General features: G+C 46.5%; 3 protein-coding genes, 1 long non-coding RNA gene and 1 pseudogene across 6 annotated transcripts; 2 read left to right on the forward strand and 3 right to left on the reverse strand.

The window, feature by feature from the left end:
* Positions 1-36,329: 36,329 nt before the first annotated feature.
* LOC146176042 (uncharacterized) lies at positions 36,330-41,775 on the forward strand. Its single transcript, XR_014701489.1, has 4 exons — positions 36,330-36,699; positions 37,548-37,632; positions 37,866-37,931; positions 41,676-41,775. It is a non-coding gene; the product is annotated as an uncharacterized LOC146176042 (long non-coding RNA).
* A 187-nt stretch (positions 41,776-41,962) lies between these two features.
* LOC146176043 (uncharacterized) lies at positions 41,963-47,791 on the reverse strand. Its single transcript, XM_084582372.1, has 3 exons — positions 47,333-47,791; positions 44,626-44,827; positions 41,963-44,249 (listed from the first exon to the last, which is right to left on the reverse strand). The coding sequence occupies exons 1-3, from the start codon at positions 47,374-47,376 to the stop codon at positions 44,184-44,186; spliced, it is 312 nt and encodes a 103-aa protein (XP_084438498.1). The 5' UTR covers positions 47,377-47,791; the 3' UTR covers positions 41,963-44,183.
* Positions 47,792-49,079: 1,288 nt separating this feature from the next.
* On the reverse strand, positions 49,080-55,837 carry LOC146176044 (uncharacterized). The gene is made up of 3 exons (XM_084580906.1): positions 55,656-55,837; positions 50,410-50,509; positions 49,080-49,597 (listed from the first exon to the last, which is right to left on the reverse strand). Exons 2-3 carry the CDS (start codon positions 50,459-50,461, stop codon positions 49,284-49,286), a joined length of 366 nt encoding a protein of 121 aa, XP_084437032.1. The 5' UTR covers positions 50,462-50,509; positions 55,656-55,837; the 3' UTR covers positions 49,080-49,283.
* Positions 55,838-56,117: 280 nt separating this feature from the next.
* On the forward strand, positions 56,118-86,877 carry Fntb (Farnesyl transferase beta subunit). Of its 3 annotated transcripts, none has more exons than XM_084582375.1 (12): positions 56,118-56,317; positions 56,559-56,626; positions 57,415-57,490; positions 59,823-59,914; positions 64,379-64,428; positions 67,975-68,071; positions 69,525-69,608; positions 69,838-69,924; positions 71,659-71,788; positions 75,429-75,673; positions 76,333-76,447; positions 83,591-86,877. In XM_084582375.1, the coding sequence occupies exons 1-12, from the start codon at positions 56,207-56,209 to the stop codon at positions 83,693-83,695; spliced, it is 1,260 nt and encodes a 419-aa protein (XP_084438501.1). In that variant the 5' UTR covers positions 56,118-56,206; the 3' UTR covers positions 83,696-86,877. The 3 variants fall into 3 exon arrangements, with proteins under 3 accessions (XP_084438501.1, XP_084438500.1, XP_084438499.1); XM_084582374.1 differs by lacking the exon at positions 83,591-86,877 and adding an exon at positions 81,006-81,179; XM_084582373.1 differs by lacking the exon at positions 83,591-86,877 and adding an exon at positions 76,858-77,217.
* Positions 86,878-117,050: 30,173 nt separating this feature from the next.
* Positions 117,051-117,849, reverse strand: LOC146176046 (serine/threonine-protein kinase NLK pseudogene; annotated as a pseudogene).
* Positions 117,850-144,179: the final 26,330 nt, after the last annotated feature.

A 144,179-nucleotide genomic window follows, 5' to 3' on the forward strand; every position in this document is an offset into this window, starting at 1 on the left:
TACAGTTTCTTTCCGCGCACTCTTGAATAATGGAACATAATCCCTGGAACAATTAGGTCACTGCCATTAAATCATTTCCTGTTGCAAGCTAGTTCCTCCCGATTTTATGTATTTTTGTTGGTGTTACACTGTATTGCTGCTACAATGGTCGGCGTAGGTACGCAGAACATGATGGACATTGTCAATCCTCAGCCCCCTGTAGGAGTGGTTCCTTCTGTCTACATAGTACAAAGACGCCTGTAGAACAGAACAGCGCCGATGAAGGCCGTTGGAATGACAGGTGCACAACCGGCTTGTGGACAGGTGTAACCGGGTACTGCTTCGGGGCTGTACCTGACAGGCCCGTGCGTGACAAAGGAGAATCATGCACCCACTGGGACGGAGTTCATTGCGTGTCGTTTCGATAAGAATAACGCGCTCGCAGTGGCTAAGGTCACCGAGGGGGCAAAGCTCGGGCCACTTATCGCAGTTCGTGGCGCTAAGAAGTACAATAAAGATTCGTCAATCGAAATGACGCCTTCAAGTTGGCATTGGCGAGCGTGGCTTTGAGATGAACAGGTGCGATGTCGACGCGTATAGGTGACACGGGGAGAAAGGAAAAGTTCTTTCTCTTGTTCTTTCTCGGACTCAGTCCGCGTACAAATTAAGGTTGTGGGAAGGGCCCAGAATTCGGTAGGTCAATGGACCTTTTTCCAGTAGTGCACCCCTCTGGCAACCGCCAGGCGAAGTACGATTGACGGGTCGGGTTACCGAGAATTTGGGCAGAAATTGCTTTCCAGACAGGCCTCGCCTAACCTGGTCAGAGACGCGTGAGTCATCTGAACATACCTTGACACACTGACACACTGACACACTACCCCTCCCCCCCCACTTCCATCCCCTGTTGAACCATGACAATGACAGCAGGAAGCTGGCGAACCTGTCCAAAGCATCCTCAAATTTCTAAGTTTTTTTTTTTTTCTAAGTATTTTTTTCTAAGTATTCCAGGAAGCTTAGAAATTGAGGCAAGCTGGGGGAAGTGGCGAAAATATAATGGGTCAAGGCCTATACTTCGTCTCACAAGGTATCTTCAGCACTGTGAAAGGTAGAGGAGCCCTTGCAACTGCGCTCCTAAGTGCCTCTCGCCCCTGCACACTATAATAAAGAATTGGACTCCTGCACGTAGGAGCACAATTGTCCATTGTAGTCCGCGTGATCCTCATTGAACCGAGGTGCATCTGCCTTTCGCAGTTCTGCAAACATCTTGTGAGAAGAAGTATAGAATATGCTATGAAGTGAGGGGCGTCGTTTCCTGTAAAAACACGGGCAGAGAAAACCGGCGGCTGAGGGGACTTCCATTCATGCGCTGTAGTGCTACTTGGAAAAGGTCCATTGTAGTATCTGGGGTCACAGCCATTTGAATGTTTCTACTCTTTTGTCGCTCTTTTTTCTTTTATGTACGCACTGGGTTGAAACGGTGTAGTAGGCAGCAGGCAACCAATCATGCTGATGCTTGCTACAATCGCAGCTACGATTCTAGTGTGGGCTGGGTCCCGAGGTAATAAAACTGAGCCCTAGGGTCCAGTCGAGAGTTCTTAATGCTTCTTCGTCGGCTCAGACGAGGTGTCCAGATCCATGTTTGCCCAACCTTGCTGTAAGTACTGTAAGTATTGTAAAATATTGTGCGAAAAGTTTCGTTAATATCTTAGCTATCTCAAAGTGTTGCTATTGATCGACCATCGTCTCTCTTCATAACCATCCCAGAGAAACGCTACGCATAGAAAATTCGCTGCTGCATTCATTGTTTGGCACTGTATCCTTATGTTGCTGATAGGATATTCTGAGGAAGAACTGCAGATAGGGCTAGTTGGTGTTACTTCATAATGGTGGTTTTACAGTGCAAAACAGGCACAGACCAATAAAGAGTGTCTCCTCTCTTTCTTGGCCTGTGTGTTTTGCGCTGTTAAACCACCATTAGGATACTCTAAGTTACTTTCTTGTTCTCTGCCTTGCTTCATGTCAATTTCGTTTTTATTGTTTATTTGATTTGTATGAAGTTTACTATATGTTTGTTTAACCTATACTGACATAGCCCCATAAAGGGGCTGTAGTACGTCTAAATAAATAAATGAAATCGTCAGTGATGCGCGAAATCGGTGTGCAATATATATTGCGGTGAATTGGGAAGGCAGCCCATCCATAAGTGGAACGAGTTCTCTCTGCGGTTCCGCAGGGGCTTATAAGGCCAAAGGAGGACAGGGTAAACGACAGAGTCCACAATCTGGCAGACATCTTGCTTACAGTACAGTGCAGAGCGCATTCGCCTGCAGCCGGGGGTCGAACAGGTCATCAGAGGTCCAGATTAATGACCGTTGTGCATTAAATATAGATAAAGGCATACACAGAGCGAGCGTTGTTGTTCCAGACGGCGCTTCGGATTACTCCGCTTTGTGGTGGAGTTACGAGTCCCTCCGCGATAAGCTGGTTCAGTACGTGACCGGTCGGACATAAATGTCTAGTGCGTCTACAATTAGTCTACTCAAGAGCGACGAATCGATCTTTCGTTTTTCTTCATGCAGCCATCGTTGAAGTGCGGTTAAAGAAAAAATGTGAGCTATGTCTTTTCGTCGGCCAGGACTATGTTCCGCTCTTTTGGAAAGGACACCACTTATTTATTTATTTGAGTACGTACAAATCGCCTCACTGGGCATTAGAGTACGGGGATACGCAAAGGGAGAGGCAAAAGCACTGGAAATAGATGTACAGTACATTCATTAAAAAAAAAAAAGAAAAGCCTAGCAACAATTTAGCTAAGAATAGAGAATAGAGAAAGTCCTGAACCACAATGATATTGGCAAAGATTTTACATATTTCCGGAGCTGCGTGCATTGGCGAAAAGTGGGAAACCACGATATCAGATAATTCGATAATGTGATGGTCTTTCGACCAATGGAAATGTGTTTTTCTCCAGTGTAACCGTTTGCGCTAGGGGTCTTCTTTTTTTTTTTTTTTTTTTTTTGTCAATAAGAGTTCAAGCTCGGCCCGTCCGCAGCTAATTGCCAATAGGTGTGCCAACTGCGAACTGGGAGAAAAATAATAGAAAATAGTTTTTCCTTTCAATAACCAACGCATATCGTGGATGTATACCGGTGCGGACAAAAGTAAGCGGAGCACGCTTTTTTCTTTTACCATTTTTCACGCGTTGCATAATTGAAACTGGCAGTCTTGGTATGCGCGAACCGGTAGTGGACCCCGGTGCCCTTTCACTGGGACAAGTATTGTTTTCTTATCTCCGGTGCAGAAGGCGTGATTTCAATTTGAGCATAAGAGCTCGCTCCGTTTACTCATGTCCGAACCTGCAGTTTGGCTACACCGTATATGCATTTCTATACGTCAGACGGACGATATATATATAAAGGGTTGGATGACATCATGTTACTAATAAAGTGTGTATACGCACTTAATGTTATTTTCACAAATACGTAGTAGACCAAGAACAGCAGACATGAGCATATCAAACTAGGGTTCGATAGACTTACCTCGTCGCAGGAAGAACCCTCTGACTAACTTGTTAGACCTTCTGGTTATCAGCGGCTTTTCATCACAGGCGGAAAGTCACGTGACAATTCTGAAGCTATACTCTTTGCATGTCTGGGACGTGTCTTGAAAGCACACACGAGCAGATCTTCAAAGCACACAAGCTCGAAAACTCGACTGAAATAGAGCGATCATCGCACGGCTGTTGAGGCAGAATATCATCAACATATAAAAGATAAAAGCCAATTTTAAATACAAATCGCCTTTACATAAAGCGGAATATGGTTGAAGGTTCGTGTGCATAAGCCAGCAAAACGAAGTGCTTGGAACGATCGGTCACTTTTTCGGACGCGCTCGATTTTTGCTAAGAATTTAGAGAACGACTTTCACAGAAGAGAGAGAGAGATGTCGGTGCGCGCGCGTTCCGCACACCGCCGTCACTCCGTCTCAATGGACGCAATTTGCGCAGCCGGCGGTTGTTGCGACGGGACATCGTCGATGTTTGATTGGAGGCTGATGGGATGGCCGAATGACTCTGTTTCTTGCCAGCCCGCGCCGGTGCCCCTGTAAGCTCCTGCTCGGCACGCGTTCTACTCTTCCGTCGTCCTCGCCTGTGCAGTTTAATCACTCTTGGAGTGTTGTAGAGAGAGAAAGAAAGATATATAGAGAGAAGTAGCAAAGAAAGGAAGACGGACTTAAAAAGTAGCAGAAGGAAGTAAAGAAAAAGGCATTGGAATGATGAAAGCAAGATGGAAGGAAACAATAGAGTACAAAGAAAGAAAGGCAAATGAGGTGGGAAAAAATTGAAATGAAGGGGAGGAAAAGCAGGAAAGAGAGAAAAGGAAAAGAAAGACGGAAACACAGCATGAAGGAATAGCGATAGCTAGAAAATCAGCACCTATTGTCTTGTGTGTGTGTGTGTGTGTGTGTGTGTGTGTGTGTGTGTGTGTGTGTGTGTGTGTGTGTGTGTGTGTGTGTGTGTGTGTGTGTGTGTGTGTGTGTGTGTGTGTGTGTGTGTGTGTGTGTGTGTGTGTGTGTGTGTGTGTGTGTGTGTGTGTGTGTGTGTGTGTGTGTGTGTGTGTGTGCGTGTGTGTGTGTGTGTGTGTGTGTGTGTGTGTGTGTGTGTGTGTGTGTGATAGAGAGGGAGAGAGAGAGCGGGGGAGAGGGGGGAGCGAATCGGAGCGAACTCGGAGCTCGGACCGAACTCGGGTTTTACATTGCATTCTCAATCAAATTAGCATTATATCTAATAATTCGAAATATCTGGGTTCGATATATTCCGGCTCGACAATACATCGTTCTTGCTACGGAAAGGAGTGCTCGAAAAAAGAAAATTAATGTGGCGCAAACTAATCCTTAGTCCTTCACTACGATATGCATCGTGTAATAAGGCGCACCGCTTTACCACGTCAGATTAAATAAATCATTCGATCAACCAAGTAATCGGCCAATTAATCAGTCAATCAAAGTACAAGTTTTCAGTGAAGAACAACATGGTTTGCTTCACTGCAGCATGTGACGTCGTGCGATTGGACAGAATGTAGGCGTGAGAATGGGACTGCAGCATAGCACCGCTTATAGTGTTTGATGTCTTATATATTCCTACGATATCCTACTGGCGAGCACAGCATACGAAGTCTGCTATTGCAGTAAATAAGAAATAAATCATGGAAGGCAAATCAAGAATCCAGGTCGCCATCAGTCAGGTGTGTTTGATCAGAAGCGGCTCGCGTCCAATCTGGCGCCATCGTTTCATCACCCTGTGGCACACACACATGCTCTGGCGGACGAGGCGATCCAGATTGAGCTCTAAGAGAGGGTTGGTGAGGAATAGATTATCTAGAGTTCTTTTTTTTTTTTTTTTTTTTTTTCACGATGCCTGCTTGCATCACGGGAGGACACACGTACGCTAGCGCACGCGACGTCTTTATAGCGAGGGCGATTATAGCTCTTCCTCTCCGTAATACCAGGTTACAAGATTCTTTTCGGGGTGGAGAGCAGGAATGACGCACGAAATAAGGCCACAGTAACAGATTTAATGGGGAGTTGGACGCCTCCGCTCACCCGACAGTCTTGTGGCGACATTTGGAGGCCACTGCGATGATCCGGTACTTGAAGTGGAAGATGATGGCCATAGCTGCAGGTAGCCCAGACGACGGTTTACTGGATGTCATTGCGGTGGTCCGGTGCTTGAGGTGGGAGATGATGGCCATAGCTGCAAGATGGCGGGCAGGCGAACCAACTTGCCGTTCCAGATAGGAAGGGAACTTGGCACCCGAAAGTGTCGCGCGTTTGCGGGCAGCCGTCCCTCGGGATGCGAGACGAGGTCGACCTTCTCTTGCGTGTCGCTTGTTCATCTATGACCCACGGTCCTTCCGCAACCTCCCTTCTCACCTCGGCTCCTTTCTTCTTGTTCTCCAAACTCCGCCCATCCCCGCAACATGTCGGTGTAGCTATTGCTTCCTCGTCGTTCGTCTACCATTCTTCCCTTCCGGTTTCCGGAAGAAAGGCGGGGGAGGTGGCAGAATTTTGGAAAAGTCGGGGTCTCCCGACTTGTCGCTAAACCAGGACCTGTCATTACATACACAGGCTTTGTAGTTGACAGCCTTCAAGATTCTCAAATGCCCTCCAAGGAGAGAGAGCGAAAGGTGCCATAGTGCCACGTAAACCAGGGCCTATCCTTTAAGATTCTCAAATGCCCTCCAAGGAGAGAGAGCGAGTGGTATCATAGTGCCATGTAAATGTGGCTTTGAACCCGGATACACCTGTTGACTAGCCAAGCCTTTTAACCACTGCGCCCTTCGGTGGTGGAAATCAGAAATTATTGTATTACTTGCATGCTCTTGCTGCTGCGTTTCTAAACCCCGCCTGTCCTTTTTTTTTTTTCTTCTTCTTTTGAAAATCGAGTTGCATATTCTGAGTTTGCTGAAGTTGTTCATTGATCATACATGTGGCCCTTTGCAAAACTCTGGAAGTCACCTTCACTCTACAGCAAAAACCCTTTCACCATGGCAGCCGAGCCTGTTTTGGGGGCAGAAGTTGGGTGCAGCGCAGAATACTTATATGTCAAGCCTGATGCCGTGGACAAACCTGGCGAGCAGATTTCCTTCGCTATTGAAAACCAGGAGAAGGTAAGGGAAGGGGAGGCAACATGAATAACTCTCGCGAGGCACTGGCTTCGGAGAGACACAGCACAACGCAGAGGGTTGCAGGAAATGGACATGGCCATTATAGTCACAATAGACGTTTCCTGCACTGCACGCAATCTCTGCCCCACAAACAAGTTTTACTGCCATGGTGAAGAGGGTTTTGCTGTGCAGGGAAGCTGACTTTCGGACTTCGGTGGCCAATGAAACTGCCAGTGCAGCAGCGCTCAGTTGCCTTTGAGTGAATGGAATACTGGTTCGGGAGCCTTTGCAGTGCCTGTGTATAAATATTGGCATGAAACAGCGGTGTAAATATCGGTTCTTCATATGTTTGGAGTGGTGGTACTCAGGCGTGCCCGTTGAACACCTCTTCCGTTTACCTTACCTGGAACGAGTAGACCCATCCGCAAGTCGGCCGAGCTATTCTATATAATGGTCAACTTCAGCAGATACCATCTCATTCTGTTTTCTTGAAATGCTTTTAGAATATAACGTTGTTTCAGATGTTTATTTTTTTTTTATTTTCCAGTTTTGCTGGAAGGTTTCCTGGATAAAAGCTGCTAGAGCAGCTTGAATAAGTCCAGGAAAGCGTTGGAAGGCATGGCGTACACAGCAAGCGTGTCAACAAAAATGTAACAATGTAATAATCAAACATAATGAAAACTCGCAATATACAACAGAAGAGAAACATCAGAGAGACTCACGTATAAAATAAAAAGTTTCATGCAAAAACAATCTTCTTTAGCAATCCTCTATTTTCTCTCATTTACCCTACAGCTCTGTAAAAACAGAGCTGCAAGGTAAGTAAGAGAAAATAGAAGATTGCTATATTAATGCAAATCAAGTGAATAGGAGAACCGTACAGCCATCTGCACAAAGATAACACAATACATACGGAAATAATGCATAGATAAACAAATCAAAGCAACATATACTCATATCATAATTTAACAAAATAGCTCAGTAGATCTTTTTTGGTAAAGCCAGCAGTGTTTTTAGAAATATTCAAAACGCACCACACGATATTCATTTTTCAAAACATATCAGTTATATTTAAGAGATGGGTCCGTAAGTAAGCAACGTGCTTCCGATGGAAACGAAAAGGCGTCAAGAATCGTGACACCACATCCTTCAATTTTCTCCCCCTCTTTTTCCTTTCTCCTTGCTTGCATTTTTCGCCGCTGCGGTGGCGCAGGGAAGGGGGGAGGGGGGGGGGGGGGTCAGGGCACTCGGCTGGTGTACCCAAGGATGCGGGGTCGAATACCGGCGGCGGCGGCCGCTCTTCGATGGAGGCGAACAGAAAGACGCCCGTGTGCTGTGCGATGTCAGTGCACGTGAAAGAACCCCAGGTGGTCGAAGTTCTTGGAGCCTGAGTCGCTTTGGGACGTTAAAATCATTAAACTAAACCGAAACATCCTTGTATTTTTTTTTTTCTTTATTCTCTTCACTTGTCTCTTTCTTGACTGAAATTGATCCTCGGACTGGCCTTCCTTAAATTGCCAGTTTCTATGGCAACTATAGTACAACGGACTACAGTTACATAACCACTCGGCGTGCAGTCCCAGCAATACACATTGTCGCCTCAAATAACGAAAGTGCAGAGCTCCTCGGCAAGGCTATTTGCGAAACCTTCATACAGTTCATGTATTAAAACGTGACACTGACTGGTTGACAACACGGACGTGGTTCATCGCGCCACCTTCAGCAGTCAAGCGAACTGCTTATCAGCTGTTAAAGACACGAAATAATAATCAATATAGCAGCTTCTTGCATGATAATATCGAAGAACTGGCCCCGAAACATGCCTGAGTTCCCTTTCGGAGCTTTGATACCGATAAATCGAAGCACAACCGAACAAATTCGAAAGTAAGCTGAATACAGCGAATTTCGAAGGACCGCAAAATAGCTGAATGAAATTTTAAAGTACGTAGTAGCCTAGTAGGTCAATAAAAGTGCACGGAATCAATATAAATCCCGCAATTTTTTGCATCCAGCCATATTGGGCCGACAGTACACGCCCACAAGAACGCGTGCGAGTACACTGTTGGGAAAAATGCTTAACTTTGCCATTAAGTTAAGCACATTGATTAATGCTGTCAAAGTTCGAGATATATATCCGCGTCAATGAACACGGGAGTGGCATTCATATAATTCCTACAGTAAAATGTCATTATATCGTTTACACAACGCATATAAAGCAAAGTTTCCAGAAGCGCTTATTACAGGTGCATAATATATAAATGGTTACACTATAGGATCCCTAAATGGATGATCGAAAGCGCCATTCAGTGTACAAACTAGTTAAAATACATGACTGTCCAACTTGTAAACAGCTTTAAGGGCATGAACAGCATCGCTTCTTCAGCAGCCATAAAGTGCATAGAAAAGCAATTAGGTAAAAATCAAACAAGTTACCTTCTCCTCACAGGAACGTCATCGTCGGTCACTCGTGCAGACACGTAGCAAGATGCCGCAAGAGCAGAGCAGCGACAACGTTATTTTCAGTACATACCACTTCTATATTCTCCACTGTGTCCTTATGCAGTCAGCATACACCTCACTCGTATTTCGCGCAGGTATACCCTTCAAGCTGCGCATGCGCGTAGCGCCGAGAGGGCCCCAGTGCCATCGAGTGGAGCGCAGTCGGTTTGAGCCCCGTGTATGTGTCAAAAAGTTTGGCGGCTTTTCCTTTCTCACCGGGACTTCGGTTCATATACGCCACCCACACGCGCGTGCACAAACTGTAGGCAAGCGCGAACTATTGACCGGTCTATACGCTGTTGTTACCTTCGCCAGGCTCACGCCACAGGCCCCGTTTCCCACGCTCCAGTCATGTTGCCTCTGTGTCTTTAATGCGAGGGGCAAAGTAAAATCAAAGTTCAAGCTCTCGCTGTTGCTGTCAAACGATCGGCATCACATTATAGAGGCAGAGAGAGAGAGAGAAAAGGCAGAAAAGAAAGAATGGAACAGGAGTATAGAGAAAAGGACACAATCACGCATTTCGGGAACCAGTAAATGGATGCAACGTGTTTGCAGAAACAATTGAACACACGAAAAAGAAAAAAAAAATGTTGCGCGACTTTTCAGTTTGCGAGCTTTTAGGTGTGCGGTCCTTTGACACGCTATATACGCACCTTTTTCGTGGCTCAAAAGTTCTCGATCTGGGGTTTAATATGCATCACACCCTCCGCACTTTTCTAGGCTGTTTCTGTTGTTGTTGTTGCTGTTGGAAGCAGAAACTGATCTATATGCTGTCCGATTGGTTGATTTCCGCTCGATCAAGCTGAAGCGAGCTCATATTGGAGCCAAAACTATTGTTCTTATGTGTTGATTCTCAAAAGTCTGCCCCTATAGGCTCAGGCATATGCAGGGAACACGAACATACGGTGCAATTTGTGACATGATGAAAAAACAGCGCTACAGACGTGGACGGAGGTCAAGAACAAACAGGATGGGCGCTGTCCACGTCTGTAGCGCTGTTTTTTCATCATATGTCACCGTATCAACTCGCCCAGATATCTCTTCTATTGCAATTTGTGAGCAAGAAAAGTGACAGAAAGCAGGAAACTGGAAAAATCAGAAAACAAACGCTAAGCATAAGTCAGAAAGGCGAAGCAAAGCCGAATTTCGAAAAGTAACCCCCCCCCCCCCCTCTCATAAGACGGCCAGCAATCTGTAAATTAGGTTTTTTGAGTACAGATGCCTTTGTTTCGATATAGCGTTGTCAGTGGTGCGGAGCATCGTAATACAGCTCTGTCAAGTTGGTTATGACCAGCAGGTATCCGAGTGGCGTCATGGACGCCATTTTGCGGTGCGTATCACACGTTAATCAGTGCAAGCCGGAGCAGATGACGATAAGACTTATTAGACATGCCTATCTGCCTTTCGCTCTGCTATGCACCACAAAATGGCGGCCACTGTGACGTAGGTGCATGCTCCCTGTACTCAGGTGGTGATGACGTTGTGACAGTGCCGTTGGCAGCAAATAACACACTGGTGTGGCGCTGAAATATACCCTTTATTCGGCTCACTTGCACCCGCAAAGGTCTAGGCAACTCGGCGGCGGTGATAACAGCGAAATTTCCGGCAAGAAAACATGGAGATAAAGCAGATGAAAGTGATGCATGGCTTCAATCACTCAAGATAGATCTCGGTTTTGGTTTGGTAAAACTTTATTTCCCACAGTAGGGGTCCTGGAGGACACTCGACTAGGCGCCAGGTGTAAAGGGCAGTTCCCACGTCGTCACAGAGAGCCCTAAGCTCTCCGCTGCCGCGCGGGCCTCCTGGACAGCCCGAAGCTGATCATGTAGTGAAGCACTTTTTAACACTTTGTCCCAACGTTCCTTGTTCTTGGCGTAGGCGTCGCTCGATGCACAACCACACAGCATATGGTTTAAGTCTACACGGTCACTGCACCGTTCCCCCACATGTTGTCCGTCGTAGTCTGGGTCGATGTGCTTCATGCGCCAGGGGTCGGGGTATGAGTTCGTTTGGAGCAAGCGTAACGCGACTGATTGGCTGCGGGTTAATTTCTTATCCAGGAGGGGAAATGCTCGTCTGCCTAGATAAAAGTGCTTAGTGAGCTCGTTGTACGTGAATAATTGATCTCTGTACTCGGTGCATCTTGAGCTATAAAGAAAGTGATTGGGTTACGGCCGGTAGCAATATCCATGTAATCTTTTAGGGTTCCGGAAAGCCGCGCGGCCGGAAGCTGAGATAGCCACGCCTACGAGCACGCATTACACCGTGGAGCGCCTGTCACGTTGCTCCTTACGCGCCGCACGACTGGGATGGTTGGTTGGTTTGTAGGGTTTAACGTCCCAAAGCGACTCAGGCTATGTTAAAGAACGACTGGGATGAATAATCGTTTCACATGTTCTCTTTATTTGCAAAGCAACGGTGCTTGCTGTACATGGGTGAAAAGCTGCCGGTCTGGTGGTGGTGGTCTGTGCCGCCGTGCTCCGCTAACAATTAAGACTTCGTCATCGTGCGCTACGGCACTGGTAGCAGTTCGTTGAATGCACAGATCTGAACAGCTAATAAAGTAATGTTTACACGGGGCAGAAGAAATATGTGCGAACTTGCATCAATTCAGTATATATATATATATATATATATATATATATATATATATATATATATATATATATATATATATATATATATATATATACTGAAGAGGGGTTTGTTTGGGGTTATCCGGAAGACTGGAGACGGTGACACACGACGATCGTAGAGTAAGGCACAATCTCGTCCGAACAAGACAGTCCGAGCTTCGAGTGCGTGCGCCAGCTGATCGGCCAGGAACTCGTCGTCGTTTGCGCGGGCGCTGAATCATCTTCTTCCTTACAATGTATATATATATACGAAAAAATAGAACGATCCACAAAAGTCCGAAAGGAGAGGAAACGTGATCAAGTTGATGAGGTAGAAGTCAAAATTGTCATTAAAATCGCCATATAACTAACATAAATTGAACCTATACTGCAGGGCATTCTCAGACCTTTCATGATGGCGGTCAACGTTTCCTACCACTTCTTGCATGCCTTGCAAGAAATATTGTCCTGCTCAAACCGAATTCATCGCCTTAATGTAATGTAGAATGTTTTCGACTCTTACTCTGCCCCTTAATCTTAGATTCCGCTCTCTCTCTCTCTCTCTTTGTAGACAAGAGCTCGGGAACACTGAACATACCTAAAAAATTATACCCGTGCCCAAACCAGTCAACAATAGCACGGCAAAGAAGGCACCTTCTCGAGTCCAGTAACGTCGCAGCCTGTGCTAATTATTTGCAATGTTCTGGCGGGTTTTCGTTTGAAATTTCCGCAACCCATTATACCAATCACATCGCTTTCCACTGCTTGCATCATCGTCTCCTTTGCCATTTCTCTCTTCGCTCGTTTTCAAGTACTACACGTATTCATCCATGAAACTCAGCGGCGCCAGTGTTTCGTCCCGCCCTCAATGGCGCCACCGCTTCTGGCGTGCAAGGCCTGCGCAGATGGCGGCGGCTCTGGTCCACCGCGCGTACCATAACACGCAGCACAGCTAACACTCGCGCGTTCTTCCGCAGGCGCGCGGTTGTTTTTCTCGAAGTAAGACGATTCGTCCGAGAAAGCGGGGTCCTGCTGGAGTGTTTTTCCAAACGCCCCTCCAGAAAACGCGGGCACCAGCGTAGGCGTGTCCAGAAATGCCGAACTCCCCGCTGTGAAGGGCTCGCGCGTGGTCCGCGGCGGACAGTGTTCCTCAAAAGAGCGGACTGGCTTCGTAGAAGGCATTCTCCGTTTGCGAAGACGCGAAACACATGTGGCTAACGGGGTGAGAAATGCTCTTTCTCTTATTGCTTTAAGCTTGGCATAGGAGTGCCAAAACGGAGAGAGCGGAAGACAAAGTGAACGGATGCGGAAAAGGACTCAGCAGGAATGCGGTGGACAGGGAAAGAATTTCGCCCTCTCCATTAGTGTAGGGCAGAGGCTTAGCAGAACGTTATCGACGTCCGGCAACCTAAACCAAACCATGTGTTTACTGAACAAGCTGTTTCGGGGGTTCGACCTAAATGGCCAACTTTAAAATGGTGAACAATATATGCCGCGTTGCCTTCAAGCTCGGGTTTTACAGCGAGCATGTCATGGAAACACTCATACGAACAACGTTCTTCCTGGTTCTAACAGGAGGAAAGTAACTTAATTCGGGAAGAGGTTATAAGAGCTAAGACACTGCGGTTTCTACCCGCAGGCGCTTTGATGTGCGGACGGCCTTTGGATTATTAAAACGAAATATATGTAGCAAGTTTTATGGTTGTCCCTGAAGATTCGGATATCTCTCCATTGAACAGTCCGACTTGACATGTTTCCTCACTTTCTTTTGCGAATTAAAAACTACGCCGCGGCAAGATTCGGAAAGCATATCCCTGATTCCGAAGCGTGGCTCTTCCTGCAGTATGCACCCGCTTTGATAAAAGATAGTAAAATAGTTCTTATAACGGCTGCTTACAAATATGTGCCGCTCTGTTGCCATGCTGTTTCTTTTTTTTTTTTCTTCTTTTTTAGCTTTGCTGATATTTGTGCGCTGTTCTGGAGCGCGGTGTTTTCCCAATTACTGTTTTATCGCGGCTGCTGAAACAATTAACACCCTGCACCAACTTTCTAGTCTTTTTTTTTTTTCTTCTTTTTTTTCCCTGACATTTTTCCAAGCAGGAAAAAAACATTATTTGATATGCACTTAACCCGGAGCCCAATGGTTGCTTTGAAGAAATCGGAGGGCGTTCATTGATGATTTTTGACGTAAAACTTAAGTGCTCTTCCACCCGATGAGAGTTGCATCAGTTCATTCGGTTGTTCACAGAATCAATCTTTTTTCGCATGTGGAATAATCGTGGAGCTCTCGTAGTAATCAAACTTTGGGATGCCTTGGATCACTTAACAAAGCGCATTTAAGGGTCGAGGGGAGAGAGGGAAGTAAACGCGCATTTTCTTAATCAGAAATTACCAATGAGATTAGCATGTGAAACCCCATTTGCTGACCATGTTCTAGCAATATTTTCGGATAATGCACGGCCATCCACTCCACTCAACTGCACCCTCCATGAGTCACCCATTAATAAGCCCCCAGCAAGTTTAATGCTCTAGAACGAAAGCAAATGAATGGAGAAACTGATTATTAATAGGGGTAAATAATATCGCATGTCACTCTGCAATGATTTGTAATGGCTAACACAACGACTTGCGCCTTCTTCGACAAAACCGCTCTCAATACGTAGAAAAGGGCTAAATTTCGTCAAATGTGAAGTTTTCTGTACAGAGAACGCTGCAAGGAACTGAAGTACTCACGACACCTTCTATTGTGTTCATTGCGACCATTTCCACGTCTTAACCCGGATCTCTCGAGTTGCGGTTAGGGGACATTTGAATTACGGCACGTAGATTTTTCGTTTCGAATTTGAACTCTGTGGGAGCTGCGTGAACCGAGAATGAAATAATCGATGACGTTCCCCGTTTCAACACCATTATCGAGCGTGAAAGGAAAAAAAAAAATAATCACCCCGCATTTCTTTTCAGCATACCATTTTCTCGTGCACTTAATCTGAAAATGCGGCGTGCGTTTAGGTCGCACGTAGGCACGTGCACGCGACACTGGACCGACGCTACCAGTGCCAACAGCATGCCCAGAGCAGCGTTCAGAGGTTCTGCTCGCAGAGGCTCGTGCAACCATCGGTCACGCTTAGCAAATGGACCTTTGACGCGGTCAGTGCTAAAAGCCGACGCGGCGCAATAAAGCGTGCAGCCCTCGGGTTCACACGCGAGGGAAGCCGAACATTTCGAGGTAGCGAGGAGAGGGAAGGGGCACGAGGAAACCGGAAGCTGCCACCGGGACTTCCGGTCACCATCCTCCTCCTCGTGAGCTCTGCTCCGTAGGAGGTGCGCGTTCGTTTTCCGACTCTCGTTTTCGAGCCTGGCTTACGTTAACTTTCACTGCCTCGATTTTTTTTTCTTCCTTTATACTTTTTCTTCGATTGTTCCACTTCACGCATGATTTTTCAATATACTAACGGCGGTGTAAGCACCGTGTGCGCGATGTCCATGCGTGCGCGCTCAGCCGTTGAACTGAATGAGTACCGTAAATACCCGGCCATACCTCGCAAACCAAGAAAATCGTGGACCTGAAAACTGAAAAAAAAAAAAAAAATCACAAAATAAAGAAGCCGTGATAAGGAAACCTCGGCTGATGGAAGATACTGGCAAAGGATTGATTGATTGATTGATTGATTGATTAAGAAGTCATGATAAGGAAACCTCTGCTGGTGGAGGATACTGGCAAATGATTGATTGATTGATTGATTGATTGATTGATTGATTGATTGATTGATTGATTGATTGATTGATTGATTGATTGATTGATTGATTGATTAAGAAGCCATGATAAGGAAACCTCAGCTGGTGGAGGTTACTGGCAGAGGATAAGGCTGCTCGTAAGTCGATGAACCTCGAGCGAGAATTAGCCAGATAATTACCATGATGAGCCCCGCTACAGTGCTTCAATTTTTAGTAACCGGTTTGGCCCAGGTGGTGGTGGTGAAAACTTTTATTGTCCGGAAGAGATGACACCGGAGTTCCGGTACCGCTCGCAGGCGTCCAGGGAGCCCAATGTTACCCTAAGGGGCAGGGGTTAGAAGCTACGACGGGCGCTTTTGATGCAGGCGAAAAGCAAGGCACCCGTATGCTATATGATATTTCGAACACCAGGTGACTGAATTTTATCTATACGACGATCGCCTAAGTGTCTGTGGGATGTTCAACTTTGTAAACAAAGCTAATTCGAGCCCGCTGCGATGATGGCACTTGATGACACGTGGAAGGTATACCGCAGTGCACACTCTGTAGCTGACTGCAGGAATTGTGCTGCAGAGCCAGCAGCGATATTCACCGGTGCGGCAAGAGACAGTAATTAACCCCTCGCCCCTGCCAGCATTGTCGCGTCCATGCAAGCAGATACATAGTCATGCGTTCCACTTCACATGTATACCTACATTAAGACCCACGACATCTAAGCCTATTCCACTAAGACCGTGGTCCAACTATGCAGGCACGGTGCCTGCCCTATTTCTGAAAATGAAAATTGATATTTTAATATATCGCAGCGCATTTAGTTTGCAAGTTGCAGTTTATGTTCATAGCCCCAGCACGACCATTTCGAGTGGGGGCAGCGCACAACGAAAGCCCTTCCGCGTGCAGGAACGTGGGAGCACGTGAAAGCCGAGGGCTCTGGATCAGTTGCGACAATCTGGAATCGTACGTCGAAATCTCAGTACAAGGTGGATGCTCTGGCACATCGTTCTCGTTGAAACGCGGTCGAAACGGTTGGTGTCGAACCCATCACCTTTGGGTCAGCATCCAAATGCTGCAGTTATAGTCAGCCACGACAGCAGTTGAACGTCCAGTACTAACCACACCATGGCAATGACCGCGTACATAAGGTTCTATACCCTTCCCCAAGGGGACTGATATTCGTCACCGCTTGTCTTTTCTCAGCCTGCATTAGCTTCGGCAAAGTGATAAGAATAACTAAGCTCAAAATGATTATGAATATAAAAATGATAAAGAAACAAAGTTGGGAAAACGTACGGGCAATAATAATACCATCACGTAAAAGATTCGAAACGAATGAAATTCCGATCTGCGCACGTTTTATTTTCCTTTTTTTTTTTTTCATTTATAGAAGTCAAAATATCCACCGCATGTAGATTGAGTACCTTATGTCCCTAAGAAGTGTTTCTTTTAGGACGTATATAAGAGCAGCGAACCACAGCTATGAGATGATTATGCAACTGCTACCTCTCATACTCTTGTACTATTATTGAACTAAAATATTGACGTTAATTATATTGTTCCTTCCAAAAGGCTGTAAGCCAGCTATATCAAGCATGTTTAAAACCTAAACGCCACAGAGGAATAAGAAAAATTACACAGTAAGTAATAAACACAGCAAATACAGTCAAGAAAATGCGTCTATTATCGCGAAAATGCGGCATTCGACCGTGTTACTGGCTTCAACTCTGCGCCAGCACTTATCGGAAAAGCAATCAGCGCGCGGACGGAGACGCACTTTATCGCCTTCTGCGGCGACCCACACGGGAAACGCTTAGCGCGAACGGCACCGCAAAATGCATAATGATAGGTTTCTTGATGGCGTTATATGCGAAATACAACAGGAAGTAGGGTGAAAAAAACTCCCAGAATTTCCCTGCAACACGGCGAATGGATACCGACAGTTGGACTGCAAAACCTTCCCAGGACAACTATGCTTGCTGTTGGTCATCATCATCATCATCGTCACTATACCCATATACTGACAAATTCATCTATTTTAACTGCGAGACAGATGTACGGACGCATGGTTCCCAGCTTGGTTCACGATGAAGTGGCCTTTCGCCTAGTCTTCTTCGCGTTCGTTGTGTTCTTTGCGCCTCTTAATACTCAAGAATGCACCGTAGCCAACTAGCCCAAGAGCAAGTTTTCTCGAACAACTCCATGATATTAATAAGGAATTCGAGGAGAGCAGAAAGACGAAGGTAGCCTATCGATAGCGCTAGTTGGCAAAAGCGCTAACAGAATAAAATAGAGAGGCCAACAAGATTGTGACCATGTTAGATGAGCAGAACAATCAAAGCCGGCCTTGCGATGATGACTGCCTTCAGTTAGAATCTAGTCCATTACCCTTAACGACCCCTGGTTATTTTGCCTTCGCATTACATGTCCTGCTCATGCCGATTCTTTCTTCTTTATGTCTATTAGAATGTCATTGCATGGAATTTGTTTCTTCAACAATCTCTATGCTCTCTTCAGGTCTGCTACGAAAAAACTTCTAAGGACGATTACAAGTCTTTTTAATACTACATTTGAACGCAGCTATTTAAGCGTGTTTGCGATATACTGAAACAACATAAACAAGAGGGGCTTAAATATATGTATGTATGTATGTATGTATGTATGTATGTATGTATGTATGTATGTATGTATGTATGTATGTATGTATGTATGTATGTATGTATGTATGTATGTATGTATGTATGTATGTATGTATGTATGTATGTATGTATGTATGTATGTATGTATGTATGTATGTATGTATGTATGTATGTATGTATGTATGTATGTATGTATGTGTGTGTGTGTGTATGTATGTATGTATGTATGTATGTATGTATGTATGTATGTATGTATGTATGTATGTATGTGTGTATGTGTGTATGTATGTATGTATGTATGTATGTATGTATGTATGTATGTATGTATGTATGTATGTATGTATGTATGTATGTATGTATGTATGTATGTATGTATGTATGTATGTATGTATGTATGTATGTATGTATGTATGTGAAGTTACAGGGCACTATTGTTCTCACAAGCCAGATAAAATTTTTTATAAGAATAGAAAGAAGTGTCGCGAGCTACCAATGCAGAGCTCGCGCTCTCCTTTCTATTCTGACAAATTTTGATTAACTGGTAACTATCGCGTGGCTGGTGACTCGTGATTATCGCTCGGTTACACCGGCAACAATGGCGATACAACTTAATCGCCGAGTGCGCTCTAAAGAAAGTCGTGGGGTCATATCTTAAAGTTAGCTCAATTCTTAATCAATGGACAGTGCATGGTCATTTACATTAACTATTAACGAAAACCTGCGAACTATAGAGTCGCGACACTGTTCGTGTAGCACCAATCAGGTTACACAGTACCACACACATGCGAGTTTAAATATTTTATACCGTATTAGGTTTATAGTCATAATAACACTGCCGATGGTAAAGTAATAGTTTCACAACGTAAGCAGCGCAGCAGCTTTGATGGAAATATTTTAAGGGTAGATTGATCTGAGCATGTTTCATCCACGTAGATACTATCCGCGACTTATTAATGCCTCGACCCAATCTCCTTTCTTTGAAAAGAGAGATAACACAGTACTCTAATAACGAGCAAAAGTGTCTGAGAGGCAACGCGGGCGTAAACCGAACGCAAATCTTATCTTCGCAGTACGAACATTAAACTTTCTACTCTCAGTTTCTCGGGAAAAGGACCCGTTTCCGTTGCTTCTAACCCTTCGACTCCGCCTTCGCAATCAGCTCGGGGAGAGAGAGAAGGCTTCGTCCTTGAACTGTTTTTCGAGAAATTGGCCCGAACTCTTGCTCCATAAGGGCACCAGGCCTTTGGCACAAACCTCTGCACACGCAAAAACACTTTCCTCCCTCCGTCCGACACTGCCTCACCCCGCGTAAGACTTTCGCTTTTCGAGACCAGAAAAGCCGCTGCCTGGTTCGCTATCAACCCTATCACCTTGTCAACATGACTACGCTCTTGTACAGAGCACGTATGTGCGCCCCAGCCGCGTGCCGCAGACCGGTTAGAGGCGGTCACTGTTTGACGAGTCCCGAATCTCATCGCGCCTTGCAGAGGCGAGTGAAGTGCCACGCTTGCCGCTATCGACTCTCCAGACCTGATTGGGGCAGCAGCAACGTGGGTTGTAGTGATGGTGGTGCCACGACGCTTCGACGACGCGGGCGCATGCACATGTTGCCGCAATAACAGCCGCGTTCTTATCGAGAAAACTTGCCTTTTTATCGGAGACGGCGCACCAGTGTGCACGTGGCAGCAATGCAGTTGTAAACGCAGTCCGCACAAGTACTTTTATCGGCAGGGCAAAGAGGGATGCCATCCGTGCTGGCTGTTCGAGGGGTCAGTGTGCCGATATTGCAGGGGTGCGAAGAGTTTGGCGAAGCGGAGATAACTGGGACGGGAAGTTGTCCTGCCTGTGCGACCAGCTTGGACTAACTAGCGTGCTGCAAAATGGTTTTGCACACATGACGTTGTTGTAAGCAATGATTCCCGGTGCTCTGGAAAAGAAGAAAGAACTCCGAGGCATATGTAACAGCATCACACGTATAACGTAATATTTAGCAACTATCATCGATTTTGTAATCACTTAATTATTTCGATGTGTGAACAACAACAGTGTTTTAATCGTGACCTGACTGCTGCGTCTGTTGACTGATGTATTTGCCGTTATGTCGGGAAATCAAGCAGGTACCACACACTATAGGAATTTACTTTCACAAGGTTCGTGAAAGTTAATTTCCTTTGTAACGGCTGTCGCGCTGTATATGCATATAAAGTATACGAACTATTGTCACGTGGCACGAGGCAGGCCTAGCTAGATCCATGAAACTACGTTTAATCTCTCTCAAAGTGGAAATACGACTGTGCCAGTAAGCTCGCGCATGCAAGAATGGCCAAATATGGTCGCTACACCTGAAGGTGCTCAATCGTGATCAGTGCGTGTAACTCTCGACACGCCCATGATCAACGCACAGCGGTGTCACACTATCAGGTAAACGCCCAGTGACATAGAGAAAGGTTAAACAGTTGGGGGTGGTCTGCACAATGAGTTTTCATTTTCGTACCTACTGTGAGTCGTAAGCTACGTATTTTCTTTCTTTCTTTTCATTTTGAAGCCATCCAAGGAACACGACAGCTGCCAAGAACAGACAGTGCAGCAATGAGCGTATATATCATTCCCAGTGTATCCGCAACCAATGTCCTTGACCAAAGAAGCATACTGCGGAGAGTACCCTCGCAGCCTTTTAGTTGCGTAACTGCCTTCAAGGACGCGATAGTGTTATCTAAACGTATGTGGATGCAGTGCTGGCACGGCCATTTCCACAGAGCTCGGTCATACTCCTCAGAAAAGAATCACATAACTGAGTGCACAAATATAACACCCGGGCCGTTCTTTGAATGCTGCGTTCACATTTCCTATCTTCCCATTTTAACCCCTTCCATCATCATACTGGGAGGCTGCACGACGGACAGCAAAGAGCGGCTGGGCACTCACCCACTCTGGCCATTCCAATGGAGCTGCGCTAACATACACCCTCCTTCTTTTAGCTCTTCCCAAAAGTACTCCCCCCATAGACCCAGGAGCCATCCCTTTTTATTTATTTCGTGCCTCCGACCCGATATTCCGCCTTCCCCTCGCCACTCACTCGGACGCTGGTTTATTCCCTTCCCATTGCCCTCCGACCTCTCCATCCAGAGTGATATCCTGAGTGACGCACTGTCTGTCGTCCACTACTACCCGCCGGGGCACGGTCAATCCCCTCCCTTCCCCAACCTCCCCGACAAGACGACCCAGGGACGAGCCTTTTGCGGAACCCTTTGGGCCCCAAAAACAGACTCCGCATCTGAGGCAAAGGGGGAGGGGTGAAGAGTAGAAAAGACCTCTTGCGCCGGCTTGGCTCAGCTAGATGCAAGCCCTCTGCAAGCACACACTAACTCCGGCCGCCCTTTTTGCGGGCGCGGACACTCGCGCACTACCTCCCCGCTTCCCCTCACCTTTTGCGAACCGGTGTCTCCCGCTTCTCCTTTTGGGGCCGCCCCATCGCTCCATCAATGCACTTATAACCGGACAGGAGTTCAGTTGTAATCTCAGCAAGCGGAGCGGGCGTCGCGTGTGATTTTGTGAAAGTTCTCCTCGCGTGTGTTCAGCAGTACGCAGTGGTCCTGATTGAACACTAGCCTGCGCCTTCTGTTTTTTCTTGTTACTTACAGCGAAAGGTGGACGAATGATTCGCCTTGGTGTCTTTACAGAAAACTGCACGTTTCATCCGCTTAAAAAAAAAAAAAAGACATTTTTCGGGCAGACGCCAGCCATAAAGGACTGACGGGCCTGTTGTTGGTTCCCTACACCATAACGTGATCTAGATCGATCTTGAGGATGACGCGCTTACTTGGTTGAGTAGAACGAATTACCGTTGACGTTGAGTATCGCCTCATTTAACGCGGTATCGTTAAAGGCCTCGTTGTACAAAAACAAAATCTGGCGTTTTTAGCGTTGGGAGCGAAAAAAAAAAATTGTTGATGGTTTAGCTCGAGTAAACCTATAGCGTGTAAGCAAAAGCTTCATTGCAATGGTTACACGTCAAGTTCTTTACTTACAGAAGAAGCCGGTCAAATGGAGCAATATTCGGAAGACGACAAGAAGACAGAAAAAAGGAAAGAAGACGGGAATATTCGGAAAATGCCAAGAAGAAGGGAAGAAGCAGACAGGGTGCATGCGCACTCGTGGTCTACGCCCGGCACGGTGGCCTTGGCTTTACATGGCGTAGTGAAGCTTTCGCTTCAAAATCACGAACAATGAAAGCTCTTGGCAGGTGGCAGTTGCAAGTAACTCGGTCGACCACTGACTGGTCCGCGGGGTTTGTGACGTCACGAGGTCGCATAACATGGCAAGAGCATCCATGTTTTGTTACTCCTTTGATATATGAATTAAACGTGTCTTGGGAGCCTTGCATCCCTATTCAGACACTCTACCCCTATGGCCACGCAGGCACATTTGTGTTGCTAGGGAGGGGGGGGGGGGGGGGGTTATCTGTGCCGCAGACGAAAGACGGGGGTCTTTGCTCAATTTATGACGCACACCTGAAAAGAAAAAACATTTCCACGTTGTGCCGGTGTCTGTCCCTGGCGGTATTTGACACAAAATGGCTCACATTTAAACTGAGTGTCCGCCCTTGTAATGTATGTAATATTTCTTGCAAAATCGCTATTTTATAGTAATCTTGCCACCGAGCTAGGGCAAAGGTAGCGTTTCTGAGCAGTCCCGATGGGCTGGTGCATTGTAGGTTTTGTAAAAATAATTAGATATAAATATTTTTTTGCTAATAAAAGTCATTTAAATACAGTTTATAGAAGCAGCGCGAGTTTTATATACTCTTTAAACATAGGTGAACCAAGCGAGGATATATAAACAATAATTTTTGGTCCAGAAGGGAACGAAACGGAAAAAATGCTATGAGAACAACAAGCCGTTCCTCGGGAAGATGCACAAATTTTACATTCACGCTTTCTGTTACGCTAGGGATCTTGGGACTTCAGTCATTCGTCGTACGCGATGCACATCGAAATATCAGCACTTCCGCTCCGCAGCGCGCGAGCCGATGTACGTCCTCAACTGTGCCACACAAAAGACCCCCTAAACCAGCCGCAACCCTTTGCGCCCGAAAGCTAAAGCAGCGGCAGCAGCTTACCGCATAACGCACGTGTGCCAGTGTGCGTGCGTGCGTGCGGGTCTTGTGTGCGCGTGCGCGCTTCGAGACAGAAATGCGCTCTCTGTTGTTGTCACTAGCCGAGCGCGCAAAGCGGGATGAAGGGGGCGGGTGGAGAAGGTGAATAAGGAGGAGGACAGCCGTTGATTGCGAAGTACGCGGGCGAGTGGAGTGGTGCTCCCGTAACAACGCCAGGCTAGCTGCGCCGGCTGTTTTGCCGGCCACTGTCCAGCCCAGCGGTCTAGGCCGACGCGCTCGGACTACACGGAGGCCGTGGAGCGGCTGGGTTCAAAGGGTTCGGGTTCCCTTCCTCCTGTCTCAAGCCTAGAGGCCGCAGAGAGAGAGAGAGCGCACGCATAATTGAAACTGGCCCGCAGCCGACGGTGCGGTGAGGTTTCGGAGAAGCACTCGAAACGACAGACGGAGGAGCGCTACCCTTGTATGTCCTCGGGATTTGGCGCGTGAACAGAAAGAGCTGTATGGGAAATAATGGAAAAGGGGGTTGGAATCGAACCTCTGACCACCACCACACGCGTGCGCTGGGGAAGAAATAGTCTCGTTCACTCCCTCATTCCACTTCCCTTTCATTTGATTGCTGCGAACTATAGTTCGTTTATGTTTGTTTCATTTTCTCATTTCACGGTCCAAGAAATGCTGTTTCCCACTCGTGTGTGAGCGCAGGGTTCTGACATTGGTTTACGCGATATCCACCTCTATAGGTAGAAGGGCTAAGCCACAAGCTTTTGTTTGATTTACATCCTATTTCCGGACCCGATCTGGTTCGACCATCGCGCTGAGGGTGAGTTCTAACCTGGTGCGCAGTCATTCCTCCGGGGTCGAATATTCTTGTAAGGGTGGTTTGTGAACAACACTCGTCTATCCACCCGGCATTCGTCACTGACACTATAGGCTTTAATTTTCAGCGAGAAATATTCTTCGTGATTCTTGTCTCCCTTTCTAAATAGATAGCTGACTTCACATCGTGACTCAATCTAAATTGAGTCTTTGTGTGCCATGCTTGCCAAAATAACCAAAAAAGCAGGGGTGTGTTTTAATGCGGAAGGCACTGACAACCATTGCGCCAGTTTTCTTCAAGACCATTTTGTCTTGAGGGGCACCGTAATTACTCTTACACGGCTGCGAAGCGAACCTTGCGGCCTAGCTACTTTTGGTAGAAAGGGTATACGTTGCATATGCGGCCATATTAATTTCTTTCTTTGTGCCTGTCTGTATTGGAAACAGCCCAAATCACCTTTGGTACCGCAAGCGACGTCTTTCTTTGTCTCCCATTTGCTGCATTTAGGAGTTCGTCATCATGGCTTGGAGTTTCAATACGCGCGCTTTCTCAGTGACATTGAACAACGCACGCACTTGCGGCGCACTGTCATTCAACGGTATGAACATTATCGTCATCAAGTGGTTTTTATTGAAAATAGTTCAAATAATGAAGGGCAATATTTGTGCGAGCCGTAATATCTGTCATTGCGCTCGGAGCCACTTGAGCTGCGGTGATGGAAACAATTACAGAAAATGGGCAAACCGTAAGAGGCAATAAAAGAAGGGAATGATGGGGAGAAGGAAAGGGTAGGGGTACGGTTAAAATAATAATAATAATAATAATAATAATAATAATAATAATAATAATAATAATAATAATAATAATAATAATAATAATAATAATAATAATAATAAAAAGTCAGTATATGAGCAGGACGCCCGCCCGCGATTGTCTTAGCACTACACATCGTGTCTCCATGGGCGGGCGTCTACTGGACGCATAGCACACACAACTTCGGGTGTGTGCGCAGAAGCACCCCCCCCCCCCACCCCCTTCTTTTGGCTGCGCTGGCGAGGCGAGCGGAGGGTGAGGTCGCAGGGCGACCGAAAATATTATCCAGAAGCTGTTTGCTTTAATACATATATCAATGCATAAATCCGAATCAAGGGCCAGCATTGCGTACTTGTTTGCTCTTTAATTGCTTCACAATTATATCGGCGGTCGCCGCGCAACGAATGAGGCTGAAATGAGCGCTGCCTGGATGCGTGCGGGTTTAACGGGTTGCGTGTAGAGATTGGACGTGCAGATCTAACTTTGGAGACGTGGGGTGAGAAAGGGCACGTCATCTGCGTTCATCCAGCAGTCGATCCATAACTCTTCTGGCAGCACCTCCTAACACCTTCCTCCTCCCGCTCAGTCCACTCCTCTCCACAGTGTTGTCGGTCGTCATAAAGCAGGTGATTCGGGTTCATTGGTTTTCTAGCTAGCTTTTTAACTATTCCAGTTTTGCGCCGGGTAGCGATTAAAAATTTTTCACTGCGCAGCTTTCTAATTACTTGCAAGATAACCATAATGCTTGGAACCACAGAGCCGGGGATAATTGTTTATTTCCAAATTCAAAAATTTTAACGTGCCATTTAATAAGTACTAGCTACAAATCTTGTAACCATGCGGGTAAGTATAATATTTAAAAGTTCGCTATTCAAAATTCAGTTGTTAAGCTTATTGTTTCACATGACTCCCCTTTCTTCGGAGGATATCCGTCTTCATATTTATGCCTCCAAATGCCGATTACTGGTAGACCTTGCTAAAACACGGTCCACCCAAGGGGTGTCAATAGCTTTAACCTCCAGCCTGGTACGTTTTGTAACAAATGGTACGAAACAAGTGGTACTTTCGCTTGGCCCTTTTAGAAAGCAGTTCGATTAAAAACTTTATACGGCCCAGTTACGATTAATATATAGTCTAAAGAGCCAGGTGCCCCTTTTTAATATCAGCAAAATCGCGGCGAGGTCGCCATTATCAGCGTATGGTGCTTTTCATCAGGTCACGACGAACTTTCGCGACGAGTAAAGATGTACTAAAGCCATCCGTGGTAGTTGTATAGTTACTACAGAAGCCTTCAACTATGAATACTACCACTTCCAGTACCTACTGCTTGCCCGTTAGCGAAATATCTCAGCGACGATCGTTCTCAACGACCGTTTCCACAAATCAGTTCAGCTCCACCAATGAACTGCAGTGCCGATGTAACTTGTGTGCCCGGAGTTCCCCTGAATGTGAAGTAAAAAGATGACAGCACGGCTCTCCTTTTTACGCACGAATTGTCAAAAAGCCCGACCGCAGGATTGTATCCGGCCCTCCGTCAAAAGAAGGACCTTTCTTCTTTCACCGCTATCTTGAACCCATCCGGTCAAGCGATCACCAGCCTTGCAAGGAAGTGACAAGAAGCCACGCCAGCTAGCATGCAGCGGCTTCAAAAAAGAAGCAGCATCGGAGAGCTCACATTGCACGCGCCACTGCGTCGCCTTCGAATCTCAGCAGCATCTGTTCCGCTGCGAGCAAGAAGGGGAGCGCAAACCCTTTTCTCCCCAAACATTCGCAAGGACTTCTTAAGCCTCGCCGCACAGCGGACGCATCCTGCCGGCCAGCCAGCCGGCCCCTCAAGCGCTGACCGAAACGCCGCTCGTTCAAGGTCACGTAAGAGGGAGAGAGAGAAGAAAAAGGGTTATGACGGCTCATTTTTGACGAGCCATGCCCACGAGGGGCGGCGCAGCACATGCGCTGGACAAACAAGCATAAAAATGGAAAACGCAAACCGCTCTCCTAAAGTGGGGATGCCGCTAGAAAGAGATAAAGGGGAGTGGGGAGGGGGTCGTATTACGCAGCAAACTTTAACTGCGTTGCGCTCGCCTCTGCTCTATATCGCTCTCTCCCCCTTTTCCTTTCTCTCCCTCTTTCTCACGCATACCGGATGTAAGCCGCTGCGCTGCGCCAAGAGGTGCAGTGTGTACGTCCACTCTCGGACTGTACACCGAATGGAAGACCCGTATGCCCTCCTTCGTTTCCTCTTTCCCTTCCACCACCATGATCTCCTTAACTCCCTCTCTACCCTGGAAGCTCTCTCGTACAACCCTTTCGCTGCTGGAGAGAAAAAGCCACGGAAAAGCGTCGCACATATAAACACAACTTGCCCCCCCCCCCCCCCCCCCCCCCCCAAGCTTGCACACATGCACATACACACACGCTCGCATGACGAAAACAGGACCGGACGGAGGAAGGAAAAGCCATGGGAATCGGAAAAGATGACGGATTCGGGGCGGAGGGCATATGCACGCGTTGTGTACGGTCCTGTTGCTTCCCTCTCCACCCGGCTCGGTCGACCCCAGGGGTGTGTGTCCCTTCGAAGCTGCTGCTTTCCTTGCCACGGAAAGCATCACTCGCGTGTGCAAGACGCTCAGTCTACCCACGCTATTTATGAAAGACCGGCGTCCTGTTTACGAACGGGCATGGCTTCTTATTCTCACCTCGCATCTGACTATTTTCGTTTGCCAATGGGAAGGGCAGATAAGAGAGGAGATGGCACCGCTATCGATCATTTCCTGTCGAATAGATATCGCCGCCACGCAATAGAGTTTCGATAATTCGAACTCCAAGAAGACGGAACATTTGTTCATTAAGGAGCCACTTGATGTACGAAAGCTCGAATAGACGCCAGTAGCGCGCAATTGCGAATAAAAATCTTATTCTGTTCCTCATCCAAGTACAGGGGCATTTGCATGACGATTTCTGCTCGGCCGACAACACGAAAAATCGCCGGGTTGAAATTCTCGAGCACTCATTCGCCGCTGATTGACTACAGAAATTTACGCGGCAATTTGCCGCTAGATAGAACCGTGCGAACTGAGATTCAAGGAATTCCGTTGCACAACACCGCCGACAAATTTTTGTGAAGAAATATTTTGTTTTTCTCCTGTGTTTTAGGTGACTCCAAGTGTAGGCGATATTTTCGTCATAGTCTGTGGGAGAGGCAGCATTATATCATGCAGCCTTGCAACTATCATTTGTAATGTGCATGTGCAAAGCTGTAAATAACTTAGGTATAGCACTGGATCACAGCCCCCTGACGAAAGGACGTAGAAAGAGCGCTTAAGAATACGAAGTGCGGAGACTTCCTCATACTGCACACCAGACTATGTGCACGCCACTTGAAGCCAGTTAAAGGCGAGGCAAAAAGCTCCAAAATATAAAAAACGAACTGACGCACACATTGGGCGAAGAGTTCGATCAGCAAATTTTGAGCACTCGTACACGGGTTGCGGAACACACTCTTTTGCATATTAGCGCTAGCTACAGTAAACACTCTGTATTTATACTTTTAAGGGACAAGAAGAAATGTTGGAGTTAACTGAAAGTTCAAATTATTGAGTCGTCATGAAAAAAAAAAAATCCCAAATCAATGGCATCACAATAATTTTATGTATAGTGAACATCTGATTGATGGTTATCTGGATTTCAGATAAAACCGGAGTGAAAACGACGCTTTTTTTTTTTTTTTTTTTGCTGGTTCCGTCATGTTTTCTGCTTTGCGCACGCTGTCAGGAGCGTTGAAGGGCTCCAAAATTGTAAAGGCGTCCGATACCCTTTCGCGGTGCGGCACAGTAGCAGTGGGACCTGTTCACAAAACAGCCCCGTCGCATTTTGAGGATGCTTCACTGCATTATCTTCGCGATGAAGCATTGCGGTGAAGCACGCCGTGAGGTGGATTGCGCGTGGCCAGCGATCAGTTTCATAGCGAAAAATGCACGTGGATGCACGCCAGGGATGTATACGTAGGCTTTAAGAAAAGCGTGACGCCCTTCCAAAACAAAAATGAAAGAGCATTGACGCCCCAAGCAGCGTTTGACACAGCGAGACTGGCCGATTGCGCGCCCGATTACAGCTGCTGGAGGCCATAACTTCAAAGAAAGCGAAATCGAAACTATGCGACTAAGACATATATTTCGGAAATTGGGAACTTCCGATCGTCATCGTGCCTGCCATAGAATGTACGAAGTGCGTGGGGGCCGCTGTTGTATGAAAATGACGTTCGGGGACGTCGGTTTTCGTGATTGTTAGCAGCGTGGGTCACGCGATCGCCCTGTCCTAATTAACCGGGGCAAGCCCGCCTGCGTCCAAATTAACGTCCGACGCCGTAGACTTACACGTGCGTCGTCCGGGACACCGTTCCTAGTTCGAATTATCCGAATCGGCGAAGGCCAAATTAACGAGATTTTACTGTATATCAGTCATGGCTTGCGCTTTAGGTTGGGCCGAGCATCGCGGATGATTTAAACGTTTGACTGTGAAGTTATCGTTTCTATAAAATGCACAAAAACGAACAAATTATTTCCACACCATGCTGTACAACCAATCATTATTTGATAAAGCACAAAGTATTTGGTTGATTGGTCTTAATCTTGAGACTTGTAACGCACACGGGCAAAGGAACAGCCACCGAATATATTTAAAGCCTCGGATAAAGGTGCGTTATTGTGCCTCAAAAGTTTGCAATTACTCTGCGTGTTCTCGAAAGAGAAAAAATATATATACTTGCGCTACTTTCGCGCCCGCTTGGTATACCAAGTCAAGGAACACATACTCGTTTTCCCAAATACCTTCAGACATTTCAAGCAATTGTCTTGTGTGACGACTTGAAAATTTCCTTTTGTCTCACATTCCCATTCCGTAAATATCTATAGCTCATATTACGTAGGTATAACTGTATAGTCACCATATATTTTTCTTTTTTTTCTTTTACAGGGTGCGTCGGGCCGATTCTATCAGGTGCACATGGGATTCAGATGACCCCATATCCGCAAGCTGGTGGACGGGGCCAGGAGAATAGCCACGGCAGGAGCACAGTGACCGATCCCTGCCGGCATCACAAGTTCCTTCGATTATACCCCAAAATCTGTACCGCAAGCACTCATTTGGTGCAGCAATTTAAAATATCCGCAAATTTGCAAAACAAAAGTGAGGCCACAATTCTTAGAATCAGCTGACAGTCAATGAAAGCTTTTCATTTCACCTAGAATTTACTCCTCAAATTCATTTTAAAAAGGGGGAAATTCTCTAACTTTACACGTTACTACTGTGACCTGGGACTGAGGAATCCAGGACAGAAGATTTTTTAACTCAAACTAATGAACGTTTCCCGCCACTATAATGAAAATCAGATACAGTGACGGAAAAAAGTTTGCGTGCTGATATGACTTGCGGAAAAGGTTTACTTCTGTGTTCTTGCTCGTTCAAAATGGGGCGAACACATGAAAATCAGATACAGTGACGGAAAAAAGTTTGCGTGCTGATATGACTTGCGGAAAAGGTTTACTTCTGTGTTCTTGCTCGTTCAAAATGGGGCGAACACATCTTGCCTCAGTTTAATTGTACAGACTTTATTTAACCTGTTTTTCATGATAGCGCAGAAATAATCTTTTCCTGCAAACCCGACCCAATAATTTTCTACTGCGATAAAATCGTTTAGTACGCGTTTTTTTTTTATTTAACCTCTGCCTAACTCGCAAAATATTTTTCGGTTGCGTGCGGTACCAGGAGTACATCGCTCTCAAATTTACACGATCGTGTCTCGGGTTCTTTTTTTAATACTGTTTACAAGTTTATATCTTGAAAACCATGCGAGATAACTTGGTGCCGTCTGTAAAGGTTGGCTACCGCAAGAAGGACATTGTTACATCATAAACCTGGATAATTTGCTGGTAAATTAGTTAAAATAGTTAATATACTTATTTATATTTAAATGAGGAATATTTTGTTGCGTAATTGAAGGTCGTCAAGATAAAAGATGAGTCTTTTTTTTTTCGTCGCTGGCATGGAGTGCCCTCATAGACGGTGCGGGGAACTGAAGAACGCCAATTCACGATCACGGATGTTGCGCGCAACTCAGTGCTTTTTCCATCACACTGAGTAAAAGTTACTGATGTAGAGCAGTGTGATGTAAAAATGGATGAACGAAGCTCTTGTTCTTAATGCTGCGTACAAACTTGCAGCTCCATGATCTGACGTCTAATTTGCATGCATGCTTCATGCCGTACCTTAGGTCAGCATAAAATTGGTACACCTCGTAAGCACGAAGCAAACTGCGCGTTTAGCACTGTGCGATCATCACACAGGGAGCGCCTGCAGTTTCTCTGCCGTATGCACATACAGTGTATGTGCATACGGCAGAGAAACGGCAGGCGCTCCCTGCACGGACCGATCCGCGCATTTTAAGGTGCACTCGGCGGCAGCAGCTGGGGCGCGGTACGCGCAGCTTCCACAACTGCCATTGAGACATCTCTGTCCTGCTCAGCCTAGACGCTCATATTAGAGAGCTTTAGCGCACCTTTACCATATGCCGGTACTGTTACTCTTACCGTTGGGTTACGCGCATGTTAGGCTACGCACAAAATTCACATTCGTGGTTTCTTGCAGTCTTCTTGCTAGCGGTAGAGGTGGGCTCAAACGTTAGCAGTATACGGTGACAGTTTGCTAAAACTCTCCAAATTATCCCTTTTTAATCCTACTGTAATGATTTATATCAAGATTAGTCTATGTGCTCAACTTAAAACTGTTACCGTTTTACGACTACACTTACGGGGGGATACCAGTAAACGTTAAAGTCGATAAAAGCACGATCGATAGACCGCTACCAGTTAGCATCAGCATTTAATGCACATACCAAACATGCACTTGAAACAAAACATGACTCACATTCACTTTTTAGAAGAAGCTCTGCCTCGCAAATGACCAATCTGCCGCTCCAAACATGACAGCACGCTGTCTCCGGAGACCAGAACACGGTAACGCTGTCGGTTCGCCGGCAAAAAGTTCGCAGCACTTCTAGGTCCCTCGATCGGGCACCTGCCGCTTCTGAACGCACCCTCGACGAACGTCCTCAACTGGCCGCACCTCCGAATCCGATGAACGTGGGTGTCGCTCTTCAAACAGCACCGAAGTCATGACGCGGGATCTCGCTCCCACTGCCACGCTGCTTGAAAGTCGGCGCGTCCCACTTTCTCGGAAGCCGAGCCATTAAACGAAAAGAGACCTATCGTTCTATAGAGGAAACTTAGAAAGCAATGCCGCCCTCGCGTTTCTCTTTTTAATACTTTTTGTATACATAACCCATAGCGTCCGCATTCGTCTTTCAATCGTCTCCGTAACAAGCGTCTACTAAAATGTGTGAGAAAAAAACGATCGAGTGAGATTGGACTTTCCTTTTTCCTGCCCCCGCGACGAGGACGATCCCGGTCTCCCCTCCTTCTTGCCGCTTGAGGAAGAGGGGCTTTTTCCTCTGGCGCCGCTTGTCCCAAAAGCGAGGGCACCCATAACAAGTGACGCCGCCAAGCAAAGAGCTACTTGTTGGATTCGCTCCCTCAACAGTCGAACAAAGGGCGGGCATCTTCGGCAATTACTCGGGCGCGCGGCTGTGCGACCATAAAACCATAAAGCCGACTGGACGGAAGCAACAACTGAACAGGAGTAGACGTAACGAAGGCAACCAGCAGAGTGGCGGTACGCGGTAGAAACATTGTACAGGAGTTCGAAAGACGGGGGTCGAAAAGGCGGTTAGTGGGGTACGGAGGAAGAAGGGCATCGGAACGCCCTGAGGCAAAGGGTCTTTTCTTTTTGCGCCCCGCCGAAAAGGAAGTTCTCTTTTTTATCTTTTTATTTTCTCATTTTCGCCCCGCTTTTCTTGCGTCCCATCACTGAAGTTATCCGCAGAGAGGGTAAGAGAGCGAGAGAGAGAGAAAGAAGTGTGAGGCCATGCGTTTATGTCACCGTTGGTTCTTTCCATTCTTTCGGTGCACTGTCAGTGGTCCGACGTCATGATGGACACCTCATTCGTTTTCCTTTAGATGTTCCCCGCTTCTTTTTCAGAGCGTAAATCCTTACTTGCTCTGCTCCCTCGCCTAAAGGAAGGAGCGATACGAGATATATGTACAGAAAGAGAGGAAGAGGCGACCACGCTTGCTCCCAAAAACCCCCTCCAACCTTCCCTCACCGTCCCCCTTATCTTCGCCTCCGGATTCACACAAGCCGTGTGGATCGTTTGTTGCTAGTTTTCAAAGGCGCACCGCTCCGCTGCCTCTCGGATGGTTGTCCCTACCGGAGCAGCCAATTTGACAAAAGCTTTCGATGTTTCCTCGCGGACACTTGACCCACAAATTCGCGACGATTTTAAACAGCAGAAACCAATCGTTGGTCGGGCCGCAGTTATGCCTTCTTCAGAACCAGCAGCGAGGAAGACAAACCGAAAACAAAGAAGGACAAGCAATACACGAGCTACTGCACAAATAAATAAATTTATCACAAAACGCAGTCAACTCGCCTCGAAAAAAAAGTGGTAGAAAAAAAAGCTCGCAATATTACATGGAGGGAAGAAATGCGGTAATATTTTGCTTCACCCGCCAATCCACTCCTATTCTAGTTGATTTTGTTTTCATTGATCCCGCTTACCAATTTATTCTAATTTTAATCACACTCCAGTTTTGTTCCCCCTATAGGCTTGACACAGACGCCGATGACGACACCGGACACTTTTTACCTTCGAATCATTTTCAATGCTAAATTCTATTTCAATTCATTTCAAATTCAATGTTATTTCAATTCAAACGAAAAACAAAATTGCGGTGGCTAATGACACGTCAATGTGCGGACTCTGTTTTCTCTCCCTTCTTGTTTTTGCGTTCCTTTATCCTTTTATCGTTTCTCGTTTCTTGCGTTATGCTTCTCCTTCTCAATAGAATTCTTGGTTGCCTGGAGCGGGCAGTTTGCGTTTACACGTTTCGTGTCTGGTTTTCTCTTTTTGTTCCACTTGGAGGCGTAGGGAGTACATTTAGAAAAATCGTAAAAAGGTATACGTACTTGGACTTGTTGTTGGCCCACGATAAAAGGGAATAAGTAGAGCGACAGAGACGAAGACACGCGCACACGCACGCACGCGCACAGGGCTAAATTTCAGCATTCATTTTTCATCCGAAAGGTGATTTTCTTTTGAAATAGAGTGAAAATCTGTTCTGATAAGAAGTTCTACGTGTCATCCGCATAGACGAGGTCGTAGAGAATTTTGCACAACATCCTTGGGACTCCGAACTCACTTTTGCGCAGAGAGGAGATGGATGGTGCGAATACACATCTACACATAGATGCCAAGCACGAACGATATGATTAACTTGCGTTATAAGTACCCTGTCATGGGGAATTGCGTATGCCTCTGTGAATATATATGCGCAACGCTGGTTTAAAGCTGCCCACTCATTACTACCATTCTATTCGACTTATTACTTCCCTTATTCTTTTCTCTTTCTCTTTGCTCTCCTCCTGAGCTGTTTCTTTAACCGACTTTCACCGACCCTCATTCAGAACGCCAGTCAACGGCTGCTCTAAAAGGAACCCACTTTTGAAGAAACGCAGACCTGACAATGTACCTCATGTTCCCCAGCGGGAATGTTTTATCACTATTGCATAAACGTACGCGATTTAACCACCAGATATTTCTTTTTTTTTTTTTTTTTGCAGTCAAGCTAAGCTGTGAACTCTTTGCGCCCTTTATGGTTGTTTACTGCGTCGGGAACTAATGCCCTCACACCCTAAAAAAAAAAAAAAAAAAAAAAAAAAAAAAAAAAAAAAAAAAAAAAAATCTTCATCGGCTTCAAACGTGCATTTTTAAGCGCTTTATGCTGTAAAATACTTTGACAGCTCAAAAAATCTGCAGGGGCATATACAGGCGGCAGATACACCAATTTATTGCCCCAAAAATGAACTTTGGTGTAGAATATCTATTAAATTGCTGATGATATCCTTTTCACTACAATAACGACAATGCAAATGTAAGGGGAGCGTATACCCTTGAGGTTAAAAAGACCGAGAGCAGCGTTCTGTCCTGCCGTCTTTTTGGTCACTCAGAATATGTTTATCGACCGATTATTGTTGATTGATTGATTGATTGATTGATTGATTGATTGATTGATTGATTGATTGATTGATTGATTTAGCCTGTGAATTTTTGTAACCGGCTGAACAAAGACGATATATATATTATAAATAAATAAATAAATAATAAAAAGCTGTCGAAGAACTTTTTATTTAATTTTTGTAATTAATTTTTGATTTTCTGTGTTGCCATGTATTCCCTTCATGTAATACCCCGTACTGGGGCATTTGAGGTGTACAATATATAAAATAATAAAAAAAATATGGGTACCTAACAGTCGAAATGGTACGAAAGGCACCCGACTGTGTTTTTCTGTGCTGAGAGCGCGTCGGTGGCATGACGGGGAGGAGTCATATAGACAAGCCTATCATCCCCACACGTGGACATGAAAAAAGAAACGAGAAAAATGGGTAAAACTTGTAACCTTCTTGCGTGTGCGAAATCACCGAAAGCCGGTCACACGTGCGTAATTTATGGCCTCTTCATACCAAAAGAACCGTGGCCCCGGCTGTCATCGTTGAAGCGGCTGTTTCAACGAGCGCGCGCTTCAACTCCATCTCGAGACTAATGGCTGGGAGCAAGTATTGAGTGCGTATGATGCGCTGTGCGCGCACCGGTACAGCGAGTGGGGCAAGGTCCTCGCCAACATTTGCACAGGGGTCCATGTAAGCGTCAGCAGCGCCTTTTCTTTTTCATATATTGCCTATCAGCAAAGCTTAAAAAATTTTCCCATGCAATCATTACAGACCTGCTAGCGTCACAGATTGAGCTAACCGAACTCTGAAAACTCGTAGACGTCTAACCAATCTTTTGGACGAAATGATAGCCCTAGACGTATCACTGACTCAGCGAGCAATTTTTTGTTAAAAATAAATATAAACAATGCGTTCACTTTGTACTCTACCGTCTCTTTTTTTAGCTAATAGATTTCAAAAATGCGTAACAAATGCACAAAATCATAACGAGCTTTCTCGAGACATTCGAGACAGTAAAAGAGTATAACTCCGGTAACGTTGTCTTCCATGAGCGGGCCCATTGCAACAAGCCGACCGATAGTCGATCTATACTGGGACGATTAAACACGCATTATAATCGCTGCAAAAGTCTGCGACGTGTTAAAAGCGTGTTTTTCAACGGCATTATTAAAAAGCTTTAAAAAGCAGCCCTGTAATATTTATCCAAAAGTTTTAGTTCAATTTTTCTATGCCGCGAGGTGGCGTAAGGCGTCTGCAAGTAGACGCGCGTTTATATACGCTAACATGTAGGCGTCCACTACGTCGTCTACGAAGCAGCCTTGCTAGTCGTCTAGACGCGTCCCATCCCAAGCGTCGATGGGATGGTGCTACGAGTGCTTGTAGAGTGCTGCTGTGCGCAACGGGCCACATAGTTCTTCCGTTTTCACATTAGCGTCATCAAATGCTGTAATACCCTTGCCCCGGCCGTGCCAAGAAAACATCATGCGCAAGCGTTTCAGTGCGGCGGACGACCAGCAAGTAGCTCGAGATCGCCACCATCCTGTACATACACTGTACAGCGCAGGGAGAAGGCGCCGTCGAAAGAAGTTGCAACGATTTCTAGGGATCCGCCGACGGCGAACGAGCGCTCGCTCCGCTGCGCAATGAAGGCGTTCGCAAAGGCCTTTGCAAGCCATCCAGCGTCAGAAAAAAAAAAATGATTCTGGTAAGTCACTACCCACTACCTTCTCTGTTCAGACGATCGGACTGGACAGCGGACTGTCCGAGCGGAACAATTAGTTATATGTGACGAAAACGGCACTTTCGAGTAGCTCGGAATGGCAGTGACTCGGCGCCTGCCGATCGCGTGCGCTCCGAGTAGGAGTGGTGGTGGATGATGCTTTCCCACGATACATACGGCCCGCCCGTCAGAACACCGCCTAGTCGATTGCTGGGGAATAGCAGCGCAAAGTCAAAAGCCACTTATGTTGTGCGAATTAGATACATGATATTTCAGCATTTTTGCTAAGCATGGCTCGAGTTGCATAATATAATACACGTCGTGTAGCTGCTTTTGTTTACATGTGCATGTAAATGTGCACAGCCACCAGGAGCCACAATAAATGAAAATTGTTTGCAAGATGATTTACTTTATCTTCTGGCACCATTAGCTAATAGCACATGCTGAATGCAGTGCCAAAGCCAAATATTGCAAGAGGTCATTTATTATTTTTTTTTTGCTCCAAGCTTATGAACTTGTGTCCCTGTGTCAGCACGTGAAATGAAGTGCGCCAATATTTTATGCTGTTGGACAAAACATTCAGGCACTGGAAGTCCTATTAGCATTTACAAGTCGCAGAGGCTGAACTGGTTTGCTCATTGTGTTATAAAAACACCTGAAAATTAAAAAAGGATCCTTGTTAAGGACCATTGCATTGAATGAAGGCAACAGTGTCTGCGTCGTGGCACTGTTCTAGTGTCCTGGCACAACTTTCAGCTGCACAATTAGATCCTGTATTATGTTGGCAAGTTAATTACCATTCATCTGTGTCTCATATGGTTATTCCCTTTCAGATGAAATGAGCCTGCAAGTGCCTGAATGACATGGTGGCCAGAGAGACTCATGATGATGAAAGCAATCATGACAACTCCCGGAATAGTAAGCGACAAGACTTCTTATATTACTTTCTTCAATGTTCTTGTTGAACATGTTACAGCTATTTACAAAGCACTGCAATGTTCAGTCTTGATTCTCTTACTGCAGTGTACAAGGTGTAGCCAGAGTGCTAAAGTAAGCTCGTGCATGTTGTTATGCACCGGAAAACAGCCCAAGATCTCATGGCTGCAGAAATAATTATTTCTTTCATTTGTTTGCTTGCTTCCATGGCACAGCCACAAGTCTGCACAGTGTGGAGCCGCTGCCGTCAACACCAAGCCTACAGTCAGTGCCCCTGAGGGGTGAGGACATATTTACGTTATTTTGAGCAGCACCAATTTGTAAAAAGTTTTATTTATCTCAATGCCTTAACAACTTACTATAGTTTAAAACTCAAGACTGCTTAGTACAACTGCACTAGAACCTAGTTGTTAGCTTTTGCATTCATGCCAAAACTATGCACGGACCAGCAGCAGCAACAGTGCATTATACAAAATGCAATGGTCTATGAAAGCAGCGATAAATTAAATGAGTAGGAGAACAAACTATTCACAAATTTTCATGTTCATGGTGCACACTCACGAGACCATCGCAATGCTTTGTGTATTGTTATGCTTGTCTCACTGTTTTGAACCTACACTCCATTTGGTGGCATGACTGAGTCTTTGGTTTGAGAGAAGAATGACGTTTCGAAGATGAGAGAACAAAAGCAATGAAATTTGATTGCACTTCTGCAGACTTATGTACATACTTCAAAGGTCTTAACAGCAAAAGGTCAAAAGCAAGTTCATAGCAGTGATAGACTATTGAGCCTCTTGCCCAGGGCTATTGTTTTTTTTTACTCCACAAGAAACCTTTAAACAATCAATCCAGCCCTCTTACAGAACTTTGGCCAATAAAACACGGCACATCTCTCCGGGTCAATCAGCCAGTCAATCAAAAGGTATTGGTAAGCAATGTTCCTGCAGTCATACCTTGGGAACAGGCGAGGAGACATAGAAACTTCCCTTTTCACTTCGATAGCGTTGCAATAGTCGAACAAGGAGTCTGTCTGCCAGAAAAACACAGGGCATGTCTGATGCCACATACAGCGGATCAAAACAGCATCTGTAGAACTCAACTCCTAATGGATCAGTGTAATGGTTTTATGGCCATGTCCGTTCTCCCAAACAGCCACCATATCTTCCTGTGTGGTGTGCCATCAGGCACCCCTCTCCAGAATGTATTCATCATCGGGCAAAGCGTGGGAAGTTACCACATGCGTTTTCTTTTTGCGGCTTCACACTTTTGTGTGATGTTTGCCTGGACACGTGATGCATTTCCAGCTCTTAGGTCATTGCAGCATGCTGCTGTGCATGTACATAATCAACGCAAAAGCTCAGAAGTAATATTTTATAGAGACATTTCTACCGCAATTACCCATTTGGTGAATTTTATTTATCCTCAAGAAAAGGATGGCAAAATTATATTATTGTTTACTCCACCCGCCACTGTGGTCTTAATGCATTGGTTGATGTGAAAAAAAATGATTCAATTTGTTTTCAATGTGCATCAGAAGGAGCGTTCACTGACATAAAATAACATCAAATACCATGGAAAATATTTTGCATATGCCAGCAACAGGCAAGTCCCAGTGTAGATTGCTGTTGAACGTGACACTTAGTATTCTCTGCGAGCCTACAATTGTAATGTTCCGGCTGTCATTGCTGACAGTACGATTTAAAAAAATTTTTTTTTCTGGGAAAATAATTAGCGTTGTCTTTGAACAATTTATATTAAGTTTGTTTGATTGAAACCACAACAATAATGTTAACAGGAAGGCTTTGCTTTGCTTTGTCAACGTGTCTGCATCTGTGCTCGTCATAATAGAACAGTCATCTGCATGTGGTGGTGGCAAAACTAATAAATATCCAACAGGTGCAAGATAGTTGTCAACTTATCCGCAAAGATGACGGCCTGGAGTCCTTGGACATGGGCGACGTCAGCTAGTCGGATTAGACCTAGCAGAGTTTCAAGGCGTGAGCTCGACAGTAGTTTCCCAAAATTATTTTTTGTCTCTCGATTTATATTTTAGATTTCTGGACATGCCCATATCATATGTACCAGATCCACCCTATATATGTACGACAAATTTAATGGATATGTCGATGTGGGCAATGTCTTTGATGAACACTTTCAACAACAGTGGCCAAAGCAGGCTTCCTTGTGAAACACTGTTAGTGACTGTTAGATCGTTCAAATGGTGATTAGTCAGGCATGCTATTTGTGTTTATTCTCCTCTCCTTCGGGGCAAGTGCCAAGGGATATACCCTACAACCCGTGTGCAATTCTGTTCACAACTATATAATCACACCAGGTAGATTGCTACAATGAGAATTCACTGCCTTTTCTTTTCCTTTATTTTTTTTTCATGAAATTCTAGTTTAAGATTTGTAATTATCAAAATACCCAATTGCTTGTCCATGAACCTTTTGTACTTGCTATATACCATGGCCTATTCCCCGCCGTGGGTATGTGCCATTACCACTAAAGACAGTCATCCATGGGTCTGATACATAGGTCAGGGGTGGAAGCAGGCTCAAACATTTTGGAGCAGCTTTGGGAGCAGCGAGACAAGAGTTTTGGAGCAGCTTTGGAGCAATGAGACAAGAGTTTTGGAGCATTTGAATTATGTTTTGGAGCAGGTTCCTAAGGTCAAATGCCTCTGATAATTGTAGCAATTGTTTTTCTCTTTCTGACAGAAAAAGATGAGCTCTTCCTTTTTATGCAAGTTCAATGCCTCTCCAACTTCGCACTCATTTCTGACAAGACAACGGCCAACAACTTGGAGCAGACTAGCAGCAAACAAAATGCTTGCTGGTGTGCTTTATAACTGAACACCTAGTGTGACCTTGTGACCTAACGCATTTGCCTATTCTGACTTGACAGATTCAAATGTCACATTTACCACTTCAATGCACTCAAGCAATGCCACTAATTTGGAGCTCAGATTAATGGCCATGACATTTCTGCTATCTTGTGCATATCCCTTTTTGATCCTATGCCTGTGCTGATAAATTCCTGAGCAGTGGTCAGTAGTGCCTTCAGGAAACGTAGATGGCACTGAAGGGTAGCCTTTTCATCCTTCAGCATTTTTACTTCACTACCTCCTTCCAATAGTTCTATCATTCTTTGCTTGAGCAATGCTGGGGCTCATTTTTTAAATCTTGGCAATAGGCCCTGTATGGCTTTCCAACACTCTTGAGACGCTTCCTAGTGAGTGACATCTTTGGAGTACCAACCCATAATGATTCAAGTATGATTTTGTCTGCTGTAGGCCCGGCAAGCTTGTTACTGAAAAAGAGGCTCGATAAGTGCCTGCTTGTTCTTAGACCACAACCATTAGAATAACTCATGTGGTTTTTCCAGTCTGACAAGCTTCCTTCCGAACGACTCACGGTAGTTTGCGCCTATCTGCTTCGCTTGCTGCTCTTGCTTCTCTCTCCACCGGCGATTCAAAAGGCTGAGAGGAGGTGCTACGTCACATGCACAGTGCATTTGTTTTGCAATTATCTCCAATCGCCAGTGACTCATATTAAATTTACTTGCAAACAAATATTTATTATGCCACATGCTTCCTTCCCTTACAAAAATTTCGTTTGTATTAAGCCCCGTGCTAGATGCGTTATATCTTTGCTACTGGTGCAAAGACATTGTTTGCGTGTTGCACTAAATATGATGGTAGAACATTAAAACAGCCAGTTTGGAGCAGTTTTGAAGCAATATTGCATTTTGGAGCAGGATAGAGCAGGAAAAGCAGTTTGGAGTAGAATGGAGCAAATGGAGCGGCAATCCCACCCCCGATAGGTGCATTCACAAGAGGAGACTGCTGCACTTCTGTGCCATGATATAGGGGTATGCCATATGCCCAGAATTTCATGAATAATCATGTGCATAGTTATTCACTGCAATGCCAGCTGGAGAGCAATATTAAACAACCTCCAGCTTTCTCATAACAGCTTTAATTTTACAGTAATTTCTGTGAACACTGCACCTTTTCATTCCAGGAAGGTAGAAGAATACAACACGGATGTTTTATGCAGCACATGGCGACGAGCACTGCCCCGTGTGAAGATGGACATGTGAAGATCAGCTGGTGAAATCTTGGCAATCAGTTGACAAGATGCTGATTGCACTGATGAAAGAATGAAAGTTATTTATGCTGGCACTATATCACATTGCAGATAGCACCAGTTTATTTTCTCCAAAACTCTCTCGACCATGTTCACTTTGCCAAATAAATCCCAAATACATTTTTGCAACACAAATGCTGTCGGTGTGTTTCTGTTCTAGCATTTTATGGTGCATAAGTAGCTAAGGCTACAGTTTTGCAAATACAGGTCCAAAATTATCTGCAAAAGGCATTACACTAATTTTAAATTGCATATTTTAAGAAATATTTGCATTGTTAGAATTGTAAACATATGCAATGACTCGAAAAAAAAAATATGTGCACAACCTCTCTCAAGTGAGCCTCAGCTACAACGTTGAAAACACTGTTAGTGTGGTCACCACTTCACCAAAAGGAATTCAAAATGTCCCGTTACATAGTGGTAATTGCTAAAAGCATATCATAGATTAGTGTTTCTCAAATAAGGGCTCACGAAGTGATTTTCAGGATCCATGAAACCCACAGCTGCAAAAAAAAACAAAAGAAAGATATGCGTGATAGCTTCGGCCTGACTAGACACAGTTTTGCAGGGTTAAAATCCAGCAGATTCAAAGGAGACTTCAGTTTATGAAAAAAAAAAAGAGTGCGGAAACAGAGGGAGAGGGCATCTGCGGCATTCGTTGATGCCAACGTTGGTAAAACTCGAGCTCTGGCTGCACTACTGGGTGGGGCTACAATGCAAAGCGTCTCGGGCATGATGACAACATGACAGCTCAATGAGAGTACAATTAATTCAGTAGTGTACAGAAAACTCTGAATAATGACTCAAGCAGTACATGCGATCAATGAATATATGAGCTGTGAATTAGCGGCATGAAGTGAAAAGCCATAAAATGGCATCATCACTTTTTGCATCTGGTAGCACAGGTTCTCACTGAAGCCGTCAGACGGCCTGACGAAGACAAGCTGTGGTGGTTCGCCGCCTCGTTCGCCAAAGCAGATGGCACTTCACACATATAGACACTTTTATAACTCAGATGCCACCTTTCCTTAATCTAGACAATACACAAACGCACACACAGCCGTTCGGGTGAAACACTAGAGACGGCCCACGCGGCACAACTCAAGTACAGCGTTCAGACTTGTGGTCTAGTGCATATTTGCGGTCACAAGCATCTCGTGCCACTAACAGTTCGAAGACAGCGTTGGGAACAAGTGAAGCCGTTGGTCCGGAGCACAGCTGTCAGGTGTCTACCGGTAGACGGTCACGCAGTCAAAGGAGCATGGGAGACAACGCCGAACCAAAGTCATCGCGTCCTTTCAGTTCGCCAAGTAGCGAGATGGCGAACTGAAGCTGTCATATCGCTGCACACAACACTCAGGCAAAAACCCCTGCATTTGAACACGAACACTATCACACGCCACCCTAAACGCCACCACGCACACACCATGTCATGCTGAACACTGTGAGACGAGAACAACGAGAAAGTAGTCATGCACTGCTGCAATCAATCGAGATAAATATTGCTGCATCTCACATAAAAAAAAAATTCATAAAGCTGCATCTCGGCATAACAGCGTCAACAAATGAACAGCATAAATCTTTGGGTAGCATTGTTGCATGCAGTGATGCTCATCTTGGAAATGGAGTAACTGTTCTAGAAAACACGGACAACAGAAATAGAAAGGGACATGGACGTACACAGGCTCACAACTGTATTTTACTAACCGAAAGAGGACATATATACAGCAAGCAAAAGTATAGCATTGAGCATGCGGTTTTGTGCACTTTATATGTGTCATCTTTACTTAGTAAAATCCAGTTGTGAGTCTGCAAGCCTCCTGTCCACTTGTTTCTGGTGTCCAAGTTTCCTAGTGCACTTACCCTATTTACAAGATATGCACCACTGCATGCTGCAATTATTGCTGTAAGGAATACAGAGATGAATTCTGCGACTGTTGACAAATGCCTCAACTATGAAGGTCACTGCTTGTCATGCTTGTCCATATTTTACTGAGAAAGGCAGCCTAAAAAAAAAAAAAAATGTTCCAAACTTTTTGACTGCAGGACGTAGGCCGACACTTATGTCTGAAAAGGCACCAGGTACTGACCAACTGAGGCAGACACAAGACAAAGTAGATAGACACATGACAGCTGTACAAAGATGTTCGGCAGTTCATTGCGCAACTTTATACATGCCCCCTACCTGTTACCATCTCAAAGTTTGGTTCTTGAAATAGTCAATAAAAGAAAAATCCCGTGCTACGCTGCCAAACCTCCCCTCTACAGCTTTCCTAACACTGCTCATTGCCTTGTTGAAGGCAACATGATGAGGCTGCAGTACGGCACCTCCAAACAGCTTGTAGAGTAGAGGCCATCGGGGGTAGGCTGCATCACTATAGATCACATATTTATGACCCATGGTGATCTTCTGCAGGTTCTCAAAGTGCACCGTCTCCTTGAGGATCCCTAAACGATAGCAAGAATTAAAAATATAACCAATGCGGGTCTACACAGGTGCCTCTGTTCTTTTTGTATAATGAGATGTAATTACAGTTGCAAGTTTTTAGATACAATTTTTTCCTACAAATTTATAAAATGCCACATGCTAACACAATCTTGCATCACATACTTAAGTGCCACGTTTCTTTACAGATGAAATGCTGTTTTTCATGAGGTGGGTCATTGAGTACCCTTTCCCAAAAACCAACTCAAAAAATATAAAAGTACTTGTGGAATTTTCGCAGCAGAGATGTTAGGCTTTAATTTGGAAATGCACTTCCCTGAATATGAAAAACATATTACAGCTAGTTACTGCAATAAAGACATGACTGAACAGGCTTACCTGCATCGTGACGCCTGCCTTTAAATTGCCCACTGGCAGACTATGGCATTGGTACACATTAGTGCCTGATATTTCTGCACAGGCTCCACTTGTGCCCAAAGAAGTCCTCCTTCTGAGCCACAGACGGTCGACAAATTTGCCTTGCTGTGCCATGATGAAGCCCCAGCAGTTGAGCACGGGGCCCTTCCTTTGCATGCGCCGCCTGAGGAGGAAAAATTGAAGAGGCTGCAAGCAACGATCGCTTATAGAGTCCCTATAAAGTGGTCATGAGAAAATAATCTTTCAGTGTGCACCTTCTTTACTGTGCCGTAGCATAATACTTATTGCATTGGTTTTGGAAGAGTTCACTAGCGTTACCTTGTACAGGCCCATCAATTTTAAGGTGAAAATCTTTAATGGCTCATACTGTCGGCATTCGTTTGTTTGTTCACACTATAGCTGTCAATCAAATGACGTCATGATGATGCCATCAGAAAAAATTAAAATCCTGTTTCCGCTGGGAGCCGAACCTCTATCCCTCGCATCCCCATCCGAGCGCTTTAGCCAACTGTGCAACGCTCGGGATCGTGAAACACACATCAAAATTCTCCTTGTCTACTGTAAGGATGATAGTAGCGATGACAATGAAGTTGGAATTAGCAGTGATGACATTAGCAATGATAATGACGGTGCATTTAATTCATAGTGATGAGAGCAAACGTGATGCACCGTGTGCACCAGCAACGCTTAGATTTTCACATTTCTGCAGTGTAGATTCCGCAGTGCTCCCTGATTTTTTCAACACTATCATCGACACTTGATTTTTTTTTTTTTTTTTCAAAGCAAGCGAAATTCAGAACCTACGCTAGGTTATTTTCTTTCTTTTTTTTTTTTTTTTTTTTTTTTTTTGTAATTGAGAGATCATATATACATCTCACTTTTGCAAACGGTTTGAGACAGTAAGGATGTAAATAAAGACCAGGAATTGCGCAGAAATCATGTGCCAAATCAAAAATGAGCCAGATTCTGCTGATGTGCAGATGGAAATGAGCCAAATCTATTTTATTCTTGACAGCTTTCTTTCTCAGCTTTAGCATGATAGGGTGGACTACTGCGAGTGTAAATTCAATTATTGCTTCTCCATAGCTACTTCCTTATCACTGCCTAGGATACGAAGAGATCACAGGAAAATCTGAAGCCAGAAGATAAAAACACTGGGAACATAGGCCTGCAGCAGACGAAGCAGTTTGTGCATAAAGCTAGCAAAATAACTTATAAAAGACTACATTCAGTTTAGCCTGTTGGCAGCGGCTTTCTGCATTTAGCAACATAAGCAAATAGCCGAAACTGGCAAGAAATGACAATATTTGCTGCTGTCTTGTCACTTTGCATCCTATGTGCATCTACCATTCCCCGGCAATACAATGGTGCACTGAATTAAAATAGCTCTTCATTAAACACATTCCAACTAATTTCTACCAATAGAAAATAGCCTCACATCTTTGCTTGAAGCAGAAGCCCACTAAGCACTTATTTGCTCACTTTAGAGCAAATCAGTGCTGCTGATTGTGTGACAATGAATATTACAACTCTTCATCAGCTGTATTCACAGTATGATCATTTACAGGAGACTAGAAACGACTCTGAAAAAAATTTCATTCAGTCAAAGTAGGGTCAAATATAGATTTTCATATCGATAAGGGCCAAATCCAAAATTGCTTACATTGTTTAAATTATTGCATAAAATTTTGTGAAATTTCTGTGTTGAGTATTTCTAATACATGAAGCAAATTAAAAAATAACTTGTGCTGATAACAACCTTTTGCGTATTTCTCAGTTTGTGTTTCCGTGGACTTCCCTAATTTAATAAAAAAAATATTGACTGGCAAGTGTGCTAGTGTTTATGTTGATGACCTTATGCTGTGCTAGTAGGCAAGATCGAAAAGCAGCATAGCACTGGTTGCATTAGAGACGTTAAACAGTTTCACTAAATTCGATGTCGACAAGAGAGCACCTTCCCAAAGCTCTACAACCGAGTTGGAGAGCAGGGGTATATATATATGCCTTTGCACAAGTGTGCCTAAGTTAATTGACGTAAAAAAAAAAAAAAAAAAAAAGTGATTACAGCAGACGTTCGGTGACTGGGCACGAGTCAACTGCAATCGTTAATGTTTTACAGTATCCAAAACTGCTCGCTGCTCGCCTGCTAGAAACGACACAACGCCGTTACGCGCCAGAGAGCATTGGTCCCATGCCATCATCCCTAGGAGCATGAGCACTGGTGCCTTTCGACTACAAAATGGTAGGGTTTTGACGTAGTTATATCGAGTAGAAGGCTCGGTAGCGTTTATGCACACATGGAAGCTGATGGGGATGATGTGCAATGAGTAGCGCGAGAGTGCGTAGCAGTGTGCACGCGGGATGATACGACATCCCGCCCGCTTCTCACAAGGAATTTATCGCTTTAAATCCGCTCCGGCTTTTTTTTTTTTTTTTTAATTTGAAAGCGCTATAAGCGGTCGCACAAGTGTTAGACTGTTTTGATAAGCTCTGAACCTCAGGATTAGCGCTAATTCGCATTCAAAGATGACTACTGAAACGCCACAGCCAGTCAGCTTTGCTTTACATGTTTCGGCGGGCATATTTATTTGACACAGAAAGCACTGTTATCAATAATTTGGCTTGTAACCGTTAAGCCACCACAGCCACCACACCATGCGCTACTTACCTCGGAGAATCGCTGAAGAGCTTGCATATCAAGCCACTTGTCATATCGTAGAGTAGATGACCGAAGTAAAAATCGAGCTGTGCCAAGGTGCCTCGGAGCCGGAGACCCTGACACGCTGCGCACTGATGACCTCATTTGGAATTAGGAGGGCTAACTGCAGCTCTCTGAAATCCTCTTTCTAGAATCTAAAAATCCTGTTGGACACTATGTTGTTGTTGGCGCCGATGTTGAAGGGTACCACGCTCACGTAAGTTCCTTCGAGGCTTTGGAATATCGCGCTCCCGTTGAAATCAATGCATGTCTTCAAATTCATCCCATGATACGGTGCTCAAAAAAGCTGCCTGTCGTGAAGGGTGAAGGATGCTGTCGGCATGATGTAACTTAACGTGGGCAGGTTGCACCGATAGCACGAGCAAATTCTAGCACACGACCGAACAGCAGCAAACACGAGCAGTTGTTTCCTCCCTCCATGCGAGCACCAAAACAAACGGATTTAATGCAACTAGGCTTGGATTGTTCGGGCTTGCTGCAGGTGGCAAAGTGGTTAAAAGTGAGCTCAAATTAATAATTATTCGAAACACAGTTAACACGTCAACATGATGACTTCGGGGGATCTGCATGTGACATTTTTGTGACATTATTTGAAGCATTTATTACAAATAGCTTCTATCATTTTTTATTGGATAGCCATCATCATCATCTGCATGTACGTCTAGCGATACGTCTTACGTATGGGCGATACGTACAGCTAAAACGTGTTTTGCCCGGTGTCAGCCGAATACGTCTACATCAATTTTCACGCATGCGCAGTAGGCGTCCGATACGTCTACGTCTGTACGTCTCCGGGAGACGTAATACGTCTCCGGTAAGCTAAATCTCTCTAATGTGTAGACCCGGTCGCCCGCTGCGCACGCGCTGAGGCAGGAAGGCGTCCGGTAAACCGGCATGCGTGCCTTTTTAATGGCTCCTGCTGTCGTGGACAAAATGTGTCCCGCTTTTGCGGCGGCTTTGATTGGTCGAGGCGGGATGACGTCATATAGGTCTCGACCAATCACAGAGCACCGCCACAGTATGCGCGAATGCGTGCCTTATATGGCCATATGTCCGTCAAATATCCATTACTAATTAATGACTAAATAATCAATTATTTAATTACTAATTGATGATATTAAGTAATTCGTCAAATAACTAATCAGTGATCAATAATTAAATGAATATGTCATTAGATATGTACCTACTTAATGACTAAATAAATAACTAATGTCTAAGTAATTAATTCATTGCTAATTAGTGCCAGCTGCGTAGCAGAATGCGGCACTCGGGCTTTCGCCTTTCACTACTTTAGTCGCTAAAGTGCCTTGTAATTTTTATTTACCTCCGCCACGGCTGGCAGCGAACCAGAACTGACGTCGCTCACTGCAAGCTTAGCCGGCTTGCCAAATACCATATCTATCGAGGAACAGGAACCACAAGAAACATCACAGCATGGTGCGTTAAGAATCCGGCTGTCGCGTCCCTTGTAATCACCGGTCACATGACCATGTCGAATACCGACGAGGAACGCCCTTGTCGTAAAGGTGGTATGCGTAGTGTCACTTACACACAGTTCTCGGAATCCAGCAGTTCCGTACCAAAGGTGGGAATTCGTTCGTTTTCTTTGAAGGATAAATGTAGCACACTCGCCCACAGTCAGCATGCTCGCTTGGGTAAAGTTTGTGCTAAATGTGAAACTAAACCATAAATAACAGTGAAAACTTATTTCTTTATTGCGTAATTGGCCTCAACTAAGTTTTGAAAATAATTCGTGCCCACAACTACTCAAGCGCACATCCTAGAAACGCCGGCCTTCGTTCGTTATAGTTGTTGAGCTTAACCGAATAGACTTGCAGCGACACTGTTTTCGTTGGCCAAGTGTTTGTGCGCCGAAAGTTGGGTCATCGGGGTAGGGGCCTCACAACATTTCGGAGTGTTCGGGATAGGTAGGTTCTTCGACATCATCCTGTTCAGGGGATGGTGCTTGCTCGGGAACCTTCGCATAATTATGGTCGTTGCAGCCCGTGCCGTACGAGCTGCAGGACTGATCATCTGGTGACAATGGCAGCTGCTGCATGTAAAAATCTTGGTCATTCCACTGCGAAGATTCAGCTGCCGTTGTTTCTTGTGATGAGATGATCTGAAAGATGGACGCCATTTGGTCGTCGAACGTCGTCTCGTCGTCCTCCGACTCGAATTCGTCGTCAAACTGGAGCTCTCCAAAGATGCCAACTTTGAATATGCAAAGAGAATCGAATCGTGAGGTAAGAAAAATGCATTTGAACAGCAACATAAATTCAGAACGATAATACATTTTATGCGCTTTTGCTGCAACGTGTCTGTTTTGTAACTACATGCGTTTGTAGACGTATTGTATGAAAGCATTTCTCGGATTTCTTGATTTCTTGTTTGGTTACCATACATGCCGACTATCCAAGGAACCTCAAAGAATATACGAATAGACGAAGCTGCAAACATGAAATCGGGTAATTAGTCAGAAGGTTTGTACTGTAATAATATCTATTTCCCTTATTGAATGACAATGGAGCTAGCACTGCGGCTACGCGAGTGACCCTATCGGTTAGGGGGATAAGGTAATAGCGGGGCGCGAGTGCGCATGCCCAGTATGAAAGCTGCACCATTGCCTCCTCTAGCAGAGATATGGGCGTATCTGGCGCCATCTCTCGGCGACTATGCGCAACTGAGGGCACACGGGCTCCAATGGGTAAGCGAGCGATGCCGCAGGCATCTTTCTAGAGGAGGCGATGGCTGCACCCCTCGTCAGCGCAGAAATCCGCGCCTGCGCATTGTCGCCCTGCAATTGCCCTATCTAGGGTGCCTCGATGCGCGCGCCCATCGCATCAAGACACCCTATAGCCCTATCCGGTCCCCATGTTCTAAATTCCACTATTATCAACAGCCTCTTCCTTTAGAGCATTACATAGGCGGTACATTTTCTTCACAAATACATCATAGGCACTTGCATGCTTACGAAAAGGACTCCGACAGGCAAGACAGCGAGGAAATGTAATTAAAGCACTTACTCTCGTAGACGTCAGTAACGTTCTCTTCCCTCCGCTCTTGCTGAGGACACATCCTTGGTGCCTGTCGATGCGTCTTTCCTTTCAGTAGGTGCTGTAGGACCTGGAACGAATCATCACTTTCAGACAGCCTGTGTAAGTTTGATACAGCCTGTGTGCCTGTGGCCCTGCAATTATATACCTCCATTAGTTTCCCACACACGCAGCTGCGTCATTGTGTGGGTTTCATTAATGCACTCTTTCCCGATATTTAACTCGTTCTTCAGAAGCTTCTAAAGATTCGAATGTATATTTCCTCCTCAGTATCTCATCTCCAAGGCAGTAGTGGACGCGCTGCCGCGCGACTATGGTGGCCTAGAAAAGTGTAAAAGTAGAATGATTCACTTTTATCAGACGCCTTTCATGCATTTCGGAGACCTAATTTCTACTCCTCATTGTACGGCATCATATCAAGCACCATCACGAAAGCCGTTCTGGGGAGACATCAGAGAAGATAAAATAAGTACTTAGTCACGTATACGCTTTGAACATCGCAACTTTCGCGGAGATGAGAGGGCACTGTATCTGAGGGCCTTAGCGTTAAGCTTACACCCGATTTCACCTGATAGTTTCCCCCCGAGCTGAGCTGATTCCTTCAACTTCGGGTTAAGAGCGATCTCTACCCAACACATCACCATTACAAAAGGTGTGATATTTCAGAGTACAAGCGAAGCCATCGAGTGGGTGACGTGTACAGTTTTTAGAGCGGCGTATATAGTCAGCCGGTACTGTTTTCGAACCTAGTTTAATGGAATGAATGTTAAGCTTAAATGCAATACGCTCCAATGACAAGTTTTAAAAGCAAGATGCCCTACATATGGATCGAAGAGACCTTTCATTGGCATCAATGTATCTAGTTCTATCTGGGTGTAGGTAAAAACGTCCCCGGAAAAAAGGTCCCCGGAAGATACGTCCCCTGAAGAAGCGGCAACTATAGGAAAAAACGTCCCCAAGGCCAAAGCCTGCCCTAAAAAAGATTTCTTCCGGAACTCACATGTAAAAAACAAACACATTTTATGCCATTCTTTCTTGGCTTTGAGTTAAATGTAATCTTCATTTGGAACCTGCGTCCTCTGGGGGCCCGAAATGTTTGCAAGAACAATGTAAAAGCATGGTGAAAGAGCTATCTGGCTTTTTATACGTTGTGAGGTTGCGAGCTCCGCCGCTCGTTATGCAATCATATATAGCAGGTCTAATAAGTTTGGTAACACTGCCCACTTACAAAGGTACAAGCGGATCGGCGCATGGTAGTCTCGGGGAACCGCCCAAAGCAGAAGACGTCACTAGAATTACTTTCCAGACCTTCTGGTGACGAGGTTCAACCGTTCTTCTGATGCTGGTGTAGAATTGTGATAAGGGTGATGATGATGTATAAGCAGAATGAGGCTTAACCGGTCGTACATCATGGACATATTACAGCATCGCTCTAAGCTTCTCCGGTAAAGTCGGTGGTCAGCTCCTTTTTTTCCCCGCAAACAAAGTGGCCCAGTCGATGGGGTAATCAACTGCTGCATCCAATGGCGGGGGTTCGATCCAGGCGTCATATACCGTACAACGGGTGCAGGTAAAAAATTAGAGGGCTTTAACTCTGCTTAACCGAATGTAGAGGGGAGGATGACCACTCCTCAGGTAGCATAAAACGCTATAGTAAGTTATTTATTTGTTATGTTGTTATGTAGGTTGAAATAACGTTGTCATGCAATAATGTTAAACTAACATCAGAATGTAACATTTAATGTTATTTGTTAACTTCCAAACCTTTACACAAGGTTTATGACATAACTAAATAGTAATGTTAGCAATAAAACATTTGTACGACACATTTAAACTTAGTAAATAATGTGTGTATGTTCAAAACATATATGTAATGTCCCATATATAGAACTGAAAATTAGCACTAAAAACAAACACAGCCGTAACATGGAAATACATAAGACATGAAGCTTGTACGAATACAAAAACTCATGCTCAATGTCAAAACAGTAGCCATGCTATAATGAAAGTCAAGACACAATTCTTCATTAACATTGTATTTATGTTTGAGTAATGTTTATGAGGCACTAACTTATAACGTTATGAAAACGTTACTACAACGTTAAAAATACATTCAAGATCAACATGATCTCTTAATTCAAGTACCTAATTTACCACTGTTTAAAGGCATTTCTCGGATTTTTTGCAGTAATGATAGGCTTTTATTGGAGAACTTTGCAGTTGAACCTCCTGACACCATGCTAGCTACATATTATACATATACTTTAAGAATCATTTCAAAACTGCACTTATTTCTGATTTCCCACTCACACATTTGAGGGCACTGCTTTCATTGCTTTGGTTGGTTTGTGGGGTTGAACGTCCCAAAGCGACTCAGGCTATGAGAGACGCCGTAGTGGAGGACTACGGAAATTTCTTCTTTCTTCCTCCAATAAATTTTTCTTCCTCCATGGCCGTAAACACCGCCGCTGTGGCCTCTCCTCCCGCATACCGTTCGCGAAAGACACGGCGGATCGTTAGCACAGATGTCCGAAATAAAGCGTGCTAAAATTTGTTGGCGTATGGAATACTGAGCCGAATATCAAGTATGAAGCCCTCGTGAGGATCGCTGACCAGCAGCAAATTGCTGGTAAGAGCGATAGCCGTGATACAAGCTAGTTTCTGCTCAAGCCAGCTGCCGCTGGTGCATTTCGGCTGATCCGATCTGCTCGTACTAGCTGTGCGATTAATGCGTCGGCAGAGTTAATCCTATAATTATTTTACTATGACAGGATAGGAATCACTATAAGGCAGTTTCATAAGTAGACGATTTACGACAGCGTTGATCATGTTCCAAAGCGTCGACCGCCGCGGCTTCGAAGCGAAACAATTTAGGCCTAGCGACGACTAGGGACGGTCACGCACGGCGCCGTCGTTCGCCACGCTCGCGCGCCCCACCCCCGCGGTAATTGTGTAACGTACCTCAGCCTGCTCGCGGCATCCCGTGCTGCAAGCGTTGCAAACTCGTGTACTTTCATAGCTAAGGCCGCGCATTTTGTGACGTTCCGTTCAGCAACAAGCCGTTCAAACGATACTGCAGGCAAGACAAGGCTTCAGTACGCAGTCGCTGCGCTGTCGGCCGTAATCGAAGACGTCGGGCAGCACCATATTCTATACATCGATCTTTAAACGTGATACAGTGGGCAAATGAATAACTTTGTGAAGCAGACCCGCTCGTACGTTTCGCGCACTCGGGCGCCGACGAGTAGCTTCCGTCAACAGACGCCGTCATAACCTCGGTTAACGACGCAAACCGAGGTCGTCAAGCTCGGTTTGCGATAACCGCGGTTAGTGGTGTAACCATGGTTTGGTCCGCCGTGTAACCACGGGTTCGCGGTTACACTAACCGTCGCTGCGCGAACTGGCGAACTCAGGTGAGTGCGAGCGAGGACGGGTTGACGCGAGACGCCAGCGAGCGAGCGCACGGCAACCGGAAGTTCGTCGAAGTGACGTATGTCTGGGCGGAGCTTTGAACTTGCTTGTATTCTTTATTTTTTTATGGCTCGAGCTGAGAGGAAAAATTGGAAGGGTCATTTTTAATCGCCGATATCTCTGGTGTTGCAGAAGCTAGATCGAAAATTTTTGCGGGAGAATGATGGGTGGCAATGTAAACCCCAATAATATGGTTTGGTTTGGTTTGTGGGCTTTAACGTCCCAAAGCAACTCAGGCTATGAGAGACGCCTTAGTGGAGGACTCTGGAAATTTCGACCACCTGGGGTTCTTTAACGTGCACTGACATCGCATAGCACACGGGTGCCTTGCTTTTCGCCTCCATCGAAAGGCGGCCGATGAGGCCGGGATTCGATCCCGCGTCCTTGGGAACAGTAGTCCAATAATATGGGATCTGGAACATCCCATATTACGAAATTCACATGGTAGCCATTGGGATAAACTAAGCAGTTGATTTCTGACAACCAAATACAACGTCCACTGATTTTTTTTTTTTTTTTTTTTTTCGCTGAGCCTCCACTACCTTTCTTTGGAATCCCCTAAATCAACCCCTGCTTTCATCTGAACCTTCGCAACGACACGAATTGATCCGGAGCATAACCAGAGCACGTCTCTGCAATACAACAGTTTAGGACATGATGCAAGTTGAGACACAACACACAATTCAGTCAGTTCGACATGGATACCGACAGGGCTTAAAGTCCGGGTCGATCGCAGAGGGTCTCTAGTGATTCGAGCACCAATGGAGAACGGAATAGTGGGAGAGAGACAAATCGGATAGCAACCTAGTTTTATTCATAGTTTCATAAAAAGTGAGATATAATTGGTACCGATTGAGATTTCAGTTGGTTCCAGTGTTTTTTTTTTTGTTTTTTTTTTTTTTTCTTTTTTTCTCCTTACTGGGTTGACTTACTCGAGTTGGAGGGGGTACGGGTTTTCCCTTTTCAACCTATGCGTAGCGCTGCCGACATTTTAATTTTCCGTCTCGGAGTTTTGAAAACATTTAATAATTGTTTCTGAATATCACACTAAAATTTACGAAACGATAGCGAATGAATTTTCCGACCACCACTAACAAGGAGAAAAAAATGGTTACCCTCTTCGGATTTCACCCCTACATCCAGTCGAGGAGGTCTCAGACCTTGTGTCAGTATTGAGAGGCCCCCCGAGACACTCGACACCTCTGAATTTAGCCCCTGGATAGCGCTGCTCCGGGTGGTGGTTATTTCATCTCGGTTGTCTTAACGAAGCGATGTGTTCTTCCGTGTTGACGTTGACACCGCATTGTACCCTGAATAAACGAGTTCTATAATTGTATCCTAAAAGAGCGTGGCTGTAGGCTAGTTGGTGGGACATCGTAAAAATAAAAGCGCAAAAATGCTAAGACGGAGGCAATGAGACAACACGGGACAATGTCTTCTTGCCCCTGTCTTGACGTTTCTGCGGTTTTAGTTTTACGGTTCTTTAATCGTATTCCATGTAACGAGCTTTTACTCCACCTTTCTCCATCGGCGCATAGCCTCCCTTTTCTTGTGCCAGAAATTTGTACTTGTCATTCTACAGTGCGTATTACATACCACACCAATATCTATACGCACTGTATTGTGCATTTTTATCGTGAAAAGCTAAAAATATTCCCTGCCCTTCCTCAACCTGTGACTTATTTTAGTGAAACTTCGCATATATAGAGTTTGTGCACTTTGGTAAGTTTGACAGTGATAGTTACCTGGTTTGGCCGGCCACGTAACAGAAACTCAGAACCGTTGATGAGAACAATATCAGGATAATGGCGGTGGATCCTCCAACTGTCTTCTGCAGGCGACTCAAACCCATCTATGTTTGCCTTGGCACTTTTATCGTTCCTAGTGCTTTTTTTTTTTTTCTTGCAAGCGACGAATGGCCTTACCATCACTGATTGGCAACTGCTTAATTTTTTTTTTTTTTTTAATCTCGATGCAGGTGGTAACGCGTTTGCCGCGATGTGCAGTCTCCGTACGCAGTTTCACCGCAATAAACCATAGGTTGAGGCAGGAAATTTTTTTAAAGGTTCTTAAGACCAAAATTGCACTATTCTAAGTTACATAATGTGATATCGCACTGGCTAAGAATGCATTTTTATTAATTTTAGTCGGTGTATTTACTACGTCTGGCAACAAGTCAATCAGCCAGTTTTGAATCCAGAATTCAATCCAAATCCACATGTCCTGGACGAAAATGGCAGCTGAAGGTGTCAGTTTTGCGCGGTGATATTTGTGTTGCCGGTAAACATCGATTGGCATGGCTGAGAACAGCGGTTGCAGCGTTTTCCCCACGCGCTGCTGCAGTCCTTCGATTAACGCTCAGCGTTATAACGATGATGGCAACCCGACAGCATCATCCGAGGAACAGGTATTGTTTACGAGTTGAGCACTTGTCTCGCCGGGTATCGTCCGCCGTTGACGCCCGTCGCACAGTACTGCTGCATGTTCTGCTAGTTGTGTTGCTATCCTTTTCTTCTGTCGCTTTTGGCATCGCATAGTTCGGCTGCCAGCGCATGTAGAAAGTGAAGGCCTGAGACGATGTTTATTTTGGTGTCACGGTTTGTGGACGATTGCAAACTGTTCGGTATTTGGTCACATTTCACTTTCAGAAAAAAGTGGAATGCTCCGTCGACTGCTTCTTTAAAGGGGCTCAAACCACAGCTAGGTTGGAAGAAGGGTAAGTCCTGGCTTGATGTACCTGCACTGCTCTTTACTTCGCCACGCAATAAATAAGCGGGCGGCTTTAACAGTGCAGTGTTTTCGCTTTTTCAAAACGTAGAACTACTCGCCGAACTACTCGCATTCCCTCCGGTGCGCAGGCGATTAGTACTGAAGACAGCGTGTGGGTTCCTGGAAAACAAAAACAACTGAAAAGGATGCATGCGATTATTTCGTTAGTACCTTAGCGTTAACTTCATTAGCGAAACGTTAAAGTTGCAGATGGCTTTATTGCTAAGTATTCTCGGCAGGAAGAGAGAATTAGTTTATGTCGGTAATCCTTTTTTAAAGTTTTCTGTCTGCTGCTTTAAAAATTTAATCTTTCACAAAATTTTTTCCTTGCACAGATGTTTTTCTTTTTTTTTTCTTTTTACCTAGAGAAATGCTCCTTAAGTGCAGGACATTAAGGATAAGTACCCTTGGAGTAAAAATATGAGTACACTTGTAGTAGCTGGCACCTTTTGTCCCTTGCATATCTGTGTCACTGCACGCAAGTGTGCAGAAGATTCTGCTTCCTTTTGCTGAACATTGCTTGAATGCTGTAGACAAGTCTGCTGACATGCATTGGTGCATAATATGCTGAGGAATTTGTGATGTTAATGGTGGCAGCAAGGAAGAAACTTGGTGTGGTTGAATTAATTTTTTAATCAGACTGAAATTTTTTTCTATGATAATATGTTCATCATACTCTGTGAAGCCTGGTTACGTCACACATACCTGTCCGTGGCGCATCTTTCCCGTTTTCAGATTTCCTCTTCTTCAGAGGGAACGACATGTTGCTTTTCTTATGAAAGGCCTAAGTCATTTGCCTCAAGGGTACCAGGTAAGAGGCACGAAGAGCTTTATATGCCACTATAAGCAAGGCATGGTGGCCAGAACAGGCAATTTGTGCATGTTTTCATGAGGCAATGCAAGAGTTATTCTTTTGCGGTTAGTAAACTGGCATGCTGCTGACTCTGCGCCTTCAACAATAGTACAGGGCTCTTATACATTTAAGTGCATGCAGAAATTGAACTCAACTGTTATTTTTATTTGTTTGCATAGTCAGAGTCCTCGTTTTCTATATGAATTGTGCTTGCCTGCAATAAACAACGCCGTGGGTCTTGTTTTTTTGTGACTGCACAAATCTTGAACATACAACAGCCTAATGCAGTCAACTCGTGCTGATTTTAACTACTTGGTTTGAATATCTTGTTATTTGATCTAATGAGCTAATGTGGCCCGGTGAACGTCAACTGCAATAAAAGGCCTTGATTAATTTGATCTCAACCTAATTTAAGCAGTTCTTAACTCCCTTCGAGTTTTGATCATTGTCGTGAGTCATATAATAGTGGCGAGTGTATTCACAATAAATAACGCAATCAATCAAAATTGCTATTTGGTATTTGTTCCAAGGCTTTGCAGTATTAGCCATACTGACAGATTGCCCGACTACCTCCAGTTTGGAATTTGCAACTTGGTTCACTGCCTTAACAATATAGTTGACACACATGGAAATGTTTTACCACTTACTGAACAAGCACAGCATGTATGTAAAGCTGTGTGATGATGCTTTAGTGAAATACAAATTGTTGAACCCTGCCTGTGTTTTCTGGTGTTAATTTCTGGACCAGGTTTCTAGAGAACAGAGTACTGATTAAAAAGAACTGCTTTAAGAAGTAACATCTTCTTACTGTTCAAGTTCTGACAATTTCATGAAATTGAGTTTCAAGTTTCCTTGGAGTGCATTCTGCTTACAGGAGTCATTGGATTTCTGGAGATTTATATTTGCATTTTAAAGTACAAGCCCTGCAAATTCTAATACAGCAAAATCTCGTTAATTAGGCCCTTAAAGAGATCATGAGAAATGGTCGAATTATCTGAAAGTTTCAAAAATCGAACAGCCCTGAGAAAGGTGCCGAAAACTGCACCACAGTAATTTTATTTAATCAATTGCTGGAAGTTGTCTGTATATACATGTGAAATAAGAAGTAATCTATAGTGACAATATTTCATGATTTAGTCAAGTGCTTTGCCTCCCACTCACTGTTGAGAATGTCGAAGAATTCCCCCAAAATCGCAGTTGCCTCTGTGGTGCTTTTCGCATTGCAATGCAGTAGTAACGGCACCTCATCTCAAATGGCCCCGTGTTTTGAGGATGCTTCACCGCAGATACTTGGCTGTGAAGCGTCCTCAAAACATGACTGTCATTCAGCATAATCGAAGGGCAAAGCAATCACATGGATGCAAGATGGAGAAATGTGTGTAGGCTTAGAGAAGGGCCTGGTGCCTTTTCAGGATAAAAGACTAGTGACGCGCTGAGTAATGTCCAAAACAAGACTGACCGTGCACCCAATGGCAGTGATGGGATGGCATGAATAAATGAAATTGAATCTATGCTTCTGGGCTATACTAATTCTATAACAGCGGACACGTTTATTGTCGTGCTTACTATAGTGTGCATGCCTGAGTTGCGCAGGCACCATTTTTTCTGGCTCCACGGGTCGTACCTTGATGTTACCCTGAATCCAAATTAACCAATGTGACCGCATCCATATCCAAATTAACGAGGGTCTAATGCTATAGGCATTGGCTGGGACTGGGATCCTAGTTCTAATTAACTGAATCTCAAAATTAGCGGGCGTCAAATGAACGAGATTTTACCATAAATGGTTTTCCATTAGATGAGTGCGGTTTCTGAATATAGCTGTGACTGCCCTTTCTATATATGCATGATTAAATATGCTGTGCCAGGTTTGTCTGCTAAGATGATTCCATAATTTTGCCTAGTTTCAATTCTTTCTAAATATAAGTAAGTAAATACTCCATTTCATCACCTCGTGAGCTACAGGGTGGCATTTGTAGCCATCAGAAAGAGCTGGATGGTTTGCACTGTCAAACTGCTTTACAGAAATGACTTTAAACTGATGCATCAGTGGTAGGATTTGGCTCACTTGTCTCTTCTTTTGATATGATTTCTTTTTTTTTTTTTTGGTATGCATGCGCAATAGGCATTTTGTGAAAACTTGGGCCTTCATAATTTTTGTCTTTAGTACTGCTTTTACTACTAATACATTCTGCTTGAATTCCATGGAAGTAAGTAAGTAATGTGTGCAAATGAGCATACTTTTTCTATTTTTGGCTGCCTTAAGCACTTTTTGACACGTCCATTTTAGGACCTTGATGCAAGCCGACCGTGGTTGTGCTACTGGATCCTGCATGCCATAGAGCTTCTAGATGTCCAGCTTTATGCAGAAATGAAGCTGAGGTAATGCTTTGTGCACTGTTTTAGTTATTAGTAATCCTGTCACTTATTTTACATAAGCTACCATTTTCGATTTCAAACCCATTTGGTCCTTTCGAAATTGGTCAATTTTATTGAGTGATGAAGCCGTGGCTTGCAAGCATTCTTGGGAAACCACGGGACCACTGGCTTATTAGCTTGTGCACCTCAGCATTGGCTGCGTGATGTAGCCACGGTTAGTCGCGGCGTGCAGAAAGTTGCAGATAGCGTGCACGTAGCTGTAGTCGACGGCTGTAATTTTCTGTCAATGGCCGCTTGCTGCTTTTGTTCGACGCTGCCGTCATGCAGACATCCAACCAAATGAGATGGAAAATGGAAGCTTATGGAATGCAGCTCCTGGTCTTCACATTGAAATTGTTCTATGCTGTAATTTCTGCAAAATTGAGGTTGAGAACGCCATATCTGCTTGCTGAACACGCACGCTAACTGTACCGCTTCTGAGGTTATTCCTGCATGAGATTCATGAACGCTCAAGTCTCATTATTTGTAAAACATGTCACATCATTGTGATACCACCTTTAGGCATTTCGAGTGAGGCTTATTTTATTTTATTTTTTATTTCATAGATACTGCTGTCTGCCCATTGGCAGTCAAGGCAGGATTGGTCAGGATTCGAAAAACACACGAAATAACAACAGCACTTTGATACTGCTCTCTTAAAACCAAGTGAAGTTCGACAGCAAAGAAAATGAGGCAAAGCATCAAATATCAACCGAAGAAAGTGAATAGAACAAAAAAAATCAACTGATGTACACCGCATACTAGGTTCCACTCAAGAATGGTATATAGAAAAAGAAGAAAATGAGTAGGCTTTTGTTCTGCAATTTGGTAGAAAAACCACCTTATCGTGTTTGTTACGAGTGTGGCAGATTACCTACCCTTGGATGCGATTGGCACCATTTATCGCTTGTCTCATCAGGGCCAATTTGCAACGTGCTTTCATAGCTTAGCAGTTTCAGGCGAATTCGTATTGGCGAAGGTGGCAGAACACATAAATACAAAGGTCAAAGAAAGGTAAGGGTTGGCGCCTACTGTTAACTGTCTTTATTGGGGCTTACATACACTAATATATAGGAGGCCATCTTCTCGTGGAAGCCGAGCAAATATGCTATGGCTAGAGTCTGAAGAATTCCTATTCTGTTTTTCTTTTTTTTTTCTGGTACTGAGGAATTGGCGTCATGTCATCCATGCAAAGGCAGGATAATACGGATAACATGAAAATGTGGGAAGGTTGCTGCGACGTGAACTTGGAAATTAGCAGAGGAAAGCCAGGGGGACAAAAGTCGTGAGGTTAAACTTGGAATGAACAAGAAAGAACACCGTGGAAACAACTGTTAAACCCAGAAAGAGCTTTGAAACTGAATTTTCAAACTAATTGGGGAGCATGTTAAATCCGTGGTGAAGCAAAGGCATACTCAAGAGCAGCAGGACCAAAATGCAGAATAAAAGGTTAAAATGACCAGCGTCTTAAACATTTGGCTAATGAAAGAGTCAAAATTACACCCTCAAAAAGAAAAAAAAAAACAAAAATCGTCGTGAGTTAAGCTGTGGTAGACCAAATAGCTCAAACCAGACCAGCTATTGGTTGTCCACTTTTTACCCTTGCTTGGCTCATTTCGGTTCCGTAAAGCTTTTCATTTACCTGTGAGGTGTTCTTTCTGTTCTGTTGAGGCTTAATCTGACCTGTTTTGTGTTGTCATACTCATTTTTAAACTCATGTCAAGGCTTCTTTCTTGCTTTCTTGTGTTCTTGCCTTATCCTGCCTTTCTGCACTTGTCACCGTGCTGCACATGATTGCTCAGCAATGAAAACAGTAAGGCCATCTTCTGGCCCTATCTTGTTTGCTGGATTGTCACCAGAACATGGCCTGCTATAAATTACTGGGTATAGGCTCCAGTAACAAGATTTGATAATAGGTGTCAGTCCTAGTCATTTCGTATCTTATCCTTGTGTGTTTCCTGCTGTGCAGTTGATATGACAGTAGATCAGCTGGGCCAAATCGGGCCTCTGATTCAAGCAAAGGCACTTGCAATATACTCAGGCACTTGCTATTGGCGCTTGCAACTTTAGCTCGCTTACGCTATCTACAGTCCTGATAGGAGCAGTATCCTCCACTGGTGTATATATATTTTTTGTCTGTACTGTACACATGCTGCCTTTTATCAGCAACCATTTACCCTCTTTTGCCTAGTGTCAAAAGCCTGCAACATACTGTTGGCACACCACATACTCATTATAACTTTAAAAAAAGTCTGATGTCTACATGTTGTAAGAAGCCGTTACTTTGTGGTCAAATGTACAGCATTGCTGCGAGCAAGCTGTATGAAGAAAAAGTTGTCAGAATTCAGCCACTCTGCATCTCTCACGCATCTGGAGTAGGTGCCCCAAATGGTCCATACTTCTAATTCCTAATTGGCAATACACTGACTTCTCAAGTTGGGGGGGGGGGGGGGGGTGATGCCGCTAAGAAAACTTTTATATTTGCTTTTGGTTGTGGGCACATATTATTCGTAGATCATGAAAAGCATTTGACTCAGTTGAAACCTCAGCAGTCATGCAGGTATTGTGAAATGAGGCCGGATATGAGCCATAGGTGAAAGTACTGGAAGAAAGCTGTTGTTGCTGTGTGGCACCGTTGTCTTCCTTGAAGGTAGTAATAAGAATTCCCATAAGGAAGAGCATTAGGCAAGGACATATTACCTCCACTGCTATTCACTGCTTGCTTGGAAGAAGTATGCAGGCACCTGGAATGGAAGCAGTTGGGGATAAGTGCTGATGAAGAATACATCAGTATCTGTGATTTGCTGATGATATTGCCTTCCTAAGTAACTCTGGGTGGATTTCAAAGAATGATTAATCATCTAGACAGGCAAAGCAGAATGGTAGGCCTAAAAGTATTTGTGGAGAAGAAGGCTAAAGTAATGTTCAACAGCCTTGGAAAGGAACAACAGTTTACAATAGGTAGCAAGGTACTGGAAATGGTAAGGGAATACGTCTACTCACGACAAGTAGTAGCTGCAGATCCAGACCACGAAAAGGAAATACAATTAAAATTACGGTTGGGCCTAATTGGTTTATAATTTTCCTAAGGTAAGCAGCGCCTGTCATTGTCTCTTCTCCATGGATCATCTACTGTCTGTGCCCATCAGTTACCTTAAGAACGGGAAATAACCAGAAGTATCAGATTAGGATGGGAGTGCATTTGGCAAGTACTCTGAGATCATGAATAATAACTTACAAGTATCCCTTAAGAGGAAAGCATAAACAGCTGTATCTTACTGGTACTCAATGCAGAAACTTGGTGTCTTGAGAAAAAGGTTCTAGTACTTGTATTGAGGACAAAGCAAAGGGCTTCGGAATGGAAAATGGTAGGTGTAATGTTAAGAGACAGGAAGCATGCAGAGTGAGTCAGGGAACAAATGAGACTTATGTGACATTCTAACTAAAATAAAAAAAAAATGGCATGGGCAAAACATGTAATATGAAGGCAAGATAACCGATGGTCCAGAAGAGTGACAGAGTTTATTCCAAAGAAAGAAAAGCAAAGTTAGATGGGCGAATGATATTAGGAAGTTTTCGGCCGTCAAGTGGGTGCGACTGGTACTGGACCGGGTTAATTGGACGAATATGGGTGAGGCGTTTGCTCTTTCAGCTGATGATGAAGACGATGATGTTAGGGGGAGTGATATTTATGGAATGACTTTTTTCTTTGATTCCTTCAAACTTAGGCATTAGTTGCCAGGTTGTTTATGTCGGAGTTTTTGGGTTGGGGCCAAGGTCAAGGTGTCCAAGGGGCCAAGGTCAAGGTGTCCAAACTGTTTGGCACACAAATTCACAGTTGGCTCACATTAACTGAACAGAAAAATTGAATTTACTGGTAAAACTTATATCCAGGGGTCTTCTAGCACTTGGTCACAATTCCTTGCACTCTTGCTCACAAATGTACACCCTTGTATCCCTTTTGCATCCTCAATCTACCATCTTGGTGTCCTATTTGGTGGCTGTACACACACAAAACATATAGATAGACAGATGTAGAAAACACTTGTGTGCACACAGTGATTTTATCAAACTCTACTAAAGCAGGTCCCATGCTTGCTGGTGCTATTCTGTTCTAGTCAGAAACATGGTCTTGGCACACAGTGCACACTGCTAATTCCTAATCTTAATCCAGTTCCTTTCTATTTGAAAAATAGTGAAGGCTTCATGATACGAGGTCAGGCTTAAAAAAGGAAAAACACTCAAATACGCGTGGAAACCCAGTATAACTGAGTGTGTCCCCACCCAACCCTCTGAAAAAGATCTTAGTTTAGTTCTCTGGATACAATAGTCGGGCTTTAACACCTTTTAGTATTGCCACGGGAAAACTTGCTGTAGCTACAGGTTCTCTGTGTTTGTGACGCTTCTCTTTACACTGCTCTGTTCCAGTATTGCTAAGTTCTTGGGGCGATGTCAGCACCCAGATGGAGGCTTTGGCGGTAAGCGTTGATGCTTCCTTCTATAAATGCATTCGTCACCTCATATGTTGCATTGCTATCGCCGCAAGGAGTTAAGTTCAGTGCATAGGTATGTTATTGATGTTTCAGGGTGCTATGAAGTGACATGGCCTTTGGATGAACTTTCTTATATTTTGATGTATTTACACGAAATTTTTAATGTGTCAGCGTTAGAGTCAGCACTTTGAGAAGAACCTGAAGGCATCCTTTGTCTTTCAACAATTCCTCAACATTTGAGAGCGAGTCCTGTGTCTGTAATGAAAATCCTTACCTGGGTGAAGACAGCATCCTTTGTTTGGCACAAAAATACCTGCCCCGCCGTGGTGGTGCAGTGGTTAGGGCTCTCAACTACTGTGCCCAAGTATGTCGGATCGAATGCCGACCGCTTTTCAATGGAGGCAAAAAGCAAGGCATCCATGTGCTGTGCGATGTCAGTGCGCGTTAAAGAACTCCAGGTGGTCGAAATTTCCGGAGCCCTCCACTATGGCGTCTCTCATAGCATGAGTCGCTTTAGGACGTTAGACCCCATAAACCAAACCAAACCAGAACAAAAATCCCTGATCATTTGAGAGGTCACATTGTTTCATGACATCACACATTTGGCCTGGTCGTGCGGCCCTGTGACACCGCTATCCTTTTTTGCGACCGAGTTGGCAGGTGACGTGGCTGGTGCTCTGGCAGGAGGTTCGGCAAGGCTGTGACATCCTCCACAGTGTCACGACCTCAGCCAAACAGCATTGCAAAGTGCCTCTGAAGAAAGAAAAGTACTCTCACTGAAAAGGAAAATGGTGTTCAAGTGAAATCAAGCTGCTGATGTTTGGATTGCGGACTGGCCACAGTACCTCTACAGCTCTGAGGGGCATTAATTCAACGCGATTGTTGGCAGCCTTGTGTGACTGTCTCGCACCGTATGGTAGACAGCTACCACACATTATATTACAACCAACACTTAGTTAGCAGTAACACCACTAATTGGCACTACTAAGCAGCCCTCTTAAAAATTGCTACTAGTGCTTAGCCCTACTAATTAGCAGTACTAATGAAAACTAATAACTATAAGCTAATTAAGACCATTACTTAGAAGCACTGCATAATATCTTCATGTAAATGTTATCATATCGCATCAATGCTTTAGTGGGATATTTGACCGCCCCCCAAAATTGTTTCGCACATTATTGACGGTCCTAAAACTGAGTGCGCAAAATTTCAGCACTATAGTTTGTAAGCATTTTTCTTTACAGTTATTTAATGCAAAGGGATTACATGTCTCATTAGCATGAAAACTAGCAGCAGCAGCAATGTCTGTGGCATAAAAATAGTAGATAGTAGTTGGCAGGCAACATTGCGAGGCACTGATTGGCCGGTCAACACAAAATTTTACTAGGACGTGTAGACTGCAAACAAAATGTCTCACCGAAAATAACAGGTCGTCAAGCTCAAAATTTAATATTGTCACTGCATATTGTGTGGTTCTTAGAGTGCAGTTAAATAAATGTGGTCGAAATAGGCAGAACGGCTGTGAAGAAATAACTTTTACAAGGTGAGCAATAGCTCAGTGAAACCTGCATTGAGGAAACTGCGTTTAGGGTTGAGCACCATCTACTCCAAAAAGCACCAGGCTTGTAGCTCTTTATGTTGTTTTGAATGCAGTGCTACTTCACTGTCTGGCCTTCGTTCGGCCTGGTGCGCTTTTGGTCAAGCAAATCTGTGAGTCAAGTCACTTTCCACAGATACGCTACCTGTAGAGCTTGAAATGTTTGAATACGTGTCCATGATGCCCTTCTGGATGAATTTACTCGCAGCAGACTGCAAAGATCTTGTCATTCTTGGCCATGGATGACTTCTGCTTTTAGCAGCTCTAAAATTGTGGCATTTTTCTTTTTATCAAAGGAGTGTCAATAGCCGTGGTACAAACCCAAGGCACTAGCGAGATTAGCACAATGAACGCCTACGCCTGTTGAAAGTAACCTGTGCATTCCCATTGGCTGTGGAAGGGCGGTTGGGCCAGCTGGGGCCAATGCATATACACAGGGGGCATACGGTAATCTACTGTATTGACCTTCCGTGATGCTTCCTGATACTTTTCAGCCATGAAATTCGGGGACGGCAAGGCGAATAGTCATATCGGTGGAAACTTGAAAATTCAGAAAGCCGAGCTTATATTTTACTTATTTTTTTACATCTTGCGGGGTCGAATCCCGGCCACGGCAGCTGCTTTTCGACGGGTGGAAAGCAAGGCGCCCATGTGCTATGCAATATCAGTGCACGTCAAAGAACCCCAGGTGGTCGAAATTTCCGGAGCCCTCCACTATGGTGTCTCTCATGTCCTGGATCACTTTGGGACGTTAAACCCCGCTAACCAAACCAAGTTTTCTTTTACATTTTTCATGGTTTGGAAGCTGCATCTCCGCTTAGCATCATTTCGAAGGGAACACAGAAGAAGAGCCATTTAATGAACGGTAACAATGATGTTGGATATTATACCAGAAAACACCAGTGGAGCTGTTTCACGTGTATGATTATGGTATGAAGCTATCAGGTTTTAGGATTTTGAAAATGTGATTGCCTTTGGCTCTGTGGCACAACAAATTTTTGTCTGTCTTGTGCCAAGAGACGCGCATTTACAAAAAGCCTCCCCTCTAAGCAGTGCCCCAGTGCTGTTGATCAATGGCACAGTTGCCACGCCACCTTCTCTGTCCTGCCTATGATTGGTGCTTGTCGCTGCTCACTGCTCCAGAATACGCGGGAATGACAGAGAAATGGTGCTGAGGGTGTTGCTTAGAGCATGGGTTTTTTAATGCAGGCTTCTTTTGGCCTGAGGTAGCCAAAATTTATTGTGCTGCAGGGCTAAAGGTAATCAGGTTTCAAAATTTTACAAACTAGTATGGTTATTACTAATGGCCAGCTGCAAATCTCTGATATCAACCAGATGTCTAACTTTAATAGTTTGAAAGCAATTATCAGAAATTAACTAGCTTACTAGTTAATATTGCTTTCATCTTTTCTAATGTACACCACCACTGACAATATTACCCTTTGGAAGCTACATTCATACCTTAAAAAGCCTATTAATTAAAAATTACCACTGGGCTTCCTTGACACACCTAGTATATTGTGTACAAGTGATATCAAGTTTTCTTTTGTCATAGTTCTAGGCAGTCAAACCACCATGCTTAGAAAAGAATTACCTCTTCATGATTTGCTAATAGAACGGTGTATTCGCTTCTTTTATATTTCAGAGATGTACTTTCCACACAAAAGCAAGTTATTGTTGGAATCTTGCAGTCTCTCAGAGTTGTCTTAATAACTTGAATGTTATCAGTAAACTGAAGGATGAAACTTAAAATGATCAGCTGGCATTTGGCCAGTTATTTTTATCTGACTGCACCAGTGTTCAGTGGCGTTCTCGCTGCAAACATTTTGTCCTTGTGGCATGTGTGGTCATCGAGTCTTGTTTGCTTTGCACGTTGACCTCATGATTGAGCCGTTGTCATGACCTAGCTGTTGATGTTTCCTCTTTTCGTTCAGGTGGTCCCGATCAGCAAGCCCACCTGGCCCCTACTTACGCAGCTGTGAATGCACTCTGCATACTTGGTTGTGAAGAGGCATATAAGGTCATTAATAGGTATGCCAGTGAAGCTTCTCAAGCGAGCTGTCCAGACTGGCTATATATAGTTAGTCCAGTTAGTTAGTCCAGTTATCTGGGCAGTGTCGTGTTGTGCTTAAATTATCGATTCACCATATTGTTTTATTCAAATATATGTTTTATAAGATTCCAACAGCATTAGAGATGTGCAGTGCAGATAACACTAACGCAAGTTCTAACGCAAGTACTGACTTTTACTGATAATACTCCAGCACAGCATCGAAGTCATGTCATCACACTGATATAGCAAAGCAGCTTTTTTAGGATTCGAATTAATTTACTGCGTAGCGCACCACTAGGGCTCTAGACGAGTGTGATGACACTGTGCAGATCGTGTTGGAACACCTCAAAGCACGTAATGTGCAGTATATAGATAAGAACTTCTTGGCTGTGCCAACAGCTTGATGAAAAATCAGTTTGATTAGGTATGGAGGTTGTCAGTGATTCTGACTGTCAACACTTGTTTAGAATACATGGTAAATTGACCCGTGCTCATACACAATGATTTTGATAAAGCTTGCCTGCATCACATGCTGTACGCATTACGCATGCGAGGTTTATTGCTGAATTAGCATTAAATTGGCATTCAGTCCTATTTGTTTGCGTTGTTACAGTACTATGGATAAATGCTTGTGACTGCTTTTTGTTCACTCCTCGCCTTTTCTTTGCTGTAAACCACAAGCATTGTCTGTAATATTTTAGAAATTGCTCTCCTAGGCTTCCTCCTTCATTCTTACTGCCAAGACTCGCCGCTATGAAATCAGCAGAGATAACGAAAACTTTCATTTTTGCAAGCGTTTCACTTCTTCAAACAATGAAAGATAAGATTTGGCAGCATTTGACTGCAAAAGGTTGGATATAGTTGGCTTGTTCTGCCTTTTTGTTACCAGCAGTCAGGTGTTAAAAGCAGCAGTTGGCAAACAGTGGCAGTGTGGTATCATTTTCATGAGCACCGAAGAAGCAGCATCCGTCACCTCATTCGGAGTCAAATGTACACGTAGCCTGCATTGTAGTCAGTCATGGCAATGTCTCGTGTGGCATTGTCATTGTTGGATGTCATAATCAGGTGAATAATTGCTGAGAGGTTCAACTAGGCTTTGGCTTAACTCAGTTGTAGTATGTAGCATACTTCTTATTTGATAGCTCCTGCAAAATGCAACAGTGCCTTGCTATCACCAACAAACAGTGACATTCTGCGCGTTTCTGATGCTTTTGTGGCTGTTTGACGAAGTTAACAACCACAAAATCATTTCATATCTGAAGAAACTAGTTATGTTAGCTTATTTCACAAAACAGTTTCAATTTCACTCCTAGCATTATCTTCTGAATAGGCCGTATGTTTGCAATGGAACACCTGTTATAGCAGTGTTTGTTGCAGCTAGGTCAGTTTGATGTACTGGTCTCGTGAAAATATTTCTTCTGTTGCTTGCAGGAAGACATTGTACAATTTTCTGAAGAGAATGAAACAGCCTGATGGATCCTTCATTATGCATGAAGGGGGCGAATCTGATGTGAGGTTAGTACGAAAAAAACCAAAAAAAAAACGTACTTGCTGGGCTTGCCTTATGTTTTGATGCATCATGCTTTGTTTAGTACATGCCATTCCAAAGATGGTATAGTGAGTTTTCTCAAATCTGACTCATAAGATGATGTTATTTGCTTTATGGGCCACCCCGTGTGTACTGATAACTATGACTAACTAACAGTAATGTGCGCCACCTCATAGTCTGGTTGATGATTTTCAGGGGTGCCTATTGTGCCCTCTCGGTGGCCAAGCTGACCAATGTTTTCACGCCATCACTATTTGAAGGAACTGCTGAGTGGGTTGTCAGGTAAGTACTTGAAGGCTTGGGAAAAAAAGAAAAACTGATAGAGCAGTTACAGCTTTTTGATATTCAGCAGCCATGGCAGGTCCTGGTATGCAGCTAAACCTGGACACTATAACAGAACTGAGAAAAGCCCACAATTCTTCGCTGCATGCTGGTCTTCTTCATACACAGTTCTTGGTTGAAGATTCGAACAGGCAGTGCGGAGCAGAAGTGAAAAGTAAAACTAATGCAGAATTCATCTGGCCAACATTAGCTGTTCTCATACCTTCTTTGCTATGACATCCTGTAATGCTTCGCTTTCTAATATAAACTATTGCAGTGTCACTTCTGATACTAGAAAAGCGAAAGCTGCAAACACTGCTGTGTTCGCCATGGAGAGGCATCGATCGTGCTGGAGTAGCTATGTCAGCTATGTTCATTTACCATATCATAGTCATTCTTGTTACGGCAGATCGTGTTTTATAATCGTGAAACAGTGCATCGCCGATTGACAGTTGCTGTGGTGAGCTCATTATTCAAGGTCAGTGCTGCCACAGCTGCGTTACACAAAGTTCACAATATGTGCTCCTAACAGATGGTGGTGTCGGGTAATTGAGAAAGTTGGTACTATTGAGGAATTTGATATATGAAGTTTCATTGCGTCTAAGTGCACCAGTTTTAGCGTACTACATGCAGCTCCCGATCAGCTTCTTAGCTGTTGTCGTTGGAATTAACTCTGTGAAAGAAAGCAATTACAGAAAGAAATTACGGAAACAGTTACGGAGGGCACTTAAAGCTACTTATGTGCTGTAAAGGGGAAACCACTGACTACTTTTTAATCCAACCACTGATGCACCGTAATCCATCTTTGATCCAACTAAACCCACCTGATCCCCTGTAATCCACTGTAGTCCACTTCAGCACTCTGTAATCCACCATAATCTGGCTTAGTTGAACGTAATCAATTCTTAATCCACCCTTAATCCTTTGCAACCCAACTTAATTCACCTCAGTCCTCGGAGACTGTTGCAAGTGTGTCACATGAGCCAAGGGTTGCTAATTGGTTTCAGGGTGATGACTCCACGGGGTGATGGCTTGACCAGTCTAAGGTTTTCTGGACATTGAATGCTGGGCTCCATTGTTAATGGGGTATATAGGCTTTTCACTTTAATAAAATGAATATTGCCACAACTGGGTTTCGATCTTGCGGTGACCCAAGCAGATCTGCTTCGTCAGCCACTGCGTTAAAGAATTACGCCCTCACCACAGCCGAACACCCTGCATGTTTAACTGCCACTCTCTCATGCTGCACATCGTGCGTTGTCCTTGCACAGCTGTGGTCAATCGGAGAGTAGCACTTCACACAGATGTGGCCAATCAAATAGTGGCGCATCGCATACATGTGGCCTTCAGTGGTGGCACATGCTCACAGGGGGTACAAAAAGAGGGAATGCTGTCTTTGAGTTTACGCTGAGACCACGAGGGTTGCTCGAGCTCATGAGACACCCAAACAGGGCGAATGCCTTCTTCTAGCCGACGCTGATGCTATAAGAATTGTTGGGAAAACGAAACGTCTGAATAATGAGCCGCATGTTTAGAAGCACAAGCCTCGCAAGTGTGACGTGTGCCAATTCATATACTTCACATCTGGCCAACTAAGGTAAATTTAATTTAATTAATTGGCTGTAGTTGTCTGGCACTGCAAAACTCTCCATGCAACACTTCTTACAACTGCTCACTCTTTTTCTCCCTTCATAGGTGCCAAACTTATGAAGGAGGTTTTGGTGGCGTACCAGGCATGGAGGCCCATGGTGGTTACACATTTTGCGGCTTTGCTGCACTTGCTTTTCTCGAGAGAGAGGCCCTTTGCAACCTCAAGAAACTGCTGGTAGGTTGCTCCGTAGGGACCTCCGCACACGACATTTTAATGCTCTTACAACACTGTATTAGCGGGTGCCTTTTGTTTACACAAAGCTTCGTGTGATAAATGGGGATTTGGCTTAATCTCGAGTTGGGTTACATTTATACTGACCACCTGTGTTTTCTTCGCTTTACACAACACGTGGATCACAAATATGTGGTTGCTGAAACCAAGAATGTGGGATCACATCTCACCCAAGGCAGCTGCTTTTCGGCAGAGGCAAAAAGCAAGGTTCCCATGTACAGTGTAGCCCATTTATAACGATACCAAATATAGCGATATATCGCTTATAACTATCAAATTCTTGAGATTTATCATTTCTCCCATTGCCCCTATGTAAAAATAAACCAGATATAATGATCGATTATCGGCGGTACATCGAATACGATATCTTTATCGCTGCCCGGTAGGTGTTTATCATGAAAATTTGATTGAATATTCAATAAAGGATACAATATTAAGAAGACAATGACGTAAAAACTTGACATATGTGGCGAAAACGGAAGGAAATGAGCTCTATTATCATCGCAATCGCAGCCGCGCAAATGGTGCTGCTGCGGCCGTGTAGTCATCGCCATCGCCGATTCTGCGTCCATGGAAGATGGCGGCGACCACATTGACGGACGGCAGGATAGCTCACGAGATGAAATGGCAGATCCATCAGGATTTTTGGAAGGGTTTCAAGGTTGGAAGCCTCGTGAAAAATACAGAAATTCGCAATCTACGATTTCAACAATCATCAAGGCTGGGGATGTCCTTCAGTTCATCCAGTCGCTAATCGGTTTCGTGCACACAAAAAAAACTGCCGCCAGCGTACACGCTATTGGAAGCGATGCTCACAGCGATTGTCAAGCTTCAGCTGCTGCTCAAGCGAGTGCGAATTTCCGACTTCTTTAAGTATGTTAAAGTTATTTTATGGCTGTTGATGCATACTGTAATAAAGTGTTTAGTGCTCTTTACGATAATTAGTGTCGTTCAACCCAATTTACTCATCGTAAGTTGGCAAGCCTACATGCATGGGAAAATACGTGGGTGTGCTTTTTTTTTCGCTGGTCTCGATGTAATGATAATCGGTTATAACGATCGGATTTTCAGGTTTTCTCGATATTGTTATAAGTGCACTGCACTATACTGTGCAACGTCAGTGCACGCCAAAAGAACCCTAGGTGGTCAAAATTTCCAGAGCCGTCCACTATGGCGTCTGTCATAGCCTGAGTTACTTTGGGATATTGCATCCTATTAACCATAAACCGCGTATATCTGGCCTTAAGTTGTGGTTCTGAAATTATGAGCCTTGAGCTTTACTACAGGATCCTTGAAGATGTCTTCAGGATGTCTTCAGGGTTTTTGAGGGATTTTGGTATGTCTTGACCAGGTGGAGCCTTGTGTTCATATTTAAGCTTGGCACATAGCACAAATCATGCCACCTCAGGAACATGCATTGTGCCAGCTTGGGACTGGTGCCCTCAAAGTGAACTTATGTAGTGTCATATTTGTTTGGTTGTTTGCCTGTATGTACCAGTTAGGCAGACTCACTTTATTTTAAGATTTAATCCTTCATGCTTTGGGTCCATCTAGTGCAATGATCCCCAGTGGTCCTCACTCGCAGCTAGACTGCTTTGGCTTAGATAATCACATAATTCCTCATTGCGCTTGCTGCAGTTACTCGACAAAATATTAAACCTTCTTGGTGGACCTTTAAAAAAGCATCTTGTAGTAGCTGGGAGTGAACTGTGCGGCAATGTCACTCTTACATTTTCCTTTGGCCTTGCCTTTTCTACAGTTTTTTTTTTTCAAGTCAGGTAAAATCTTTTTGTTTGAAAAAAGTGTATACTTAATAAGTGAAGGCAGAGGCAAAAAGCACAAATGGTATCTGCCATGTGCTTAAAGGGGCCCTGAAAAGATATTTATGGTCATATTCTAATGCGACAGATCTATAGATGATTATGTTTAGCAGTACCTTGAGAGTATTCGAGTCAAATTTAAAAGCTCTACTTTAATCCTATAATTCAGAAAGTCTTGACTCCTCGCAACAACTCACAACGAAATAGGGCGACTTCTCACTATGTGCGTTTGGCATCTCCTTCCCGTAGACATCAGATGGGCCTCTGAATCTGCTTTCTTGTCTGGTGTGCCCAAGAGATGCAAACTGGCTGGTACGCAGTGGAGTGCTGTCACAACCTGTTTTTCTTATTTTGCACATTGGCAGGCATTGAGGGGAGAGAGGTGTGAGGTGTTGCGTGGTGAAATGCTCGATGGCATCCCGTCACAAAGAAGGCTTAATCAGGCCAGGTTTGCAGTGATCCAAGAGAAGTCTCTTAGCAGTACAAACCAGACATCCGTCATCTGCTAACCTCTACGCTTGAATGCAGTTCCTTTGTCTTCTTCTCTTTCTTGATGCCTCGGTTTCCTGACACGTCACTCTTCGCTCCTTGTGCCCGGCACGCGCTTCGCCATTCTCGCCACTCGCACGTGTGCTCAGGCATCGCTCTGCCATCGGCGCATCAACAAATTCAGCGTTTCACCACACAACACCTCACAAGGGGAGAATTATTTTCAATTATCGATATCATTGCTTCTAATGAAACTCGCATGAAAAGTTTTATGTTGTGGAGTTGAAGGAGGTGATGAAACTATTTGTGCCTATTTTGTAGCTTTAGCAAATATCTTTCCGTGGTCTTTTTAGTAGAAGACAGAAGCCGAAAACTACAAGCAAGGAGACAGTGGCACTGTTGCCACTTTGTTTTCGTCCTGTTCTTCTACCTCTACCTTCATTTGTTAAGGTGACACTTATTTCAAAGACCATGAACCAACTAGCCCACGAAAAAAAAAAAAAAAAAAAAATCTTGCTTCAACAAATTTTTATTTCTTGGCAAGGGAAAATAAGGTAGCAGGGGCAGAAAGCCGGTATGCTTGACGAAGCCTCAGTTTGCTTCTACAGTGTGCTGTATGCTGCTGCAAAAAAGCAGCGTTTATATAAAAATTGGTTTGCACGGCTCATTGAAAAAGTAGACACAGCAAAGCACACATGCATTGCACAGAAACAGTCCTTGTCTGTGTATGATAATGCTCACTGGACAGTAACCTCGGTATAAGACAAGATTCAGCAACAGCTTGGAGGGTGTTGTCATTTTGCTGTACATTGATGTCGACAATTTGAGATCGACAGGCAAATAAGTTTTTCAATACAGTGAAGGCGCAGAACCCAGGAAATGGGCGCTTAATAGGTGATGCCTCAAAACGAGGTACATTTGCATTACCGCTAACCTTTGACTAAGCATTTCTCTGCCCGTGTGATACCTTTTTCATTCCACGGTAAGCCTCTTCCGCCTCCGCCGCCGCCGCAAAGCGCAGTATTTTAATACAATATGGCACTGACAGGGTATCAAAGCTGTTAAGATTCAGGACATTAAGGACATTTATATATAGTTAGTCATCAAGTAGCGCTTAATGCTTTCATTAAAATGTTTTGAAGAAACATTGAATTCCATGTTTTGAAACAACTAGCCCGCAAGCACATTCTCCCCACAGCTGAGCAGTATTTCTGTTGTGAATTTCCTGACCTTAGCCCATCCACTGCTGCTTTTTCCTCCTTTGACCTGCACAGCGGTGGCTGGTGAACCGGCAGATGCGGTTTGAGGGTGGCTTCCAGGGGCGCACCAACAAGCTGGTGGACGGTTGCTACTCCTTCTGGCAAGGGGGTGCCTTCCCTCTCTTGCACAAGGTTCTCTTCTCTATGGGCAGTGAGTCTCTCAGCATGGAGAACTGGATGTTCGACCAAGCGGCCCTCCAGGAGTACATTCTCATCTGTTGCCAGGAGCCTAATGGCGGCCTGGTCGACAAGCCTGGAAAGTGAGCCTCGCTCCTCCTTGTCTCGCACTTCCAGAGGGCTGGGTAGAGACTAGGGATGCAGTAATATTGTAAAATCAGAGGTACAGCTGCGCTAGTGCCGAACAAAATAGCAACATGCTGAAGAGTGCCGGCCACCCAGACAGCACAAACAATCAGGCCAATATTGGTAGTACTGTGTCACCAATGTTTGGCCTAACATCGGACCACTGCACTGCCAATGAAGTGCCAATGTTGAGCCGATTACTTGTGCCGCCTGGGCAGAAGCTTGCAGAGCAAAAATGTTCTATGATGGTGACAGCAGGTGGTCAGGTGGGCAGGCACAGAGAGACCGCAAGGCATAAGATGCCCCTGTTAGATCACAATGTATGCTTGCACTGTTACCCATTGTGACTAGTGCTACAGTGTTGTAATTTTAATGCATTGCCATTAGTACCCCATGTTGGGAAAATCTGTCCGTCTAAAGCTTCACCGCGTGGCAAAGCGGAGCGAAGTGGGAGGCTTTAAATAGCTTACAGCAGCGCAGAAGTGTGGACATACAGAGAAAAGGCACACATTAGGCGCTTTTCTTTTCTCTTTGTTTGTCCATGTTTCTGCATTCTTGTAAGCTATGCATTTCTGCCAAGCTGCGTTTTCTTTCATTCTGTCCTGTTTCCCTGCAGGCCACGAGACTACTACCACACCTGCTACCTGTTGAGCGGCCTGAGCGTTGCGCAGCATTTTGGCGGTGGTATTTTGGGCACCACCTGTATCCTGGGAGACCCCAAGAACGAGCTGGTGAGTTAGAGAGCATCTCTGAATTTTTCGTGCAAGTTGTATACGCTAAATAAGTACTAGTTCAAGTTTACGGTAGTAAGTCACCGGCTCAGGCTCTTCTACTCATGCAGCAAGCACGTTTTGTTAAGTGGAAGAGAAGAGCTGTTGTGCTATGCACACAGTCGAATCTCAATATAACAAATCATGCGGGACTGCCGAAAATTATTCATTATTTTGAAATGTTGTAATGTAACATTTGCAGCTATAAGCCAGTGATCAAACCTTGGTATGAAAATGACGTACTTTGGCAATAGACACGTGTGCAGACAACGGAAATCTGAAATGAAAATGTCGCGCTTACTTCAGAGCTGCTTTATTTGAAGAAATAGTTTGAACTATTTGAAGAAGTTATTTTCTTCTGCCGCATGCAGCACCCATGGCCGATTAAAAACTTTCTAAAGCTTCAACTTTGCGCAACATCTCATCAGGTACGTCATTGCACCAAACAATATAATTGTGGACTTTGTGCATGCACAATTAAAACAGTAGAGTTTGATGGGACCTCACTTTCAGTGTTCAGTGAAGTTTGGTGATTTTGCTTTTGTCTTTCAAGATGATTGCGATGGCCGATAGGGCAATGACAAGCTGTCTGCGGAGGCCGATTTTCTTTATCCCTGCGTTGATTTGTTGCAATGTGGCTACTGTTTCCTGCGGCAAGAACTGTTTTCATTTCTTCTTGGCACCATCGCTTGCTGCATTCATCGATCATCAGATCTCGTACAAGCTTTGCAGTAAGATCACCCGCAATAAAAAATACCTGCCCGCACGCGCGAATGGCACGAATGATTGACCAGTGAACTACACGCAACACCGAGATAAAAACATTAGTTGTGGTTTAGCTCTGGTTAACGCTAGTTGAATTTTGAAAGCAACAGCGGAAGCTTCTTTTGCCTGCTACATTATTTTGCTATCACGCCCTATCAGTGTAAGGTGCTACATTGTTGGGGACACTTAAGCTCATCCTTTAAGAGTATGACGCGAGAGCGTAAGCTACCAGCCCACATATAAAGTCACTCTTCAACCAAGCCGTATGGACGTGCCTGCGTGTCGTAGGGGTAACGAGAACAATAACAATAATAATAATTGGTTCACAGGAAGGGAAAGGCACAGTGTCTGTCACACTTGTTTCTGTGGGCACCTGAACTGCACCGTAAGAGAAGTGAAGAAGACGAAAGGGAAAGTGGATAGAGAGAAGGAGGAGCCGTAGTGGAGGACTACGGAGTAATTTTAACCACCTGGGGATCTTTAACGTGCGCTGACATCACACAGCACACTGACACTTCTTCGTTTCGCCTCCATCGAAATGCAGCTGCTGTGGTCGGGATCGAGCGTGGGTACTCCGGCACAGTAGTTGGGCGTCTTACCAGTGCACCACCGCGCCGGGGCGTGTAACGAGAATGCAAATGGTTCTGGCAGGCTTATTCTGATACCACCCTCCCATATGAAAGGAGCGACCAGAGTTGGCAGCTCCTGCCCATGGCATAATTCGTATTGGAATATTCACACACACCTAGGAAAAATTTTATGAAGTGGGTAGGTCCCTGCTTGCTTTCTCGCAAGAGTGTTTGCTACTGATGCACAGTTTACAAAGAAGGAACGAGAATGCAAAAGGTTCTGGCAGGCTGATTCTGATACCACCTTCCCATATGAATGGAGCGACCAGGTTGGCAGCTCCTGCCTGTGGCATAATTCGTATTGGAATATTTACACACACACCTAGGGAAAATTTTATGAATTGGGTAGGTCCCTGCTTGCTTTCTCAAGAGTGTTTGGTACTGATGCACAGTTTACAAAGAAGGAACGAGAATGCAAAAGGTTCTGGCAGGCTGATTCTGATACCACCTTCCCATATGAAAGGAGCGACCAGGTTGGCAGCTCCTGCCCGTGGCATAATTCGTATTGGAATATTTACACCACCTAGGGAAAATTTTATGAAGTGGGTAGGTCTCTGCTTGCTTTCTCACAAGTGTGTTTGTTACTGATGTACAGTTTACAAAGAAGAAAGAATCAAAAGGTTCTGGCAGGCTGATTCTGATACCACCCTCTCATATGAAAGGAGTGACGAGAGTTGGCAGCTCCTGCCTGTGGCATAATTCGTATTTGAATATTCGCACACACCTAGGGAAAATTTTGTGAAGTGAGTAGGTCCCTGCTTGTTTTCTCACAAGAGTGTTTGCTACTGATGCACGGTTTACAAAGAAGGAACGAGAATTCAAAAGGTTCTGGGAAGCTTATTTTGATACCACCCTCCCATATGAAAGGAGCGACCAGTTGGCAGCTCCTGCCCGTGGCATAATTCGTATTGGAATATTCACACACACCTAGGGAAAATTTTCGGCCCTTGTCACATTGAGCGCCTCTGACCCTACCTTTTGTGCCCTGTACGTTTGCGCGCAGGAAGCTACAAGAGCGTCGCGCAGTCCACCGGCAGCCATAACTGACCACGCAAAGGGTTCTGCAAAAGGTTCTGGCAGGCTGATTCTGATACCATGCCCCCATACGAAAGCAGCGACCAGAGTTGGCAGCTCCTGCCCATGGCATAGGGGTAATGTGAATTCAAATGTAATGGTAGGCTGAGGAGACTCTTCATGATGTAGCTGCGTCCATGCGAGGTCTTGAAAACCTACCACTACAAAAAGGCAGGGGGCTAGGCCTGCTGGCTGCTGCATAACAAACCACAGCTTTGTGGTGGTCCTAGGAATTGGCAGATATGGTGATGATGGTAGCTACAGCCCACGGGGCATACACACCGAAATGACGCTTTCTGTTTCACGGGAGAGTTGCAGCGTCATTAAAGTTAGCCAAATTCGTAATACTGGTGTTTCTTGATTATAGAAGAAAAAATAAATTTTCTGTGTTATTCTGAAACGTGTGCTATATTGAATTTCATGGTTCTGAAATATTTTTACATTCAAAAGACTGGAAATCGTGTGGGGGTTTTGAAAGCAAACGTTAGTTAATGTGGTGTTCATATTGTTACGAAGAAGAAGATAGGCAGTGCCGTGAGAGGAGCCCTCGTGTTAGGCCAACCATTAAATCATCCTTCACCCTATCGCCATGTTGTACTGTCCTCTTCACTTGTCACCACGTAACATTTTTGGTTGGAGGTGCGGCATACGTCATCCCCATCCTCGCCTTGGAGCATCGACGCCATCTGTAAGCCGGGACCATCGACCGAGGGCCCAGAGTCATCGCCGAGCAGCTTCGCCTCAGCCCTTCCAGCCCAGACCCGACCAACTACCACCGCCCAGCCCCCAGCCCGGACCTGAAGACAAGGAGAACAGACAGACCAACCAGAATCGAGACGAAGGACCCGAAAGACCCGAATGACCCGAAGGAACCGATGGACACGAACACGCAACCCCCGCCCAAGCCGCCCGACATGACCTCGAGCCATCGGTCCCATGGACTCTGGTGATGGATGGTTGAACAGCTCCAAGAGAGGCGGATCACCCACGCATCAGACGTCGTGGTGGCAAGCAAGCCATTCACTCCTGTCTTTCCTTGAACATCCTCACCGTCACGTCACCATCAACTTCAAGCGAATCGATCGAGATGATCGCTCGGTGGCCTCAGGAAGTGTTGCGAAGAAGAAGATAGGCAGTAGCGCGAGAGGAGCCATTGAGCTAGGCCAACCATTAAATCATCCTTCACCCTGTCGCCATGTTGTGCTGTCCTCTTCGCTTGTCACCACGTAACAATATAACGAGATTTGATTCTAGTATGTGCTGCATATGACATGGATCTAACACCTGAGCCCTGCAGATGAGCTGTAGCAGCCTCTGTGACTGTAAATTGCACCTAAATTTGATTGAGTTCATGACACCACTTAGATTTATTTGTGTGTTCATATAGCTAAACTCTCCTTAAAAGCGGGTTTAATAACAGTAAAATATTATAGACCAACACCTTTCTGTGACGTAAGCAAGATGCAGTGGCGCTTCTGTTAACTGGTTGGGCCAACGGGGAGTGAAAGAAGGTTTAGTGCCCAGATAGCTACACGGAACCAAAAGATTTCAACGCAGTTTTATCATTTCACAATGCGCCTCTTATGTCGTCCCTTAGTGCAGAGTAATAGTGAATGTCCTATAACAGATCGGAAGGTATGAAACCTCGGTGAAAAGTTGGAGCATTCCTAAAACATTGCGAAACATACGGGAGGGTACAAGCCTGGAGCGCGACCCAAAGAAACACGTGTAAGCAAAACTTACCAAAATATTTTTCGGTTTTGGAAAGCACGAATATAGGCGATCAGTCATTAAAAGTTAGCAACTGCTTGGAAAAAAGTGTGACAAAGTATGCTACATCGTGTTGAAATCAATCTGTTTTTAAGATGCCCCAATAAATATTTGTTGTGAAGCCAGATGCAACCCTAAAAAGGCCCGTTATCCGCTGGGTGTTCCTCTGAATCGCGGAAGCTTCTCGTCTAGTCGGGCAAGCGGCCGCACGGGCTACATTTCCTTGTAAATACTGCCATGAAACAATACAAACCCTTACATTGAGGATGGTTCTCTTACAGCACGATAAACAAACTGCACACAGCAGCAGACGACCAAAACAGTGTTTACATGCACAAGGCGCGCACGCTCATGGCCATCGGGGCTATCTGATCTCGAACCGACCGTCATCTGCACCAGTGTCTGGTATAGTGCTCCATTCTTTTGTTCCCTTATCATGACATTTGAGAAGTGCTTTAATAATGCAGTTCTGCTTTGGTTGCATTTTGCATATTGAGCGATAGTATTAGTATGCAAATTTAGTGCATACGGGAATGTGTCAAGCTACACAAGAAGCATGTGCGGTTCGGAGAATTACAAAGGAGATAATTGGCCGTTCAGTAGCGTGTCCGGCATAATAATAGCAACGCATTAAAAGTAGATTGCCTTTGAAATGATTTAGCACACTTTGTCGCACAGTTCTTCAAAGCACTCACATTTAACGACTGGCTGCCTTTATTGTTGTCCTGCAAAGCAAGGTAATGATTATGCCAAGTTCTGCTAGCATATATTTCTGTGAGTCGCGCTCCCAACTCATTCCCTCACATGTTTTAAAAGCACTTGGCCAGTGAAATGATGTGTAATACTTTCACAATCTGTTCTAGAATGTTTATGATTGCTCTGCACCAAAGAAAGACATTGTAGATTCATTTGAAATCCGAACGCTACTTTGAAAAAATTTGCTTCCATGTATATTCCTATAAGTGCTAAGCCCGCTTTTCACTTCACATCTGCTGCGGCGTCTGTGAGCGCCACCCTTGCATGTTGCTGGTCTGTAAATGTAACAGAGCATTTCCCATTAAATGCCATTATGTTTGGGGCTCATCTTGAGAACGAGCACTATTTCTCATTACTATCCAGCCACGCTGGTGTCTTTCGTTGCTGTTTGACTGCCCCGCCACAGTGGCGCGATGGATCCTGGTTCAAACCCGACCACCAGCAGCTGTGTTTCGATGCAGGGGAAACGGTGGGGCGTTCATGTGTTGTGCAATGTCAGTGCACATTAAAGAACCCGAGGTGGTCGAAATTTCCGAATGTTTTCACTACGGCGTCTCTCATAGCCTGAGTCGCTTTGGGACATTAAACCCTTCAAACCAATCTGCTGTTTGACCATGACACTGCAGTAAACAGAAGAGAACTTGACTGCATGCAGTATGTTCTGGAAATTGGTCTGTGTAAAAATGTGTTAAAGTTAAAAACTTACTCATATTTATTACATCTTCTTTTTTCATAACCTCCTTTGTTATGGCATTCATGCAGTGTGCCTTTCATTTTTTTTTCATAACTTTCTTCTCCTCTGCTTCCGTGATCTGTGTTACTAGAACAGTGTGCATACTTGTGCAGTGCTAAACTTGTGTATATATTCAACCTGCCCTTTTCAAAATGGCAGTCTGGAAGATTTGATGTTAATGGGTTTATCAGTGTGCACACTATGGCTGGAACAATCTATGAGCCTAGCCACAAACACACAACAGATGGGGCCTTCTGTGACACTATGTGGCTGAAATTCATGTGTTCTGACTTCATTTGAGTCGTCACAAATCAGCTACAGTTGGTACTACCATTTTATGTGCAGTTTCTTTGTGAAGAGAACCAGGCAAAAGATTTGCGGGTAAAGGGCTGATACGAAGCTAAAAGCACAGGGCTTCACTGTCCTGACAACACGCTTTTTGAGGTGTCATCATCTGGTCAAAACTCCAGTCAGTTTCTGAGTATTGCAGTTAGTCATTCCTACAAGTGTCATAGACTATTCTTGGTAGATTTAAGTGAGGCATAAAGAAAACATAACTTCCACCAAGTAGCATTCACTGCTGCTGAAAGATGTGTCAGATACAGGGGCAAGCAGAGAGAAGTGGTGCACTCTGGTAATGAGTTTCTCACGGCGCTGTAGCGGTTCCACTATGGAAGGCACTGTGTCAGTCACCCTAATTGCATGGTGGCAGCATGGAGCTTCCGTTGGACTACCAAAATGACATATTTTTGGCTCCTAAGCTTAGAGAAAACTTCACTTTATGTGCTGCCACTATCAATATGAGTTGCAACAGGCCTAGAGTAACATAGTTGTGGTTCCTGCTGTATCTTAAAAGAACGTGCTACACACCGGGCATTCAACTAGTAAAAACATTAAATAGTCTTTGTTCACTCTTTTCATAGTTCAGTGGATATTCTGAGTACTGTTCAGGTCACTAGGCATCTAGAACGGCATCTGCCGCATTGTGTGCGTTGCAGCTCATACTAAACACTATAGTACACCTGAAACTGCAGCTTAACCGTGCTTTCACGCTGTAATTGGTTTAACAAAGGTTTGAACCTGATTTTATTTTTCTTGGCTGTTTAGCTATTCTCAAAGTAGCTTTAGGTTGCATCTCAACAGCTTTAACACATGATTTAGCTCCTGTTTTATTATGCTTTCGTGTTTAATGCATTTCATATAAACACATTGAGTTGATAGACTTGTGGAAATCTCCTCCAGTGAGATTGCCGCACAGTTTCTTCGAGTTTAATTTGACAGCGAAGTTGCTTGCACGCTACAGTCGTACAGGGAGTTAAGTTGTGCAGTTAAGGGCCCTTGTTTCACCTTTCCTTTTCCTCTCTTTCTTTGTCGTAGACCACAGTCCATCCGTTGTACAACATTGGCATGGAAAACTCCGTAGCTGCACTCAAGTACTTTGGCTTGCAGCCCGTGCCTGAAGGTGACGACTGGAACTCCTGAGCTCCATTTGCAGCCTTATAAAGGCACCAGCCTAGTTACTTTTGGTGGACGGTAGACAAAAAGCGCTCAGCCAGTGAGAGACTGCCGGCGTTTCAACGACCGCTTCTTCCTGTAAAGCGGCCTCTCAGAGGTGATTACTCCGACCCGCGACGTGTGACTGTCATCTCAGGTTTGAGACATTTTAGTCTGCGAAAATGCCACAGCCTATGAAGGCTTTGGGCTGCCTTAGTGAACAATTGCCATTACCTATTTGCAGCTAGTGTACAGTGTGGTTCGACATAACAGGAAATGTCTAGTTGGCATTCATCCAGCAGCCACTACCTAATTATGGCTGACCACTGCTTGCTGATGTTCCCTCCATTCTGTCTGGCTTATTTTGGCAGAAATAATTTTTTTAAAGATTACTTGGCTGAACACTGTAATGGTGCAGCTTGACTCTATACATTATTCAAAAGCAGGCAAATTTAACCTAAACTCGCGGGTACAAAGGTCAAAATAAATTATTATATGGTGGTACCCTTAGCAGCGAATTTTTTTCTTGTGGAGCGATAAATAAGCTCTCTTATTTCAAATGACTGGAAACGATTGAGTCATATAAGCACGTGAAGCTTAAGCACTGACAAACTTTTCCGAAAGAAATAGTTGTAGAACTAGCTGACCAATACAAAAGGCAAATGCAAAAGGAAACCAGTGTTTCTTCTCTTTTAAACTACAATTGTCATGGTACTTATTCATGATTGACATGGTTGTTAATGTTTATGAGCATGGGGTGTCTTGAATCTTATTTATATTCATAGCGCAAGGGGTAGGGGTCTTGCTTGATATCTACTGTGTTGTTATTTACACGTTAGTGTACAAGTAATGATATATTATGTGCGCTTGCCTTTGATTTATCCATGTTTGATTCCAGAAAAATAGTGTATGTCAATTGTCCTTACACGTGTTATTGGCTCTCAAAGAGAGGGGTGCATTGAATATGGCATGCTGTTTTTTCTCTCACTGGTGATTTCTCTTTCATCCTGACGGAGGGCTGTGCCCACGCTTCAGGCTGGTGATGTTTTTATGACTCTTTTGCGAGCATTCTTTTGTTAGCCATGTTTTTCTAGCCTTTTGCAAGTTTCCTAAGCCAAGCCATTAATTATTGCTCTAAGGAATTTGGAAGGGCAGCCAAATACTAGCCGTCGGGGGTGAAGTTCACACCTTTGGCCGGGAGCCCATGGAATTAAATGGGAATGGCTTGGTTTTGTGTGTTCTGCTCAGTAAAATGTGGTTTGACAAAGAGATATGCTTTCATACCTCTTTGGTTAAATTGGTGAGGTGCTAATGATCATGGTAATCAATTTTAGCAATGACTTGCTACCAGAGGTGTTGCTTTGTGAGAGCACCTGAGTCAAGTGGCATGTGAATCTTGTGGTGTAATTACGAAACCTGTTTGACTCGTGGTTTTCAGAAGCATATGAGGTTATACCGTATACACGCGTGTAATGGCCGCACGCATGTAATGGCCGCACCCCCAACTTTAGAAAGAAAATTGGGAAAAAAAACTTTTAAAAAATTTCCCGAGTAAAAGCCGCACCATGAGTTTCAGGAAGTTGGGCAGTGCCGTCTACTGTGCGGTGCAAGAAATATGGAACGTTTTGTGGTTACTGCCGCCAGGTGGGGCCCAAAAATCAAGTGAAAGCTAAAATGAAGCGTAAGGTTAGAAGTAGAATTGCCAATAAGAATTAAGAACAAAATATTTGAGAAAAAAAAAAAGTCGAGCATGGGGGCAGCGGCCACCACCTCCGTTACAAAGGGGGCGCTGCTAGCCGCAGCGATGCCCGCCCGTTACAAAGGGTGAGGCCAGCAAATCCAATCCAATCCAAGTATGTTTGCTCCTCCGTTTTACAGCCATTTCCTCGATCGACCAAAGCATATCACGTGCGATCTCGCAATCGGAACGCATCGCTGCCCTGATTTGTTCTGTGCTCGTGAGCTGAAGATTTTCTTTTTCCTCGATGGGAAAATATGACCTCATCTGGAACAAGGACGAGCCTGAAGTCCCGATGAGTTCAGAGGAGGGGGAAAACGACGACGAGGAGTGATGTTTTGGACATGGGATGAGCCTGAAATCCCGACGAGTTTAGCGGAGGAGGACGAGGAGTTTTTTGACAATAATAAAGGCAGGTACCACCGCAAATAATTTTTTTTGCTGTCGTTTTTCTCATGTAATCGCCGCACCTCCTGATTTTCACCCCAATCTCAGAAAAAAAAGTGCGGCCATTACACGCGTGTATACGGTATATCATGGTGAACCTTCTCTTGAGGCAAAGACAGTTTATCGGGGCTACTGATGACAGTGAGCTCTGTGTTTATTTGAACTGTGGCAACCTTGTATGGTTTCGGAGCATTTACATAGACATGAACAGCCCCCTAATAGCTGATTCATTCACCTAACTGCTGGCTGTCACCTTTTAAAATGTAATATAACATGTATCCATGCATGAGTCCTTGTCTTCAGCAATGCCTCCATGCTGGGGTTCATCAATGCTGTAGAGCACTAATAATCTAACCCTTTTATGCTAACTAGTTTGTTGTTTTTGCTGAAATTTATTCTATTACTTTGGACAGCTTCCTCAGATTGTGTATATATTAGCAATCCAAATTTCTATTACACTTCCAAGGTTCTGTTTTACACTGCATTGGCAACATTATACCGGTTTACAAAACTTTTGCGGTGCAGACAAGCATTGCACATTTGCCAAAGATTTATGCTGCTTAGCCAGCCTTCACATGTGTTAATAACTCTTGGGCCTTACTTTATAGAATAATCAGCATGTGTAAGAATAAGAAAGACTTGTTATCTAAAAATTTATGCACTCTGGGTGCATTTTGTGGTTCCTAGTTTTCCCACCCTTATTATACTTGCCAGACGTGCAAGTTTCTTTTTTGTCACTGAAGTTGTTCAGTGCCTCTTAAGCCAGTGATGAATACCGTATCAATGTTTAAACACTAACACTTGCCAAAATTCATTTTGAAAACTTGTTAGCTTCATTCATCTCTCATTGCTGAATACTGAAAAACTCTCATCCTGCAATTCCAGGCGGCATGCATGTGATTTATTGCATTAAAACTTTTTTCATTTCTCTCAGGTCATTGTAGTTCTCACGGCTTAGTTGGGCCACTTTTTTTTTTTTTTTCATTCTGTTGAGCCATGTTATCATTGTTTTGAAATTTTGTGGTATACTTCCACGGTCGCTTTCTGCGAGACTACAGTCAAGCCTGTGAATTCTTTGACATGTGCATTACAGAGTGCTATTGCAAGGTGAGGACATTTGTTTATTCAATTCTTGTTTTTTCTCTTTTGAGAATAAGTGTTCATGCTGAAGCAGCTAGTCTTGTGGTCTTCTTTTCTGAAGGAAGCAATGTACCTGCTTTTAAGTTTGGCCAATCTTTGCACAGGTGCAAAATTTTACACAAGCTATGACTTGTTGCACCCTTTTTGAACTTTGTGATGACAAAATCATGAAAAAAAAAGTAGACCACGAGGACCTAATATAGCCAAAACAATTTCTTCAATAATCTGAAGCAAGTTAAAGTAAGGACAGCAAAAGAGGGGTAGAATCGTTATTTTCATGCTTAATGCTATTTCAGTTATGTTATTTCAGCCTGCGAATTGCATTGTTCCAGTGTAATTGGTTTTTTATTCTCACTATTGGCCATGCAGTATAGTGCTGTAATATGAGTGACAGTGAGTTTAAACAAGTGGTTGGTGGGCTCAGTTTGAGTAACCGAAGGATTGCAAAATGTTTTGTGTGAACACTGTTAGGACTTTTTACTTCCTCTCATTTTGTGTAATGGTGCTGAAATTAAAGAAAAAATAAGTGCAAAAGCCTTTTTTCTAGCGCAGTGCAGTGCATGAAGTGTCATTTCATGTTCTTTTTGAGCATGACAAAAACCAATCATCTGTATCTCCAAGAACATGGTATGTGTCATGTAAATATTTTCTGAGGTCCAGAAGCAGGAATGGGCGAGGCTTGCCGCCATCTCTTATCCTGTTGTCATGCAAATATTTTTAATCTGGTGGGAGAACCAAGGCCCTCGTGTGCACAATGCTAACATTTGACCTTTGCGCCACTTCTGCCCCGGCACCTTCATGGTCTGTCATTAATTTTTTTTTGTGTGTGTTGAGATGAGGCACAAAGTTATGTTCTGTGGATACAATACGCTTAGCTTCCTTTCTATTGCCTTACCCATTTTTTTTTTCCCCCTATGAAGCACAAGGTATATTCAAACATTTAACTCGCAGATCTTTGTGTTGCGAGTGCAAATTTGTCCCGAATTAATTATGCAGTCGAATACCGCGTCATTTGCTGCCATTATGACACTCAAAATGGTAGAATTCCTGGCATTTTCTGCACCTTAAAGCCCAGAAACTGGACATATTTGTGGATTTGCAGTCCTTTCGCTGGGTTTTAGAAAACGCTACGGGGGAGAGAACATGCTCTGCCGCACGCCGCGCAAGCAGTCTCCCAGCTGGACCACTGGCGCCTGGAAAGCTGATGGAACATTTATGGCTGCGCATGACCATGTGACAGTGGGGAATCAGTCAGAGGCACGGCGACGGAGATAAAACGGATGCGGCACTTTCCCAGTTCCAGTAACTTTAGCGTCGATTGGAAGGGGTGGATACGGATGCAGGACAAAACGTCATCCTAATCAGTTGTGAGCAGTCTCCAGGAACACTTTTTAAAAATGATTTCTCTATTACATATAAGGTCTGCACAGACATTAAGCTTGATTGCATACAGGAAGAGGGAGGAGTTCAAGCAGACTGAATGAAGTATGACTAGGCCCTAAGGGGAAATAAATAAAATAGAGGAGGGAGTGGTAGTAATTCTGCAATCGGTGAAAGAACGAAAACCCAGTGAGGCGGCGGAACGGTAGCTTGAAGAAGCAATAGAGGAAGTAAAAAAAATCAAGAATGGAAACTTCATTACAATGCCACTCATGTGCTAGGCCGCTTACAAAACACAGCGTCCTCGAAACTGTAAAGGGAGCCGGTTCGGGCAGTGTTCAATCGGTTTGAACCAGAACAGTATGTCTCCGAGGTTCGGCACCCTGATAGTGCGCATGTGCAATAACGACTCTGGCTCCGCATGGTGACCTTGGCTTTACGTAGCGTAGTGAAGTTTAAAAATGCGCATGGGATTTCAAAATTCTAACCGTTCTTTGTGCAGCGTAGTCACCATTTCGTTTTACATTGCAGGCTAGTTTACAACAGGCATTCAAACCGACGACTTGTAAGCACGTTCGATTATGTGTCGTTAATTGGAAGTGTAGATATACCCACTGGTAAATGAGACCGATAGTACGCCCTCCTCCCAAAAGAGCTAACGTAAACAAAAATATATTTTAACAATTGCGGAGTGAAAAGGCTGTGTTAAAAGCTGCTATCACGTCCACCCCTAAGATGAAATGAGCGCTTCCACATAATTTTTTGAAGCGAAAGCTTTACTACTCCATGTATCAACCAAGGTCAACCTGTCCGGCCGCTTGACCTCCATAATAGTGGTGCGAATTGAAAATCAGTGCTACAGCTAGAGGTTATCGCGGCTGCTCACAAACCGTCGAACCATGCTTAACAGAGCTTTTGCTCGTATCACGTAGCTTAAACCTCTGCAATTTTGTTTCTTTAATGCGTAAGCTGTATGGCTAGATTAAGAGAGTTTCGTGTGTACATGGCCTTGTGGGCACTGTAAAAGAGGAACTGATTGGTATATCAGAAAAAGAATGGTACCGCCGAACAGTGCGCCAATGAAAGGTGTGCAGGTGACAAAACGGTTGATGTGGGTTAATTAGGTAAACAATTAGAGCCATTTAAGTCAATCAGACGTCGAAATAGCTGGGAGCGGTAATGCCGACGTCTCAGGTGCCAGGTGGTCACATGGTACTCAACGTCCGGTGACGTAGGCCTAACTTCCGATGGCGGAAAATTTGAAATGTTTGAACGTGAAAAAGCGCGAGAGGGCATGATTTGCTTGCACAAATGGATGGGAATGGTTACAAAGTGTGCAAAGAGAGATAATCAACTGCAGTCTGAAAAATATCGAGAGTCCTGAGAATTGCAGAAGGGAAACGCGAAAGCCTGAGCGTTGCACATATCTGTGGAAATGGTTTGAAAGTGTGTAACGAGAGGTAATCAACCAACTGCAGTCTGAAAAATTCCGAGGGTACTGCGGAAATGCGAAAGTGTGAGCACTGCTGCTGCACACGGTACATCTCGTGCCCCTTGCCGAACACAGAGAGCGTTCCGTTGAACGCATCAAAGTTCACCGGCCTTCTATAACTGGTTTACAGGAAAGGAAAGGCGCAGTATCTATTACTCGCGGAATCCCTTTGACACACCTCGCGGACAACACAGCAACGCTCAGGCTTACACATTTCTCCAGTTGCAGATTCTGCAATGATCGAAAATATTTTCTCTGGCAGCCAAGGCAGGCTACTCACCATGACCTTACAATACAATGCACTACAGGCGCGTAGCCGGGGGGGGGGGGGGGGGGGGGGGGGGGGCTTATGGGACTTCAGCCCCCCCCCCCCCCCTCCTTCCGAAATGTTTTCGTGCTGTCATGCACCGCCGACCAAAACAACCACCGGCGCTCGAAAGCATTCTGGGTTTTGTCTACAATATCTTTTTCCGGTTCGTTCGAAAATACATTTCGGCACGAACATTACGAACTTGACTTGGGGGCTACATTTCGTAGCAACGCCCATGCAGACGGAGTCATGTAAAGCCAGGAACCATTTCCGAGCACTAAGTTTCAAGGTCGTTTAGATAGCGAGCGGGCTCGTCGCGTCAACTCGCGCCGGCCGCGGAGGTGGACGACGAAACAAGACAGGTTTTCCATCCCCGCTCAGTGTTTCAAAGGCGGTATTTCCCTCGCCTTCGACTCCCCGCTTCCTCAAAATCCCTGTGTCTCTCTTTTGGGGCTTTCTTTTTTCTCGTGCCTTCTACGAATCCTCACCGTGCTGTAGCAGCTCTTAGTGGTACTCCCTCGCCCTTCTCCCCATACACTATGCTCTCTTTGTGGTTGCGCTTTTTGTTTGTAGTTGTTTTTTTTTTCGTTTTCACGCTTCTTCCTACGCGCCGAAGAAAAGAAGCTGAACATTGGCCCAGGAGCGTTTTGGTTTTTTTTTTATTGCACCTCGTTTTTTTTCCTACACCGCTCTACGCCGCCCTACGCATCTTGCGGACGCCGGTGAGCGACCGCGACCAAAAGGCATCGAAGCGGCGCCGATGGCGGCGGAGTGACAGTTTGTCTCTTGATGAGGCGCCCAAGCCCCCTCCCCGCCACCCCCTTTTTCGGGATGGAGATGGAGACGAGCTGCCCTTTCAGACCTTAATCCCCCTTAAAACAGAAACTGACCTTGCGGGCGCCGGTGAGCGACCGTGACCAAAGGCACCGAAGCGGCGCCGACGGCGGCGGAGTGATCCTTTGTCTCCTACTGCGGCGCCCAAGCCCCCCTCTCCTTTCGCGATGGAGACGGTGAGGTTAATCCTATTGGCACCCGCGGCGACGACCACGGGAACCTGATCTTTTGTTTAAAGGTTCGGAGGCGCGTCGCCGATCAGCATTGACCCTGCTCGCCGACTTCTCGAAGCAGGCGGGTGAACTTCTGAGAAGTAACGCCAGGGAAATGACCTCAGCCAACGGACGACTTCTCCGGCTACTTTACCTTAGTGAAGGGTTTCCACCGCCAGCATGCACAAAATTGTCATCGACATCGGAGAAGCTAGCCCTCGCCACTGAAAGATGTGAGAGGAGGCTCAAGCACCACCCTCGGCAGTGGGCGGCATCTCAAGTGCATGCTTGTGCAAGTCCACTTAAATTACCCACAGTATACGACCGGTGACAGGTGTTCCTGTGCAATAAATGGAAAAAAGGACAGCGTCATTGGAAGTTGGACGTGTACAAAAATGTAAACAAGCGTCTTGGATGACAGATTCAATAAAGCATTTCCCGTCAAAGTGTTCATTTCTTGGCCTTTACGTTTTCATATCAGCGGTATGCACTGCTTTGCTGGTTTCGAACTGATATAGTTCTAGATTTAGTTTAATATTTTCTGTACTTATTCAACAGACAGAATCAGGGAAGCATTGATGTCAGTTATTTCTGCCACAATGTTTGTCACATACATATATGTTCTTTTATAATAAAGTTAATATTTTACATTTGTCTTGGCAGTGCATACTGCGTGGCATATAAGAATTCGTTTGCAGCACCTAATACACAATGGGTATTGGCTATTGGCTGGAATTAATCATATTTGATCCATCGACAAATTCTATATGAAGGAGGACGCGCTGCAACGTGAGCCCCCCCCCCCCCCCCCCCCCCCCCCCCCCCCGAACAAAATTTCTGGCTACGCCACTGATATTACACTATGACCTTACAATATATACATTTACCGCTCAGCGCTTCGTCGCGCCAAGTCAGGATCAGAGCCTCCGCAGGCCAAGGAAATGTTGGTGGTCGTGCCAGACGCGCCTCGCTCTAAATATCGACCCAAACACGCCTAGCCTGCTTGGGATTTGGCGCTTATTCATTAGCAGCTATTCTCGCGACGAAGGCGGCGTGCGTAATTACGGGAGCAAGTAACAACCTCCGCCTCCGCGTGGCGCCATCTAAGTGGTTTCTTTGCGCCCACATGCAGACCGACACGCCTATTGACCTTAGAGCAACCTCGCACGGCCGCGCACGTGAATTATGTGCCAATCAAAGTGGTAGATTTTTTTTGTTGTTTTTTTCTTGCGCGCGAATTGCGAAGTTAGCGCCCTTACGTCAATTATCGCTGGGCCATTACAAAAAGCCGTATATAGACAGACGCGTGTGCGAGCTACTTTCTGCAGGGAAAGCGTCTCCGGCCAGATCACTTTCATGCTACTGTTCATGTGTCAAGGACAGTTTTTTTTTTTTTTTTTGTATGTTAATTATCGTCGCTTCACATGCTGTTTGTGCCTATACTAAACTGTAACACTGTGTCAGCCTTCGCGAAGAACCGGCAAATGAAAAAAGTCATAAAGAAAGAAAGATTACAAAAGAAATGGAATAGAGAAACAAATAAACCGCTTCATGACAGCGAGATTTTGATGCGTACGTGTAATTCAAATACGATTTCCCATTATATCAGGAAGGTGTTACCGAAACGGTCAATTACGGCTACGCACAACACCCGATCCGCCCGTGGGAACGTATGATTCAGTGCGACGGGGAGACCCGCGCGTCGCCAGCGGTAATCAGCGGAGCAACCTTGTCCAGGCGTCTCGTGATTCGACTTCGCAGCCCAAACAAGGTCGCCGCGCAACTCGTTCGACGCCCGTGTCAGGAGAATAATCGCTGTCCGGCCACGGGTCGTCCCACACGCCCGAAAGTGCTCCTGATTCGCGCCTTGAAAGGCCTCTCGGCTTTCGCAAACTGTGGATACATAAACATGCGCGCACACGGAGAGACGCCAGCGTGGGTGCCCGAGCGGTTTGGACGGTATTGCCGTTTTTTATTCTTATGGCGTGCTGCGCCCATGGAAGAAAACAAGGATTGCGAAATAATTTGCACAGACATGTGAAAAAGTCCCCACGCAAATGCTTCGTATGTTTATCGGTCCAGGAGGAATGGATAAATTGCTATTCAAAGACTCCATGATCGATGGACGGGGGCATCATCCGCGCTTTTGTGCAGGGATAAGTCCGGTGTGCCGAGATTCGCTGATGGGCTGGTTGATATATAACTGCAGAAATGCACTCAACTAATTTCACCGATCATGACTGAGGCTTATCTAATAAATCTCGTACTTCGTCTTCATTCAGGTACGTCCTGAGTCTTATTTTATTCTACTTCTTCCACTGTGTATAGGACCAAAAACTGCGAACGGGTAGGATTACTGAAACTTCCCTTGCATTCATCTTTCTTTCTCATCTTTACTGCGGCTGAATTAGGCGATGATTAAACTGAAGAATGTCACGAAGCTGTCAATTAGCCCTACGTACCTGGTGGTCGATATGTCGGCTGGTTAGGGTCAGCCAGTAAGAGTGGGGATAATTGACAGGTCGGAGAGATTTTCTGATCATTTCGTAATTTGGGTGGTTCAAGTGTCCACATAGCAAGTGTGACAGATACTGCGCCTTTCCCTTCCTGTGAACCAATTATATTCGTAATTTGGCCCCTGAAGTTACTTTGCACTGTATACACGGATGGCCAACATTTTGCAAGCACCAAAATACGCATACCGCGGACGGGATCGAGCCCACATAACCGTTCGCCGTGCTCCTTGGTACGGCTACCAAGTGGGTTGCCAAGTCAGAACAGAATACAACAGAAGTCGACGGAGCGTCAATAACCCAAAATACCTTCACTGCATGAAAGAATGAACGAAAAACTTTATTGAGCAGAGTAGAGATAAGGGAGGAGAATGTGTAGGTGGGGTCCCTAGTCCGGGACTCCAGCGGCTTCCGCACGCTATCCGCGCGCGTGTCGCGAGGGCCCGTTTGGCCTCTAGTCCAGGGCTGGATAGGGCAGTCTTCCACCCCACCGACGGAGTGAGGCTAGCGCCACCTACAAGCAATCTAGAGTTTAAAAAAATTAGTTGTTAGTTTACGCTCGTCTTGTCGTTGCCTTTGTTTTTTGTGTTGTCCTTTTTTGCGCATAGCCTTGATGGCTTTACATGATTCAAGCCAAGTAGCCCGACAACAACTCTTGTTGAGGTTTAACTCTGGTTAACCCTAGTTGAATTGCGATAGCAACGGCGGAAGCTTTTTTTGCCTGCTACATTATTCCCCTATCACGCCCTATCAGTGTAAGGTGCCACATTATTGGGGACGCTTAAGCTCATCCTTTAAGAGTATGACAAGAGAGCGTAAGTTACCAGTCTTCTTCTTCTGCTCCTTCTCCTCGGCTGTTCAAGGTCAAGCGTGGCCTCCGCCGGTACCACGCGACGGCTGGAAACCTGGCGCAGTATTGCTATCGCAATAAAAGGTATCAAGGTGTTCGCCTCTCTTCTTATAACGTTCCATCGAAAATGTTACCGTCGCCGTAACCCAGTATTGAGAAAAATATGACCCAGAGTACCTTCCAACCCGACCGCCGGCGGCTGCCTTTCAGTTGAGGAGAGCAGCCTCCCATTCCTCTCGGAGGGGTAGGGGAAGGGGAATGCGGGCGCAAGACGGGGCCTCATCGTGAGGTGTCCCGGACTAAAGATACTGACCATGTATAGGGGTTTTTAGACCCAGAAACTATTTTCAACATTAAAAAGTTTTCACCACCGGCTGCGTTTAGATGGAGGTGAACCGGAGAGGCGTCCGTGTGCTGCGAGATGTCAGTGCACGTTAAAGGTACCCAGGGGGTCGAAATGGCCCCGAAGCCCTCCACTAGGTAGCTCCTTCCTCCTTTTCAGCTTTCACTCCCACCTTCCTCCCTTCTTACGGCGCAGTTCAGGTTTCCACAGTTACAAGTGTGACAGATATTGCGCCTATCATTTTCATATAAACCAATCTACAGCCTACAATGCGTAGGAAAAAAGTACGCACATGATTTCGCATCAGAACTATGACCAAACCATTTGTACGTCGTTTAGGCTGGCACCATACTATTCCTCATCCCATTTAGCGTCTATCTGCTAGTCAAGTTTGGTAAGGGTTTTCGATAGGGATTCGGATCAACGACAGATGTACCTCGAGTCGCCTGCCGTTCAATGAAAGTTTAGATGTTCATCCAGAAATGACTGATATACTGCGCCTCTCTTACCTGAAAACCAGACCGACTGAAGACTAACGCTTTGCCGAACTCCTTGCCGGCTTCTCGATGCAAAATCGCGGAAGGAAAATGCCAAGTTAAAGGCGTTATCGCGTCTACTCTTAAGACGAAGCTTAAGCGTCCGTCTTTTTTTTTTTCATACATCCCCATCACCTCCACGATAGCTCAGTGGTTGGACGCTTGGCAATCTAGTAACGTTGTGCAGAATGAGTTTGTGCCCAGTCCTGGCGGCCGCGTTTCGAGGGAGGTGAAACGCATGACATCCATGTGCGAACTACATGTGTACGAAATTGAGTTGGTTGACAGTCATTAAATAGCAAGGCCCATAGCCATGGGTGGTTAACCAATCCGGAGCCCTCGACTACGGCATCGCTCATAGCTTGAGTCGCTTTGGAACGCCGAAACCCACAAGGCAAATGGTTTCCTGAAGGAAACACGCGACCAGAACAAAATACGTCCTAGAACGTGGAATGCCGGTGCCGGTCCTGCAAAGCACTTACCTCGTGGTTAAGCAACGGGGTTGGGCCTTCTATCGACCTTAATGAGAAGAGTAAATAGCAATAAGTGAACAGTTTCGCATTGATAAATATTTATTTTGAGTGCCATTGATCCCAAATTTCAGAGTGCTATAATCTTTGAAAATGGCACTATCTGCGTCGAAATACCCACATAGAACAAACGAATCACCCCATAAATTCAGTTCAGGCGCTTCCACAGGGGAATTGTTCTCTATGTGTTGTTAGAGTCCTCACCATGATGGAACACATTCCGATGCAACCGCGCAGTGTCTCGCTTGCCAGTGAGAACAAGAAGCCCTGCCATAAATGCGTAGTCCATACACGCCACATCGACACGGGAAGATACGTTGGTGTTTCCTCGTGTCCCCTGCCAGACTGCTAGCCTCTGGGGAGGTACCAGTGGCCTATGGGTCGTTCCAAGCACGTCAGCAGTGCAGCGTTCACAATCGTGCAAGGAGACGGTCAGCTGGATGCAGAGCAGGATGAGCCTCTGGAACACGCCCTGACCTGAAATGAAGTTGTCCAGCGCAGCAATACAGTGGCGTCGGATGATGCCGGACACCATGGCGCCCATGACACCCAGCCGAGTCGCGACCAGCCTTGGCATAGGAGGCAACGGCAAAGCAGAGGTCTCACCGATGGCAACCGACTCGGAACCGTAGAAGCAGGAGGCCCACATGGCAGCAGTGGCGATGCTGGTTTCTATCATCAGAACTGCTCGTGGCTTCGGAGGGATGGCGGACGTCGACTCGGCCTCGGTCATGTTCTGAGCCTTTTCCAGAACGAAATGGAGTGAAGCATATTCCCTTGCATATTCTCCCCTCAGTCATGCACGTGCAATAGGCAGGGCGTGCCGCGTTCTTCTTCTTTCCAACGCCCACAGTGATGGATCGGTCAGAGTTTAGTGCTGGTACAAGAATTGAAATTGTGATCCAAGCTGTATAAAATGTAACTTATGAATAAACTTGTAAAAATTTTTGACGTGGTATAGAGACCGTAATCAAAAAATAAAAATGAAATAAATATGTAAATTGAGCTTTAAGTAAAATGAAGACAGAAAAGCGCTGGGTCGCAATAATATAGCTATGGAGCAATCGACACACCGGTCCTAGGGAATTGCCTTTGAAGCATAATACCTTTATGGAGAAAGAGGAATTTTCTCAGCGCACGTGCCACGCCATCACATGTTCGCGTCTTTTTCCTCAGTCATTGCCGCAGATGAATGGTCACAGTAGGAAAGGGTGCGTCGTCGTACTTGTGTCAGTGCAAGAATATTTGTCTTCAGGTTTTGCCTGCCGGCTCGCCTTACAACTTTACGCGAAGCGTATGCAGCTTGCTCGGTCGAAAAGGCGTCGCCTTCCCCTTAACCCAGAATCTAGAAAAGCGCTATGTAAAAAATACGCACGTGATTAATACTGTGGCGTAACCTTTCACGTGCAGGATTCAGGGAGGTGACATATAGTTTAGCTCAATTTAGCATCCATCTGCTAGTCAAATTTGAGGATAGTTTACGATAGGGATTCAAACTGAGGACATGTACATCTCATCAATAGCATACAATCCAAGGGGTCAGCGTCAGATGCCTGCAGCCTGCGTCGTATTGCATCTTTACAGCTATTATAATTTTGTCGATAAAGAAAAGGCCTTGTCCTCTATCCTCCCAAGAAGTGGACTGCTATATGTGGCGTTGCCCCGCCGGGGTGGTGCAGTGGTAAGACGCCCGACTACTGTGCCGGAGTTCCCGGGATCGAATCCCGGCCTCGGCGGCTGCGTTTCGATGGAGGCGAAACGAAGTGGCGTCCGTGTGCTGTGCGATGTCAGCGCACGTTAAAGATCCCCAGGTGGTCGAAATTACTCCGTAGCCCTCCACTACGGCTCCTCTTTCTCTCTTTCCACTTTCATTCCCACCTTCCTCCCTTCCCTTCGGCGCGGTTCGGGTGTCCACAGAGCAAGTGTGACAGTTACTGCGCCTTTCCCTTCCTGTGAACCAATTTAATTTATTTATATGTGGCATGGAGCCTCCATCACCTCTCTCCCTACCCGAGAGGACTGGGAGGCGGCCCTGTTCGGCTGCCAGGAACTATCGGCCCAACATGCCGTTTTTCGATGGACCTGCACAGCGGCCAAGAACAGGATCCCGGAATGAGGTTTTCCACCCGGTATTTTGAGGGTCAAGACCCACACAATGGTCACCCTGAACACCTCTCTGTAAATAGGGACAACACAGAAAACTGTAATATGCCCTTTCCATCGTTAAGCTCAAATATTATCGCACCTTGGTTCGCCCTGTCCACAAGTACGCGGCAATGGTGTTGGTCCCATGCTATTCGAAACACATTTCCGTGCTGGAGCGGATACGGCGACTCGCCACCAGGTATCTCTTGACACACTACACTCATCATGCTGAAGCGGCTTGAGTTGGAATCGCTCCAAGCAAGAGGAGGAGGAAGAACATTTATTTCCGCCGAATATGGTGCAGCAGCCATCCACGAGTCCGCACGCAGGCGTCCGGGGAGGCAGTCTGTCACACCGCGGCCAGAGGACACCCGGCCTCGTCTAGGAGAAGAGGTCTTCAGCCTCGGCCGCCAGGCGGACGGCGAATCGCTGTGTTTTTTCGTCGGAGCTTCTTAGCGTGGTCTCTCATTCATCGCTAGTTTTAATCGCGTTGCGCCCTGGGGCACGAACGCATCTCCATATTATATGATCTAATGTTGCCACGTGGCCGCAAAATTTACAAATTTCGGTTTCTGCACCGTCCCTCTTCCGCCCTCTGGCACCCGTCCAACTCCTCTACAGGGGCGAAAAGAAATTTCGAGCTTGGAGTCTTCTCCAGTCATACGATTCCTTTTTACTCAGGGATCTAACCGGTGGCGGATATATCCTCCGGTCTTTCTTCAAGTTGTCCGTTACATCCCTAAAGGTACCTATACATTCTTTGGTTTTAGATGTTGTGGAGGCGTCCGCAGCACCCCGAGGTAGCGAGGAGCGGGCGAGCATGTGGGCAGCCTCGTTGCCGGCGAGACCGGCGTGTGCTGGGGTCCAGATTATGGTCACGCTTTCGGCGAGAGACGACTCGTTCAGAAGTTTTGCAGCACGATTGCTGACTCTACCCTTGCTAAAATTTCTAACCGCCGCTTTGCTATCGCTGATGACGTGTTTCACGCCTGGTCGTGCAATGGCAATGGCTATTGCAATCTCCTCCGCCTCTACCGGCGGTAGATCTCGATTTCTTTCTATTCCTATGGCGATCCCAGTGTCCAATAGGGCGACCGAGGTTACGTCGCCTTTTTTCCCGATCGCTGCATCGGTGTAGGCGACCGATCCCGGCGGGAGTTTGTCCAATTTGTTAGCGAGGTGCTTAGCTCTGCTTTTTCTCCTCCCCTCGTCGTGTACGGGGTGCATGTTCTTCGGTATGGGCGAGACGTATAGATGCTTTCTGATTTCTCGATCTATGCTTTCTCTGACACTTTCGCCTTCCCCGGGCGCTAGTAGGTTTACCCAATCGAGGATTTGCCTACCCGCCGCCGTTCCTGCGAGTCGCTCTCTCTGGGACAGCCTGACCGCCGCAGCCAGCTCTTTCCACTCATTATGCAACCCCATTTTCTCTAGAATGTCGTTAGAAGTAGTTATGGGGAGTCCTAGAGCGCACTTCGTGCATCTCCTAATTATGGTGTTTAATTTGTGTTCTTCGGTCTTGTTGATATTTAGGAATGGAGTCGCGTAGCACATTCTGCTCGTGACAAAAGCTTGTACGAGTCTGAGTCTACTAGCCTCCGTGAGACCACTCCTTCTGTTGGACGTCTTCTTAAATACTCTGACTACGAGCTCCGCCTGATCTTTTAATTTCTTCATCAGGCTTTTGTTACTACCCCTGCGGTTGATAATCATACCTAATATTCTAATTTCATCTACTTTCCGGACTTCGTTTCCGTTGACTTTAATTTTGATATCTGGAGTTATCTTCCCACTACTGCTGGTCATTACCAGAAGCTCCGATTTTTCTGGCGAACAGCATAGACCTACGTCCTCTGCGTGATAGCTGATTATATTTGCTGCCTCTTGGAGCCTGGATGTGATGTACGAGTCGTTCCCTTCGCACATCCAGACGGTCACATCGTCCGCGTAGATGCTTAGTTTTAAGTCATCGAGATGGCCAAGCTTACTGGGGAGCTTCCTCATTACGATGTTAAAAAGGAAAGGTGAGAGCACAGCCCCCTGCGGAGTGCCTCTGTTACCCAGCGGGAACTCCTCCGAACATAAGCCCTGAAAGCTGATGATCGCCGTCCTGTCTCGCAGGAATGATCTAATATAGTTGTAGGTTCTTTCGCCTACTCTAAGCTCAGCGAGCCCGTCGAGAATGGCGTCGTGACTGACGTTGTCATAAGCTTTCTTAAGGTCTAAGCCTAGAATAGCTTTCGTATTTTTTTTCCTGAAGTCTCTGACAACATCGTTATGTAGTCTGAGCATGGTATCTTGCGTGCAAAGGCCGGGCCTGAATCCGACCAATTCAGCCGGCCACGCATCATTCTCTTCGGTGTATTTGGTTAGCCTCCTCTGAATAACTTTCTCAAGTAGTTTGCCTACGCAGGATGTTAGCGATATTGGGCGGAGATTCTCCAAGCCCGGTGGTTTTCCCTGCTTGTGGATTAGGGTGATCTTAGCCCTCTTCCACTCTTGGGGTACTTGACCACTCTCCCACACCTGATTTAAATATTTGGTTAGGGCATTGATCGATTCGTCGTCCAGATTTGCGAGCATCTTGTTATTAACGAGGTCCGGCCCGGGGGCCGAGCGTCTTTTTAGGCCGTGCAGCTCCGCTCTGACTTCTGCCACTGTTATGGACGCGTCAAGCTCGCTGTTCGCCGGTCCGTTGTAATCTCTGTAATGCGCTGTGGCGGGGGGAGCTACGTACATGAACTATAACCGTAAGGCAAGGGAGGAAGGTGAAAATGAAAGCAGAAAGAGAGAAAGGGATGCCATAATGGAGTGCTGCAAAGTAATTTCGACCACATGGGGTTCATTAACGTGCACTAGACATCGGTTTATGGGGCATGGGGCAGGTGGGTCGCCGCCGCTTGCGGCGCGGGCTGGCTTGCCACCGAATTTTTCTCTGTTGTAGGCCGTCATTGCACCCGTCACCGCTTCAATGGTGGACGACGGCTGTTGTTGCGGCGTGCGTCATTCTTTCCCTCTTCCTTTTCTTCTCTATTTTCTCTTCTGTCTGCACGAGGTTACACCGCAGCCCTCCACTACGGCTCCTCTTTCTCTCTTTACACTTTCACTCCACCTTTCTCCGTTCCCTTACGGTGCGGTTGAGGTGTCCACAGAAAACAAGTGAGGCAGTTACCGCGCCTTTTCCTTCCTATAAATAATAAAAAGAAGGCAGCGGAGGTGGCTCAGCTACAGAGCCAGTAGAAGGCCCGTACATTTTCTTTTCCTTCTTCCCACAGCCGCAACAGCAACACTAGACATCGCACAGCATACGGGCGCCTCTTCGTTTCGTCTCCATCGAAACGGAGCCGCTGGAGGTCGGGATCGAACCCGGGTACTCGGCACAGTTTCGATACTTTAGGTTTAAGAGAAAGGAAGGCGCAGTATACTTCGGGCCGGGACCACGGAATCGTGGATACCCACACTTCATTAAGAAAAGGTCACTTGAAGGTCGATTTTAGTGCCACGCGAAGAACGGTTGTACCTATTGACCTTATTCACTATCAGGTTTAGCAAGCAGTAGTTGTGCCTACCCTGTGCTGCGGAGACGCCATAACGTTGGGCGGTTCGAAAATAAAAGCAAACGAAAGAATGTTTTCGGCGCGTCGGCGCTGGTATAGTGAGCCTCCTCCCTGCAGTGCGCCCCTCATTTTTCGGACACTTACGACGTCGTTTGCAACTCCCTCCAACCATAGCTAGGATTTCAGACGCCGTGTCACGATTCGCCGTAGGCCCTCTCTCTCTCTCTCTCTCTCTTTCTTCCTGTCTCATGTTGCGTCGTGCGCATGCCACAGTTGCCAGTAGAGGTGCAATGACGTCAGGTGGGGGCCTTTTTATCTGGTGGAAAAATAAAGTTGTTATCATCATCATCATCTCGATAGCGTTGTGAACATTTAGCTGTATCTGTCAAGGTCACTTGAAGATGAAAGCTTCCATGACCCTGACAGCTCGAAAAGGTGGCGTAGTGAAGCTGTCGCTCCGAAATTGCGAGCACTGCAGAATCTGCAGTGGAGAAATGCGAAAGCCAGAGCACTGCAGATGTGCACGGTACATGCGCGTTCCTGTTGAGCACAACCAGCGTCCCGTTTAACGCACCAATGTTCACTGGTGTTCTATAATTAGTTCATGAAAGTAAAAGGACAGTAGTATATGTCACTCGTGGATCTCGGTGACACACCGCACCTGTCGCGTGGCGTTCATTGGCGCGCGTCCGTTCCATCGTCGGGCTCCTATGTTACCATGGAGATAGCAGGAACTCTAGACGAAGAGAACGCGGCTCGCAGAATCTCGCGAAGATATCTCGCGCACGCGAAATTTTGACCATGAGCTAAGAAAGGCTTAAAACAAGCGAACGAAATAACGTCCCTCCTTCATGGAAGGCCGCTCCTGTAACATGAAGCGAGCTTACCTCGTGATGACTGTTCTCGTTCTCGATGACAAAGGAACGGTAAATTTTCTTCCCAATGAAAGAGCAAATAGTTTCGCATTTGTAAATATTTATTTGCAGTGCCATTGATCCCAAATGTACCTGTACAATAGTTCGTGGAACCGGCGCTATCTACGATAACATGTCAACAACAGAAAAACAATATCGTCGCACAAAATATTGTCTGTTCGGGCGTCGGTCGACAAGACCTCTGACACGCTATTGTGTTCGAGGTGACGCTATCATAGAACTTATTTTCGTTGTCGCTACTCAACGTCCAGCTTGCAGCCAGGAACACGAAGACCTGCGGTAAATGCAGTCCCTGCACAGCAAGATGTCACCACAAGAGGCGTCGGTGGTTACCCTCATTTCCTGCTGAAGTGAGAGCCTGTATCATGGCACCAGTGGTCTACGGGCCACCCCAGCCACGTCGACAGTGAAGCGTTCACTATCGTGCAGGAGACGGCCAGTCGGATGCAGAGTAGCCTCTGGAACAGGCCCTGGCTTGAGATGATGTGATCCACCGGCGACAAAGGGGCGTCAGGTGGACCTGATATGCCGGCGTTGATAGCACCCGTGGCATTAAGTTGAGTCGCGTAGCGTTCTGGCTCCAGCATCGGCTCGCGGGTCTGCAACGAATCAGAGGTCGAACCAAAGGCAGCCGACGCTGAGGCGTAGAAGCAAGAGGCCCGCATGGCAGCAGCGACGTTGGTGATTTCCAGGACCTCAGCAGCTCGCGGCTTCAAAGGGGAGGCGGACGTGCACTCGGTCGTGGTCATTTCCTTTGCCTTTTCCAGAGCGAAATGAACTGAAGCCTCCTTCTAGACGTGCGCGTGCGACAGACAGAGCGTGCTCATCGTGTAGCCCACGTGCCATTTCATCACGTGTTCGCGCTTCTTTTTCATCAGTCATTATAGATGAATGCCCACGGCCCGTCGTCACTTTTTTTCATTATTGCCTGCCACAAACACAAACAAAAATAACATTCATGGTGATCTTTTGCATGTGGGGGTTTTTATGATCAAGCAGTCGTATTCGGCTGCGTCGTCACAGTGTCTCAGTGTAGAACATGTATTTTAACAGCGGCTTTTGCCCCCCAGCTCGTCTTTGTTTTACGCGTTGGGTGCACAGCTCGCTCGGTCAAAAGACGTCGCCGTCGCCCAGAATAGAGAAAAGCGTGGCGGAAGAAATGCGCACGGGATTTCTTCTCAAAATTGTTGCTTTGTTATCTCTAGTATTGGGGTGCAACAGTAATTTTTGCAGCGTTCAGGATCATGGCATGCCACTTCGCTTCCCATTTAGCAGTTTGTTATTGAGACCTTCCGTGTTGGCCTTATTAATAAAACTCCTAAATGGAAGCGAAATTATGTCAACACCATAAACGCTCCACAAACAACTGTTGTTGTTGTGGCTGTAGGAAGAAGGAAAAGAAAATGCACGGGCCTGCTACTGGATCTGTAGCTGAGCCACATCGTATACTTCAAAAAAAAAAAAAAAAAAAAATGCTACCCAATTCTTGGCCGATTCCCCTCTGTGGGTATGTGCCATAAGTTATTTGGACAACAACAACCTCCGCTACCTCGTGCGGACAGAAGAAAAAAATAGAAAGGAGATAAAAAGAAGAGGGAGAGAAAGACGCTTGTCGCAACAGCCACCCTCCACCACCGAAACGGTAGTAGGTGCAATGACGGCCAACAACAGATAAAAATGCGTAGGCAGGCTAGCCCCCGCCGCAAGCGGCAGTGACCTACCAGTCCTAGAGAACCAGTTCCAGCCCTGTAGGGCCAGGAATTTCGACCACAGGGAGATCTCTAACGTGCGCTGACATCACACAGCACACAGACGCCACTCCGTTTCGCCTCCATCGAAACTCAGCTACCAGCGGTCGGCTCGAACCCGGGTACTCCGGCACAGTAGTCGGGCGTCTTATCTGCGAAGCTCTCAGATTTTTTCATTCCGATGCATGTCGTAACCGTTTGATACGTTGAGAAAGCTTTGAAATGTCGGAAGACTCTTTTTCCGCGGAACGCCCTTTTCCGGCTCTGTCGCCGCCACCGCTTGAGTAATCTAGAATCGAGAAAAACATTGCGGAAAAATAAGCATGGGATTTTGTATCAGAACTGTAATGCAGCAGTTGTTTGTTCAGGGTTGATGGTGTCGTCATATATGTTCGCTTTCATTTAAGAGTTTATATTACTAAGGTGATCACGGAACGCCTCAATACAAACTGCTAAATAGGAAACGAAATGGCACGACATCATCCTGAACGCTGCAAAAAGAACTGTTGCGTCACAATTTTGATATCAATGAAGATAAAGAGCCACAGTTTTGATAAGGAATCCCGTGCGTAATTTTTCCACCACTCTTTTCTGTGAGCTGTGCACGCTTCGCGTAAAGCTGTGAGTCGAGCTGGGCGACAAAAGCTGAAATTAGCATGCATGTTTTATACTGAGACACTGTGACGACGAATCCAGATGCAACTTCTTGATTATAAAACCCGCACATGGAAGAGGATCATTGTAAATGTTATTTTTTTTTTGTCGTGTCTGTTGTGACAAGCAACAAAGAAAAAAGTAACGATGCGCCGTTTCACACTCTGGCCATTCATCTGTGATGACTAATGAAAAAGAAGCGCGGGCACTGATCAAGTCGCACGTGCGCTGAAGAAGACGACGGGCACGCGCTCTCTATCGCGTGGCGGTGTCTATTGCACGCACACGTCTAAACACTAGAAGGAGGCTTTATTTCGCTCTGGAAAAGGCACATAGAATGACCAAGACCGATCGGACGTCCACCACCCCTTCGAAGCCACGAGCAGTTAATAGGATGGCAATCACCAACACCACTGCTGCCATGCGGGCCTCCTGCTTCTACGGTTCCGAGTCGGTTGCCATTGGTGAGACCTCTGCTTTGCCGTTGCCTCCTAAGACAATTCTGGAGCCAGAACGCTACGCGACTCAACTGTGTGCCATTCGTACCATCAACGCCGGCATAACCGGGCTACCTGACGCCACTGGGTCGCCGCTGGACCACACCATCTCAAGCCATGGCGTCTTCTAGAGGCTCCTCTGCATTCAACAGGCCGTTTCCAGCACGATGGTGAACGCAGTACTGTTGGAGTTCCTGGGGAGGTCCGTAGACCACTGGTGCCGCCACACAGGCTCTCATTTCAGCAGGAAATGAGGGTCACCACCGAGATCTCTTTCGATGTGGACGTGGCGTGCGGGGACATGTCTTCGCGTTCCTGGATGCAAGCGGGACCCTGCGCAGCGACAACAAAAATATTCTATGATGGCGTCATCTCGAACAGCATAGCATGGTAGAAATATTGCCTACCGACTCCCAAAAAGACAATAATTTCTGCGGCGAATTTGTTTTTCTTATGTGGGTATTTCATCGTAGATTGTGCCATTTTCGCAAACCATTGAACAGGTATATTTGGGATCAATGGCACTGAAAATAAATGTTTACTAATGCGAAACTATTTTCTCTCTTACTGCGATGACAATTTATCCTTCCTCCTGTTATCGAAGTCGAGAAAAGCCATCACGAGGTAAGCTCGTTTCACGTTGCAGGAGCGGTTTCCACGTAGAAGAGGCGTTATGTTCGTTTGTTTTAGGGCGAAAGCCTTTCTTGGCTCATGGTCAAAATCTTGCGTGCTCGAGGTCTGTTCACGACATTCCGCGAGATGTGTTCTTGGCTAGCCCCGCCGCGGTTGTGTAGTGGTAATACGCACAGCTATTGTGCCGGAGTACCCAGATTCGATCCCGACCGCTGGTGGCTGCGTTTCGATGGAGGCGAAACATAATAGCGTCCATGTGCTGTGCGATGTCAACGCACGATCCCCAGGTGATCGAAATTACTTCGTAGCTAGCGCTCTACTACGGCTCCTCTTTCTCTCTCTCCGCTTTTACTCCCACCTTCCTCCCTCCCCTTAGGCGCTGTCGAGGAGCCCACAGAATTGTGTGCCAGACACTGCGCCTTTCCCTTCCTGTGAACCAATTATTATTATTGTTGTTGTTGTTGTTAAGGCGAATGCCTTGTAACTCGTCGTTGTCAAAAGAACGTTGTCGGCAGAGGAGTCACACTTTCGAGAGCGGGAGCTGCGCCCCTCCCCGGATCGTGAAACGCTCTTCATAATTCCCCTTGTCTACCATGAAGATGATAGCGGGATTCCGCGAGTGACTGATACTGCGCCTTTACTTTCTGGTAAACGAATTATAGAACGCCGGTGAACTTTGGTGCATTCAATGAAATGCTGCTGGTTATGTTCGACAAGGGACGCGCGATGTACCGCCAAGACAGGTCATGACGGCACCAGCCGGGCGTCCGATCCAGGCGTCCGTGCGGCGAAGCGCCCGTGTGCTGTGCGATGTCAGTGCACGTTAAAGAACCCCAGGTGGTCGAAATTTCCGGAGTCCTCCACTACGGCGTCTCTCATAGCCTGAGTTGCTTTGGGACGTTAAACCCCACAAACCAACCAACCAACCTTTCTTTTACCGCTTCCTTGAACGCTGCACCACACAGCAAAATGCAGACCTATATAGATGTTTAGGAGGCATTAGTACAGCAGACATCAGCGGCATTTGAAATTTATTTTAAATTGAACCACTCGATGTGATGAGACGCATCAACATATAGTCGGTTCCGCGAAATATGCATCCCGCGTATAACATCGAAAGGAGAAGTGCAAGGGGGGAAGCCCTGAAAGAAGAAATGGGACGAGCAACCCAACACACTGCATGGACGCAGCAGGACCAAAGAATGAAGTGATGACTACTGAAGTCTCAACGCCTTCAGGATCGCTGGTGAACTGCGCCTCGATGAAAACGTACAACCCCACTCACGCAGAGAAGGCAGGTATTGCATTAGCTGTAGCATCTAACCTTAACGTTGTTGTGCTCACGGATTCCCAGAACGCCTGTCGTAACTTCAACAATGGATTGACTCGCAGGTTAGAGATGTTACTGCTGACTAAGAATCCACCCATCCAACCCTCAGTCATCTGGTTTCCTGGTCACCTGAAAATACCAGGCAGAAAGTACACAGGAGGCAGGATCGATAGAATTGTATCCTACGAATGACGAGAAGACGTATACTTAGTAGTCAACATAGTATGGGTTCCAGGACATGAGATGAGGGCCTAAAGCGTCCCCTTCGTTTCCGCAGTACTTAACCAGAGTTTGCAATTCTTCCTGACTTTCTGCTAGCAGCACAATATCGTTTGCATACATTGAACCGGGGAGGCGCTGCTGTACAGCCGTTCCGCCTAATCTATATGACAAGTTAAAACCTAAGTTACTTTCTTGTATCCTCCGTTCCATATTTATCATATATAGCATGAACAGCAGCGGTGATAGAGGACAACCTTGTCTTAATCATTTGCATACCTCGACAGGATGCCTCGATGCAGCGCCGCAGCACGGCGGAGTGCTACATCACCAGTGTCGGATAATAGCTCATCTTTTTTGCGACCACTAGACAGGGATAGGGAGGTGTTGAAGGGTGGCTGTTCCTGGCCCTACGGGGCTGGGACTGGTAGGTCAACGCCGCTTGCGGCGGGGGCTAGCCAGCCACCGAATTTTTATCTGTTGTAGGCCGTCATTGCACCCGCCACCGCTTAGGTGGTGGACGACGGCTGTTGCGTCGCGCGTGTATAGTCCCTCTCATTCGCATCTGAACTCTCACGTGACTACGTGCACTCCTCTGGCACTGAAACTTCAAGTCATTTACAATGCCATTTATTCCCTTCCTTCCGTCCCTACATTCAATGCAGTTTATGCCAACTCTCTCACTGCCTTTAAACAGCTCAAGGCTGTTCGACGCACATTCCAAATAACACAGTCAGTTCATTTGCTCTGTTCAAAGTACCCATGTCATGTGCGCATACACTGGATTCTCGGCCATGATCGCGATCCACATAACGTTCAAGCGGATGCTATGACGCACGTTAACACATCAGACGACCCAACACCTTCCCCTCTTGCTTCAGATCCGTTCCTGTCCCTCGTTTCCGATTCTCAAGTTCTGCGCTAGCGACCACGCGCTCTCATTCGTCCGTGTTCACACCCTCTCCCCCGTAGTCTTACTCAGCAGGAGGAGGTATCAGTGCGCCCCGCCGGGGTGGTGCAGTGGTAAGACGCCCGACTACTGTGCCGGAGTACCCGGGTTCGAACCCGACCTCGGCGGCTGCGTTTCGATGGAGGCGAAACGAAGAGGCGTCGTGTGCTGTGCGATGTCAGCGCACGTTAAAGATCCCCAGGTGGTCGAAATTACTCCGTAGCCCTCCACTACGGCACCTCTTTCTCTCTTTCCACTTTCACTCCCGTCTTCCTCCCTTCCCTTACGGCGCGGTTGCGGTGTCCACAGAACACAAGTGAGACAGTTACCGCGCCTTTCCCTTCCTATAAAATAAATCAGTTTTTTAAATCAGGTATCAGTGCACCGGCCCCGCCGGGGTGGTGCAGTGGTAAGACGCCCAACTACTGTGCCGGAGTACCCGGGTTCGAACCCGACCTCGACGGCTGCGTTTCGATGGAGGCGAAACGAAGAGGCGTCCGTGTGCTGTGCGATGCGAGTGCACATTAAAGATTCCCAGGTGGTCGAAATTACTCCGTAGCCCGCCACCACGGCTCCTCTTTCTCTCTTTCCACTTTCTCTCCCACCTTTCTCCCTTCCCTTACGGCGCGGTTGAGGTGTCCACAGAAAACAAGGGAGGCAGTTACCGCGCCTTTCCCTTCCTATAAATGAATCAGTTTTTTTATCAGTGCGACGGATTCGGGCAGGGGTGGCTCTGACCCCATCTGTACGTCATCGGTGGCGTGAAAAAGATCTGCCAGTGGCTAACAGGTAGGTGCCCTCACTGTGACACTGCACCTGAGATCTGTGATGTGCGTCACTTGTTGTGGACGTGCCCAGCAACGGCTAGAGTTAGGCAATGGCTACTCAAGAAGGTGGGCCTGCGGTGGAACCGCGATTGTGATTGCGAGAAGTGGACAATGGACAGTCACTACACCGCCAACCTCTGCAAATACCTTAGTGAGACTGGGCTTCGCTCTTTCTTTTACCTTTCTATCTCCTGCATCACATCCCCCTTTCTCATCCCCCTTTCTCAACTTATCCGTGTGCTGTACGATGTCAGTGCACGTTAAAGAACCCCAGGTGGTCAAAATTTCCGGAGTCCTCCACTACGGCGTCTCTCATAGCCTTAGTCGCTTTGGGACGTTAAACCCCACAAACCAAACCAAACCAAACCTTTCTCAACTTATGCCTTGTGGCAAACTTTTCGAATAAAAAAAACAACAATGGACGAGGTAACTTCTTTGCACGCTTCATGACCGCCCTTCCACTTTCTAGGAAGGGAATTATGTTGTCTTCTTTCTTAGCGAATCATTTAGTTGATGGACCCGCCACAGTGGCTCATTGGTTAAGACCAATGTTACTAGTTAAGACACTGTGCTGCTAATCCGGAGTACCCGGGTTCTGCCCGACTGCGGCGGTAGCGTTTCGGTGGAGGCAAAACGTAGAGGCGTCCGAGTGCTGTGCGATGTCAGTGTCGAGTGCCACGCACGGGATAGAACTTATGTTCGGAGAACGCATGTTCATCACCAGCCTTTTAGGTCGCAGATAGGAGGCCATGTGAACGTGGTTGAGAGGAAAATTATTTTACAACTGTCTAGGGGAGGTGGTGAAGGGTGGCTGTTCTTGGCCCTAGGGGCTGGGTCGGTAGGTCAACGCCGCTTGCGGCGGGGGCTAGCCAGCCACCAATTTTTATTTGTTGTAGGCCATCATGTCAGCGCACGTTATTTTACCTGATGTATCTATTTATAGGAAGGGAAAGGCAGGTAACTGTCTCACTTGTTTTCTGTGGACACCGCAACCGCGCCGTAAGGGAAGGGAGGAAGGTGGAAGTGAAAGTGGAAAGAGAGAAAGAGGAGCCGTAGTGGAGGGCTACGGAGTAATTTCAACCACTTGGGAATCTTTAACGTGCGCTGACATCGCACAGCACACGACACCTCTTCGTTTCGCCTCCATCAAAACGCAGCCGCCGAGGTCGGGTTCGAACCCGGGTACTCCGGCACAGTAGTCGGGCGTCTTACACTGCACCACCTAGGCGGGGCTCAGCGCACGTTAAAGATCCCCAGGCGGTCGAAATTACACCGTAGCCCTCCACTACGGCTCCTCTCTCACTTTCCACTTTCACTCCCACCTTCCCTTCTCTTACGGCGCGGTGGAGGTGTCCACAGAAAACAAGCGAGACAGTTACCGCGCCTTTCCCTTCCTATAAATCAATCAGGCAGGGGAGGTGGCTCAGATACAGAGCCAGTAGCTGGCCCGTGTATTTTCTTTTCCTTCTTCCTACAGCCACAACAAAACAACTGCGCTCAGCGCACATACTGGACCTCCCGGTCTCCACCTCTACCAGCCATCTCATGGCGCTGGGGGTGGTAAATACTTTCAAGGAGCTTCGGGAGGCCCACCTCACCATTCAGTACACGCATATGACAAAGACAGAGTGGGGTCGCCGTCTTCTTGCCCGACTTCACATCCAACACACCCAACTCACAGAGGAGAGATGTCGCATCCCCGAAAAATGGAGACGCGCCCTCCATATGCGGCCTCTCCCCGCCATGTCTAAAGAGAACCGCCATTATGGAAGCAAACCAGGAGTTTTCTACGTGGACGTCTCTGGGACCGCTATTATGGAAGCAAATTTCTACGTGAACGTCTCTGGCCCGAACCCTAGGGGTTGGTACACAGGTGCACAGCCGCGGTAATCCGCAAGGGCAAAACAGTAGACGGCCTTACGTTCAAGGCCCAGTCACCAACCCACGCAGAATAGGTTGCCATCGCCCTCGCAGCCTCTGACTCCTCCTCCAAATACATAATAACCGACTCGCGAGGGGCTTGTCGGAACGTCCAGCAAGGGTGGACTGCTCCCCTAGCTTACCGCATATACCAAAATTGTAGTCGAGATTCGGATCCCCGCGTACCGATCTCTCATTTGGGCTCCAGGTCGCCAAGGTCTCCAAGGGAATGAGGCAGACAAAGTCGCCGCCCGCGCGCCCTCTCTCCGGGCATTTCCCACGGAACCCGACGCGGACCAGGATTATGATTTCAGCCCAGCTTAAAAATTTAAAGAAATATGTGAACATTACAGATTCACGCACCAAACTCTTCCCACCCTGTGCAAAGGGCTGCAGAAGGCTAACGAGCGGGTGCTCTTGCGTCTGCTCACCAATACAATGTTGCGCCCGGCTACTCTGAAACATTTTGATCCACAATTTGACGGGCTGTGCTCGCACTGTAGGGAGGTGTCTGACACCTACCACACGGTGTGGGCCGGCCAGAAAAGCCCCTCTTTGCCCCATATCCCCAACTCCACCCGAGACAACTGGGAGGCGACCCTGTCCGGCTACTGGACCCTAGAGCCCCAAAAGGTCTTGACGCAGCGCACCCGGGCTGCGGCAAACACCAACACAAACTGTATAGGCATTCCACCTAGTGTGTATACCTCTGTGTACATATAATAAAGGTTTTCACCACCACCCCCATCTCCATTTCGCCTCCATCGAAACGCAGTTGCCGGTAGAACGTAAAATTGTGCGCATAGCAACAGCAAAGAGATAATGAGCAGCGGAGACACGTACCAAACAGAGAGAGGAACGGCTTGCCAAACGGTGATGCCAGGCTGCCGAGCGTAATAGATGGCGCATAGTCGCCGAGATGAAGCCTATAGAAGAGTTCAGTCAACGGGAACCAACTGAGGAGGATGTGAAGGCACGTCGTGTGACATCATTTCGTTCGAGTTTCCGAAAGTGCATCTAATTTCCGGAAATTTGAAGTAGACGTTATGAACCATCTGGACACATGCGTGTGTGCGGGAGAGACTAGCAGCATATGGACTATGGTGAGTAATCCAATGTATGAGACTTTGCGCTTGGAGACTCTACCGAATCGAGATGCTGTATGGAATAAATAATAATTGGTTCACAGGAAGGGAAAGGCACATTATCTGTCACATGTTTGTCTGTGGACACCTGAACCGCGCCGTAAGGGAAGGGAGGAGAGTGGGGGTTAAAGTGTAAAGAGAAAGAGGAGCCGTAGGGGAGGGCTACGGAGTAATTTCGACCACCTGGGGATCTTTAACGTGCGCTGACATCGCACAGCACACGGACGCCACTTCGTCTCGCCTCCATCAAAACGCAGCCGCCGAGGTCGGGTTCGAACCCGGGTATTCCGGACAGTAGTTGGGCGTCTTACCAAATGCTGCATGGACAAAATTTAGATCGCTATCCCGGCCTCGGCGGCTGCGTTTCGATGGAGGCGAAACGAAGTGGCGTCCGTGTGCTGTGCGATGTCAGAGCACGTTAAAGATCCCCAGGTGGTCGAAATTACTATGTAGCCCTCCACTACGGCCTCCTCTCTCTATCCACTTTCACTTCCACCTTCATCCCTTCCCTTACGGCGCAGTTCAGGTGTCCACAGAGCAAGTGTGACAGATACTGCGCCTTTCCCTTCCTATGAACCAACCAACCAACCAACCATGCATGCTACTTCACACATCATCGGGCAGTGTTCGCCTCTGTCAAGTAAAATGAATAATCGATGTGTATACCCAAAGTCTCTTAATGCTAAACACACCTGACTACAACAATCTCAGCCAGGGAAACGTACCTCTCGCCAAGTTCCTGGCATTGCCGTGCTAAGCCCCTGTATTTTATCCATGGCTTCACCTGCCGCGGTCGCTGAGTGGTTAGGCGCTCGTGACGTTGACTATGCTGGAGAAAGAGTATCGGGGCTCAAAACCAGCCGTTGTGTACGAGTCGACTACGTTTCGATGGAGGCGAAAGGGTTGGCGACCACAGTGTGTGATGCCAGTAAGCTTTGGAGAACCCCAGGTGGCCTCCTGAGGCTTTCAATACGACGTATCTGAGAGCATGGGGTGTTAACCGCCATGAAGTGAACTATTTTTGTGAAAAGCAAGCAAACAAAATAAAGCACCTCGAGAATGTGGAAGGCCGGTCGTGCAACATGCAAAGTACTTACCTCGTACACTGTTAAAAAGGAGGCTATGATTGTTCTCGATCTCTATGATAACAGGAACAGAAATGATAGAAAAAACAGCTTCGCATTTGTAAATCTTTATTTTCAGTGCCAGTGATCCCAAATCTAGGTATAGGACAGCTTCTAAAAAAGAAATCGCACCCCAAAATTCAGTTCGAGAATCAGCAGACGAGATATCTGCTCGTGGCTACTGCTCGAGCTATCGCCATCATGAAATATACTCCAATGTTGCTACGCATGTGTTATGGTTGCCGTCAGGACCACGGGGGCCTTCCACTAGTGCAGTCGCCGCAGACTACGTCGACATCGGGAGAGGCGTTGATGGTTGTCCCTGTCTCATGCCGGAGTAGAAGCCTGTGGGGTGGCACCAGTGGTCTACGGGTCGCCCCAGGCACGTCAACAGTGCAGAGTTCACCATCGTGCAGGGGACGGTCATCTGGAGGCAGCAGAAGGAGCCTCTGGAATACACCCTGACCGAAGACGGCGTGGTCCAGCGGTGACGCAGTGCCGATGGTTGTACTGGACGAGCCGGAGTTGGTGCCGTCCATGGTTGGTGCCGTCCATGTAGCGGAGTCGCGGAGGGTTTAGGCTGCAGCCTTTGCTCAGGGGGTAATAACGAAGAACTGGTGGCACTGAATGCAGCCGACTCTGAGCTGCAGAAGCAGGAGGCCCGCATGGAACTAGTGATGCTAGTGCAGGTGCTGATTTGCGTCTTCTGAGCTGCTCGTGAGTTCGAATGGGCGGAAGACGTCCTCTCGATTTTGGTCATATGTGGTGACTTCCCCAGGGCAAAATGAAGTGAAGCTTTCTTCCAGCCGTGCGCGTGCGATAGACAGGCGTGCTCGTCTTCATGCGCGCATGTGCCACGTCATTGCATGCTTGCGCTCCTTGTAGAGGCTCCTCGAACTAAAAAGCTCTCCCAATCCCCACTTAGCCCTGGGGGGAGAGGGGGGGGGGAGCCTGCCGGTGGTATTGAATGGATGATGATGGACTGATGAGTTATGTGGGACTCTGGGGCACGGCACTTCCGGGTGTCAATCCCTCTTCCCATCTGACAACGGCAGGAAAGGTTTGCAAGTGACAATGGTTGATGTGGGTTAATTATTTAAATAATTAGAGCCAATTAAGTCAGTCAAACGTCGAAATAGCAGAGAGGGTTAATGTCATCTTCCACAGGGCGTCACGTGGTACTCGACTTCCGGTGACGTAGGCCTAACATTCGTAGCCGGGAAATTTGAAACAAGTGAGAGAGCTGGAAAGGGCGTCATTTCCGTGCACAAATCTGTGGGAATAGTCAGAAAGTCGGTAAAAAGAGCTCATCAACCAACTACATTTCGAAAGCATCGCAGAATCTGCAGTGCATAAATGCCAAAGCCTAAGCGTTGCTGCTGCAGAGGGTAGGTACTTACAGCGCGCGCCCCTTGTGGAACACAACCAGCTTTCCATTGAACGCATCAAGTTCACCAGCATTCTATGCTTAGTTTAGAGGAAAGGAAAGGCGCTGTATCTGTCATTCGCGGAATCGCGCTGACTTATCTCGCGGACAACACAGCAACGCTCAGGTTTACGAATTTCTCGAGTGCAAATTCTGTAGTGATAGCAGAAAATGTTTCATACCGCTACGTATTACGTATCTCCTCAAATATACGACATTGTCTGACACTGTATCGACTGCCTTCCGTTACCCTGGCTACTATTTCCCTCCACCGCCACCGCTGGCCACATGGCTGTCCTCCTGAGGCCTACCCCTTCAAAATGCCCTCGATACTAAACAGCCATTTGGAACTTGACGAAATGAAGAGTATCAGCCACGACAAAGCAAATTCTCGGATTCAGGCAGATCTGGAGGAGGGTGACAATAAAATGGACCCCAGGCTACGAATCGGTGTCTAGAAACGAAGGCGCTCACGCTCTCGCCCGATATGTCTACCAACGGACGAATGTCGACAACCCAGAACAGGAGGGTAGGTTAAGCAACTCCCACGAGATCTGTGAATGCTACAAACTTATCAGAAACACCTTCTCCACTCCACATAAACAGCTAAATAACGAAGAGACGAAACGTCTTCGCAGATTACAGGCCGAAAATTACCCATATCCAATATGGCTCCACCATTTAGAAGTAGAGGACAGACAACACGTAAACTGTAAACACAGCGGACAGAGAGGTACACTAGATTTCGCCTGGGAAAAGGGCCAACATTCAGGACATGGAAGCTTGCGGGTTCCTTGTACAAACGAAAACCTCGAAACGAAAACAAAAACGAAAAGTAGCGATGATAGCACTCAATGAAAAAAAAAAAAACGATGAAATAGAAAACATCACCTACTCCAACATGCACACCACATATGTCGGACGCAGAAGCGCTTGGAAAGTAGTGAACGTGTTATAGCTAGAAGTGGACGATGCTGTACCTCTAATTCTATGTGTAGGTATCCACTACAAAATAAGATACATGGCTTTCCTTTACCCTAAAAATAAAAAAATTAAAAGGAATCAAAAAGCAATGTTAACGGCGATGTCGCGTTTACAGGTTAAGCGTCTTCCTAATCTTTATCATTCTAACCACATGCCTCGGTCGCCCAAAGATAAGATGCTCGGAATTCAACTCACGTCGACTGCGCCAGCGGGTTTGAACTCAGCCATAGTGGCAGCTTTCGAAGCAGACCAAACTGATGTTGCCTAGTGCGCGATATCAGTGAGCGTTCAGGCACCCCAGTTATAATTGGTTCACAGGAAGGGAAAAGCGCGGTATCTGTCACACTTGCTCTGTGGACACCTGACCGCGCTGTTAAGGAAAGGGAGGAAGGTGGGAATGAAAGTAGAAAGAGAGAAAGGCGAGCCATAATGGGAGGGCTACAGAGTGGTTTCGACCACCTGGGGATTTTTAGCGTGCGCTGACATCGCACAGCACACGGGCGCCTCTGTTCCGCCTCCATCGAAACGCAGCCGCCGCGGTCGGGATCAAATCCGGGAACTCCTGCACAGTAATCGGGCGTCTTACCACTGCACCACCGCGGCAGGGCGCACCCCAGTTGGTCTAAACGGAATTCAGAGCCCACTACTACTTCGTCTCTTAGAGTATGAGACAATACAAACTATCAAGCAAACTACTGCCTAGAAAAACGAAACCAAACAAAATAACGCTCTTCCTATGGAACGCAAGAGGCCGATCCTGCACTGTGCAATGTACTTACCTAGATCATTGTTATAAAAGGTAGTTACACCTGTTCGCAATCTCTATGGCAACAGGAATAACAGAGTTTTCTATACTACATACGCAGTAACTTAAAAAACGGTTTCGCATTTGTAAATATTTATTTTCATTGCCATTCGCTGAAAATCAAGGTGTACCCAGCAGCTCAGTGATTAGCTCCAGCTGCCGGATGAGAGTCTGCGCCTAGAAAAGTATGCGGCGCCCCAGAAGCTCGCCAAAGATGCACCTCACAGACCAGATGTCGACAGCCGAGCCGTAGTGGCGCGCCCCAATCAGCAGCTCGAGGGCCTGGTAGTACTGGGTCACTACCTAGTGTGTCATGTGTCGCTGCTCATCCCGCTCTTCCAAGTGGCCAGCCCAGAGTCACAGATCTTAAGAACACAGTTTCTGTGCACCAAACGATTGCCAGGTTTGATGTCTCTGTGGAGCATCCTTGAAAAATGTAAATACTTTAATCCTCTCAAGATCTGGTAGAGAAAACTTTTAAGTGATCTGAAGTAAGCGGCTGAGGAGAAACTATGATTTTGTGCAGATCACTTTGCATCAACTACGTTGTAACATGTATTTCTTGAAGAAATCCAGATGGGGGAGGCTGTAGGATATCCAGTGCTGACAGAACATTTTCATGCTTAAAGAAGCAGAGCATCTTGATCTCCCGATAAACCCTCTTGCTGGTGACCAGGTTTTGGAATACATTGGGCATCTTTTTGAGGGCCACTCGCTTGCCATCTCGAGGGTGTGTGACCGACCTGACGACACCGAAGGCTCCGTATCCAATAGACCTGTCCGGCTAGATATCCTGCACCGTGACGGGTGGGTGGTAGAAGGGCTACTCTGCGGTCAAGATGGCCTGCTGCGGAGCGGCGGCTGTAGCGCCGGTGAACGCGATCACAGGGCGGCCCGAGCGGGCGACCACCACCGCCATGATGTCGCCAGACAAAGGCCGATACCCAGCGTGCTGGTGGCGGTATGCGGCCGCTGTACTCCATCGTCTTCATTGTGGAAAACCGGCGGCCTCGGGCTCAAGCTCGAACAACGGCAGTCTGTGGCGATGGCGTAGAACACCTCCAGGTCAGCGAGACGATGCTACTGCTAATCGGGCCGCAATCCACATCACCCCTGCGGGACGCACACACCATAACAAGAGAGACACAGCCCGCGACTTTACTCCTTACTCTGAGAAAATAACACTACGCTGAAATTAAGAGGCTGAATCCCAACAGACAATTCGGAAGCTTGCAGACGAGAAATCCCGAGAATCCGCTCGGGATGACGCCATCGTGGAACTGATTTGTGTCGCTGCGATGTGTCCCGCTGGAAACCAGCAACATGAATACTCTCCAAAAGTGGAGCCGCAACACCCATGTCGACACCGAAAGAGGTTATGGTGTTTTCCCACGTTTCCCTTTCTGGATACGAGCATGTGTGGCACGAGTCACCCCAGACACGTCAGCAATGCAGCGTTCGCCATAGTGCAGAGGAACAGTCAGCTGGAAATAGAGCAGGATGATCCTCTGGAACACGCCCTGGTAGAAAATGATATGGCCCAGCGGAGACACAGTGGCATCCGATTACCGATAATGGAGGAGGTGATGGCGCCCGTAGTATCCAGCCGAGTCGGTCCCAGCCACGGCTCCGGAGGAAACGACAAAGCTGAAGTCTCACCGAAGGCAGCCGACTCTGAGCCGTAGAGGGAGGAGGCCCGCATGGCAGCAGTGAAGTTGGTGATTTGGTGATTTCCATCACCTCAGTTGCTCGTGGCGTCGAAGGGGCAGCGGACGTCCACTGGGTCTTGGCATACCCTGTGCCTTTTCCAGAGCGAAATGAAGTGTTGTCTTTGTTGTCCTCATGGAAATGGCGCGCACCCACTAGGGGGATTGGCCACAATCATTGAAGCCTCCTTCTAGACGTGCGCGTGCGATACAAAGCCAGAGCGTGCCCGTCTTCGCCTTGAAAGCACGTGCCACGCGTCATACGTTCGCGCTTCTTTTTCATCAATCAGAGATGAATAGTCAATAAGTGCAAGGGTACATCGACGCCATGTCTCAACGTAAAACGTCTTAGCATCAAATTTCACCTCCTGACTCGCCTTAAAATTTCACGCGAAGCATATACAGCTCGTTCAGTAGAGAAAGCATAGCCCTCGCTGAACGCAGAGTCGAGAAAAATACGACAAAAACAATTACGCGCGAGATTTGGTATCAAAATTCTGTTGCGCCCCGCCATGGTGATGCAGTGTGGTTAGGGGCTTGACTACTATGTCTGAGGATGCGGGTTCGAATTACTTCCGCGACGGCCGCTTTTCTACGGAGGCGGAAATCGCCTGTGCGCTCTGCATGCCAGTACTAGAAGCCCAGGTGTTAGTAACTTCCGGAGCGTCCACTACGGCATCCTCATCGCCGGAGTCTGAATCGCTTTCGGACGTTAAACTTCATAAAAAGAAAGAAAAAAAGGCCACAATTGTGATGCAGCTGTTCTTTGCGCCGCGTTCACTCTAGTGTCACACCGTTTCTTTTCCTTTCGCTTAGATCTGATAGTCAAATTGGAGGCTAGTTTACGATGAATTCGATCCGATGATATATGCGCCTTCAGAGATATGCCGTTTGTATGCGTGTTTTGTGCCCACCAAGTAGTGAAACAGATAGATACCGCGCCTTCCTTACCCTAAAAAGTAAAACAAATTGCCTTGCTGCAGTGAAGTGGTTAAGATAACCACTACTGAGCCGTTAAAACGGCCCGAACCCGACCGCCAGCAGCTGCGTTTGGGAGGAGGCGAAACAGAAAAGCGTCCGTATGCTGTGCGCTGTTGTTGTTGTGGAAGAAGGAAAAGAAAAATTAGTTTCTTTGTTGTCGAATGGCGAAAGCCTACCCTCATTATCCTACAATTTGCCTCCCATTGTCAGCCTATTGTCGATATTCGTTGCAGTGCTACATATAATTATAATTGGTTTACAGGAAAGGAAAGCCGCAGTATATATCATATTTTCTCCGGCAAGTGTGAGTTTGGACAGTACCCCATCACTCCTGTCGCGTGGCGTTCCTTGGCTCGCGTTCAAATGTGGCATTGCAGATGGCAGGGACGCATCCCGCCTCGGCCAATCAGAACGCCGCAAAAGTGGGACACTTTGTCCACGACAGCATGAGCCATTAAAGGCTTTCGACTTAAAAGCTTTTGAGTGAACTACAGAATTTGCAGTGAAGAAATGCAAAAGCCTGAGCGTTTAGGCCCCACACAGTACATCGCGCGCACCTTGTCGAACGGAATCAGCGTTCCGTTGAACGCATCAAATTTCACCGGCGTTCTTATTTAGTTTGCAGGAAAAGGAGGTGCAGCATTTGTCACCCGCGGAATCTCGCTGACACATCACGCGAACAACACAGCAACGCTTGCGCATTTCTCCAGTGCAGCTCCTTTACTGGACTCGGAATGTTTTCTTGAAACGTGATTGCGCCTGTTCTCGGCCTCGATGACAATAGGAACAGTAATGTTTTCTTCGCAATAACAGAGAGAGGTTTCGCATCTATAAATATTTATTTTCAAGGTCATTGAACCCAAATTTAGGTGTACAATAGTTTGTCGAAATGGCACTATCTACGCTGAAATACCCACGTCAAAAAATGAAAATCACCCCCAGAGGTACGCTTATTTTTTTCTGCTTGAGCTCCGCCATCCCGGAATTCCTTTCCGATGTCGCTTCATGGTGTCTGTGTACCGTCTCCCGCCAGGACCACGGAGGGCGTCCATAAATCCAGTCGCTGCACTCCACGTCCGCATCGAAGAGGGAGTGGAGTAACTCATGTCTAGAGCCGGACTAAAATCCTGTGGGGTGGCACCAGTGGCGTACAGGTCGTTGCACGCCAACAGTGCAGCGTTCACCGTCGTGATGTGGTACGGTCAGCTGGATGCAGAGCAGGAGAAGCGTCCGGAACTCGGTCTGGCCATAGATGATGTGATCCAGCGGCGACACAGTGGCGTCGGATATCTTCGATATGCCGAACATCATTCCATCCATGGTACCCAGGCGACTTTGGCGTAGTCTTGGGTCAGGAGGCAACAGCAGCGCAGAGGTCTCACCGAATACAGTCAGCCTTGAAGTGTAGAAGCAGGAGGACTGCATGGTAGCAGTGGCGCGGTGCTGATTACCAGCACTTGCCTTGTCAGATGGAAGGAAGGATGCACTAGGTGCGATCCTCCTGTGAGGGTACAGACCTCAACCTGCGACCATCATCATCCTACGGCTACCCCAGGCAAGGCCTCCCGCACCATAAGGTTTGGGGGTTTTTTTGTTTCGGGGAGCGGGCTTTTCCCAGCCAAGGGGCTCATGCAATCCGGCCTGTTCCCACCGGGGCGGGGTCGCAGTGCATATGCACCACGTCCGCACCACCCCGGTGGGTCGAAGCCTGACGCGAGCAAGTCTTCTAATATCTCACTTCGAGTTTTCCGTTTTCTTCTTTGAAGATCACCATGGGGTGTCCCCATTCTTCAAAAAACTTCTTTCTCCCTAAGTGGCGTCTCTCTCTCTCTAGGTGGAACCATAGTTCTTTTCTGATTTTGGCCTTCACTTCATGGAGGCTCGGAGTCTTGTTCGAGTAGGCCGCTTTGCAGCGGGCCAACCACACCTGATAGTTGACCTCTGCCAGTGTCAAGACAAACTGTTTGCGCCCTTCCTTTGGAAGCGGGTTGAAATAGCGCACGGTGGGGTATGGGATCCCGGGGAGGCCGAACATATCTCTCAGACGCTCTAGGAGTGCTGCGGGAATTAGGCAGTCAAGAAAGATGTGCTCCGCTGTCTCTCGGGCCAAGCAGAAGGGACACAGGTCAATCATTCCTGACGTCGCAGGGACGAAGGCACGCCTTCTGATAGGTAAGATGCCTCTTGCGAACCTCCACATCAGGGAGGCTCGGCGTGCGTCGAGGAAATGGGCGGTTATGTACTGCCAACTGGGTCTTTCTGCACATAGCATGTATCTTGATAGGCGGGCAGGGAGCGGAGGGGTGATCATATTGATAATATCTTTCAGGTGCATGGTTCGTGGGTCAACGTCAGACGAGTTTTCTTTCAGGTACTCTAAGTCTGTGGCTGCGGTTCGGTAAAATGATAGGGGCGACCCTGCATGCGGGGTGTTGTGTTGTAGGGCCTTCTCAGTGAATGTTCGCAGCCGTGTCGACAGATAGTACGAAGCCATAGTTTTTGTTAGCGGCATGTCGCATTCGACGGCTCTGAATGTCCATTTGATGTGCAGAGCCCTTGCGAGAATATCCAGATCGGGCAGCCCCAGGCCACCTTTGAATCTGGGCAGGCAGACAATGGCTCGTTTTACCTTATCGGGGGCTCCCTGCCACAAAAAGCGGTATATGTGTTTCTGGAGCTGTTTTTTCTTGTCTGGGGGGATGTCAAGAATGCTGGCCACAAAGCTGAGGGTAGAAATCAGCATTGTCTTGATGATGGTGGCCTGCGCAGTCAGGGGACATTTTAGAGCACCAAGGTTGTGGGTTTTGATGCTCAGTTGCTCTTCAGCCCTATTCCAATTTCTAGGCGCTGGCCCAGCCGAATCGAAGAAATATCCGAGGATTCGTGTCTCGCGAGTAACAGAGATCGATTGGATAGTGGTAGGGGAGGGGGTCGCGTTCAAGGCCATAACAGTGGATTTTTTGTGATTGAGGCGAGCCCCACTCGCTTGGCAGTAGTCCGTAGTTAATTCAAGTAGTCTCTCCAGTGATGTTGTGTCTGGCACCACCACAGAAACGTCATCCGCGTAGGCGAACACTGGAGTGCAGGGAGGGCCAGCTGGCAAAGGTGTTTTGTGGATGCCGCCATCTCTAACAATCTTTTGCAGGAGGGGTTCAATCGCTATGACATAGAGCAACGGGGAGAGGGGGCAACCTTGACGGACACCCCTTTCCACGGGGAATGGCATTGAGATGCGCCCTTGTACAATGACTGCTGCTTGTGGTGCGGCATAAAGCGCCTTGCACATATTTATGTACTGTACGGGAATGCGCGCGAGCTCAAGTGTCCTAAACAGGTACTCGTGACTCAGGCGGTCGAATGCCTTCTCTTGGTCCAGGGAGCAAAGAAAGCCATTGATGCTGCGTGATTCCATCCATGTCAAAAGGTCTCTCAGAGCCATGCCGTGGAGTTCTACCGAACGGCCTGGGACACAGCAAGCCTGTTGCGGGCCTACTATTGACGATAGAGCAGGCGTCAGGCGTAGGGAGAGACATTTGGCAATTGCCTTGTAGTCCGTATTTAGAAGGGTTATTGGCCTCCAAGCTTTAAGGTCACTGCTCCTGGAAGTGTCCTTGCACAGGAGTGTGATGAGGCCTTCGTTCATACTTGGAGTTAGTTCCCCTCGCTCTAGGGCGTCGTTTGCTAAGTTGGTGAAAGCGGTCTTTAGTGACGGCCAAAACTTTATGTAAAAAGCTGGCGGGAGTCCATCCATACCCGGGCTTCTGTTTGGCTTCATCTGTTTTAGGGCTGTGTGTAGTTCTTCAGACGACAGCCATGTGTCGTCTAGGTTAGGTGCGTCAGTTGCTACCTCCAGCTGGAACGATGTGGGGGTGCAGGGCTCAGCAGCATAAAGTTCGATGTAGAAATCGCGTGCTAAACTCAATACCTGCTCAGGGTTCGTAACAATATGGCCGGTGAGTGGATCTTCGACTGCAGAGAGGGTTTCGTTCTTTCTGGCAAGGCGACGGCGTAGCAGATGACGCGAACACCATGCCTCGGTTTCCCATCGTTCAGCGCGTGCTGTTGCGCGAAGTCTGTCCCAGCGCCGATTTAGAAGACGATGGAACTCCTTACGCAGGGTGGCCAACGCCGCGGGGATGCTTGGTCCCTGAGAAAATGGGGCCGATAGCGCGATGATGGCATCCGAGACTATTCGGATTTCTTCTCTCTCTTCCCGCGCCATCTTCTTCCCCCACTCTTGTAGGCAAATCTTGATGGAGGTTTTCATATTATCCCAGCTTTGTGCATCCATGTTAGGGGAGACGTAACGCTTTATAACTTTGACGACTTCCTGCTGGACACGCTCGAAGTCGCGTGTTTAATTTCCAGCAACCCTTTTCTCGTGGAGAAATATCAGCCGCACACAAGCGCGTGATAAGCAGCTTGTGATCACTTAGGGCATTGGGGAATACCCACACAGAGTGCAGGGAATCAGCTACGCTAGCAGAGACATAGACGCGGTCAATACGGCTTTCGAGACCACGGCCAGACCAGGTCATGCCGGCGCGACCAGGTTGTAGTGCGCGCCAAGCATCGGTTAAGTCTAACTCCTCCACCAGATCACGCAAGGCCTGTGCGCCATTGTGGTCTCGTCTAAGCCGCCGCGGTGTACCCCGAAGAGAGCGGCGGTCTTCTTTGAAGAGGACACAGTTAAAATCGCCCAATAACACTATTTTGGCTGGGCCAATAAATCTCTCTTCTAGCCCCTCAAAAAATTCTCGCTGTCCAAAACGGCATGGGGCATATACATTAATGATGCGCATGCCATTGTTAAGGTCAATCGAGACAAAGCGTCCTGCGTTGTCCCTATCATGGCGTAGGACTGACAGGCCGGCGTCTCTTAGGAAAATGAGCGCAACTCCCCCTGAACCCTTCCTTCCGAAACTCCAATAGGATTTTGTGCTGAAACGGAGGTCAAAATTTTCAATTTGCTCTTGCCGGTGAATATAAGTTTCTTGAAGTGCGAGGATGTCGATCTTTTTGGCGCGGGCTATGTCTATTGTTTCAGCTTGTTTCGGTGCTTTAGTAAAGCCGCGAATGTTTAGCGTTGCGAGAACGAAGGAAAAGGCCAGGATGTAGCTAAAGGAAGGAAAGGGGGAAAGCGCGACCACCTCATGAGGAGGGAGCGGTGTCATGAGCAGTGGGAGAAGCGGAAGGTGACTCCGCTGTGGAATCGGCGTCGTAGATGTCCGAGATGTCCGAGTAGCAATCACAATTCGTTGTGTTGCAAATGTGACAGCGATGTTGGCTCGGCATTTCTGTTTCAGTGTCAGAGCTGCTCTCGCTTATTGGTGGAGGGTTTTTCAGAAACGCACGCTTCGTCAACGGCGCGTCGGCGGAAGATTCCGATGATGTTGATGGTGCTGATTTTTTGGTTTTCTTCTTTTTGGGACTCCGCTTGCGTTTGGGCCGCACTGTGGTCGTATCCATGTCCTTCTCTTCATCTTCTTCAGTTTCAACCGATCGGTCTTTTTTTGCGGCATCGACGCCGGCTGCACACTCTTGTTCCTCTACCGTGGCGGCCACTGAGGGCACCTGGCAGTGTCCAGTTTCAGTTTTCTTTTCGGGGTTCTGTTCGGGCGCTGTAGAGGGTGCGGCAATGTCCGTAACCGCTTTCCCGGCAGCGGACGTTGGGGGCACCTCGTGGTCTTCATAGACAACTTCTGCTTGTTTTTCTTCTAACTCTTCACATGGCGCGGCCGCAGCCGTCGCCTCCTTGCTATCTTCCTCGGTGACGGCGTTTGTAGACGCATCACTCTGCGTCTCGGTATCTTTCGGGTTCTCAGGACTTGCCAGCGCGAGTGCTGGTGCGGGCTGCTCCCAATAATCGGCTGGCTGTTCATTCACGTCTTCATTCCCTAGCACGGACGCAAATGTCCTCTTCTTACATGCCTTTACAGCGTGGTCCTCACCACACTTAGGGCACACGGCATCGCACACTTCATGCCCATACGCGCCGCAACGCTCGCACTGTGGCGTGTTGCAACTCGTGCCCATGTGGCCTTCATATCCGCACTTGCGGCATACCCTCTTGACTCCTTCATACTCTCACTGGATGGTTGTATCAATCACATCCAGGAAGTTCGGAATCTCAGCCTTCATCTCTATCTTTATCCGTCGGATCCCCGTGGTGACGAACAGCACTTTAGCTACTCGAGGCTTCTATGGAAGGGCGAACGTCCTCTCAGTCTTGGCCGTTTTCTGTGCGAGTCTAGAGCCGAATGGAGTGAAGCCTCACTCTAGACGTGCGCGTGCGAAGACACGCAGAGCGTGCCAGTTCAGCGCACGCGCAACGCTTCACACGTTCGTGCTTCTCTTTCATCAGTCATCGTTGTTGTTGTGGCTGTAGAAAGAAGGAAAAGAAAGTGCACGGGCCTGGACTCTGGACATCAATAAAGCGTACGACAGTGTTGAACATAGGCCCCTGCTGCACAGACTGCAAGTTCTTGGCTTACCAGGTTACTTTATCGCGTGTAGTTCAGCATTCCTGACAGCAAATTTTACTGCTGTGAACGTCGGGTATCCTCACCTCAATTCAGACAAACTCGAGGGGTGCCCGAAGGTGCGGTTCTCTTTCCCGCGCTCATCAATCTTTTACTTAGTTTTATTTCGACCACTCCTGATTTATTGCACATATGTGTATGCTGATTCCACAGCTTTCTTTGCAGTAGCGGGTGATTTATATTCCATTGACAGGGTGTTGCAGGCAAACTTAGATGTTCTTGACGAATGGTTAACGAATATCCACTTAAGCCCTAATGCACATCAGTGTGCATTGTTAGATTTCCTCATTTAAAATCAGGCTCAGCAAGTTAATATCTAACTTACCAGCATAACGGGATACTACAGCTGAGCTCTGTAAAGTGCCTCGGGGTGACATATCACCACCCCCGCTGCGGTATGCGCAAAACGCTCATTTGATGATTTATAAATTGCATGTTCGCTCAATTTTAGAATTAAACTGTGTCCTGTTTTCTGCAGCCGCTGTATATAAATTCCGTCCTCTCCTACTCTTAGAGAGATCTTTATCTCTGTTTGGGACTGCCTAAGTTTGTATCCAACAATGTTTTATATCTTGAAGTACGGTTACCATCCCTTACCTCGAGGTTTCGGCTTCTGACTATTCAAGCATTCATGAAGTAATGCGATTCGGAGCGGCATGTGACCAAGTTGATTTTCCTTACTCACCCATGGGAAGTCTTTGGTATAAGGTGGCCTCGCTTTCAGTCTCCTCGAATTTGTTTCGTAATATATTTGCTGGGACCACATAAATGTGCGAATGTCCGAAATTATTCCGCTGGGATCAGTCACATCATTTGTGAATATAACCGTCGTTGACAATTATCCACCCAATGCCAAATTACTACCTTCACCTCTGATAAACGGCATACTACAGGACTACTTGATGACCTTTCGCTCATATGTTATAATTGCGACAGATGCCTCGGTGTGTGCAGAAAAGACTGACGAAAGCAGCTTCTCTCAGCACCTTGGCTGGACTTTTTCTCTCCGTCTTCAAGACTTCGTCCCTTTTATTTGGCGGAGTTAATATCAGTAGTTCTTGCCCTGCGCAACCTCCCAGATTCTTTTCAACGACTTTAATGCTTACAGATTCATTGTGCACTTCCCTATCTGCGTCTAATGAGCCACAGTTATTTTGCACATTTAAGTTTCTTATTCCTGTTCATGTCCACTCGATTAGGAATGCTTGGGTCCCGGGTCATGGAGCCTTCATTTGAATGAGTCTGCTGATGCTTTAGCGAAAGCGGCCCTAAATGGTTCGATCTTTGACCTCCTTCCAACCTGTGTGATCGTCACAAGCTAGTGCAATAGCTAACTCCTCTACCAGAAACGAGGTCGAAGTTCACACTGATGCAGTTAGAGTGGGTTGGAGAGAATTATCAGTGACTGCAAGGGCATGGGTGGGTAGCAACGTTACGGGGCAGAATCCACATAAGCCACAACTCGCTGCTATCCGTACTCGCGCCAGAGTGCGGAGGCTTGCGCTTCTGTGCGGGTGGGATGGTGTTCGGGATATATATTTGTACTCAGGGGATTGAGTGTTAGAAGGGAGCAGACGTGGGAAGGAAGAGTGAAATGAGAGAGGGATAAGAAGGGAGATCTTCACGGCGGAGAGAAGTTTGCGACGCGGATGTGTGTGGGAGATACGGAGGATCTGAGCCATGCGGTGGGCTTCCGTCAGATGTGTAAGGGAGTTTGGAAGCCCAAGATAGTAGCCGAGCTGTCATGGTTGATGTGGGAAGGGACAACCTAGCCAATGAGGATGCTCACTTTGTCCTCCTCGATACGACAAATTTAGAGATATGGAAGAGAATATATGAAGCGACTAAGGACGAAGGCATGGACGAAGCGACGGAGGTCGTGTTCGCGCATGCTGTGGTTGTGGCTTGCAATGCGGCGTATGTATATGGTTTGGTGTACAGTGTTTGTAAGTCTAGTGATAAGGGTGCAGTGTTTGCGACTGGACTGAAGAAAGAGTTTAAGGATGCTAAGGATAAAGACGAATGGAATGGGTCTGCCGTTAAGGGAGACAGGGATGGGAGAAGGCGATGTTAGAGGGGTGCTACGCCCCGAGGAAGAATAAGCAAAAGCTCCTATTTGGTCGGGCAGAAACTCAATTCCAAATCCCGGGCATCTGTTTCCACCGCATCCACACCTGCCCGGATAGTGGCCTCCATATCGCCACGATTACCGGTGGTCATCCATAGGGTGATATCATCGGCGTAGAATCATTGCGACAGAGATGGGATAGTGCGTAGAGCACGCGCCAGTGTTAAGCGAGCGATCTTGAAAAGAAGCGCGAGCAAGACATAAATTGAGGGGTACCCTTGTTGCCAAGAGAAAAGGGAAGGGAAGCGATTGGGCCTTGTGAGATTTCGGCTGTGCGGTGGGAGAGGAAAGCGGTGATGTAAGCATGGACCCGCGATCCCACATGGATTGGTGAGTGAGCACCTAGAATGGCGGTGTGATGTACATTGTCGATTGCTTTAACAAGGTGTAGTGCAAGCTAGAAGCTCCAGTGGGCTTGTGGTGGGAGGGGTCAGGACATATTGGGTGGACAGTTGGGGATTGAATGCGAACATGGAGTCCAGATAGAGTTCCTGATCATCCAGGAAGGTTTGGAGGTGGGCCAGGAGGACATGTTATAACAGCTTACCGAGACAGGAGGTGAGAGATATGGGGCGGAATTAATTGTTCTAAGGAAAAAAGATTTACCGGGGTTTCGGATTAACGAAGCATGTGTACATGTCCAGGAGAAGGGAAAAATGGCAGCTTTCCAATGTGTACCGAGAAGGTCAGTAAGGGCTTCGAGGGAGGTTGTATCTAGGTTGCATAGTGCCTTGTTAGTGGGGCGGTGCGCCCCTGGGGCATAGGTCGTGCGGGGCGTCAAAAGCGCCTCATGCACCTCGCCCAGCGACAATATGCGGGAAGTGGTGTAGGGGGGTCGGTGATTAGGTAGCGGCCTCCGATGGCCTCCAGGAATTCAGCATTGATGAGCGTGAAAGAGGGGATATGGGAGATATCCTTGCGGTGGATGGCTTTGGTGTGTGTGCAGTGTCTATCAGCGCCTTGAGAAGCGACCACGTGTCGCGAAGGCTCAGGTGGCCGGCCATCTGGTCAAAGGTGTGGCCCCACTTGCCGAAATGTGACTAGCAGTGCTTCTTTATATCTGACGCCAGTTGGTCCAAACGGAGATGCAAGCGGCGATAGTTTTTCGAGCATACCAGCCTCTGTGGACAGCATGATAGGCCTCACAATGGTGCAGTAGACGGCTGGCTCCAGTAGTGGTGTGTGCTGCAGCAGGGAGTGGGGATGTGGCAGTGCGGACGTCCACGAAGTGTCTCAGTCTAGTCAGAGAGATCAGCGATATTAGCAGCGGAGGAAATAGAGACGAGTGAGACGTAAGCGGTCCCAGTCAACTACCTGGGTTACACGAGTAGAGGTGCGAGCGAGGGAGAGGAGTGGGGAACTGGTTCAGAGGATATAGGTATCGCTATCGAAGGAGATGCCTGTATTAGTCCAGATCGGATCGAAAACATTTTTGGCGAGGGAAGGTCGGGGTTGGTATTTCGTTTGACACTCGATCCGATCCTGGTGGGGTCAGCGAGGTCATTAAGAACCGGAATACACTCATCTCTTTTTGAATAAAAGGCAAGAGTGGTTCCCATTGCGAGTGTTTTGGCTGTAACCCCAGCTGGTATGGTGGGCATCGAAGTGTTCTAGAACTGCATGTGCCAGAGGAGCTAGTGTGTGCGGACTGAAACCCAGCCGTGGTAAACGTGTTATAATACTGAGGCGAAACGGATGGCGCCCGTACTGTGTACACTGCCAGCACGCAATCAAGTTCCCCAGTTGTCGAAATGAATGCGGAGCCTGAAATTACGATGCCCCTTAGAGCTTGCGGCGCGAAATGCCATCAAGCAAACCATTAACTAAACTGAAAGCAGAATAACGCCCCTCCTTTGACGTGGAATGCCGATCCTGCAAAGTGCAACGGAGTTACTTGTGCATTGTTAATGCGTAAGCATGAAATGTGTATGTCGGTATGTTCATGTCGTCACGAGTTTGTCCGTACGATAACATTCGATCGAAACGAGTGAGAAGAAGAATGGTTGCATTATAGAGAGGCTGAAAAAAATCTGTCTGGAGAAAAATTTGTTGTATGTGGGCTAATTAGTTTACTTCTAGCCAATTAAGTAAATCGTGCGTCGAAACAGCCAACCAGAGTAATGGCAACGTCCAAAGTGATCACATTACAACTCACTTCCGGAACGTGACGCATGAGGACGTCGGAACAGTGACGTAGTTATGTCGACGTCTGAACTAGCTACGTCATTGCGAGATATCAAAAACCAGAACTGGTCGTGTTTTAACATCAATGAGCAGAATATATGAGTGAAAGTGATCAGAAAGTGTGTAAAGTGTCGTTTAATCGAAAGAAAAAGAAAAAAACAATTAGAGGGTTTCTTAGATGTCTCTTGAGAGAACGGCGAAAGCCTACCCTTCCTATCCTATAATTTTTCTCCCATCGTTAGCCTCTTGTCGGTATTCGTTGCAGTGCTACATGTAATTATAATTGGTTTACAGGAAAGGAAAGCCGCAGTATCTATCACATTTTCTCCGGCAAGTGCGAGTTTGGACGGTACACCATCGCTCCTGTCGCGTGGCGTTCCTTGGCTCGCGTTCAAATGTGGCATTGCAGACGGCAGGGACGCATCCCCCCTCGGCCAATCAGAACGCCGCAAAAGCGGGACACACTTTGTCCACTACAGCATGAGCCATTAAATGCTTTCGCCTTAAAAGTTTTTGAGTGAACCAGAGAATCTGCAGTGAAGAAATGCAAAAGCCTGAGCGTTTAGGCCCCACACGGTACATCGCGCGCACCTTGTCGAACGGAATCAGCGTTCCGTTGAACGCATCAAAGTTCACCGGCGTTCTAAATTAGTTTGCAGGAGAAGAAAGGTGGAGCATTTGTCACTCGTGGAATCTCGGTGACACATCACGCGAACAACACAGCAACGCTTGCGCATTTCTCCAGTGCAGCTTCTTTACTGGACTCGGAATGTTTTCTTGAAATGTGATTGCGCCTGTTCTCGACCTCGATGACAATAGGGACAGTAATGTTTTCTTCGCAATAACAGAAGTTTCGCATCTATAAATATTTATTTTCAAGGTCATTGAACCCAAATTTAGGTGTACAATAGTTCGTCGAAACGGCACTATCTACGCTGAAATACCCACGTCAAAAAATGAAAATCACCCTCAGAGGTACGCTTATTTTTCTCTGCTTGAGCTCCGCCACCACGAAATTCATTTCCGATGTCGCTTCATGGTGTCTGTGTACCGTCTCCCGCCAGGACCACTGAGGGCGTCCATAAATCCAGTCGCTGCACTCCACGTCCGCATCGAAGAGGGAGTAAAGTAACTCATGTCTCAGCCGGACTAAAATCCTGTGGGGTGGCACCAGTGGCGTACAGGTCGTTGCACGCCAACAGTGCAGCGTTCACCATCGTGATGTGGTACGGTCAGCTGGATGCAGAGCAGGAGAAGCGTCCGGAACTCGGTCTGGCCATAGATGATGTGATCCAGCGGCGACACAGTGGCGTCGGATATCTTCGATATGCCGAACATCATTCCATCCATGGTACCCAGGCGACTTTGGCGTAGTCTTGGGTCAGGAGGCAACAGCAGCGCAGAGGTCTCACCGAATACAGTCAGCCTTGAAGTGTAGAAGCAGGAGGACTGCATGGTAGCAGTGGCGCGGTGCTGATTACCAGCACTTTAGCTACTCGAGGCTTCTATGGAAGGGCGAACGTCCTCTCAGTCTTGGCCGTTTTCTGTGCGAGTCTAGAGCCGAATGGAGTGAAGCCTCCCTCTAGACGTGCGCGTGCGAAGACACGCAGAGCGTGCCAGTTCAGCGCACGCGCAACGCTTCACACGTTCGTGCTTCTCTTTCATCAGTCATCGTTGTTGTTGTGGCTGTAGGAAGAAGGAAAAGAAAGTGCACGGGAATGGACTCTGGACAGGTAAGACGCCCGACTACTGTGCCGGAGTTCCCGGGATCGAATCCCGGCCTCGGCGGCTGCGTTTCGATGGAGGCGAAACGAAGTGGCGTCCGTGTGCTGTGCGATGTCAGCGCACGTTAAAGATCCCCAGGTGGTCGAAATTACTCCGTAGCCCTCCACTACGGCTCCTCTTTCTCTCTGTCCACTTTCATTCCCACCCTCCTCCCTTCCCTTACGGCGCGGTTCGGGTGTCCACAGAGCAAGTGAGACAGTTACTGCGCCTTTCCCTTCCTGTGAACCAATTTAATTTAATTAACATCACTAAAGCGTACGACAGTGTTGAACATAGGCCCCTGCTGCACAGACTGCAAGTTCTTGGCTTACCAGGTTACTTTATCGCGTGAAGTTCAGCATTCCTGACAGCAAATTTTACTGCTGTGAACGTCGGGTATCCTCACATCAATTCAGACAAACTCGAGGGGTGCCCGAAGGTGCGGTTCTCTTTCCCGCGCTCATCAATCTTTTACTTAGTTTTATTTCGACCACTCCTGATTTATTGCACATATGTGTATGCTGATTCCACAGCTTTCTTTGCAGTAGCGGGTGATTTATATTCCATTGACAGGGTGTTGCAGGCAAACCTAGATGTTCTTGACGAATGGTTAACGAATATCCACTTAAGCCTTAATGCACATCAGTGTGCATTGTTAGTTTTCCCCATTTCAAATCAGGCTCAGCAAGTTAATATCTAACTTACCAGCATAACGGGATACTACAGCTGAGCTCTGTAAAGTGCCTCGGGGTGACATATCACCACCCCCGCTGCGGTATGCGCAAAACGCTCATTTGATGATTTATAAATTGCATGTTCGCTCAATTTTAGAATTAAACTGTGTCCTGTTTTCTGCAGCCGCTGTATATAAATTCCGTCCTCTCCTACTCTTAGAGAGATCTTTATCTCTGTTTGGGACTGCCTAAGTTTGTGTCCAACAATGTTTTATATCTTGAAGCACGGTTAGTTACCATCCCTTACCTCGAGGTTTCGGCTTCTGACTATTCAAGCATTCATGAAGTAATGCGATTCGGAGCGGCATGTGACCAAGTTGATTTTCCTTACTCACCCATGGGAAGTCTTTTGTATAAGGTGGCCTCGCTTTCAGTCTCCTCGAATTTGTTTCGTAATATATTTGCTGGGACCACATAAATGTGCGAATGTCCGAAATTATTCCGCTGGGATCAGTCACATCATTTGTGAATATAACCGTCGATGACAATTATCCACCCAATGCCAAATTACTACCTTCACCTCTGATAAACGGCATACTACAGGACTACTTGATGACGTTTCGCTCATATGTTATAATTGCGACAGATGCCTCGGTGTGTGCAGAAAAGACTGACGAAAGCAGCTTCTCTCAGCACCTTGGCTGGACTTTTTCTCTCCGTCTTCAAGACTTCGTCCCTTTTATTTGGCGGAGTTAATATCAGTAGTTCTTGCCCTGCGCAACCTCCCAGATTCTTTTCAACGACTTTAATGCTTACAGATTCATTGTGCACTTCCCTATCTGCGTCTAATGAGCCACAGTTATTTTGCACATTTAAGTTTCTTATTCCTGTTCATGTCCACTCGATTAGGAATGCTTGGGTCCCGGGTCATGGAGCCTTCATTTGAATGAGTTTGCTGATGCTTTAGCGAAAGCAGCCCTAAATGGTTCGATCTTTGACCTCCTTCCAACCTGTGTGATCGTCACAAGCTAGTGCAATAGCTAACTCCTCTACCAGAAACGAGGTCGAAGTTCACACTGATGCAGTTAGAGTGGGTTGGAGAGAATTATCAGTGACTGCAAGGGCATGGGTGGGTAGCAACGTTACGGGGCAGAATCCACATAAGCCACAACTCGCTGCTATCCGTACTCGCGTCAGAGCGCGGAGGCTCGCGCTTCTGTGCGGGTGGGATGGTGTTCGGGATATATATTTGTACTCAGGGGATTAAGTGTTAGAAGGGAGCAGACGTGGGAAGGAAGAGTGAAATGAGAGAGGGATAAGAAGGGAGATCTTCACGGCGGAGAGAAGTTTGCGACGCGGATGTGTGTGGGAGATACGGAGGATCTGAGCCATGCGGTGGGCTTCCGTCAGATGTGTAAGGGAGTTTGGAAGCCCAAGATAGTAGCCGAGCTGTCATGGTTGATGTGGGAAGGGACAACCTAGCCAATGAGGATGCTGACTTTGTCCTCCTCGATACGACAAATTTAGAGATATGGAAGAGAATATATGAAGCGACTAAGGACGAAGGCATATGGACGAAGCGACGGAGGTCGTGTTCGCGCATGCTGTGGTTGTGGCTTGCAATGCGGCGTATGTATATGGTTTGGTGTACAGTGTTTGTAAGTCTAGTGATAAGGGTGCAGTGTTTGCGACTGGACTGAAGAAAGAGTCTAAGGATGCTAAGGATAAAGACGAATGGAATGGGTCTGCCGTTAAGGGAGACAGGGATCGGAGAAGGCGATGTTAGAGGGGTGCTACGCCCCGAGGAAGAATAAGCAAAAGCTCCTATTTGGTCGGGCAGAAACTCAATTCCAAATCCCGGGCATCTGTTTCCACCGCATCCACACCTGCACGGATAGTGGCCTCCATATCGCCACGATTACCGGTGGTCATCCATAGGGTGATATCATCGGCGTAGAATCATTGCGACAGAGATGGGATAGTGCGTAGAGCACGCGCCAGTGGGAAGCGAGCGATCTTGAAAAGAAGCGCGAGCAAGACATAAATTGAGGGGTACCCTTGTTGCCAAGAAAAAAGGGAAGGGAAGCGATTGGGCCTTGTGAGATTTCGGCTGTGCGGTGGGAGAGGAAAGCGGTGATGTAAGCATGGACCCGCGATCCCACATGGATTGGTGAGTGAGCACCTAGAATGGCGGTGTGATGTACATTGTCGATTGCTTTAACAAGGTGTAGTGCAAGCTAGAAGCTCCAGTGGGCTTGTGGTGGGAGGGGTCAGGACATATTGGGTGGACAGTTGGGGATTGAATGCGAACATGGAGTCCAGATAGAGTTCCTGATCATCCAGGAAGGTTTGGAGGTGGGCCAGGAGGACATGTTATAACAGCTTACCGAGACAGGAGGTGAGAGATATGGGGCGGAATTAATTGTTCTAAGGAAAAAAGATTTACCGGGGTTTCGGATTAACGAAGCATGTGTACATGTCCAGGAGAAGGGAACAATGGCAGCTTTCCAATGTGTACCGAGAAGGTCAGTAAGGGCTTCGAGGGAGGTTGTATCTAGGTTGCGTAGTGCCTTGTTAGTGGGGCGGTGCGCCCCTGGGGCATAGGTCGTGCGGGGCGTCAAAAGCGCCTCATGCACCTCGCCCAGCGACAATATGCGGGAAGTGGTGTAGGGGGGTCGGTGATTAGGTAGCGGCCTCCGATGGCCTCCAGGAATTCAGCATTGATGAGCGTGAAAGAGGGGATATGGGAGATATCCTTGCGGTGGATGGCTTTGGTGTGTGTGCAGTGTCTATCAGCGCCTTGAGAAGCGACCACGTGTCGCGAAGGCTCAGGTGGCCGGCCATCTGGTCAAAGGTGTGGCCCCACTTGCCGAAATGTGACTAGCAGTGCTTCTTTATATCTGACGCCAGTTGGTCCAAACGGAGATGCAAGCGGCGATAGTTTTTCGAGCATACCAGCCTCTGTGGACAGCATGATAGGCCTCACAATGGTGCAGTAGACGGCTGGCTCCAGTAGTGGTGTGTGCTGCTGCAGGGAGTGGGGATGTGGCAGTGCGGACGTCCACGAAGTGTCTCAGTCTAGTCAGAGAGATCAGCGATATTAGCAGCGGAGGAAATAGAGACGAGTGAGACGTAAGCGGTCCCAGTCAACTACCTGGGTTACACGAGTAGAGGTGCGAGCGAGGGAGAGGAGTGGGGAACTGGTTCAGAGAATATAGGTATCGCTATCGAAGGAGATGCCTGTATTAGTCCAGATCGGATCGAAAACATTTTTGGCGAGGGAAGGTCGGGGTTGGTATTTCGTTTGACACTCGATCCGATCCTGGTGGGGTCAGCGAGGTCATTAAGAACCGGAATACACTCATCTCTTTTTGAATAAAAGGCAAGAGTGGTTCCCATTGCGAGTGTTTTGGCTGTAACCCCAGCTGGTATGGTGGGCATCGAAGTGTTCTAGAACTGCATGTGCCAGAGGAGCTAGTGTGTGCGGACTGAAACCCAGCCGTGGTAAACGTGTTATAATACTGAGGCGAAACGGATGGCGCCCGTACTGTGTACACTGCCAGCACGCAATCAAGTTCCCCAGTTGTCGAAATGAATGCGGAGCCTGAAATTACGATGCCCCTTAGAGCTTGCGGCGCGAAATGCCATCAAGCAAACCATTAACTAAACTGAAAGCAGAATAACGCCCCTCCTTTGACGTGGAATGCCGATCCTGCAAAGTGCAACGGAGTTACTTGTGCATTGTTAATGCGTAAGCATGAAATGTGTATGTCGGTATGTTCATGTCGTCACGAGTTTGTCCGTACGATAACATTCGATCGAAACGAGTGAGAAGAAGAATGGTTGCATTATAGAGAGGCTGAAAAAATCTGGCTGGAGAAAAATTTGTTGTATGTGGGCTAATTAGTTTACTTCTAGCCAATTAAGTAAATCGTGCGTCGAAACAGCGAACCAGAGTAATGGCAACGTCCAAAGTGATCACGTTACAACTCACTTCCGGAACGTGACCCATGAGGACGTCGGAACAGTGACGTAGTTATGTCGACGTCTGAACTAGCTACGTCATTGCGAGATATCAAAAACCAGAACTGGTCGTGTTTTAACATCAATGAGCAGAATATATGAGTGAAAGTGATCAGAAAGTGTGTAAAGTGTCGTTTAATCGAAAGAAAAAGAAAAAAACAATTAGAGGGTTTCTTAGATGTCTCTTGAGAGAACGGCGAAAGCCTACCCTTCCTATCCTATAATTTTTCTCCCATCGTTAGCCTCTTGTCGGTATTCGTTGCAGTGCTACATGTAATTATAATTGGTTTACAGGAAAGGAAAGCCGCAGTATCTATCACATTTTCTCCGGCAAGTGCGAGTTTGGACGGTACACCATCGCTCCTGTCGCGTGGCGTTCCTTGGCTCGCGTTCAAATGTGGCATTGCAGACGGCAGGGACGCATCCCCCCTCGGCCAATCAGAACGCCGCAAAAGCGGGACACACTTTGTCCACTACAGCATGAGCCATTAAATGCTTTCGCCTTAAAAGTTTTTGAGTGAACCAGAGAATCTGCAGTGAAGAAATGCAAAAGCCTGAGCGTTTAGGCCCCACACGGTACATCGCGCGCACCTTGTCGAACGGAATCAGCGTTCCGTTGAACGCATCAAAGTTCACCGGCGTTCTAAACTAGTTTGCAGGAGAAGAAAGGTGGAGCATTTGTCACTCGTGGAATCTCGGTGACACATCACGCGAACAACACAGCAACGCTTGCGCATTTCTCCAGTGCAGCTTCTTTACTGGACTCGGAATGTTTTCTTGAAATGTGATTGCGCCTGTTCTCGGCCTCGATGACAATAGGAACAGTAATGTTTTCTTCGCAATAACAGAGAGCGGTTTCGCATCTATAAATATTTATTTTCAAGGTCATTGAGTCCAAATTTAGGTATACAATAGTTCGTCGAAATGGCACTATCTACGCTGAAATACCCACGTCAAAAAAAGAAAATCACCCCCAGAGGTACGCTTATTTTTTTCTGCTTAAGCTTCGCCATCCCGGAATTCTTTTCCGATGTCGCTTCATGGTGTCTGTGTACCGTCTCCCGCCAGGACCACGGAGGGCGTCCATAAATGCAGTCGCTGCACTCCACGTCCGCATCGGTGGGAGTAAAGTAACTCATGTCTACAGCCGGACTAAAATCCTGTGGGGTGGCACCAGTGGCGTACAGGTCGTTGCACGCCAACAGTGCAGCGTTCACCATCGTGATGTGGTACGGTCAGCTGGATGCAGAGCAGGAGAAGCGTCCGGAACTCGGTCTGGCCATTGATGGTGTGGTCCAGCGGCGACACAGTGGCGTCGGATATCTTCGATATGCCGAACATCATTCCATCCATGGTACCAAGGCGAATTTGGCGTAGTCTTGGGTCAGGAGGCAACGGCAGCGCAGAGGTCTCACCGAATACAGTCAGACTTGAAGAGTAGACGCAGGAGGACTGCATGGTAGCAGTGGCGGTGCTGATTACCAGCACTTCAGCTACTCGATTCTTCAATGGAAGGGCGAACGTCCTCTCAGTCTTGGCCGTTTTCTGTGCGAGTCTAGAGCGGAATGAAGTGAAGCCTCCCTCTAGACGTGCGCGTGCGATAGACACGCAGAGCGTACCAGTTCAGCGCACGCGCAACGCTTCACACGTTCGTGCTTCTCTTTCATGTCATTGTTGTTGTTGTTGTGGCTGTAAGAAGAAGGAAAAGAAAGTGCACGGGAATGGACTCTGGACATCAATAAAGCGTACGACAGTGTTGAACATAGGCCCCTGCTGCACAGACTGCAAGTTCTTGGCTTACCAGGTTACTATATCGCATGGATTTCAGCATTCCTGACAGCAAATTTTACTGCTGCGAACGTCGGGTATCCTCACCTCAATTCAGACAAACTCGAGGGGTGCGCGAAGGCGCTGTTCTCTTTCCCGCGCTCATCAATCTTTTACTTAGTTTTATTCCGACCACTCCTGATTTATTATACATATGTGTATGCTGATTCCATAGCTTTCTTTGCAGCAGCGGGTGATTTATATTCCATTTACAGGGTGTTGCAGGCAAATTTAGATGCTCTTGACGAATGGTTAACGAATATCCACTTAAGCCCTAATGTAAATCAGTGTGCATTGTTACTTTTCCTCATTTCAAATCAGACTCAGCAAGTTAATATCTAACTTACCAGCATAACGGGATACTACAGCTGAGCTCTGTAAAGTGCCTCGGGGTGACATATCACCACCCCCGCTGCGGTATGCACAAAACGCTCATTTGATGATTTATAAATTGCATGTTCGCTCAATTTTAGAATTAAACTGTGCCCTGTTTTCTGCAGCCGCTGTATATAAATTCCGTCCTCTCCTACTCTTAGAGAGAAGATCTTTATCTCTGTTTGGGACTGCCTAAGTTTGTGTTCAACAATGTTTTATATCTTGAAGCACGGTTACCATCCCTTACTTCGAGGTTTCGGCTTCTGACTATTCAAGCATTCTTAAAATTATGTGATTCGGAGCGGCATGTGACCAAGTTGATTTTCAGTAGTCATCCATGGGAATTCTTTGGTATAAGGTGGCCTCGCTTTCAGTCTCCTCGAATGTTTTTCGTACAATATTTGCTGGGACCACATAAATGTGCGAATGTCCGAAATTATTCCGCTGGGATCTGTCACACATTTGAGAATATAACCGTCGATGACAATTATCCACCCAATGCCAAATTACTACCTTCACCTCTGATAAACGGCATACTACAGGACTACATGATGACCGTTCGCTCATATGTTATAATTGCGACAGATGCCTCGGTGTGTGCAGAAAAGGCTGACGAAAGCAGTTTCTCTCAGCACCCTTGGCTGGTCTTTTTCTCTCCGTCTTCCAGACTTCGCCCCTATTTATTTGGCGGAGTTATTAGAGAGATTTTTAGCTTACCGTGATCCGCGATCCGCAACCGTGACCCCCTACCGTCCGTGGGCGGGGCGCACACGCTGATGGCTCCGACGCGCCAGGTCTGTGTGCCGACATCCAGTATGTGGCGCCATCTATCGGCGTCAAGGGGATCTGGGCATGCGCAGTGGAAGGCGCGGTGGCGGATCACGGTAGCAGTTCGCGGATCACGGTAAGCTAAAACTCTCTATTATCAATAGTTCTTGCCCTGCACAACCTCCCAAATTCTTTTTCAACGACTTTAATACCTACAGGTTCATTGTGCACTTCCCTATCTGCGTATAATGAGTCGCAGTTATTTTGCACATATAAATTCCTTATCCCTGTTCATATCCACTCGATTAGGACTGCTTGGGTCCCGGGTCATGGAGGCTTTATTTGAACGAGTCTGCTGATGCTTTAGCGAAAGCAGCCCTAAATGGTCCGATCTTTGACCTCCTTCCAACCTGTGTGATCTTCACGGCAGCACGTTTTCGTAATTATATTTTAATGCGAGAATTGGGCACCACTGCGCTTACATCCCTGGATGATTTTCATCACCTTCTATTCCTTCGGAGAAGTAAAGCCTGGCGGGCTCGCAAACTTGAGGTTGCCTTCACGTGACTTCGTTGTCGTGTTCCTCAGCTAAATTTTTACCTTTTACAGGCCTGGTCTTGCAACCTCTAATAGGTGCCAGTATTGTGATGAGCCGGAAAGAATATAACATTTTCTGCTCTTTTGTCGCGGATATGCATTAATAAGGAGGCGGTTGTTAGAAATGCCGTTACAGAAACTTAGTATGCGCTTGTCATCAGCGGTTGTTTTGTCCGTTGGCGCTTCTATGCTGGGACGTACCGATGGGAATGTATGCTCTGCCGTAATAATAATAATAATAATAATAATAATAATAATAATAATAATAATAATAATAATAATAATAATAATAATAATAATAATAATAATTGGTTCACAGGAAAGGAAAGGCGCAGTATCTGTCATATTTGTTCTATGGACACCTGATTGATTTATAGGAAGAGAAAGGCGCGATAACTGTCTTACTTGTTTTCTGTGGACACCTGAACCGCGCCGTAAGGGAAAGAGAGGAAGGTGGGAGTGAAAGTGAAAAGAAAGAAAGAGGAGCCGTAGTGGAGGGCTACGGAGTAATTTCGACAACCTGGGGATCTTTAACGTGCGCTGACATCGCACAGGACACGGACGCCTCTTCGTTTCGCCTCCATCGAAACGCAGCCGCAGAGGTCGGGTTTGAACCCGGGTACTCCGGCGCAGTAGTCGGGCGTCTTACCACTGCACCACCCCGATGGGGCATCCCATAGGTGCCAATATTGTGATGAGCCAGAAACAATATAACATTTATTGCTCTTTTGTCGCGGATATATATTAATAAGGAGGCGGTTGTTAGAAATGCCGTTACAGAAACTTAGTATGCGCTTGTCCTCAGCGGTTGTTTTCTCCGTTGGCGCTTCTATGCCGGGACGTACCGATGGAAATGTATGCTCTGCCGTAAAAAAAAAAAATAATAATAATAATTGGTTCACAGGAAAGGAAAGGCGCAGTATCTGTCACATTTGTTCTATGGACACCTGACCCGCGTCTGATTTATTTATAGGAAGGGAAAGGCGCGGTAACTGTCTCACTTGTTTTCTGGGGACACCGCAACCGCGCCGTAAGGGAAGGGAAGAAGGTAGGAGTGAAAGTGGAAACAGAGAAAGAGGAGCCGTAGTGGAGGGCTACGGAGTAATTTCGACAACCTGGGGATCTTTAACGTGCGCTGACATCGCACAGCACACGGATGCCTCTTCGTTTCGCCTCCATCGAAACGCAGCCGCCGAGGTCGGGTTCGAACCCGGGTACTGCGGCACAGTAGTCGGGTGTCTTACCACTGCACCACCCCGGCGGGGCCCTGTCTTAGAGGCAGGGAAGGAGGTGGTAGTGAAAGTGGAAAGAAAGACAGAGCAGCCGTAGTGGAGAGCTGCAGAGTAATTTCGACCACCTGGGGATCTTTAATGTGCACTCGCATCGCACAGCACACTGACGCCTCTACGCTTCGCCTCCATCGAACGCGGCCGCCGGCGGTAGGAATCAAACCCGGTAACTCCGGCACAGTAGTTGGGCATCATTAGAATCAAAACTAATCCATCATAACTGGTCATATTAATTGTCCTTTATTCTTGATATTCCTTTTGTTGTTCCTAATTATGTGTTCCTTATTTATTTATTATTTTATTTTTTATTCTCCAAAATTGAAATGTCATCAAGCCCATGCATTCACTATACCCTCAACCGCCACTGTCAGTGAACGGGGTTTGCTCAAATTTCTAATCGCAGTTCTGCAGAAAGGAATCTCAAAATCTGTATTTGCCGTCTGGTCATAGCCCATCTCCCTAGTGGGTATGCGCCATTTTTATGAGGAGAACAACAACAACATGTTAACATTAGCTTTTGCCTCCCGGCTCGTCTTAAAATTGCACCGTCTTCCTCCGACGGATCCCTGGACATTCGGGGATTGACGGCAATGAGCTGGCGAACCAGCTCTCCCGTGAAACTCGTAACCGGGCACCGTTAACCCCTGGCCCAGGTCCTTGGAGGGCGGGTCGAGACTGTCTCTTCGCGCCACCATCAGCGGATATTACAACACTGCTTGATTAGACCGCAAGCTCTACCCCGATCCTCATCCTAATATCTCCACTGGGGAGTCTCACGTCCTTCGGTATATACAGCTGAATACGCTCATAACCCCTGCACGGCTATATCTGTACAATTCCGCCGTGATCCATCATGCCCCAACTGCCCTTCTTCTTATGCCAGCCTTTCCCACTGCCTATTTTCATGGCCGGTTCAACTGCAATCGGGTTTCTTTCCCACTCCCTCCCAAACTATCTGGACCTGGGTCGACGGGCTTAGTGTCACAGTGGTAAGACGCCCGACTACTGTCCGGAATTCCCGGGTTCGAACCCGACCTCTGCGGCTGCGTTTCGATGGAGGCGAAACGAAGAGGCGTCTGTGTGCTGTGCGATGTCAGCGCACGTTAAAGATCCCCAGGGGGTCGAAATTACTCCGTAGCCCTCCACTACGGCTCCTCTTTCTCTCTTTCCACTTTAACTCCCACCTCCTCCCTCCCCTCACGGCGCGGTTCAGGTGTCCACAGAAAACGAGTGAGACAGTTACCGCGCCTTTCCCTTCCAGTGAACCAATTATTATAGTGTTAAGGGTGAGGAAGAACACCGCCTGCTCGACTCCTGGCGTGATTCCGTTCCCTCAACGGTTTGGTCTAAGCGCTTCCATCGAGCGGCCGTGGTCTAAGGCTAGTTGGGTCCTGTGAGCAGCGTCACCTGTGACAGATAGCGGAAATATTGTAAAAAGTAATAATAGCGGGTTTAAATGTTGCCGCACTCGTTGCGTTCGTTCGTTCAACACATTTATTCAAAAGAGGGATTACCTCAGCACTAAGCGAATAAAACATCTGTTCGAATCCTGTATTAGCAACTTTTTTCTTATTTTTTTTATTTTCTTTTACCGCATCATTGCCATGACAATGGTAACACTAATCACCTTCACCGTAATCATTTCCTGCCTTCAGAGAGTGTATGTTACCTTTAGGTTGCGTTCACAGACACCTTTCGGTAACTATCGCCGTTTAACCCGCTAGGAGGCAACCAGTGAGAAGAAAGACCCAACCGTTGAGGAGACGGAATTACGCCTCGTCGAGTAGGCCATCGGTGTATTAGGCGCTTAAGTGTTGCGCTTCAATAAAGTCTACTACTACTACTACTACTACTACTACTCTTACTTCCTCGAGCTTTATTAAAGCGTAAGCATTAAGTGGGTATGTCGGCAGGTTCGCATCAGCACGAGTTTGTCCACACGATTAAAACGAAATATGTTATAAGAAAAAGAATTGTTGCATTAGAGGATGAAAAATTCTCGCCTAGGAAAACTTTGATACATATGTTTGTTAATTCAGTAAATAATTAGAGCCAATTAAGTCGGCATGCGTATAATAGCCAAGCGGGGCAATGGCTACGTCCAAAAGGATCACGTGATACCTCATTACCGGTCACATGATGCCTCACCTTTAGTCTCGTGACCCATGAAGAAGTCAAAACGGGCGTAGTTATGTCGACGTCGAAATGTGACGTCACTGCGTGCGTCACAATACTGGGATGGGACGTGTTTCGATATGAATGAGCCGAATAAACGAGTGAAAGTGACAGAAAGTTTGCGTAGTGTCGTTTAATTGACGGAAAGAAAAGAACGTTTCGAGACCATTACAGAAACTGCAGTGAAGTTATGGAAAAACCTGAGCGTTGCAGCAG

This window comes from Amblyomma maculatum, chromosome 10 (genome assembly GCF_055883805.1).
Source record: "Amblyomma maculatum isolate TAMU_Amacu chromosome 10, ASM5588380v1, whole genome shotgun sequence".
In the NCBI taxonomy this organism is placed as follows: Eukaryota; Metazoa; Arthropoda; class Arachnida; order Ixodida; family Ixodidae; genus Amblyomma; species Amblyomma maculatum.

What these genes read in the sequence shown, in the direction of transcription:
- LOC146176043 (XM_084582372.1), bottom strand. Translation starts at nt 47,376, where the DNA reads ATGACAAGTGGCTTGATATGCAAGCTCTTCAGCGATTCTCCGAG. An exon ending in CTCTTCAGCGATTCTCCGAG is followed by an intron (nt 44,828 to 47,332) that starts GTAAGTAGCGCA and finishes TTTCCTCCTCAG; the next exon opens with GCGGCGCATGCAAAGGAAGG. An exon ending in AGGCAGGCGTCACGATGCAG is followed by an intron (nt 44,250 to 44,625) that starts GTAAGCCTGTTC and finishes GCTATCGTTTAG; the next exon opens with GGATCCTCAAGGAGACGGTG.
- Fntb (XM_084582373.1), top strand. Translation starts at nt 56,207, where the DNA reads ATGGCTGAGAACAGCGGTTGCAGCGTTTTCCCCACGCGCTGCTGCAGT. An exon ending in ACTGCTGAGTGGGTTGTCAG is followed by an intron (nt 69,925 to 71,658) that starts GTAAGTACTTGA and finishes CTCCCTTCATAG; the next exon opens with GTGCCAAACTTATGAAGGAG. An exon ending in GAGACCCCAAGAACGAGCTG is followed by an intron (nt 76,448 to 76,857) that starts GTGAGTTAGAGA and finishes TGCCGCATGCAG; the next exon opens with CACCCATGGCCGATTAAAAA.
- LOC146176044 (XM_084580906.1), bottom strand. Translation starts at nt 50,461, where the DNA reads ATGTGTCCTCAGCAAGAGCGGAGGGAAGAGAACGTTACTGACGTCTAC. An exon ending in CGTTACTGACGTCTACGAGA is followed by an intron (nt 49,598 to 50,409) that starts GTAAGTGCTTTA and finishes GCATATTCAAAG; the next exon opens with TTGGCATCTTTGGAGAGCTC.